Here is a 118,289-nt window from a genome sequence, read left to right on the forward strand (position 1 = left end):
AGTCCCTTCCATGTCTGATGAGTAGTCTTCGGGAATAGTTCCTGTCCTGGGCCAACACAAGATTTGGGGACCATGACCACCAGGATTCTTCTAGTCTCAGTCAGACCACTAAGTCTGGTCTTTTTATGAGAATTTGGCGTCTGCATCCCACTGTTCTCCTGCTCCCTCAGGGGTTCTCTGTTGTGCTCCCTGTCAGGGCAGTCATGGGTTGTGGCCGGGCACCATCTAGTTCTTCTGGTCTCAGGATGATGTAAGTCTCTGGTTCACGTGGCCCTTTCTGTCTCTTGGGCTCATAGTTATCGTGTGACCTTGGTGTTCTTCATTCTCCTTTGATCCAGGTGGGTTGAGACCAATTGATGCATCTTAGATGGCCGCTTGTTAGCATTTAAGACCCCAGATGCCACACTTCAAGTTCCATCTTCTTTTGATGCTTCCTGCATCGTTTAATATTTTCCCCCATAGAATCCTTCACTGTTGCAACTCGAGGCTTGAATTTTTTCTTCAGTTCTTTCAGCTTGAGAAACGCCAAGCATGTTCTTCCCTTTTGGTTTTCCATCTCCAGCTCTTTGCACATGTCCTTATAATACTTTACTTTGTCTTCTTGAGCTGCCCTTTGAAATCTTCTGTTCAGTTCTTTTACTTCATCAGTTCTTCCTTTTGCTTTAGCTGCTCGATGCTCAAGAGCAAGTTTCAGAGTCTCCTCTAACATCCATCTTGGTCTTTTCTTTCTTTCTTGTGTTTTCAATGACCTCTTGCCTTCTTCATGGATGATGTCCTTGATGTCATTCCGCAACTTATCTGGTTTTCAGTCACTAGTGTTCAATGCATCAAATCTATTCTTCAGATGGTCTCTAAATTCAGGTGGGATATATTCAAGGTCATATTTTGGCTCTCGTGGACTTGCTCTGATTTTCTTCAGTTTCAGCTTGAACTCGCTGAAGTGAGCAATTGATGGTCTGTTCCACAGTCGGCCCCTGGCCTTGTTCTGATGATATTGAGCTTTTACATCGTCTCTTTCCACAGATGTGGTCAATTTGATTTCTGTGTGTTTCATCTGGCGAGGTCCATGTGTATAGTCGCTGTTTATGTTGGTGAAAGAAGGTATTTGCAATGAAGAAGTCGTTGGTCTTGCAAAATTCTATCATTCGATCTCCGGCATTGTTTCTATCACCAAGGCCATATTTTCCAACTACTGATCCTTCTTTGTTTCCAACTTTTGCATTCCAGTTCTTTCCTTAAGAGCCTCATAAAATTGATTGAGTCCTTTTTCCTCAAGATCTTCCTTTAGGCAATCCAGATTTTCTTCAGGCAAAACAGCTCCAGCTCCTTGAAACCATCATCACATGACATGACTTCATATTCAGTGTGTTTCAACAAACATTTATTGAATACATCCAAAAAAAAGAAAAAAAAAAATCCAAACCCATTGCCGTCAAGTCAATTCTGACTCATAGTGACTCTGTAGGGTTTCCAAGGAGTGCCTGGTGGATTTGAACTGTCAACCTCTCTGGTTAACAGTCATAGCTCTTAACCACTATACCACCAGTGTTTCCATTGAATATAGGCTTGGTAACAATTACCTTGCCTGGCAGTTTCCCTGTTACATTATTCATTAGGCTACCTTTGCCCTCCCTTGAAAAGACTCTAGTTTGCCGAAATTCCACTTAATATCTACAGTAAAACCTGCAAAAACAGGAACCTGTCAGACAAGAAAAACCTGAAATATTTTCCACTAGGGGGCAACAGAAAAGTGGTAAGACTGCACCCTGTCAAAGTCAGAAAACTTGCGAGACCCAGAAAAACAAGACAGTCCCCGGGAGTTCTGGCTCTCATAGGTTTCACTGTAGTATTTATTGAACACTTACCCTACACCAGGAACCCTGGTGGTGTACTGGTTAAGAGCTATGGCTGCAAACCAAAAGGTTGGCAGTTTGAACCTACCAGGTGCTCCCTGGAAACCTTATGGGGCAGTTCTACTCTGTCCCATAGGGTCACTCTGAGTTGGAATCAACTCGATGGCAACAGGTTTGGATTTTTTTTTTTTTTTACCCCTACACCAGACATTGTTTGAATCAGTTTACATAAATTATCTCATTGAAAACTTTCGGCAACCCTGTCATTTCATTCATGAGGAAACTTAGGCACAGAGAAGTAAATCTGCCAAGGTCACACAGCCTGTGGGTGGGGAGACAGGGTTTTAACCCAGACAAATTTGAGACAGGATTCGAACCCAGATAAGACTCCGGAGTCTATGCAGTTAGCCCCTGTGCATTGTGCCTTCCCAAAGCATTGTTCCTTCCCCCTCTACCCCAGAAGTGGCCGCCCTAGGCCAGCAGACATTCTACTTTTAGCTCTTTGTACTGCATTCATATTTTTGTTTTTTCTAATTAAAGCATCCTCATTCCTGTTTGTTTTTTAGTAGGTGTGTCATTTTGTTGTCTTAAGTTGAACTCAATTTTAAAAAATCTTTGTCTTTGCCACATGCGCTGCTTATAAACAAGGTTTCCCCCATCCTCATTAAGGTAAACATAACATTTTGCTAAATTTCATTGTGTTTGCTTTTGGCCATCATTACAATCAGAGGTCCTTCTCAGCTTTTTGTTTGCTGCTGATATGAATTGCAGGTTTCATGTAGAGCCATGTCACATTTATGGAGCACCTACTGTATACATAGTGCCATACCCTGTACTCCAAGGACAGAAAAGGGCCTTCGAATCCTAATGAATGGAGATACAGTTTCCTGAAACAAGAAAACAAATATGTATTTAAATGTCTTAACTAGCCTAGAGAATACTGTTTTTACTAGTGCCTTTAACTACTTCCTAACATATTCTGATACATCTCAATGTGGACTTGAGCAACACACACAGATCTTCCTCAGCCTCAGTATCCCCAACTGTGAAATTGGAAAATGAACCCACAACTCGTTTTCTGTAACTTTGAAATCCATAAAACTCTGAAAACCATTAGCTTTTTCCCCATCAGTTTGGCAGAAACTAATTGTGCAGCCAAGCCTGAGTTGAACTGCCATGAGGTTCATTTACGGTCTTTATTTAGCACTTGTAGTGTGACTACTCACACTTTTGCTGAGAAATATTATTAAGTTTGATAACAGGGTGCTTTCCCCACTCGCCCTGGAGTTGTTACCTAATATGCAGTATGTGAACTGTACTAGTATTTGAAAACACCAAATTTCTCATTTCAAACCACTGGCCCCAGTGGTTTTGGATAAGGGGCGGTGGGTCTGTAACACTCAAGGGTGGCTTTGGGAATTAAATGCAAATTTCTAGAAATCTCCCAAAGGACATTCCAGACAGACCCTCAGTGACCTAAGTTCCATCACCTCTGCACTCCTTGCATTGGACAGCGGTTTAGGTCTAGTTTCTGTTCAGACAGGGTCCCTGGGGTGTGCAAACAGTGTGCTCTCAACTATTAACCTAAAGGTTGGCAGTTCAAACCCACCTAGCAGTGCCGTGAAAGAAAGGCCTGGTGATCTGCTTGCATAAAAGATTACAGCCAAGAAAATCCTACAGAGCTCAGTTCTACTCTGTAACACATAACGTTACCATGAGTTGGAATAGACTTGAAGGCAACAGGTTTGGTTTGGATTTTTCTGTTTATATGGACAACCTGGGATTGCATATTTCAGTGGCAGGAAGGGGAAAAAACTCCTCATTTCTCTAAACCCATGATTCTGTTTTCACCTGTCAAGACCAGGGTAGCTTTAATGTTGACACTAATGGAGCACTTCAAACCTTGACCCCTGGTTTGCCTCCCAAGCTAACCCGTTACCATCAAGACTTTGGCAACCAGAGACAGCTCCTTAACTCTGGCCAAGTATTGCTGTATCACAATGCAAGCTGAAGGATTCAAAATCTTCCCTTTGTTCTCAAGAGAAGCCACAAATCTGGACGTCTATGTGATTGCCAATGACTACCATCTTAAAAAGTAAACATGTTTAAATACAGTGCTGGCCATTCAAGCATGTCTGCAGGCCACATGGCAGAGTCGGGGCATTTGCCCACACCCCTGAGAATGAGGCTGCCCTACACTTTGCATCCTGTGTTACCAGGAAATCTGGGTTCTCCTCTGCACGCCTCCATCCAGACCAAAATGACAGAGACCAAGTTGGGGAGAGCGAAAGGCAACTTTTTTGGTTGGCCAAGTAAGGAGACACCCAGGAATGCGTGCCATCCAAGACTGCCTCGCAGGCAGCTTGTTGAGGCTGGTATATATAGGCAGGATCAGTTTCAAAATACAAGATGGCACTCGTGCAGGCGCAGAGCGTTTTAGAATGAGTTAACGATTTCTAAGGCCTGGGTTTGATACCCTGCCCAGCAGGAAGTTAGCCAGTTTTGTTCATTAGCATGTCAGATCTCCACCTAGAGGCGGAGAATTTACCATACACAAGGCAGTTAAGATAATCTGGAGTACCGAGATGGGGGGGGGGGGGGGCAGGACCGGTTTTAGTTGGTTTTGGCCAGCCCGTGGCTATTTAGCTTCAAGGAGGTTCTGAGGAGGGAAAGAAAGAACTTTAGGAAATGGGCTGGGTGAAGGGCTGTCTTGAAGCTAAGAAAAAATGGCTCTATGGCTCTAGCTCTGTCTTGGCTTTCCTCACCCTAATCTCAGCCCTGCTACGTGGGGTTCTTATTTGTGACTTTGTGTACAAACAGAAAAGCATGGAAAGACCAATTGGCAAGGTACAGCGAGGGATGTGGTCTTTGAACTTCATTTGGTGGGCACTGGGGAGCCATTGAAGAATTGTGAGCAAGGGAAGATGACTTAGAGAAGGCAGTGAAAAGGGTAAATGGACTTAGGGTCAAGGCAGCACAGGGCTTTCCCAAAAGACCAGGCTTGAACTAGGGAAGTGTGGAGAGAAATCAGGAAGGTTATCCTGTAGGAGACAGTCCTGTGCGTGTAGCAGAGAAGAATCTGGATTCGGAATCAGATTATTAGACTTCAAATCCTGCCTCGCCTCTTCCATTTACAATTATTAAGACTGGGAACAGAGGGCCCCTCCAAATCTGCAAACAAATTACAGGGAATGCCCCAGGGCACAGAAGCAAAGCCAGTCCCCAGAACAGTGGGGCAGGGTATCAGGAAATAGCCCGCAAACTTCTTTAAAGTTGTGTTTTAGAAGCAGCTGGAGAAAACCAGCCCCAGGGACTGCACAGAACATCCATCTGTGACCGCTGTGTGACCTTCTACCAGGGGCAGTGAGGGGCTGCAGCAGCAGCCAGGAGACCGCACAGGTGTGACGCCCCATAATAAGTCCTGCTACGAATCCCAGAGGCCTCTGGGACAGGAGCCATCTTGGAAAGCTGCTGCCTGCGGACTGTAGTTAACACATCCCCGCCTATGTCCGTGAATAAACATGAATCTTTTCCCGCCCAAGAACTTTTAAAAACCCAGGCCCGTCTTTTGTTCTGTGAGACAGGGCTAAGCGTTACTCTAGGCCCCCCTCGTCTCCGCTTGCAAGCCTCTTCCATAAAGCTTTGCTCCTGTAGAAAATTCTGCATGCCTTACCTGTTCGTTCTTGACCAGTGAGCGACAAGACCCTTATTCTGGTAACATTATGATCCCCACTATGATTGTTGTTAGGTGCTCTCGAGTCGGTTCTGACTCATAGCGACCCTATGCACAACAGAACGAAACACTGCCCAGTCCTGTGGTATCCTCACAGTCTTTTGAGCCCATTGTTACAGCCACTGTGAGACAAGCAGTCTGCCCACCATCTTGAATAGGCAAAGAGCTGTGCCTGCTATCTTCTGTGATATAGGAAATAACTCCCTATCTTTAAGCTATCTCTTTATTTAGGTATGCTTGTTTCTGGCCAGGTTGAGGAAAAAAAGAGACTGGGGTCACAGGACCAACTGAAACTGGCAAGAACTAGAGCTGGCCTGCCTGACATGTGCAGAACCATCAACCCAGTCCTCTGGGTGACCCCAGAACTCTTCTCCCACTGGACGGAACCAAGCTTTAGTGGCCCAAGATTGAGGGAAGTCTTTCAAAAGTGAGGGGTCCAAGCCTAAGCCCAGGTTTGAGAGACCCTCCCCCCTTTTTAGGCTGAGCAAATGCAGAGAGGCTGGACTGCAGTAAGAACGCCTCTTCAGGCCAGACTGATCAGCAAGCTGGCCCCACCTCAAGGCGTTGCTGAAGACCCCAGACCTGTATAAACCTCCTTGGGCTATTGTTCTGGGAGCCATCTTGGTGACACAAGTCCCTGTGTTCTCCTTTGCTTGGCCAACGAAAAAGCTCTTTTGCTTTCACTTGTTTCCTGTCTCTATGGCCATGCTGAGCGGACCTGGAACAGTCCGGTTACAACTGTGTCAGTCCATCTCTTTGAGGGTCTTCCTCTTTCGCTGACCCTCTCTACTTTACCAAGCATGGTTATGACATGATTTTCTCTTATTTTTATACTTTATTTTATATTTGTTGCTGTTGAGAATATACACAGCAGAACATACACCAATTCAAATTTCCACTTGCACAATTCAGTGACATTAGTAACATTCTTCGAGTTGTGCAACCATTCTTACCCTCCTTTTCCAAATTATTCCTTTCCATTAACTCACTGCCTCCTAAGGTTCCTATCTAATCTTTGGAGTTGCAGTTGTCAATTTGATCCCATATAGATAATTCTTAAAAGAGCACCACGCGCAAGGCACACATTCTTTACCATTTAAGCTGAATAATTGTTTTGTTTTAAGAAGACTTACAAGGGATATTTTTGGTTTAAGGTTGAAAGATTATCTCAGGGCAATAGTTTCAGAGGTTCATCCAGCCTCCACGGCCCCAGAAAGCATGACATGATTTTGATTACAGCTGACTCTCATTATTCGATTCAGTTAAGTTCTACGAAATCTCCAGGAACACTAAGTAGTGAGTACTGAACCAGCCACTCAACTATGCATGTTGGGCGACTTGAGTTTTTCACCGCTCTGCACATGTGCCTGTGCACGCATGACCAACCCCGAAAGCACTGCAAGTGTTGATTTTGCGGTTATAAATAAATTTAAGCTGGAAGGCAAATTCGCATGTATGGAATCTGTGAATAATAAAGATGGACTGTATTATGATTCCCATTATGGTCCTGGGGGAGTGGCTTAGCCTCTCTGTGCCTCAGTTTCCTCATTTGTATGATGGGGGTCATAGCAGGGTCTACCTCACAGGAGGTGGTGGAGATGGAGGAGGTCACCTGTGTGAGGGGCTTAGAACAATGTCTGGTACATAGCAGGTACCCAGGAGCTGTTTGCAGTGTACAGTATAGCACCACAGAGACCACGTAGGGTTCCAAGCCCAGAGTCAGTTAAGCACTGGGTTGGCAAAGATCAGAATCACATGAAACCAGTATCCCAGTTGCTGTGTTCTTGATTCTGACTCGTGGCTACCCCATGTGTGCCAGAGTAGAACTGCGCTCCATAGGGTTTTCAGTGGCTGGTATTTTTGAAATAGATCACTAGGCCTTTCTTCTGAGGCACCTCTAGGTCCTCCAACCTTTTGGTTAGCAGCTGAACAGGTTAACTGAGCCTCCCAGAGACTTCTTAGAATCACCTGAGAATCTTTTAAAACTCCCAAAGCCCAGGTCGCACTCCAGACCAATTAAATCACAATCTCTGGAGTGCACCCCACTCATGAGTATTTTTTGGAAGGTCTCCACAACAGCCACGTTTGGGAACCATCGTCTAGAACCTTGCTGATGAGCTGGGAAACGACCTTGAAAAGATAGAGGCAACCATTTTGTAATCAGAGATGAGGCAGGATGGGGTCGGGGTGGAAGGGTCTGGGACCTTGGGACCCAAGTCGGGGCTCTGGCTCCTGCGGGCCTCGAGGGCCTGGCGGCCACCGTCTCTTCCACTCCATCTCCACCCCCACTCCCACTCCAGGCTGGCCTGGAGCCCGCTGCCTGCACCCTCCGAGCCTGCGAGCTGCAGGCGGGAGCAGCAGCTCTGAGCCCGCTTGGGCGCCAGAGGGCGCTGCTGGGGACGCGCCACGACTCCCTCCTCGCCGCTGGTTCAAACTGGTTCGGGCAGGGTGCGGCCTAGGCGGGCTGCATTCCAGGCCTCAGGCTTGCCTCCTGTCCCAGGGGCTCCCCAAGGGCCGGGGTGGCCCAGGGCAGGGACCACCGAGGACGAGACCCTTGGGCTTGAGCCAAGCGCTGTCGAGAGGCTGGGGAGATGTCTAAAAATTCAAGCCTCTTTGTTTAAGATGATGTGGCTTTCCCAATGCCAGCAGTAGGGTGGGGCCCGTAGATCAGAGTTGGTCCCAGACTTTGGTGTGCATCAGAATCAACTTCCATGCTTGTTAAAATGCAGATGCCCAAGAGGCCCCCCTCCCCAAAAGGTTCTGACTCAGAAAATCTGGAGGGGGGTGCTCCAGATATGTGTATTTTCAGCAAAACGCTGATAAGGCATAACCACACATTTAGAAAAAAATTGACAAACAAAATGGCCATTGGCTAGTCAACCTTGGCCCAGGGTATGAATTCCTGGCACGCTCATGAAAAAACACAGACCCCCAGACCACCCTTTGGCCCCACCAAAATTCTTATCATTGCCACGTGTAAAACACATTGATCCTGTCCTATCATCCCAAAATCTCATCTACTCAATTATCTAAATCAAAGGTGTGCAAGATTTCAGATGTATTCTATCCTGGGGCAAAATTTCTCTTCACCTGTGAAATGTAGAGTACAAGTGATCTGCTTCCCAAGTAAAACGGTGGAACAGACCACCCCCACCTAGGATCTCCTGGGTAAGGGGCCTGGCAATCAGCACTTTTAGCCACTCTTCCAGACTTTTTTAAAAATTAGTCATTCCCAGCCTTCGAAAAGTTTAAATATCATAACAAAACGTCACCTAAGAAATAAATAAAACATACAAATATAATTGAAACCTATCTTGTCGTTGTGGGTCGAAGGGTCGATTCTGGTTCACAGTGACCTAATGGGGCAAAGTAGACCTCCCCCATGGGGTTTCCTAGGCTGTAACTTTTAGGGGAGCAGATCACCAGGTCGTTTCTTCCATGGAGCTGCTGCTGGGTGTGAACCACCAACGTCCTGGTTAGCAGCCAAGCACGTAACCATTGCCCCACCAGGGTTTCTTACCAGACTTGTACCTCTCCCCTGCCCTGAGATAACCCCTTTCCAGAATGCGGTGTGCACTATTCTTGTGATTAGCTTTACACTTTAACTCCATGTGACTATTCCCATAAACGGTCTATAGCGTTGTTTTGGATGTTTGTAAGATTTAAAGGTAGCGTGCCCTGCGGAGCCTTCTGCAACTTGTTTTTTTTCTCTTAGCATTATGTTTTTTGAAATTTACCCATCAGGGAGGTTTGTGTGCTCAGGCCCATTTGACCCTCCTGAGGCCTGATGGGGGCTTTCCTGGGGGAGGTCCCTGGCAGGCGGGCCGAATAATTGGGTGTCAGGAACATCAGGACAATGATGGACATGTGCAGGTTCAGTGACTTTCCATCAAACCCCCTCTTCCTAAGCACCTACGTCTTATGTCTTTGCCAAGAATCTTCCAGAAAATGACTCTGGCCTGAGGGCCTGAGTGTGTGGGAGGGAGATGCCGGGAAGTTAGCAGTGGGGTGGGCAGACGTGGAAGTGGGTATTGCACAGTGATGGGTTACCTAAAAGGCAGATGGCACAACCCCCTACCTGAGGCTGCCAAAGAAAATATAGCCATCCTGTTAAATGTGGATTTCAGATAAAAAAAATTCCAATTTAATGGGGAGCAGGATGTAGGGCGTCCTTTATTTTTATTTGCTAAAGCTGGCAACCCTACCCCCACCTCATTAAAAAACGAACAAATAAACTTAACACTTGAAAAATCAGAACTCTAGGTTTCTCTATATCGACTTACCTTTTTTTTTTTTTTTTTTTGTACTTTTTCATTAGCACTGATTTTGGAGTCGCGTCCCGCTCTGTAAGGAGCCCTCGTGGAGCAATGGTTAAAGCGCTAGGCTGCTAACCGGGAGGTTCAAACCCACCCGCCTGCTCCTCAGGAGACAGATGTGGCCGTCTACTTCCCTAAAGCTTTACAGCCTTGGAAACCCTATGGGGGCAGTTCTACTCTGTCCTATAGGGTCGATGTGTGTCGGAATCGACTCGTCGACAATGGATTTTGGGTTTTAACTCACTCTCTTCAGCCTTGGGGCCTCTAAAGGGTCTAAGTAAGCCTCCTAGGGCCTGGGGGTCAAACTTAGGGCTCTAAAGACAGGCTGCTACGAGTGGAACCCACGCGGTAGAAGCTGCGGCTGGGAGGAAGAGAACCTCCACACGTGGTTTTCCTAATTTCCCAGGCTCTCGCCTGGCACAAACTAGATGCTTTAGTAGGATGTGCCTTGGGCGTGGAGTTTTTTGGGCTTAAAAAAAAAAAGACCCTTTAGAAGAGAGGTTCTCTAGCTTCGAGAATTAGAATCACCCCTGGAGCTTTAAAAGACACTTTTGTCCAAGCTCCACCCCAGGGATTCTGATTTAATCGGTCTAGGGTGTGGCCTGGCTTCTGGGCCTTTAAAAAGCTCCCCAGGGGCTTCTTTTGTGCCGCGCGGGTTAGAAACCGCTGCACGGCTGGGGTTCTTGGAAGGGTGGCCTGCACCGCTGGTTCTCAAACTTTCCTGTGTGTTGGAATCACCTGGGGAATTTCAAAAATTATTGATGCCCAGGCCCCAGCCCCACGGATTGTGAGTGGTCTGCGCTTTGGAATTTTTAAAAGAAACCCATGTGGTTCTAATTGGCCAGCGAGTTTGCGAATTACTCGGTTTACTGGGTAGTGCGGGCCGGGCGTAGTGCGCGCCGCGCGCCACTAGGGGGAGCTGTTCGCGCGGTCAGGCGCTCGGGGCGCCGCAGCGGCTGGTGCGCACCTGCCCCGCCTCCGCCAGGCGGGCCGGGGGCATGCAGCAGGCCGGGGGCGGGGCTCCGAGGCCCGGCAGCTGCGACCCGCTCCCGGGCAGCCTCCGCCGGCCGGACCCCGGCGCCCTCCTGATGCTGCTCTTGGACGCCGACCGGCCGGAGCCGGTGCGCAGCGGGGTGCGCGAGCTCGCGCTCTTCCTGACGCCCGAGCCGGGGGCCGAGGTAGGGACCGGACAGGAGGTGGAGGACCGGGAGTTTCGAGGCTGGGGGTCCCCAGGAAGCCGTGGATGGTGCGGCCCCCGGCGCTCCTGAACTTGGCCATGTCCGCTCTGGACATGGGCGTCCTCGGCTTCTCAGCAGCAAGCATTCTCTGCGCCGGCGCTGGGGCTCCGGGCCCGGAGCGGGGGGACCAGGGTACCCTCTTTTCCCAAGCGGTGGCTGCCTGGCGCCACCCAGAGATGCGTGGCAGCTCGCGCCTGCCCCCTCCTCCAGCCGAGAGCGGCCCCAGGGCCCAGACCCGAGTCCCATCCCCACCCCGGGGCCCCCCAGCTTCCGCCGGGCCCCCGCAGCGCCGGGCAGGGCGCGCTCGGAGCTGCTGCCCTGTGCTGGCCAGGCCCTGTGGGGAGGTCGAGCCCTGGTCTTGCCCCTGCCCTCTGAGCTGTGTGCACGGTGCCGGGAGGAGCGGGCAGGCTCCGTCTTCGGAAGGCAGCCCGAGGCCTCGGTCCGTGCACTGTTGCTAGGAGAGGGAATAGCTTGTCTGTGCTTGCTATTTTAAAGGCATCATGTTAAAGAGGATCTAAAACTAGACTGTCTTTATCTGAAACCAGTCCGTCACCAGTGCGGTAAACAAGTTACTCATTTACCCAAGTTCACCGGGAGTTATTTAGGACCAGAAGTTCAATGCATGCCATTTTTAAATTGCAAAAGCACTGAATGCTCTCTAAGGCTTTCCCCAGACGGTAGGGAAGTGTTTAAAATAAAAGGTGAACACCCTCTCCCTTTTCACCCCCACTCAGTGCTTGTTCTCAGAGATAACCATCAGTGAAAGTTTGGTGTACATCATTCCAGACGTGTAGAAAATGCGTTTACAGACGTAGGTATGCATATTCACATATTTTTGTTTTGTTTTTTACAAAACTCCACTTGATACTGTAATACTGTTCAGGAACTTGCTTTTCTTTACTCGAAATAGCATGGGCAAATGGGAAGTGACTGCTCATGGGTACCAGGCTTCTTTTGGGGGGGGGGCATAAAACGTTCTGGCATTAGCTCAGGGTGATGTTTGCACAACGTTGTGGATATACTAAAAACCAGTGAACGGAACGTGTTAAGAGGGTGAGTTTTATGGTATGTGAATTATATCTCAGTTTTTAAAAGATAGCGTGGACGTTTCCATGCTGGAATGTAGCTGTGAGCACTGACCAATAGAAAAGAATTCAAGCCACAAAAGTGAGCCACCTATGTGATTTTAAGTGTTCTGGGAGCCATATAAGATAAATTGGTGAAATTAATTTTAATATTGTTAAAATAACATAAAAAAAATAACATAGGGCATCCAAAATGTTGTCCTTTCAACATCTGATCAAGATAAAAAAAAAAGTTAAGATTTTCCATTTTTTGTACTAAATTTTCAAAATTGGGCCTGTGACATTAAACTTACAGCACGTCTCAATTTGAGTGAGTCGCATTTTCAGTACTTAGTAATGGCGTGTAATAAGTAGTCAGGAAATCTAACGATACATTGCCCAGGGCAGATCTGCTGCAAAAGACCTCTTTATAGTTTTTGAAGGTGCCCCAGACCCAAGCCATGGTGTTTTCAATCGCCTCGTATGCATGTGAAAGCTGGACAGTGGATAAGGAAAACGGGAAAAGAATTGCTGCCTTTGAATTATGGTGACTGGGGAGAATATTGAATATACTGTGGAGTGCCAGAAGAACGAACAAGTCTGTTTTGGAAGAAGTACAACCAGCATGCTCTTTAGAAGTGACGATGGCAAGACTTCGTCTCACATACTTTGGACATGTTATCAGGAGGGACCAGTTCCTGGAGAGGGACATCATGGTTGGTAAAGTAGAGGGTCAGCAAAAAAGAGGACAACCCTCAATGAAAGGGGTTGACACAGTGGCTGCAACAGTGGGCTCAAATACAGCAACAGTTGGGAGGCTGGCTAGGACCAGGCAGTGTTTCGTTGTGTTACGCATAAGGTCGTTATGAGTCAGAACCTGCTCTATGGCACCTAAGAGCCATAACAGCAGTCACTTGTGGCTTCCGTATGGGGTAGTGAAGCTCTAAGTCGTCCTCTGGCTTCTTAGTATTCCACAAAGAAATAATTAGTACTGTTTCCTCAGCACATTCTGTGCACCCACAGTGTGCGGAGCTATTTGTGGATGATGTCATTGCATCCTGGCACTGACCCAGTAACTTGGTGTTGTGCCCATTTTGTAGCTGAGGAAACCGAATCTCCAACAGGATAAGTGACATAACCAAACCAATCAACCAGGAACTGTCCAGTCGATTTCAACCAATGGCGACCCATGTGTGTCAGGAGAATGTGCTCCATAGGGTTTTCAGTGGCAGATTTTTTGGAACTAGATCAACAGGCCAGTCTGCCGAGGTGCCTCTAGGTGTAATCGAACCTCCAGCCTTTGTTAGCAGCCGAGCACGTTAACCGTTTGTACTAAACCAAGGACTCCAAGTGAAGATCTGTAGATGTACTATATAGTTCAGGGAAGCTCTGGTGACATAGTGATTAAGAACTTAGATTGCTAACCAAAGGGTCAGCCGTTGGAATCCACCAGCTGCTCCTTGGAAACCCTATGGGGCAGTTCTACTCCATCCTATAGGGTCGTTATGAGTCGGAATGAACTCGACAGCAGGGATGGGGATTTAGGTGGTTTTCATATTTTCACTGGCTTAAGCCTCCTGGGTATTTTTCTACCTCCTTTCCATTGCTGTCAGCCCTGAGATGTCATTGTGCCCAGCAGCCAAACCCCAGCTCCATTTTGTCTCTATTAGGGACAGCCTTCCAGAGAAACTGCATGTATTAACTTCATTTCCTCACTCAGGGCTCTCTAACTCAGACATGTGTTGGCTCGCGCTCATTTGTAAGGGTCGTAATGAAGAGTCTCAACTCCCTGTAGCTCCATGTAGCAATAAACCCACTTATAGCCCTTGCTGAAGTTTGTTTACCAAAAGAAACGGAAACGGCTCCAGAGCAGAGTCACGAGCAGCCGCCCCTTAAAGCTTCATTCCTTGGCAGACTGCAGGGCCCGATGCTGTTTCCAGGTGGGCACATGAGCTGGGGAGAGGGAAGTCTGGTTTGGGAACAGGCTGGGGAACAGACTCTATCGGCCCTTCTCCCAGGGTCACTGGGGGCTTTTATTGGATGGGGCAGTAGGTGTCTCAGTCTAGGGAGCCCAGCCCTTGGAGCGTCCTGGAATTCCTAGGCAAGTGGGGCCTGCTGTGTTCAACACACCCAGCCATTACTATGTGTCAGGTCCTGCCTGGAGCTGGGGACACCAAGTCAGTGAGACACACAAGGTCTCGCTGTCACAGCGCCGACAGACAATAAATACATAAGCACATAAAACTTCAAAAGTGTGATGAATGCCACGGAGAACGCAACACAGGGTTTGAGTATTGTGTGTGTTTGGGAGGCAGGGAGTGCGGAAGGCATCTCAGAGAAAGCTGAGGCTGAGTGTTCACCACCCAGGAGTGTGCAGAGACCCAGGAGGGTGAATAAGAGAGGGACCCCTGCCTTGTCTTGGTGTGGTCAGGGAGGGCATCCCGGTGGTAGCAGCATTTTAGGCTGAGCCCTACAGCATGAGTAGGAGTTGGCCAGGGCCAGTGGAAGGAGAAAGCTGTACCAGGCATAGAGTGCTTGCAAGAATGCTTGCAAAGGCCCTGGGGTGGGGTGAAGCAGAGTGTTCCCTGGGATACAGAGAAGAGCAGCAGGCTGAAAGGGAGGGGTGGGAGACATAGCTAGGGAGAAGGCAGAGCTGCCCCGGGACTTTGCACGTGCATCCCAGAGGACCAGGGAGCTGTTGGACGGGGCAGAACGTTGAGATCTGTTGGCAGGTGAGCATTTTACTTTTTCCAGTGCCTTTGTGGTTTTCTGTTCAATTAGTTTCTTTTTTCTCTTTTACTTCTTCTTTTGTGGCAGTTTCAGAGGAGGTCTCCGGAAGCTGCTTCAAGATGGCAGGGAGCGAGATGTGTGCCTCCGGGTGTGATTTATGAGGGTGTGAGCTCAGGGGCTTACCCAATGCCTGGGTACCGGTGTCCACCCAGCTGGGAATTCCTGGCCAAATTCCACTTGGTTCATGAACTGGGATACAGAACAGGTTTGGCCCATAGACTAGGGGTCAGTGACCTAGGTGGAGGGGAGGGAAGGAAGCCAGCACTTTCCGACGCCCAGAGTGGAAGGCAGGGGCCTTTACCCGAGTGAGCGGAGGGTGGTGGCTGAGAAAGCATCTGGTACTTTTAACCACAGATGGGCTAGGTCAGAGGTTGCAAACGGGCAGCCAGAAGCCAGATCCAGCATTCAGAGCTGATTGGTTCCATCCATGGAGTGTTTTTAAAATGGAGAATTTTCACTGAAAGATCTGAGTTTCTGGCTTCTTTTTACAAGTGGGCAGTCTGGTACCGCTAGGTCCGTCTTTCCTGGTTGTGGCCCCCTGATTTGCCATAGTCCTCACTCTTCTCTGTTGCCACCCCCACACTGGGGCTGCTGTCAGTTAACATTTACCGTTGTTTTAAACTTTGATTTCTTCCTGTAACCATCATAAGGGAAATATTTCTTTAAATCATGTGTCTTCACAAAAGTAGGAAAACAGAAATTATCCAAACGTGGCCCTTAATTTTTGAGAAAAATGAGGTGGTTTCTTTGTGGAAGCAAAGAATATTCTGTTGTATCCGATCTGCAGACACTGGTCTGTGGGAAGCCCCCAGCGTGCGTCCCACCATTGTTGCCTGCTGGGCCCCTGTTGGTATTGGAGTTTTTGACCTTTGGAGTAGAAGTCTGTGGGTGGAGGCCCCAGGGCATAGTCTGCTCTGTCTCAAAGATGTAGCTCTGTATTAATTTATTCCTCAAATCATTATAGCAAACCTGCTGCATGCCTAGCCCTGAGCATGCAGTGAGGCAAGTGCTCATCCTTGGGAGCTGGTGTTGCAGCCGGGGAGATGAACCAACTAGTCATGGTCAAACAGATAAGAGTAACAGAATGGTGGTAGATGCTGTGAAGTCGCCACCTAAGGGGCTGTGAGAGAGACTGAGGAGACCTAGACACTACAAGGTCCATGTTCCCTAGGTTGTGGACCCAGTTTGCCACAGTCCCCACTCCTCCTCTTGTATCCCACATACTGAGACTGGTATCAATTAACATTTACCCTTGTGCCTGAAGGACTCTTCAAGGAGAATAGGAAGGAACCAGCCGGGCAAAGGCCTAGCAGCATGGGGACAGCCCACAGGGTAAGTCGAAGTGGATGTGCCTGAGGGGTGGACCTTGATGAGCAAGGGGGATAGGGACAGGACTGGGCACCATGAGGAGGAGTCTCCATTTTATTCTAAGGGCCATGGGTGGAAGCTGGGAGCAGGGCTGAGCCTGATGTGACCCAATCTGTGGATTAGAGACCCCCAATGGCTGCAGTGTGGGAATGAATTGGAAAGGCCCTCATGGTAGCAGGGAGACCTGAGAGTGACTGCTGTGGCCGTTCAAGTGGATGAGGCCTGTGCTGGCTGGGCTCCCTGAACGAGAACCTTTAGAATTGTGAGGAGCCAGGGTCAAGATGGCTTCCTGGAGAGGGGCAGCTTCCTCAGAAGGAAGTTCTAACCTTCTAACCGCAGAACTGCCCAGGAGTAGACATGCCATCCTCGGGGGTTTGGACAGCCTCTTACCACAGGCCGTCGTGCTTTGGGTAAGGGTCAGCCTGGAACTGAGGGTTTCCAGTGTGGCTAACCCTCAGCAGCATCGACCGAGAGGCTTTAAAACAGGTTTCCAAAGATCGGAGACAACCTCAGTGCCCATCAGCTCGGCTGGTAACAAACGGATGCCCTGAGCAGAGGACAGTTCTCAGCTGCATCGTGAGTCAGCTCCAAACGTGCTGATTTGCTGCAGTCTCCAACATACAACGCTAAGTGAAAACAGCAAGATGCATATCGCCGTGTACCACATGCTACTATTTTCCATAAGCAAATTTAAAATGGCAAAAAAAAGAAAAAAACATATTTTCATGTATGCGTAAAAAAACCCAATTGCCCTCGAGTTGATTACAACTTATGGTGACCCCATATGTGTCACAGTGGAACTGTGTTCCATAGTTTTTTTTTTTTTGCTTTAACAAAGAGAAATTTACTTTTTCACAGTCTAGTAGGTTACGAGTCCAAACTCAGGGCGTCAGCTCCAGGGGAAGGCTTTCTCTCTTCTGTCAACTCTGGAGGAAGGCCCTTGTCCTCAGTCTTCCCCTGGTCAAGGAGCTTCTCAGGTGCAGGGACCCTGTGTCCAAAGGACGCGCTCTGCTCCTGGTGCTGCTTTCTTGGTGGTGTAAGGTCCCCCTCCATAGAGTTTTTAATCTAGTTTTTGGAAGTAGATTGCCAGGCATTTTTTCCAAGGTGCCTCTGGGTAGGCTCTAACCTCCAACCTTTCAGTTACCAGCCAAGCTTGTTAACTGTTTGCACCACCTAGGAGCTCCTGTCTATATAAACAAGGCATTACATTAAATTGATCTCAGGGTGGGGGTGAGGTTAAGAACCTCTGATATAGGGCATGGTTCCTAAACCTTGTCAAACGTCGGAGTCAACTAGGGATCTTTGAAAAAAAATAAACATCCTGGCTCCCACCCCTGGACATTTTGATGTAATTGGTGTGGAGCATCTGGGCTTCACACTTTAAAGAGCTCTGTTGGGGGAGTTTTAAGCCTGGAGGTGACCGGGTTTGATTGTTGGGAGAGCTGATCACAGTGGGACCGTGAAGGAAGGCCCGCCTTGGAGAGCTAGACTTTTCAGCATTCCTCAGGTGATTCCCACAGCTGGCCTGGACCTGGTCAACGTGGCCCAGCCTGTCTGTGCACAAAAGGGACCTTCCCCAGGCTCTGCAGGGCCTTGCTTCCAAGCAGCAGGAGGGACCTCTTCTGTCCACAGCTCCTGGTACTAAGTAACACAGTATTAGTGGGAACAACATCCTTTGCAGACATTTGGGCCCCCAGCCTCCCTGCCCCTGGGCAGGCTGGGTGGTGGGAGGACGTGGGTTCAAGTCTTGGCTCTGAGCTCACGTTCCTACTCAGTGCCTCATCTCATGGTGCTTGTGGGGTCGACGAGGTGATTCCCAGGAAGTACTTAGTGCAGCGTTTGGCCCATTGCAAGTGGTTGGGAACCATTAGCTATCAATTCTTCATTCATTCTATCGATGTTAACTGAGCAGGTTCTAGATGTAGACCCCAGGCCAGGCGCTGGGGAAGTGAGCAAGAGGGAAGGCGGGTGAGCGGCAGACACGCAGAGCGGTGATATGCAGTATTTGGAAGTGGGCAACGTCAGCCCTTCATTGGTGGTGAATGAAGATCCCAAATTTTACTTTCTGCATCTGTGGGCATCAGACTAGCCATGGATTCCAACTTTGGGTTTGCAAAACACACAGTTGTTGAACACTCGCTCCAAATGAGTCACCAGCTCTCTTTAGCTGTCTTGGGATCTGAAATTATTCCTTTTGTGCAGCCGTGAGGGCAATTTGGCCTATGGTTCTTTTAAAGTAAATGAGCTGGTTTTATTTTTAAAAAATAAGTTTAGTTTTAAAAATACATCATATATACACAAGGGGGGTTGATGCACCTCATGTGTAGCCACCACCCATCTGTCAGTAGAGGCTCTTGTGTTGCTGTGATGCTGGCATGGATTGAATTGTGTCCCCCAAAAATGTGTGTCAACTCGGCCAGTCCATGGTTCCCAGTGTTGTGTGATTGTCCACCATTTTGTGACCTGATGTGATTTTCCTGTGTGTTACAAGTTCTGTCTCTATGATGTTAATGATATGGGATTAGGGGCAGTTACGTTAATGAGGCAAGACTCAGTCTACAAGATTAGATTAAGCCAATCTCTTTTTTTTTATTAACTTTTATTGAGCTTCAAGCGAACGTTTACAAATCAAGTCAGACTGTCACATATAAGTTTATATACATCTTACTCCGTTCTCCCACTTGCTCTCCCCCTAGTGAGTCAGCCCTTCCAGTCTCTTCTTTCGTGACAATTTTGCCAGCTTCCAACTCTCTATCCTCCCATCCCCCCTCCAGACAGGAGATGCCAACACAGTCTCAAGTGTCCACCTGATCAGCATCTCTCTCCTACCCACTGTCCAGTCCCTTTCATGTCTGATGAGTTGTCTTCGGGAATGATTCCTCTAGTCTCAGTCAGACCATTAAGTATGGTCTTTTTATGAGAATTTGGGGTCTGCATCCCACTTATCTCCTGCTCCCTCAGGGGTTCTCTGTTGTGCTCCCTGTCAGGGCAGTCATCGATTGTGGCCGGGCACCAACTAGTTCTTCTGGTCTCAGGATGATGTAGGTCTCTGGTTCATGTGGCCCTTTCTGTCTCTTGGGCTCTTAGTTATCGTGTGACCTTGGTGTTCTTCATTCTCCTTTGCTCCAGGTGGGTTGAGACCAATTGATGCATCTTAGATGGCCGCTTGTTAGCATTTAAGACCCCAGACGCCACATTTCAAAGTGGGATGCAGAATGTTTTCATAATAGAATTATTTTGCCAATTGACTTAGAAGTCCCCTTAAACCATGGTCCCCAAACCCCCACCATTGCTCTGCTGACCTTTGAAGCATTCATTTTATCCTGGAAACTTCTTTGCTCTTGGTCCGGTCCAGTTGAGCTGACCTTCCATGTATTGAGTATTGAAACCAATCTCTTTTGAGATACTAAAGAGAGCAGTGAGCAGAGAGACTTCAGACCACCAAGAAACAAGAGCCAGGAGAATAGCATACCCTTTGGACCTGGAGTCCCTGCGTGGAGAAGTTCCTAGACCAGGAGAAGATTGATGACAAGGACCTTTCTCCCAGAGCCGACAGAGAGAGAAAGGCTTCAGCTGGAGCTGACGCCCTGATTTGGGCTTCTGGCTTACTAGACTGTGAGAGAATACATTTCTCTTTGTTGAAGCCTTCCATTTGTGGTATTTCTGTTATAGTAGAACTAGATAACTAAGACTGATGCTAAACAGGTTTCAGTGGAGCTTCCAGCTAAGATGGACTAGGAAGAAAGTCTTGGCAATCTACTTCTGAAAATCAGCCAGTGAAAACCCTATGCATCATGACAGTTCAATCCACGACTGATCATGGGGATGGTGCAGGATCAGGCAGCATCTGGTTCTGTTGTGCAAGGGAGTCACCATGAGCCAGCGGCCACTCAGCAGCAGCTAACATCAACAGCAGTATATGCACGTATTACAAAATTCAGAAGGCCCCAGCGTCCAGAGAGTGATGAGTGAGCTTCCTCCTACCCCGGTTCCTCAGCCCCTGGGTCCCTCCACCAAGGCTACCTGGGTTTCTTTTGTCTCCTTCCAGATAGGTATGGCAGGTATATATCCTCACATGCCATCCATTGCCTCCCCATGCTTTTTTCACTTGCTGTATATTGGAAGGAGCCCTGGTGGCTCAGTGGTTAAGAGCATGGCTGCTAACCGGAAGGTCGGCAGTTGGAATCCACCAGCCACTCCTTGGAAACCCTATGGAGCAGTTCTCCCCCATCCTGTAGGGTCACTGTGAGTTGGAATTGACTTGACGGCAACGGGTATATATTGGAGATCGTTCCATACGCCTGTGTGTAGAGCTACCCAGTTATTTTTAGCGGCTAAACAGAATTTCTTTGCCTGAATTAAATTCTTGTAGCCATTCCCCTAGTGATGGACACTTAGGTTACGTGGAACTGTTTACTGTCACAAAGTACACTGTGATGTGTATCTCTACGTGCTTCATTTTGCAGTTGTACAATGTGTCTGTAGGATAAATACCTAAGAGGGGAATTACTGGGTCCAAGGGTAGGTGCACTAGAAAAGTAATTTATTTGTTGAAAATACACACAGCAGAACACACACCAACTCAACAATTTCTACATGTACGATTCGGTGACGTGGATTACATTCTGCAGGTTATATGCATTTTACATTTTGGTTGCTGATGCCAAATTGGCCTTCTTGGAAGTCAGGGTTAGAGTGAGTTAGAGTGGAGTGGTCAGCCCTTTCTGGACATTTGAGTCTCAAGGTCAATGGTTTGTCTCGGGAGGAGGATGGGAGCTCTGTTGGTCCAGCTTCTGGGACCTGGGAGGAAGGAGGTCCTGTGCCCCCTGCTTGGGAAGCGGGTTATCCTGTAAGCTGCGAGGCCCTTCCTGGTTTCCATCTCAAACCTGGGGCTATTCAGAGAGTCCCTTAATTTACTCATCACGGCCCTTCGTTGGTGGCTTGGCCCAGCGCAGGGTCTTCCTGTCTTCCTTTCCTCCCCTTCATCCACCCCACAGAGTTGAGGCTGCTTCTTCTGCCTCCTGGTTAAGCTGGTGGGAGGGTCAGCACAGACGTGGAAAGAGCTTTATTTTGGCTGTCATCTGAAGGAGCCACCATGGACTCTTTCAGAGAAGTGGCGACATTCCTGATGGCATGCCCTGGGTACAGGGAGGTCCCAGGCCTGTTTTCATTTCGCTCCCATCATGTACTCACTGACCCTGGCCCTGCCTGACTGGAGGAAGCTGGCTGTAGGGCCGAGAAACTGGCCCTGGGCTCCATGTGGCTGCAAGTGAGTGTCCGCCTGCTGGCACGGAGATTTGATTAAAAAAAAAAAAAAAAATGCTACAGAGTTGACAACTTTTAAAAAGTAGGAGCTTTCACATAAAAGTCCAAATATCTGGCTTCTCTTCAAAAATGTTGTAACAAAAGGTACAAGTTTTAAGGGGCCCCAGTTCCTGGGCTGGACTGAATGGGTCTTGTGGATTCTAGAAGGATTCCCGAGTGTTTTTGTTCGTGTGTGTGTATAATGTGTGTGTTTTAACAGTTTTATTGAGCTATAATTCATGTATGATATAATTTACCCGTTTAAAGTGTACAATTCAATAGCGTGTAGTATATTCATGGAGTTGTGCACCTATCACCACAATCAATGTTAGAACATTTTCTTCGCCCTGAAAAGAAGCCCACACCCCATAGCCGTCACCCCTGAAGCCCCCCGCCCCCCAGCCCTAGGCAACCACTAATCTGCTGTCCATCTCTATAGATTTGCCTGTCGTGAACAGTGCATGTTTGTGTTTTAAAGACCCTGGTAGACTAGCAGTCTACTGGCCACTTTCAGCTGGCAGTCATGTTTTGTTTGGTCCTCATGTTGTTGTCAGATGCCATTGAGCAGATTCCGACTCATAGTGACCACATATGACAGTGCAGGACTGCTCCATAGGGCTTTCTAGGCTGTAATCTTTCCGGGAGCAGATTGCCAGGTCTTTCTCCCTCAGAGCTGCTGGGTGAGTTTGAACTGCCAACCTTTCAGTTAGGAGTGGCGCTCTTAACCATCGTACCGCCAGGGCTCCTTTTGGCCCTCATAGTGTTCTAAGAAGTTTTAGATTAGTTTTGAACATTTTGGAATTGGGAGGATTTACATAAATATCTGTGTTACTGTTTGTCTTGAACAAAGCAGGTTTAGTACAGTCTCACCTGGCACAACCAGCTGGAGCTGAGGTGGCTGCTGTACTAGTCCCAGCGAGAGATGACAACACCTTGAACCAGGGTGGTGGTGACAGAGACGGAGAAGAGTGGTTGGATCAGAGAGACGTTTTAAAGATGGAACCGAGAGGGTTTGCTGGCAGATTGGATTGGGGGAAGGGGTGCTGAGAAAGGGAGGCGTCCAGATGCTCCATGGTGTGCGGCCTGAGCAGCTGGACCGTGGTGTTTACGCTTGTTAGGTTGGAGGAAACCATGCGATGGAGGATCTTTCTGTGTTGTTTTGTGCCCTTGTCAGCTTTTTGGTATGCCCAGTTGGGAAGCTTGGAGCAGCACTTAGGGAGAAGAGGGAATGTGGAAGGAGAGAGCGGCGCCGTGATTTACATGTTAAAAAATGTCCACTCGCCATCTTGGCCGGTCGTTCCCTGAATGTCACTTAAAGTGAGCCGTTTGCCTCCTTCCCCTTGGGATTGGAATAATTTATGCCAGAGAGTTGCAAAGAACCAAGAGGCTTTCATGTTGCTTATGGGCTGGTTTAAAAGGCATGTGGGCTGCAGCCTGTAGGACTCTCCTCTCTGAGGCCACTTAGGGGATTAGCTCGAGAGAAAATTGTCCTGTGAGTGATTTGTGGGCATGGCGGGGTGGCTAATCTGAGCTCTTTCCTGTTGTTAGAAACGTGCTGGACTTGTTCCTCCTGTAGCTGACCAGTTAGCAGATGCGTTCTTCACAGCCTCCAGCTCTTGGGCACTGCCCTAGGTACCTGGGGAGGGGGTGGGAAGAGCGACCACAGCTGACAGGCAGCAATAAAGGGGGCACATTTTTCCCCAAAGAGTGTCTCAGAGGTTATGAATTTGGCTCTAAAATCAGATTGTTCAGGGTCAAATTCTGACTTTGTTATTTATTAGCTGTGTGGCCTTGAGCAAGTGACTTAACCTCTCTGATTCTCCTGTTTAGTAATACATAAACAAAGGGGAGAGATTATAGCACCTACCTGTATAGGGTTCTTGTAAGAATCAAGTGAGATAATCCACGTTGTTGTTACTAGTTACCGCTGAGTCAGCTCTGACCGGATGGGGATTTACATAAATATCGGTGTTACTGTTTGTCTTGAACAAAGCAGGTTTGGTACATTCTCACCTGGTACAACCAGCTGGAGCTGAGGTGGCTACCACACTAGGTGACTTTATAGGTAACAGAATGATACATTGCCCAGTCCTGCACCATCTTCCTGATCGTTCATATGTTTGAGTCCATTGTTGCAGATGTTGTGAAATACCTTCCTACCTGGAGCGCTCATCTTCCAGCACTGTATCAGACAATATTCTGTTGTGACCCATAGGGTGTTTATTGGTTAATTTTTTTGGAATTAGATTGCCAGGCCTTTTTTCCTAGCCTGTCTTAGTCTGGAAGCTCCACTGAAATCTGTCCTCCATGGATGGCCCTGCTGGTATTTGAAATACCAGTAGCGTAGCTTTCAGCATCATAGCAACACAGAAGCTGCCCCAGTACAACAAACCGTCAGACGGTGGTGGAGTCCATATATAATGTTTACCCACTGTTTGTGTTATTATCTCCTGAGAGAGGTACATAAAGCAACCACTTACTACGCACCTACTGTGTGTCAGCACTCTGCTGAGTGACTTAGCTGCATTTATTTCCTTGGTTTAACTTCATAGCACCCTGCCACATGGGTGTGGTGGTTCCCGTCACGGGCGAGCCAGAAGTACAGAAGTTAAACCACTGGATTCAAAGTCAGATGGCTAGTAAAAGGGAAGATGGGATTTGAACCCAGAACAGATGGACTTCCTTTCTGAACATACCCACGACTCAGTAGAGGTTGAGATGCATTTCCTACAAGCAAAGAGCGTTATAAATGTCTTGGGAAGGAGACTTCCCATCCGGCAGGATTGTGGAATTTTGTCTCCCCTGAAGGCTTGGCCTCCCTAAGCGAGCCTTCGACACCTGTTTTCCTAGGAGGCCTCCATTACCTTTCCTCTCTCTTTTGCTTTCCTTGGGATCAGAAGGAGCGACCAGCCTTCCTTCCCCTTCCCCCGCTCTCCTTTTCTCTTAGTGCAGTAATCACATTTTGTACCACCATTTTACTTTTGGGGTGGGGGGGACTTCCTGTGTGTTCCCCAGTCCTCCCTCCACCAGGGCCCTCGTCTCCATCAAGTCTCCACAGAAATAGGTGCAGAAATAGCTCCAGCTGTGAGGTGCAGGTTCCAGAGTTTAAAATTGCCCTCAGTACTATTTATACTCCAGCCAGCAAGATGTCTTTTGCGCAGTCGTTTATTCTGTTGTGGTAGTGACGGCTCGAGCTGGAGGCAGCAGGTACGGGGTCTGTGTAAACATTTCTCCTGGGACGAGTGGGCGGTGAGGGGAGCCTTCAGGTGCAGGGGGAAGGCACAAGGCTTGCCCAGAAATGTCTGGGAACGCCTCCCTGGAGCGGAATGATTTGGCCTGGGAACACTAGAGAAAGTGGTTCAGATTGTACGTGGTGCCCTGGTAATTAAAAAAAAAAAAAAGACTGGTGTTTTATAAATCAAGAAAGTAGCACATACTTGAGGGGATAAAAATTCAAGCTAATTTTCACACATGTGTAAGCAGGGGCTGTGAACTGGCAGATCCTTTCACTCACGTTTTCTTTGGCCCATGGAGTGCTAACATTTTTTTTTTTTTAATTTGTGCCAATATTTAAAAATTGGGACTTTTCCGTAAAATTAGAATTTCTGGCTTCTCTTGAAAGATGGAAAGATCTGGCAACCCTGGGCCTATATTTCCTGATGGCTGGTGGTGGCTGGCCACTCTAGAACCTCAGGGTCTTTCCAGATCACCACAAGCCCCACTGGCCCGTGCCACTCATTTTATGTGACTGCCTGGTTGTGATAGCTTTTGAGTGTACAAAAGTCTACAATATGTGACTGCCTGGTTCTGGTAGCTTTTGAGTGTTACTTGAGTCTACAAGTAACACACAACATTCACATCTCCCTTGTCAGACCCCACTCCCCAGTTCCTACCCCTCTGGGCTTAGTTATTGATGCTGTTTGTACCGTCAAGTTGATTCTGACCCAAAGCAACCCCATGAGACAGAGTAGAACTGCTCCTTAGGGTTTCCTAGGATGTAATCTTTACAGGAGCAGATTGCCAGATCTTTCTCCTGCAGAGCTGCTGGGTGGGTTTGAACCGCCAACCTTCGAGTTAACAGCCTAGCACCACCAGGGCTCCCTGAGCTTAGTGAGCACCATTACCAGGGTTGTTGCGTAAACTACAAGATGGCCATTTAAATCTGAATTTCAAGATAAACAACAATGTTGATAGTTGCTGTCGAGTTGACTCCGACTCACGGCAACCTTACGTATAACAGAATGAAACGTTGCTTGGTTCTGCGCCATCTTTATGATCCTTGGTATGTTTGAGTTCATTGTTGTGGCTACTGTGTAGTTAGTGCCTTCCAATCTAGGGGGCTCATCTTCCAGCACTATATTGGACAACATTCTGTTGTGATTCACAGGGTTTGCATTGGCTAATTTTTGGAAGTAGATCACAAGACCTTTATTCTTAGTTTGTCATAGCCTGGAAGCTCTGCTGAAAGCTGTCCACCATGAGCAACCTAGCTAGTATTCGAAATACCAGTGGCATAGTTTCCAGCATCATAGCAACAAGCAAGCCACCTCAGTACAACAAAGTGACAGATGTTGGAGTTATGTCTCCTAGCTATTAACAGTTTGGTACATATTAGTCCAGGCCTTTGTCTGTTGATCTACATACATTTTTGTTGTTGTTATAAAGATAGGTTTATAGTCTACATATTCTGTAGCTTGCTTTTTCTCTGTGGTTTTTCAGGGGGCATTTCACAGTGTTTATTAGAGCAGGCCTTGAGGCTGTGGACTCAAGACCTACGTTAGAATCCTGGTTCTACCACTGGTTAGCTGTGTGACCTTGAGCAACTTACCTCACCTCTCTGTCCTGTTTTCTCATCTGTAATGGGGACAGTAAGGGGTAGCTTTGTTATTTTCCATCAGTGCTTAAAAATTGATCCCATCTTTTTTGAAAGCTGTGTAGAGGGATGTTCCTCAGTGGCTTTACCCAGCCCTCTGTTGATGGGCATCAAGATTGTTGTCACTTTATTGCTATTTCAAGTGACACTGCAGAGCTTTTGAAAAGGGGAAGGAGGTCTAGAAGGAACTGGGCACATAATCCTAAGATTTTACACTTAAAAAAAAAAATGACGGGGCGTTTGTCTCCCTGGAAACCACTTGCTAATCTCCAGGATATTGTCTCTTTTCAGGCGAAGGTGGTGGAGGAGGCTATCGAAGGGATGCTCCTCAGGCTGGAAGAGTTTTGCAGCCTGACTGACATGGTGAGTGTCTGCTGTGAGGTGTGGATTAGGCCCAGCCCAGACTTCAGGCCCTTCCCCTAGTTTTCTGGGGAAGCCATTTTGGTAGTGACTTAGCAACCAGAAGGAGTGGGGCAGCAGGAAAAACCATGTACACACACCCTCTCTCTCTCTCTCTCACACACACACACACACACTCTCTCTCTCTCAACCCCAAGTGTTTCCTGAGGCGGCCATCTTGATAACGTCCTTCCCTCAAGATGGTTTTTATTCCACAGAGGAGCCAGGAGTGAGCCACAAGGTGGCACTCTCGGGCACCAATGCAGGGAGCCCTTCAGCGGGGATGCTAAGACTATATTTAACTTTCCTCTGGCTCTGCGCAGTTCGCAGTGCAAACATGGAGACAGCCAGGAAATGGCTTCAGGCCTGTGAGGCCTAGGAGGAGCCTCTTGCCGGACTGTAGCCTGTGGTGGGGTTGGGCATCCAGTTCCTTCCTGAATCCTGTTGCTCTCTCAGCTTTTGCCTCCTACCCTGCTTTGTTGGGTTAAATCTCCTTGGCTAGGTAGGGAAGAAGATGAAAGACAATGCCTTAGGCCTAGAAGACATGGTTTCCACCCCAGATTCTCTAGAAGTCTCGTCTAGAGTCTTACTTTTTCAGGATTATTGCTAGTTGGATATAGGTTCCCTAGGGGCAGAAATGGAATTTTATGGACGTTTCCAAGCTTATTAAAGCAAACCAACAATTTGGTTTGGGCCTCCTTCTGCCTGGATGCCCAAGGGGTAGAGCTCCATATTGTGACCAGGTTCTGCCTTTCCCTGGAGGGCAGAAACTTACCCAGTTGGATACAGTAGTTCAGTTTCTGCATTTGTGAAGCCGAGGATCTGGTACCTGAGAGGCATTTGTGAGAGTCCAAGGGAGCAAAAATAACAGCCCCAGACATTTGTTGAACACCTGCTTTGGTACAAAGTATGCTCATTCCTCATCTCTTTTTCCCTAGAAGCAACCCATCATGGTGGCCACCATGTTATCCCCATTTATTCATTAGACATGTAAGTGCCTGCCCTGTGCCAGTCCATGTGTCAGCCTCTGGGGACAGAAGTAAACAACCTAGAACTGTTCCCAAGAGAACCTATGTGGTTTTTCACTCTTGAGAGCCAAGTTTTGAGTTCAGATGTAGGTCCAGGTGGGAGCTGAGTAACAAAATAGGCTTTTAATGAGCTGGCTAGTCTTTTCTTCATCACCAAACTTTGGGCCTGTTTCCATGACTAGGTGAACTTGAGGGTGTAGAGGGTCAGATCCATCTCTGTCCTCACTGGACCCCCAGTCTACTGGGGGAGACAAGCAGTTGTCACCCAGTGCAGTCATGAGGGCGTACTCAAGCGCAAAGCAATTCCTGAGCAGAGGTGTTAAATTCTGCCTGGGAAATTGGGAAGGCTTCTGTCTTAGTCATCTAGTGCTGCCGTAACAGAAATACCACACCTGGATTGCTTTAACAAAGAGAAATTTATTTTCTCACAGTCTGGTAGGTTACAAGTCCAAATTCAGGGCATCAGGTCCAGGGGAAGGCTTTCTCTGTTGGCTCTGGAGGAAGGTCCAGGTCATTAGTCTTGGTCTAGGAGCTCCTCTGCACAGGAACCCCAGGTCCAAAGGACACAGTCTGCTCCCCTTACTGATTTCTTGGTGGTATGACATTCTCCTCCTCCCCGCCCCCCCCCACCCCCCGCTTTCCTTTTTATCTCTTGAGAGATAAAAGGTAGTGCAGGCCACACCCCAGGGAAATTCCCTTTACATTGGATGAGGGATGTGATGTGGGTACGGGTGTTACAGTTCCACCCTAGTCCTCTTTAACATAAAATTACAATCACAAAATGGAGGACAACCACACAATACTGGCCATCATGACCCAGCCAAGTTGATACATGGATTTTATGGGGGCACATAATTCAATCCATGACAGTTTCTAAGAGCGGGGGTAAGGAATTTGGGGCTTGAAGGAGGGACAGAAAGAGTTCAACAGATGGGGAGGGAGGGCATCCAGGCAGAGGGACTGGCCTGTGCAAAGACGAGGAGAACTGAGGGTGTGGTGTTCCTGGGCTCCACGTGGAGAACGATGGAGCACAAGGCAAGGAAAGGAGGTTTGGAAGATTGCATGGGCTAGTGACCCCAGGAACATCTTGGTTCTCAAGTCCCAGTCACATCACCCAGGTGGACGTTCTGTGAAGCAGACCCACCATCCAGCTGAGAGGAGAACTAGAAGTAGGAATCAGCTTGGATAGGCTGGAGACAGGCCCATGCTGTCCCTCCCTTGAAAACTTCAAAGCTTCCCATGGCAAGAGGCCTGTGCTTGTGTCACAGGCAGTATTAGGACAGTTCTCCCAATTTAAAGCCTGGAGATGCATTATGTAAAGAATAATGCTTAGGTCACACACAGGTGACCCAAGGGCCCAACCCTGCCTTGCAGATATGCTGGACGTTTCTGGAAAAATACCTGGCAAGCATCAGCTAGACCTACCTAGTAGCCACCCCTTGTGGACAGGTGTGTGTCTCTCCAGATTGTCACCATCCCTGCTTACGGGAGAATCTATTTCACTTTACTTGTGGCCCTGCTGAGAGTGGGAAAATAAAGCCAGACCAAGAGGGCCCCGCCTTTCAAGAAATGGAAGAGAACATGCTTCCTTGTGGAAGTGAAGACATTTTCAGTGTGTTTACTGTACAAATGAAGTGTGTCTACGTTGCTAAGATGTACCCAGTCTGCTCTGCTCATGTCTGGTGCTCTGTGGCCCCCACTGGCGTCTTGAGTTTTGCAGTCCCTGCAACGATGCTGTCTTGGTTATCCAGTGCTGCGATAATAGAAATACCACAAGTAGGTGGCTTTAATGAACAGAAATTAATTTTGTCACAGTTTAGGAGGCTGGAAGTCCGAGTTCAAGGTGCCAGCTCTAGGGGAAGGCTTTCTCTCTCTGTTGGCTCGGGGGGAAGGTCCTTGACTCTTTTCAGCTTCTGTCCCTTTGTTTCTTGAAGATCTCATGTGATGTGGCATCTGTCTTCCCTCATCAGTGCTTGCTTCCTTCATTGCTTGCTCAGTCTGTTCTTCTTATATCTCAGAAAAAAAAAAAATTGATTTAAGACACACCCTGCACTAATACTGCCCCATTAACATGAAGAAAACCATTCTCAAATGGGATTATAACCACAGGTAAAGGGGTTATGATTTACAACACGTATTTTGGAGGGCATAGTTCAGTCCCTAACAGATGCTAGGTACAGATGCCATCTATGCTCTGGGACCTCCCTCTGACCCAACAGTTGATGCTTGTCTTACCTGGTATGTCTTGTGTCATGGGCTCCGTAACTCAGAGAGGGACATCCAGTTATCCAGGGAACCAAGAAAAGGCGTGGGGGCGTCTTTTCTCTTTCTAGCTGTTTTCAAACTCGAGCTAGGGATGCGTGGAGGCCTCCAGGGTAATGTCACATCATGGACCACTGTCTGCAGGGTCACTGCCTCAGCCTTCGGAAGCGCTGCTTGATCACGTTAGAGGCCTGAGAGAAGCCAGGCTCTGTGCCGTGTAGTTCAGAAAGAAGCTGCTTCGTTTCTGATAAAATCCAGTTATTAGACATGAAGTCCAGCTTCCTGTCCGGTGCATTAATTCCTCCATCAGCTGGCCCTTGGTCACTGTCTGACTGAAATTCATTCACTACCCTGGGCCTGGGACCTTTTGACCTCGTTGTTATTGGTTGCTGTTGAATCATTTCCAACTCACGGTGACCCCCTGTGTGCAGAGTAGAACCGCTCCATAGGGTTTTCAGGACCGTGATCTTTGGGAAGCAGATCTCCAGGGCTTTCTTCAGAGGTGCCTCCAGGTGGGTTCGAACCACCACCCTTTTGGCTGGTAGTCAAACACTTAACCATTTGGCCACCCAGGGAACTTAGACAATGCTAATTGTTGATAGTTCAAGCTCTGATCTTCCCACTGTGGGACCTTGGGCACATCGTGTTACGTCTTTAAATCTTTATTTTCTCCTCTGTGAAATGGAGATAATGGTTCTGATTATCTATTGCTACGTCAAACCGCTTAAAAATTTAGTGGTCTAAACCAGCAGCCAATTTATTATGTGAATCAAGGGCGAGGGCACAGAGAGAACAGCTTTTCTCTGCTCTCCATTATCTGGGGTCTCTTCTGGGATGACTTGATTGCTGGAGGTGACTGGGACTGCTCATCTGAGGCCATGTGTCTGAGCCACGTGGCCCCCACTGGTGCAGAAATGCTTTCCTTGGCTCCTTCCCTCACTTGCCTAGTGCCTGGACTAGGGTAGCTGCTCTAGGTGGGGACTGGTTGGCATAAGTCTCTTTCCATGCAGCCTCTTCACCTATCTAGCCTGGGCTTCCTCATGGCATGGCAGTCACCTCCCCTAGTGCAAACAGTCTGAAATACATGAAGTAGAAGCTGCCAAGTATCTTGAGGCCTGGATGTGGAAATTGACAGTGTGTCCCTTCTGTTATATTTTATTGGTCAAGTCAAGTCACATAGGACTCCCAGATTTAAGGGGAGAGAATATAGACCCCACTTCTTCATGGGGGAAATTTAAAGCATTTGTGCCCATCTTTCATCCACTGCAGCTGGTGTCCACCTCCAAAGAGTTACTGTGAGGAATAGATGAGGCAGGAATGTGAACTTTACGTCCGCTGGAATGGCTAAATGAAAAAGACTGACGATACCAAGTGTTGGCAAGGATGTGGAGCAGCTGAAACTCTTGTCCATTGCTGATGGAAATGCGAAAAAGTACAGCCACTTTGGAAGATAGTTGGGCAGTTTCTAAAGTTGAACATACATTTACCTTGTATCCCAGCAATTCTAATCCTAGGTAATTACCCAAGAGAAAGGAAAACATGTCCACATAAAGACTTGAACACAAATGTTTACAGCAACTTTGTATATAATACTGCAAACTGGAAACAACCCAGAGTCCATCAGCAGTAAATTGTTGTTTATTCGTGCGTTGGTATACTTCACCGCACTGAAAAAGAATGACCTGCTATTCATAGCAGCATGGATGAATCGCAGAAACATGATGTTGTGTGAAAGAGGCTGACACAAGAATATATTCTGGTCGATTCCATTTATATGAAGTTCAAAAATAGGCAAAACTAATCCATGGTAAGAGAAGTCAGAATAATGGTTAGCTCTTGAGAAGATGGCCAGGGCTGGGAAGAGGCCTGAGGGAGCCTTTGGGGTGATGGAATGTTCTACGGCTTGATCTGGGTGGCAGTTACACAGATGTAAAGACATGAATAAATTCATCGAGTTCTTCACGTAAGGCCTGGGCACTTTATTGTGTGTCATTTACACGAATTAAGACTACAGGTGGTCTCCAACTCATGACAGGGTTCCGTTCCAATGATTCCATTGTAAGTTGGTTCTGATGTAAGTCGAGTATTTCTTTTTTTGCTTTTCATTTCAAAACAGCAGCATTTTGAGCAGTAAATCATAAATTTGAACATCTGTGATTAAACATCTGAAAATGATAACATCAGCAAATGACGCGCTACAACGTTGTATGTAGTGTGTATTACTGAGGATGTTGTTGTTGTTAGGTGCCGTCGAGTTGGTTCCGACTCATAGCAACCCTATGTACAATAGAACGAAACACTGCCTGATCCTGCGCCATCCTCACAATTATTGCTTTGTTTGAGCCCATTGCTGCAGCCACTGTGTCAGTCTGTCTTGTTGAGGGTCTTCCCATTTTTCGCTGACCCTCTGCTTTACCAAGCATGATATCCTTCTCCAGGGACTGGTCCCTCTTGATTCCCAATGACGTACAAAAAAGAAAAAGGACAATTTTAAGTGCAATGCATCGTAACTCAAGTACATCGTAGGCCAGGGACTACCTGCAATTACTTAGCACAGTGCCTGCCACATATGAAGTGACCAATGCACGGTACCTACTGATGTTACTGTCGTCATTATCAGAGCACTAGAGAGCTACAGCTGATGATGATGTCCACAAGTAACTGCATTTCTAAGGCCTTCTAGCTTGGTGACCTCCGGGGCTCGGGGCAGCTCAACTGGTCCCTCTGAGACTCCAGTGGCCTTGGGCCCACCTCTGGCAGGGAGCAGACTCCTACTTCGCTCATAGAAATGGAGAGAATTTCCAGCTGGCCTGAGCCCAGCAGTTGCATTTGGCATTGGTGTGTGTTCTTGGGTCAAGTGCATTTGGCATTCCTTCCCTGAGGACCTTGAATCAGCCTGGACAGCCATCTTTGCTCTGTGATGACCTCAGCACCCACTGTCCAGACTTCTGGGCTCCGGAGACTAGTCCTGGGGAGGTGGGAGAATGGACGAGGGAAGGGTTTACCCTGGGATGGTGAACCTGCTTGGGGATTTGTCCTGGCAGAGGCTCACAAAGTGACGATTCTCCATTGACAGCTTTGCTTCTCTTGTGAGGCCTGTGAACTCAGATCCTCCCAGGGACCAAATGGGTGACATGGTGGTGTGAAGTGGGTTAGGTGTGAGACAAGAAACGTGTCACTTTCCTTTTGACCTCCTTATAAGAAGAACAGTGCACAGAGTGGCCATGGGCTCCGTGTTGGGAAGACTCTAGGGAGTAGTGGGGACTGTGGTTAACCAAAGGGGCAGCTATCACCCAGTTCCAGCCAATTGTTGCCACGTGAACATGGGTTCAGTGCGGCCAGGTCTTCTGACTTTCCATAAGAAGCTGGAAATTTGAGTTTTTAAGGAAAATATCCTGAATTTTAGATCTTGGCATCTAATTTGGTTGTGCTTTTTTTTTTTTTGATGAGTTTTAGACACAACGCAGGCTTTTTTTGATGCGTTTTAGACACGACGCAGGCTGATGTTGCATAGACGCAACTGAACGTGTCTGCAGAGCTCTGGCTCTCAGACCAATCTGGAGTCCTCGGCATCCCACTTTCTTGCTTTGTGGTGGTGGGCCGGCTGTCAGACCAACCTGGAGTCCTCGGCATCCCACTTTCTTGCTTTGTGGTGGTGGGCCGGCTGTCAGACCAACCTGGAGTCCTCGGCATCCCACTTTCTTGCTTTGTGGTGGTGGGCCGGCTGTCAGACCAACCTGGAGTCCTCGGCATCCCACTTTCTTGCTTTGTGGTGGTGGGCCGGCTGTCAGACCAACCTGGAGTCCTCGGCATCCCACTTTCTTGCTTTGTGGTGGTGGGCCGGCTGTCAGACCAACCTGGAGTCCTCGGCATCCCACTTTCTTGCTTTGTGGTGGTGGGCCGGCTGTCAGACCAACCTGGAGTCCTCGGCATCCCACTTTCTTGCTTTGTGGTGGTGGGCCGGCTGTCAGACCAACCTGGAGTCCTCGGCATCCCACTTTCTTGCTTTGTGGTGGTGGGCCGGCTGTCAGACCAACCTGGAGTCCTCGGCATCCCACTTTCTTGCTTTGTGGTGGTGGGCCGGCTGTCAGACCAACCTGGAGTCCTCGGCATCCCACTTTCTTGCTTTGTGGTGGTGGGCCGGCTGTCAGACCAACCTGGAGTCCTCGGCATCCCACTTTCTTGCTTTGTGGTGGTGGGCCGGCTGTCAGACCAACCTGGAGTCCTCGGCATCCCACTTTCTTGCTTTGGGGTGGTGGGCCGGCTCTCAGACCAACCTGGAGTCCTCGGTATCCCACTTTCTTGCTTTGTGGTGGTGGGCCGGCTGTCAGACCAACCTGGAGTCCTCCACCTTCTTGCTTTGTGGTGGTGGGCCGGCTGTCAGACCAACCTGGAGTCCTCGGTATCCCACTTTCTTGCTTTGTGGTGGTGGGCCGGCTGTCAGACCAACCTGGAGTCCTCGGTATCCCACTTTCTTGCTTTGTGGTGGTGGGCCAGCTGTCAGACCAACCTGGAGTCCTCCACCTTCTTGCTTTGTGGTGGTGGGCCGGCTGTCAGACCAACCTGGAGTCCTCGGTATCCCACTTTCTTGCTTTGTGGTGGTGGGCCGGCTGTCAGACCAACCTGGAGTCCTCGGCATCCCACTTTCTTGCTTTGTGGTGGTGGGCCGGCTGGTTTAGCCTCTCTGAGCTTTAGTTTCGTCACCTATAAAGTAAGGCTGAAGATAAAGTAGCTCCTGCATCATGGGATCCATTCCCAGCGTGTGGCAAGATGTCCTCCTTGATGGGGCCTTTGATAAGCAGCCTGAAGCTTCCCTTCATGGTTCCCGGCCCCAAGTGGTGCAACCAAGGGAAGCCTTTGGGAGGTATTTCAGCCCCCCAAGGCTTACCTCCATTCCCTACCTGCCCTCTAAATAACTGAAGTGTACCTTCTGGGCAGCTGTAGACAGCACCCCTAAAAAAAAACCAGTTGTCCTTGAGTCAGTTCCTACTCATGGAAACCCCAAGTGTGTCAGAGTAGAACTGTGCTCCCTGGGGTTTTTAATGGCTGATTTTTTTGAAACAGATTGCCAGGTCTTTCTTCTGAGGTACCTCTGGGTGGACTTGAACCTCCAACCTTTCGGTTAGCAGCCGAGTGCAGTAACCGCTTACTCTACCCTGAGACTCCAGACATGCGCTAATGTGCACAGTGTTAGCTGGTGGAGAAGTGTCTTCAGAGAGGGGCCCTCTTGTTGTGCCCACAGGCCCTCTCTATTCCTCCTTTCCTTTGGATCTGGAGGAAGACAGGGAGTGTTCCCTGAATCTCCTCTCTGCTGTGTTCTCTTTACTCCTGTAGGCTGCTAGGAAGACCAGTCCCTATTGAGCCTCACTTTTCCCCCCTATTTGTTTCTTTGAGTTTAACAAAAAGAACAGATTTGCATTTGGTCCATTGTGCTCTGACCTTGCCACGGAATTAATAATCTGTTGTATGGCGGGATTTTTCTCCTGTATTTAGCTTTGCGAGTGATGGATTCTCTAGAAATTTGGCCTTGGGGAAGAGAGGAGGGATATTGAGGACTTTTCCCTGCCACAGGGTAATAAGTGTAGGGGACTGCAGGGGCCAGGCAGGACCTGGAGACCAGCAAAGGCAGCGGTGTGAGACAGTAGGGAGGGGCGGGGACTGTGGACACTGGTGAGCTCAGGTCCCATCTGGAGGGGACAGTGGCTGCTCAGCCCCAGCCTTTGGTGCCTGGTACACAGGCCCAGTGTTGCCAAAGCTGCTGACTTTTCAAGAGAAGTTATAAATACAGACTTAATCACTTGGGAAAAAAATTTTTTTAAACCATATTTGTGTATTTTATTTTGCAATAGTTTTAGATTTACAGAATAGCTGCAAAGATAGTCCAGAGACTCTGTATATGCCTCACCCAGCTTCCCGCATTGTTATCATCTGACGTCACCACGCACATTCGTCACAACCTAGACACCAACAATGTCCATTTCTAGGAGCTAAGCTCCAGACTGGGCTTGTATTTCACCAGTTTTTCTCTTAGTGTCCCCTTTCTGTTCCACGACTTGATCCAGGCTGCCACATTTGCCTTTAGTTGTCACATCCCCCAGCTTTCCTCTGGTCGGCGACACTTTCAGTCTTTCCTTGTTTTTGTGACTTTGACAGTTTTGAGGAGTACTAGTCAGGTGTTTTGTAGAGGGTCTCTTTATGTGGGTGTGTCTGATGCTTTTCTTACGGCTAGACAGACCTGGCAATCTGCTCCCGTGAAGATGGCAGCTGGGAAACCCTGTGGGGCAGCTCTGCACTGTCACGTAGGGTCACTCGCTGTGAGTCAGAATTAACTGGACGGCACACAACAGACTGGGATTATGGGCTTTTGGAAAGAATACCACGGGGCGGGGGTTGCCATTCTCATCAAGTCATGTCAAGGGGGGCTTGACGTCCCTCTGACGCCGCTGAGATGTGAACCTGGATTGCTGGTTGAGGTGGTGTTTACAGGTTTCTCCACTGTAATGTTGCTGGTTTCCCCTCGCCACACTCCGTTCAATCCTTTGTTTGTATCGCTATGGACTCGTGCATATTTATTTCCTACTTGGGGCCCTACCCCAACACTGTGATTTTGTGGCTTCTGTTGTTCCAGCCTTGGCACTGGGAGCTCATCTAGGTTGGCTCCTGTGTCCCTTTGTTGTGCCCTCTTTTTGTTTTTTGAACACTTCCTTCCTTTCTGGTCCTCCAAGATGCCTCTGGATCATCTTATATTTTCCTTACTCCAGCCTAAGCCATTTTTTCTTAGGAGCCCCACTTGAATTTTAAAGTTGGAAATTAAATCAAAATAAAAAACCAAAACCCTTTTGGGGCTTAAAGAGGCACATCTGTCGGCCACACTCGGCCATAGAGGCTCTTGTTTAATCCTCACTGTAGTCTTGTGAAGGAGCACTGGTGGCACAGTGGTTAAATGCTCGCTGCTGGCCAAAAGGTCAAGGGTTCAAATCCACTAGCTGCTCCACAGGAGGAAGATGTGGCAGTCTGCTTCCATAAAGATTTATAGCCTTGGAAACCCTATGGGGCAGTTCTGCTCTGTCCTATAGGGTCGCTGTGAGTCGGAATCGACTTGACGGCACTAGGTTTGGTTTTGGGTGTAGTCTTGTGAGAGAGGCACTAGTATGATCCCCATTTTATAGATGAGGAAACTGAGGCACAGGGAGGCTAAGGGACATACCTGGGGTCACTGGGAAGAAGAGTGGGAGAGGGTAGCCTGATGCCAGGTCCCACCCCCTCAGGGCTGACACTTGACCTGTGGCATCAGGGCAAGAAAGCAGCAGTGCCCCAGGGGCACTGGGCTTGGAGCCGGGTACCCAAGGAGATAGTAGGGCAATGCTGTGAACAGAGGGGAGAGTCAGACATGGAGGGTGGTGGGCTGAGGGCCTCAGATGGCAGGACTCCTGAGAAATCTAGGACAAGCAGGGAGAGTGTCATTCTGAATGGCAGTGAGAGTAGAATTCCGTGGGAACCACAGAGAAATCTCATCTACTTCAGCAGAAAGAGGAGAAAAAACAGGTACAGGTACAGTTTTCAAAAATATTTTTAAAGTTAAAATCTTGTACTGAGTTGTCCCCCCTGTGATAGTTGTCCATTGCTGCGGGACAAATTATCCCAAAACTTAGTGGCTTAGTGATATTTATCATCTGACAGTTGCTGCAGGTCAGGAATCCAAGTGCAGCCTGGCCATGTCCTTTGCTCAGGGCCCCTCACAGGCTGCAGTCGAGGTGTTGGCCAGGGTTGTGGTCATCTCCAGGCTCAGCTAGGGCGGGATCCATTTCCAAGCTCACCATGTGGCTATTGGCAGGATTCAGTTTCTCAGGGGCTGTCAGACTGCGGGCCTCAGTGCTGTTGGTTGGAGGCCACCCGCAGTTCCTTGCCACATGGGCCTCTCCAGTGTGGAAACTTGCTTTTATCAGGGCAAGCAATGAGAGGGCAAGGGAGAGAGAGAGGCCGGAGTGGGAGGGAGAGCTAGCAGGACAAAAGCGACGGTCTTTTCTAATCTAGTCTTAGAAGTGACCTTTCACTACTTGCTGAATGGTCTTCATTAGATGTGAGTTGGAATTGACTCAGTGACACCAGGCTTTTTTAGAACCAAGTCACTGGATCCAGCCCACCATCTAGGCGAGGGGCTTACACAAGGGCATGACTGCCAGCAGGAGGGGCTCATTGGGGACAGAAGCTGCCTCCCACACACCCCATGCCAGAATCTGCTCTACACATGTTATCTTCACAGCAGTCCAAGGAAGCGAGGACTTTCATAACTGCATCACTGTCTAGATAGCAAAGGAGGGCCCAGAGAGGTGCAGTGACTTGCCCAAGGTCACACAGCTCATGGTGGGTAGAGCTAAATTCAAACTCCAGAGCCCTAGCTCTCAGTGTACCTGCTGGTGTTTCTCTTGCTGTGGTTCCCAGACCCCCCACTCCAGCAATGCCTTGGAGTCAAGGCTAAAAACACAGATTCCCAGGCAACCCCAGACAAACTGGACCAGACTTGGAGAGGCCTGAGAATCAGCATTTGACAGGCGTCTCCCAGGGGGATTCAGGGACGCGCCTCAGAATTTGAGAACATTCTGTATACAGCCTCTCTGCACATAGTAGTGTGAGCATGAAAATGGACATGCCATGTGTACACACACACACACACACACACACACACACACGTCTGCATGCGTGCGTTCACTGAAGAGTTAGGCTGGTCCTTAAGGGAAAACAGAGGTTTACTTTGGTGCTGAAGGGAATGACATGGTTTTGTAAAATTCTCTGTTAGCTTTGGGGTCTTTCCAAACAGAAGTTGAAAATTAGATGAAGCATGGAAAAGATTTAGCAAGTGCCTGCATGTAGGAAGCGCCTGAATACATGGGAGTAGTGGTTCGTTACCGTTATTGATGAATATTATCAACCCATTAACATCACTAATTGCAGTGCAGAGAAGACTCGGCTTAGCTCGACTGCTTTAGAGAAGAGATTTTGATTCTTTCCATTTGCTCCAGCTTGGTGGTTTAGAGCTGGGGTCATTTAGGCCTGGGGTTGCTGGGTTTTTGGGGGGAAACAGTTAATCTGCAGTCGATAAGTTGTATGTGGGTTGGCCTGGGTCCCAAGAGGCAATGTAGTTGGTCCCCATCTAGGCCCCTGGGTTTTTCCTGGGCCAGTCCTTGGCCATCGGCAGGTCTGCAGAGACTCCGACAGACCCCAGAAGCAGGCGAGCGGTGCTATGATGGGCCGAGGGCCTGATGAGCTGTTTCTTCCTTGCAGATCAGAAGCGACACTTCACAGATCTTGGAGGAAAACATCCCACTTCTAAAGGCCAAAGTGACGGAGATGAGCAGCATTTATGCCAAAGTGGACCGGCTAGAGGTGCGTCAGGATAATGAATGTTCTTTGAGAGACCCAAGGACTCGTTCTGGCTCCTTTACCCTCTCTTCCAAGATGCTGAAGCTGGCCTTGAGCGTGTTAGGTGTTAGACCCCACAGAGGGGATTGATGGTGAAAGGAAGTCTAGACTCTCATGGTACTTTAAAAAGTACGAATTTGTTTCTGTCATTGAAAAGTTGGGAGACTTTATATAAAAACCCAAATTTTAAGTTTCTTTTGAAAACTCAGAAGATCTGATAACCCAGGGCACCCGTTTCTTTAAATACTTTAATCTGTTTATTTTGAAGGTATAAATACATAAAGGGCACACATCGTAAGTGTATATAGTTCAATGGATTTTTACATATAAAAATACGCAGTTTGAATCCACCAGTGGCTCTATGGGAAAAAAGACCTGGTGATCTGCTCCTGTAAAGACAGCCTAGAAAGCCCTATGGGGCAGTTTTACTCCATCATACGGGGTCGCTGTGAGTCAGAATCAACTAAATGGCACACAATAACACAACATGCGGAAAAGACCCAGATCAGGAAACAGGACGTTTTCAGCCCCTGGGCCATGTTCTTGCAGAATTCTTGAAAGAGTGCATAGAGCTGAGTGGCAGCTGCCTTGAGTGGGGCATGTACTCCCCAGCTCACCCCAGTCCCCACCCTGCCGTATTGCCTCACTGCTGACTTGTCTCACCCATGTCTTCACCTGCCTGGGCACTGGGCCGAGATGTAGGATATCTCATTTCCTCCTCGTCACACTGCAAAGGTGGTATCCTCATGTCTCCACCTTCCAGAGAAGCAGAAACTCTGAAGCTGAGCCACTTTCCCAGATCACAGAGCTGATTATATGAAGCCAGGACTCAAACTCACATTGACCAAAGCCCACGCGCTCATTCAACGTGGTCCCTCGCCTTGGCATCCTGGCTCCTTCTGCAAGGAAGGGCGGGGAGACTGGGAGGAGCTTGTGGTTTAATGGCAGTCATCTAGGCAAAGGAGATGTGGGGGAGGGGGTGCCCTCTGAGCTGCAGAAGGATGGGGGGACGTGGCACTTGGCTTCGGAGTTAGCAGAGAGTTAGCTTTCCTGTCAGCAGAGAATGAGGCCGGAATATAATTAAAACCTTGCCCTTGGAATAGGTGGTTCATTTGAATTTTATTCCACACCTTGGAAGAAGGAACAAAAATGTAAAGATTTGTGGCTGTGGTTCCTGTCTCGCTGGGTTGGGCTAGCTCTCAAAACCGGTTCTTCTCTGAGCAATCAGTACGCTAACTTTTACTGAGGGCCTACTGTGTGCCACTGTGAGCACCAGCATGAGAAAGACAGTTCCATGACCAGAAACAGCCAGGAGAGACACTCAGCCGATCATTAACATATGAGTTTCTTACAATTGCTGTAATGAATCAACACACATTTATTACCTTACAGTTCTGGAGGGCAGAAGTCCAAAATGGGACTCATGGGGTTAGAATCAAAGTGTTGTCAGCATGGGTGGCTCCTTCTGGAATCTCTAGGGGAGAATCCACTTCTTTGCTTTTTCCAGCTTCTAGAGGCCTCCTGAGGACATTAGCGGGTCAGTGGTAGAATTCTTGCCTCCCATGCAGGAGACTAAGGTTCAATTCCTGGCCAATGCACGTCACGCACAGCCGCCACCCATCTGTCAGGGGAGGCTTGCGTGCTGCTATGATGCTGGTCTTAGTAACTGAGTGCTGCTGTAACAGAAACACTGCAAGTGGATGGCTTTAACAAAGAGAAATTTATTTCTTCACAGCAAAGTAGGCTAAAAGTCCAAATTCAGGGCGTCTGCTCCAGGCCAAGGGTTTCTCTCTGTTAGCCTTTTCATCAGTCTTCCCCTGGTCGAGGAGCTTTTCAGGCACGGGGACCCCAGGTCCAAAGGACGTGCTCTGCTACTGGTGCTGCATTCTTGGTGGTATGAGGCCCCCCGTCTCTCTGCTTGCTTCTTTGTTTTATATCTCAAGAGATCGCCTCAAGACACAATCCGTTCTCATAGATTGGGTTCTGCCTCACTAACACAACTGCCACCCATCCTCCATTATTAACATCATAGAGGCAGGATTTACAACATATAGGAAAATCACACAATACTGGGAACCATGGCCCAGCCCAATTGATAAACACATGTTTTGGAGAATATAATTCAGTCCATGGCAGTTTCAGAGGAGCTTCCAGCTAAGACAGCCTAGGAAGAAAGGCCTGGCAATCTGCTTCCAAAAATCAACTAATGAAAACCCCACGGATCACAATGGTCTGATCTGCAACTGAGCAAGGAGATGGCGCAGGCCAGGGCAGCATTTTGTTCTGTTTTGCATGGGGTTGATATGAGTTGGGGCTGACTTGATGACAGCTAACAGTAACAATAGACGCCTCCTGTGTTCCTTGGCTTGTGGCCCCTTCCTCCCCCTTCAAAGCCAACAACAAAACATGTTCTCTCTGCTTCTGTCTTTACATCTCCTCTTTCTAACCCTGACCATCCTGTCTCTCTCTTATTAGTGCCTTTGTGATGACATTGGGCCCACCTGCGTAATACAGTATCATCTCCCATCTCAAGGTTGTTGACCTTAATCACAGCTGCAAAGTCCCTTTTACTGTGTAAGGTGACATATTCACAAGTTCCAGGAATTAGGATGTGGACATCTTTGGGGGGCCATCTTTGGGGAGCCATTATTCTACTTGCCATGACTGCCAGGACTGAGTTGGAGGTAGGCGAGTGCTGTAAGAGCAGCTAGGAAGGATCCTGGCTCTGGGGATGGAAGGAGATTGGGACCCTGGAGGAACCCTGTGGTGGCCAGATAATGAGGGCATGGGGACAGACCCAAGATAGGGCTAGAGAAATTGGGCAACCAGAGTCAGGTTGTTCAGGTCTTGCTGTCCAGGTGAGGATTTTGGCCTTCGTCCTGAGAGGAAGGAGGCCATTGAGGAGACAGTATGCCTAGTGGTTAGAGTGTGGCCTTGGCACTAGTGACATTTTGGCGGGGGTTGTCCTGTGCATTGTAGGAATGATTGTTGTCCACAAGGCTGAGGGAGGCTGAATCTGCCCAGCTGGCAGGGGAGGGGGACAGGGATGAACAAAGTGTCAGTCTTCCACAGAGCCTGAGACCACCCCACTCTCTGATCAGTGCACCCCACTGGGCGGGGGCATGGAAACCACAGGGTGCCCTCTTAGGCCAGACTTGGCCCATTATCAGTGTTAATAATAACAACTAGCATTTAGTGAGTCCTCCTAAGTGCCAGGGACTCCGAGTGCTTTACCTATGAGGACTCACATCACCTTCACAGCAACCCCAGGAAGGAAGTCCTGGGGCTATTAGTTCCATTCTACAGAAAAAGCAACTGAGGCACAGGGAGGGGCAGTAATTTGCCCAAGGTCATACAGGTAGGAAGTGGTGGAGCTGGGGTGGCCAGGGCAGTGCCCTTGACCACTCCTTCATGCTGAGGCTGGCACCTCTGGACGGGCCCTGCTCCCACCCTGGGCCTTTGGCAGTAGGTACTCACAGACCTTAGCACTTAGAGATAGATTTACAAACCGTGGGGCTTTCTTTTCTCTCGCCTCTTCCTTCCTTCCTTCCTTCCCTTACTCTCTCCCTCCCTATTTCCCCCCTTTTTCTCCCCTCCTTCCTTCCTCTTCCCTTTCTCCCTCCCTCTTTTCCCTCGTTCTTTCCCTCTTGTTCCCTCCTTCCCTTCCTCCTTTCTTCCTTCCAACTGATTATAAAAGTAGTACATTTTCATTGAAGAGAAAAAAATACACAAATCACCCATAATCCCATCTTCTAGCCCCAGGGGGGTTAAGCTCTGCTGTCGTCCCTCCCCCTGTTCCCTGCCCCTATCCTGCCACCCCAGCCCCTGTATGGGAAGGGGGGGCGCATGTCCCGGCCTCTCCCTGGCTGCGGCTTGGCCAGGCCACCCTTGCTGGCATTCTGGGGGCCTTTCAGACCTTGCACGGTGCACATTCCTCCGTGTTGCCTCACACTCCCCACCAGATTGGCCTCAATGCAGGAGCATAAAATTGGAATCGGCTGGAGGAAGGGAGGACAGGACTCCTTTCCTCTGTGTTTTACGACCAGATGTGCCGGCCTAGCCGGCCTCCGAGCCCTTGTGGGAAAGCTTCCCGCTATGGCCTGGGGTGCCCCCTCCCCCATCGTGCTGTAGTCGTCTTTCAGCTCTGCTGTTGCAGAACCCAGGGCGGCGGCGGCAGCAGCAGCAGCAGCAGCAGCGTAACAGATGCTGCCATCTTGGATTTGTCCAATGTCTTTGCTAAGGATGTATGCTTACTTTCATTCACTCTTTCAAACGTTCATTTGTTCACACATCCACCATCCGGCTGAGCCCCTACTAGCACACCAGGCTCTGGTCTCGGCCTTGGGAATGCAGCAGCGAACCATGCTGACTCAGCATCCATTCTCTCAGCGCTTACTCTCTAGTGGGAGGTGCCTGGGAATAGTGGACAAGTAAGAAATTCCGTACGACGATGAGGGCTATGTAGACGAGGAAACTGAGGAGTTGACAGTGATTTGGGGCTTCATCTGCTCAAGTGGTCAGGTGAGGCCTCTCTGAGGAGGAGCCCAAGAGACAAGCAGGGCCCACCTGAGAAGAGCAGAGAGAGGGCACTGCAGGTGTGGAAAGCTGGTGCAAAGGCCGTGTGGCGAGCACAACCTGGCGTTTGGAAGAAACCAGAGGGAGGCTGGGGTGCAGGACTAAGAGGCAAGAGGGTGGGGCTGGATGGAAGGAGGCCTTGCAGGCCATGGGAGGACCATGAGTTTTTTTCTCAGTGAAGAGGGGGCTCCCTTGGTAGCGCCTAGCACTTAGACATCCTTCTTCTTGTCCCAACACAAGAAAACTTCTTCCATTTTACTTAGAACAGAGGAGGCCCATGGAGGTGGTGGTTTGTCCAAGGTGGCACCAGAGTCGCGTTTTGGTGGCCTTGTCCGTGTACACACACATACACACTTGCAGAGCAGAGGAAGGCGTGAACAGACACACACCGGAGGTCGCAAATGGGTGGACTGAAACCACAGCCTGTGGCTGAATTTCCCTGGACCTGCATAGCAATTTTTAAAAATGTGGATTTATTGCTAACATTGACCAAAAAAAAAAAATTAGAAGATTTTTACATAAAATCTGAATATCATTTTTTTCTTTAAAAAAATATTAGCTAGCATCTATTGAGTTTTTAATATGTGCTAAGCACTTAAAATTTTTTTAAGCACTTAGTTTGTTTAGCAGAGTTGGTATTGTTACTATCCCCATTTCACAGATAAGAAAACTAAGGCTAGTAGAAATTAAGTAACTTTTTGAAAGGCGCACAGGTACTAAGTGGTAGAACCTGGATTCTAATCCAGAGTCTGATGCCAGAGTTGTCTGTTTTTTAATTGGAAGTTCTGCACTAGAGGTCTAGTGGCCCCCTGTGGGCCTGGAGCAAGCTCCCCATTCACCCAAGTCCCTGCTCGGCTTTCTTCCCTTGCGTGTTATCTGCCTGGCCCCTGGCAGCTTTTAAGTTTCAGACCCCCTGATATACATCAAGAAGAAGCCCTGGTGGTGCAGTGGTTAAGTGCTCGGCTGCTGACTGAAAGGTTTGCAGTTCGAACCTACCAGCTGCTCTGTGGAAAAAAGATGTGACAGTCTGCGTCTGTAAAGATTACAGCCTTGGAAACCCTAGGGGGAAATTCTGCTCTGTCCTATAAGTCTGAATTGACAGCAGCAGGCCTCGTTTTTGTTTTAATATACATCAACTAATAAAATGAGCATTTTCACAAGTTCTCTGAAAAATCCCTTTTCCATAAGGAAGGCTTTGAAATCTAACAGGTGTACACCTCAGTCCCCTCTGTGCCACCTACTGGCTGTGTGACTTTGGGCAGGTTACCCAACCTCTCTGAGCCTCAGTTTTCCTCCTCTGTAAAATGGAAGCTAGCCATAGGGTCACCATGGGGAGAAGGAGGGAGGACACAAGAGTGGCTTGGCTGGCCCCCCACTGGGAGCTGCTCCTGCACTGCCAGGGTCTCTGAAGGGGCCCCTCCAGCTAGGCAGAGCCCTGGGTCCACTGGAAGGAAGTGAGTAGTAGTGATTAAGGGCCTGGTATCTCTGCCTGCCAGCGCCAGCCAGGGAGCACAGCCAGGAATGCACTCCAGTCTGAGGCAGATGTGGCATCACGCTCTCCTTTGTCCCCCATGTCAGGCCTTTGTCAAGATGGTTGGGCACCATGTCTCCTTCCTGGAAGCCCATGTGCTTCAGGCTGAGCGGGACCACGGGAGCTTCCCACAGGTGCTGCAGCGGTGGCTGGTCTCTGCAGGGCTGTCCTCTTTCAGGAATGTGAGTATCCAGCGCAGAAGTTCGGGGCGGGCCCTTCCCCACCTCCTACCCCCTCTCCAGGCCCCATATAGCAGGGAGAGGGGCTCCAGAAGCAGAGTTCAAAGGGCACATTTCATTTATGCGGACAGGAAGTTGTGTCTGCTCACCCCGCCTGACTGGCCAGCACATGGGGGCTGGGGAGGGGGCTGGAACATCCCTGCCGTCCCCACCTCCTGTGTCCCTTCTTGTCCTAAACTTCCATGCTGTGCCTGTTCATGTTCTCATTCAACATTCATTGAGCACCTGCTCCCTGCAGAGCTCTGTAGTTATCACAGTGAGCAGGGCAGGCCCAGCCCCTGCCCCTCATCCCGTTTTGTGTCCCTAAAGATAATCCTGGGGCCACGACCAGAATTCTGGCCGACCCCTCCTTCTTGAGGCCTTCGTCAGCCTCAAGCAGACCAGAGGGGGCGGGGAAGCTGGACCATGTCCAACCTGCCTGTGGCCCTTAGCAGCTTACAAAGGCCCTTCCCTCCCCGTGCTTCCTCTGCTTTCTTGGGGTCCTCCTCACCACCCCATAAGGACGGAGTGATCGCTGCGTCCTATACTGATGAAAAAAACTGAGGCCAAACCGCAATTGAGACCTCAGATGTTTAAGCCACAGTCTGTGTGCTCTTTCTGTCTTCTGTTGGTCTCCTGGTCCAGAGGCTCTCCCCTGAGGGCAATTTTGTCCCCCAGGGACCTTTGATGATGTCTAGAGACATTTTTGGTTGTCACAACTGGAGGTGAGGGGAGCTACTGGTATCTGGTGGTGTGTGTATGGCGGGGGTGGTAGACAGGCATGCCATCTAGCACTCTGCAATGCACAGAACAGCCCCACCGTAGACAGTTACATGGCCCCAGGTGTCAGGAGTGCTGTATTTCAGAAGCTCTGCCCCAAGCTGTATTTGACGATTATGGTGATAATAATGGAAACCCTGGTGGCGTAGTGGTTAAGTGCTACAGTTGCTAACCAAAAGGTTGGCCGTTCAAATCCACCAGGCTCCCCTTGGAAACTATGGGGCAGTTCTGCTCTGTCCTGTAGGGTTGCTATGAGTCAGAATCAACTCAGTGGCAATGGGTTTGGTTTTTGGTGGCATCTCCTTCTCCCAGCAGTCTTCTTTTTTTTTTTTTTATTGTGCTTTAAGTGAAAGTTTACAAATCAAGTCAGTCTCTCATACAAAAATTTATATACACCTTGCTATATACTCCTAGTTGCTCACCCTCTAATGAGACAGCACACTCCTTTCCACTCTCTATTTTTGTGTCCACTGGGCCAGCCTTTGACCCCCTCTGCCTTCTCCTCTCCTCTCCAGATAGGAGCTGCCCACATAGTCTCATGTGTCTACTTGATGCAAGAAGCTCATTGCTCACCAGTATCTTTTTCTACCCCATAGTCCAGTCCAATCCCTGTCTGAAGAGTTGGCTTTGGAAATGTTTCCTGTCTTGGGCTAACAGAAGGTCTAGGGACCATGCCTTCTAGTCTCAGGCGGACCATTAATTCTGTTTTTTTTATGAGAATTTGAGGTCTGCATCCCACTGTGCTTCTGCTCCATCAGGGGTTCTCTGTTGTGTTCTCTGTCAGGGCAGTCATCAGTTGTAGCTGGGCACCATCTAGTTTTTCTGGTCTCAGGCTAATGTAGCCTCTGGCTTATATGGCCCTTTCTGTCTCCTGGGCTCTTAATTACCTTGTATCTTTGGTGTTCTTCATTCTCCTTTACTCCTAATGTGTTGAGACCAATTAATGCATTTTACATGGCCGCTTGCTAGTGTTTAAGACCCCAGATGCCGCTCTCCAAAGTGGGATGCAGAGGGTTTTCTAAATAGATTTTATTATGCCGATTGACCTAGACGTCCTCCGAAACTATGGTCCCCAAGCCCCGCCCCCTGCTCCCCACTGGCCTTCAAAGCATTCAGTTTGTTCAGGAAACTCCTTTGCTTTTGGTTTAGTCCAGTTGTGCTGACCTCCCCTATGTTGTGTTTTCTTTCCCTTCACCTAAAATAGTTCTTGTCAACTCTCTAATTAGTGAATACCCCTCTCCCTCCCTCCCTCCCCACTTTCGTAACCATCAAACAATATTTTCTTCTCTGTTTAAACTATTTCTTGAGTTCTTACAATAGTGGTCTCATACAGTTTTTGTCCTTTTGCAACTAATTTCACTCATCATAATGCCTTCCAGATTCCTCCATGTTATGAAATGTTTCACGGATTCATCATTGTTCTTTATCGATGGATAGTATTCCATTGTGTGAATATACCATAATTTATTTATCCATTCATTCATTGGTGGGCACCTTGGTTGCTTCCATCTTTTTGCTGTGTAAACAGTTCCCAGCAGTCTTTTGAGGAAGATACTTTTATCATCACCCCCATTTTACAGATGAGGAGACTGAGGCTCAAGGACTTGAAGGGACTTGCCCAAAGGGTAACAAGGCTGGGTTGGGGCCCTGGTTGGCCTGTTTCCGCGACCTTGCCCTTAACTGGAAAGGTGTCTGCCCAGCTGGCTACCCTGTCCTGCCCCCCAGTGGGGTCTCTCGCCATTCCTGGGACTCTGTCTCATGTCACCCTCTGCTCCTCTGTTCCCCCTGCCTGGGTGCCCACATCTCCACTTTATGTTACCACAGCGGCTCATTTACCGAGTGTTTATAATGCCCAGGTACCGTATTAGGCATTTTCTGTGCATTGACTCATTTTCCTTCCCCCAATCCTATGCCCTGGGTATTAAAATTACCTCCATTTTACAGATGAGAACAAGAGTTTGGGAAGTTTCTGGTATCACAGTGTTGAAGCCCATGGGCAGTTAGGCCCATGTAAACCCTTTCTGTTTGGCCAGGCCATGTGATTTCACAATGTGACTGGGAATGTCTCCCTGAGTACCCACTCTCAGGTCCTTGCCACAGCTCTGTGGCTCCGCCTGGCCTTACACCTACCTGCCCCCAGATGTGTGACTTGCCAAAGACTAGTAAGAGCTGGGCAGTAGCCACATAGATCTCACAGTGTGGGAACTCCTGTTGATCCTTCAGAGCCCATGTTAATGCCGCCTCCTGCAAGAAGCCTTCTGGAATTGCCTCCTTCCCAGACGAACGTGATCTGTCTGTCTTCCAGCAACAGTGAAGCTATGTCATGAGCTGCTTCCTTTGTCCCCCTCTTTCTCAGATTCTGTTGACCTTCCCTGGGTGACCAGGTGATCCCCAGTCACGCAGTGCTTTCCCTATTATTGGGTTTAGGAGCATATCACGGGAGTAAGGACAGAGGACCTGGCTGCGCATGGCGTGTAGCTAGTGTGCTAAGACTAGGCCCTTGCATGCTTGCTTCATAATCTACACAGTTGTGCCCATGAGCTTGGCACCATGTCCCCACTTACAGAGGCAAGGGTTGAGGCTTGGAGAGTCACGGATCTGAATTCAGAGCTGGATTTGGAACCCAGGCCACCCGCCCCTGCTTCTGCCACAGGACCCCCTGGGTGTGGCTAGGCATGCCAGGACCTGCACCCTCTTGTCTCTGCCAGACTCTGGGCCAAGCTGGGCCTTGGAGAGGCCCCCTAAGACCTACCTGCCATGACTTGTTCCAGGAAATGGTCCTGGCCAGGGGTGGTGAGTCATTCGGTGTTGATCTTGGCCCCCAAGAGGGCTTTGTCTGCGGAAGGCAGTGCCAGGGAGCGTGCGCAAGGCGTGGAGGCCGGGGCGTGAGGGCCCCAGGCCCCAGGATGTGAGCGGTGGGTTCCCCTGGAATAACCGTTTAGGCTCACATTGGAGCCTGGCTCTGCAGGTGCCCCCAACATGGAGCCTCGTCCCCTCACACCCCTCCCTGTGCAGGAGATTTGGTCCTGGCCTCTATTTTACAGTGAGGAAACAGGCATCGAGAGGTTGAGTCGCTGGCCCGAGGCCCGCCTGTGAGTGGTAGAACTGGGACTTGAACTTGTGACACCCGAGCTTGGAGACAGCACTTGTCCCAGTCTGTCCCTTCTGGGTGTCTGTGTTGTTTCTGACCACCGGGACTACTGTGTGGGGAGGTGGGGTGCTCAGGGAGCATGGTGGTTCTCAGGTTCTTCCCTTTGGATTCACCCCAAGCTGGGACTTTGTGCTATCTCAGGTTCCCTCAGTGCTACCCGGGGTGGACGCTTCCTTTCAGTGGCCGCTGCTGTCACGCTGGAGTTGTGAGGCTTTTAAGGCAGAATCTACAGCAGGCCCTCCTCCTGCGGCCTGGCCCGGCTCTACCCAGGCCTGAGGGCCCCAGGCAGCCAGGGTTCGGAGCTTTGGTTTCTCTTCTCTTCCCCCCTCCCCGTGGACCCCGCCTTTTGTCAGAGGGATGTTCAAAGTGTCCCCTGACCCAGGGTGGTCTGAGGCCACGAGAACCCAGGCCTGAGCTGCAAGCAGGCAGATCTGGTCACGTGGTGCCCCAGCTGCCTGCCCTCACAACCCAGTTCCACCTTCCTGCCCCCACTGCCTCCCCTCCTTTCCTTCCAGTGTCCCTTGGAGTAGAAAGGGCTGGGGTGGGGGCAGGGGACTTGGGGGCCCCACCTGGCTGACCCTGTGGGAATGCTACGTGAAGTCCAGCCCTGTGGGCTGAGCCACAGCACTGCCTGGAAGCCCATCACCTGAAAGCAGTAGGCTGTCCACCTTTGCCCCCCAGTCTGCCCAGGCCCTCTGCCCAGAGCCAGGGGAGGGTGGGGTCTAGGAGGGAGAGGCTTCAGCCTTCACCCCTGGAGCTGTGGAGGGGCATCTTGGGGTACATTTTGTCTGGCTGTTCCTTCACCTGGGACAAAAGTTCCCTGGGGGAGAAAGTTGGTCTTTATTTTTCTAACTGCCGCCAGCCCTACCTTCCCCATCTCACCTGCTCTTCCTCACTTTGCAAACTTGGTGGGGAGGCTGGGGAGAGTGGAGCTGGGAAGGAGTCCTACTCTCTTTCTCCCCCAGCACCAGCCACCAGCCTGTCCCTGCCTTCTGCTGCCCAGGTGACCAGGTCCTGTGTGGGGAGTGTGGCCCTGGCCTGAGGTGCTATGAGGCTGGCTGGTTGGAGGAGGAGGTCTGGGGACATTGGTAAACCATCTTATAATGAGATTCCTCCTCCGAAGCCCAGGCCTTTTACTTCTGACGTTGAGCTACCCGGGAAGCACGCAGTGGGGCCCTCAGCCTGGCGCCCTGGGGTCTTGCTTGGCAGTGAGCCGTTCCATGGCGATGGCCAACGTAGACAGCCCCGCTGTGTGAGAGGCACTGCCCTCAGCTCATCAGTCCTCACAGCCCCCTATGAGGGAGGAGCTACTTTTATCCCCATTTTACAGATAAGGAAACTGAGGCACAGAGAGCTTAAGTGACTTCCGAAGCTCACACAGCTGGGCCTCAGGATATGGAGGTACACTCTAAACTCAATCCCATATGGCCTTGGGAGAGATCTATGATTTCTCCCTCATGGAGCTTGCGTCTGGTGGAAGACTACGGTGAACAAATAAGAGAGTGAAGTAGACAGTCACTTATAAAGGGGCCATGTAAGCTGGACCCGAATGATGAGGGAGAGTCGGTCTGGAGTCAGGGGAAAAGAGGATTCCCTCTCAGCAGAGGAAACCACAGGTGCAAAGGCTCTGAGCTGGGACTGAGCTTGGCACTTGAGGGATGGCATTAGGTCCAGAGTGGTTTGACTGAGTTAGCAAGGGGAGAGTGGGGGGAGTCAGGTCAGAGGGGTGGCGGGGGCCAGGCCGTGCAGGACCTCGAGGCACCTGGAGGAGCTTGGACTCTAAGGGCCATGGAAGGCTTTATAGCAGGGGGGTGATCCAGTCAAATTGGCTTCCCTTGGAGAGTTGCCAGTGCTCATTCTCCACTCTGAGCCAAGGCTGGCGGTCCGGGTCTGGGGTGTCTTGTTGAGACTTGAACACGAGAGCTAAGCAGGGCATGTGGGTGCCCTCCAAGTTGCAGGATTCCGTTGTCAGGACTGCATTCCCTGAGGCCCCTGGAAACCATCGCCTCGCTGGGTCTTGGGACCCTGGTCCCACCAGAGGAGAGAAAAGAGGCCCCAGGTTGAGGGCTCAGGTCTCTGTACAAGGGCCCAGGGTCCCAGAGACCCTGCTGAGGAGGAGGAGGGGTCTCTCCTCACATCTGGAAGCCATCTCAGGCCTTGCGTGGAAGCGAAAGTATGATTTGGAGCTGGACACTTGGGCAGTGCAGTGTGGACCACGCCTGGCCACAGCCTGGGGGCTGCCAAGGGCGTTCCTGCCTAACATGCCAGGCCCTCCTCGTGGCACATGTGTGCCCAGAGGCATGGAGCAGAACATGATAATTTGTTGTAAACCACTGTTTGTTTTCTGCTGAGCCAAAACATCTTGTTCACGAGGTGTCATTTTGATTCATTTTTCCGACGGAGAAGAGTGTGGTGGTTTCCAAGGAAAGCTCTTTGGCCAAGAGCAAAACCAATGGGGCCAAGTCCTAACACCCATTCTGAGCGAGGCAGCTGGGTGGACTGCGCCTGGCCTGGATGTGGGTTTCCCCAGCGCACCTGTTCACCTCACCGTGGTCAGCAGGATGAGGCCATGGTCATCAGACCTGCTGGGGAGGAAGGATGGCCAGAGGAGCTGAAAGAGGTGAGAGGGTGGCTTTAGGGAAAGTCAGAGCAGGGGCAAATGGTGTGAGCTCTCACACCCACAAATGCCACTGGGGGCAGCCCGCTGACATAAATGAGGCTGCTGGGTGTGAGACAGTAGAGACTGGCAGGGACTGTGGCAAATTGCAAATCTCATGCCTCATCTAAAGGGGTAGAGATTGCCTGGCGCCAACCTTATAGAAATGGGGACCCAGTGTGGGCAGATTTTCTTATTTTGGGTGAAAGCTGGACATCTGGATTTTTATATAAACCTTCTGTTGTCTAAAAGCCAAGAACTAATTTTTTTAAAATGTTAAACATTGTAGGAGAAATCTGTTGCACCTGTGGGTCATACCCAGCCCACTCCCTGGCTCTGGATTTCAGACCAGATGGGCTAAACCTCACAGGCCCTCTCCCCTCAGAGGCATTGGGACCAGAGAGGTGGAGGGCACCTTCTCCACTTCTTTGTACCAATCCCTGTGGGAGGCCTTCTGCACTTAGGAGCACCATGACTGATTGTCAGCAGTTGAGTTGAGCACCAGTGGTGGTTCAGTGGTAAAATTCTTACCTTCCATGCAGGAGACCTGGGTTCAATTCCTGGCTAGTATACTTCATACACAGCCACCACTGGTCTGTCAGTGGAGGCTTGCGTGTTGCTATGATGCTGAACAGTCTTCAGCAGAGCTCCCAGACCAAGATGGACTAGGAAGAAAGGCCTAGCGATCTCCTTCTAAAAATCAGCCAGTGAAAACCTTATGGATCACAATGGTCCTATCGGCAACTGATCACAGGGATGGTGGAGGACTGGCAGCGTTTTGTTTCCTTTTGCAAGGGGTCACCTTGAGTTGGGGGCCCACGTGATGGCAGCTAGCACCAACGACTGTACACAAAGAGCTTTCTGTGCCTTATCTCAGCTTCCCACAACTACTCCGGAGGTGGTGTCATTCATTATTCCAGCTTGTGAGGCTCTGAGAGGGCTGTTCACTTGCCCAGGATCACACAGCAAAAGCCACAGAGCTGAAATTTGAACCCAGCTTTGTTCACTGTGGAAACCCTAGTGGTGTAGTGGTTAAGAGCTACGGCTGCTAACCAAAAAGTCAGCAGTTTGAATTCACCAGGCCCTCCTTAGAAACTGTATGGGGCAGTTCTACTCTGTCCTATAGGGTCGCTATGAGTCAGAATTGACTCAGCGGCAATGGGTTTGTTGTTTTTTTGGTTTGTTCACTGGGTCTCTCCCTACCTCAGTGCTCTCCCTGAGGACAACCACAGCTTCTATGGCCGAGGCTGCAAACTGGAGATCTTCACCCCAAGTCTGCCCCACCGACCAGAGTTCTTTGGCCAGCTTGGTATACATATATATTTAATTTGAATTCAGTGCCAGCATTTAAAAAATTAAATGTCACGTAAGGATCTTTACTTGAAGAACGCAAGGGTCTGCGTCCTTAGCCACCACCTGGCCACATCACTGTTCTCAGGACCTGCCCGTGGGCATTTGCGTTTCCTACCCCAGCTGAGCACATAGTAGGTTTTCAATAAATACCAATTTTTTTTTTTTTAGTGCGTGGTCCTAAGGCTGCTGCCGCCCTTCATGGTCTCCCAGGGAGTGGGTGTCCCCGCCTGCCTCCCTCTCTCAGGAGCTTTAATGGAGGCAGTGGGAGGAGCTGCCCTGCCCGGCCCGGCCTGCAGGAGTCGTTGGTGCCAGGCTGGGCGGCTCCTCCCCTCCCCCTCGCCGCCCCCCAGCCTCCCTCCCCACCCGCCTGCCTGAGGAGGGAGGCCCTGCCTCTGGCGCCTCCACTCTCCCCCTGCAGAGTCCCCCTGGAGTGCTGGTCCCGGGAGGAGACACTGCTGGGCTCTGGTGGAGGCGAGCAAGACGCCAACACAAAGAAGGCAGAGGAGATTCCTCAGCGCCTTCTCCCGGCCCTGAACCAGCCTTTCCTTCTCCCTCTGCCCCCATCAGCCCTTGCGGTAAAAATGCAACCTGAGCAGATGGCAAACGTTAACGCAACAATGGAGGCCCAGTGGCAAGTGTAAGTGTCCCTGGTCCCCCACCTCGTCCTCCACCCCCCGGTGAGCGACAGCACTTACACATTAAAGAATTTGTTTCACGCCAGATATTTCGGGGCCTGTGAGGCTGGGGAGGGTCGGAGGGCTCCTGGCTGGCTGGTTTTGGGAATATTAAATATTGTATTCTTGCTCAGATGTTGGAGGTGAGTGGGGAGGAAGTGCCTTCAGACTGGGAAGGGTTTTTATTTTGAGGGAGGAGGAGTGTTGGTTGAGACCTACGTGAGATGCTTTGGTCTGGGAGCACCCCAGCCTCCCCCGGATTGGTGGGGCACACCCAAGTATGCCCTTCTCCCCTTGTGACAACAGTGTCCTCAGGCTCAGCTATGTCATGGGGTGGGGGTGGAGTGGACGTTGTTTGCCTCCAGGCCTTTGCACACTTTGGTCCCCCTGCCTGGAATGCCCTTTCTGGTCTCTGCCTGGCAATGCTTCCCTGTTGTTCAAGGCCCAGGTCAAATGGTACCACCTCTGGGAAGCCACCTGGATTCCCCCAGACTTTGCAGTCCCTGTTTCATTCCCTGTTATTATGTTGTCTTGGGAAGGTGTCTGTTCTCATCTCTTGTCTCTCTGGTTTCTCAGGGGTAGGGACTGCATCTCCTCTTTGATTTGGTATCGGTAGTTAGCGCTGTATCTATGGATGCTGGCTGGCTCCAGTCCTGGCTGTGGTGCCTTTGCGTTCAGCCCCTAGCTCTTGGCAGCTGCTCTGTGCCCATGAAGGTGTTTGGGAAGTGGGACATGTGTAGCTGGGCTGCTCAGGCCACTTGCTTAGGCCAGTGGGCCCCTGATCCACAGTACCAGTGTGCTGGTGACAGAGCCGCCTCCCGTAGGGCCCAGAGCATGAGCCCCACGGTGACATACCCACTTGCCCTGCCCAGCCTGGCCATTTGCATCTCTTGGGTGGGGGATATCAGCTAAGTTGTACAGGGGCCCAGGACTAGCCATTGGTTTGCTCCTCAAAAGAGTTCTCCCTGGGTGTAGTCCCAAGGGAGACAGTAGTTGGGGGCCGTCTGTTAGTCGTTGAATTGGCCCCAACTCATGGTGATCCCAAGCACAGGGGAACAAAGTGCTGCCTGCTCCCGCACTATTCCTGTGATTGGTTGTGGATCATTGTGATCCATAGGGGTCTCATTGACTGATTTTTTGGAGGTAGCTCACCAGGCCTTTGTTCCTCATCTGCCTTAGTCTGGAAGCTCTGCAGAAAGCTGTTTGGCGTCATAGCAGCATCAGTGTCTGTCCAGTGATGGATACGTGGTGGCTGTGCATGAGGACTACAGGCCAGGGATCAGACCTGGGTCTCCCATATAGAAGGTGGCCCTGTATGCGGACCAGGTTTGGCGTAAGCAGGCCACAGCCCACAGACAGTCTGCTGGGCTGCACGTCATTGGTAAGTGAGGTGTGGCTGGCCATGGATGGGCAGGCACCATCAGGTATTGCCATTCTATAGTGGAGGTGAGTCCTCCCATAGCTCATATACCTGTGTGATACGTGCAGCCGTGGTTGGAGTGTCTGATGCCCACGGAGCCTGGGAGGCCTTTGAACTTGGCACCACTCGTGGCTAGCTTTCCGCTGGGAAAATAAACCACGTCTCATTAAGCAGTAAATTTGTCCAGGTGCCTGTTTCGGCTGATACCATCATACCTTGTCACATTGCCAGGCCTAAAGTCAAGGCCAAAGTTTCCGTTACTTGGGGAGTCCTAGTAATTAACCTCGGTCAGGAGATGGGGAGATGCTGGTTATGAAGTGGGACAAGAAGCCGGGGCAAGCAAGACATCGCTGAGTACCCGTTGCAAAATGCCTGGCGAGACCTGGATTGGGGATCCCAGCGTCGCAGCTCTGGTGCCAGGATCTCGTCTTCCCCTCTCGCCTCCCGTGTCTGGCAGCTCTTTGCTGGCATGACCTGCCCTGAGAGGCCAGTGCCCAGCGGAGTGTGTGTGTATGTCTGTGCATTTGTGTGAGCGCGTGCTGGGTGGGGTAGCCAGGAGGAACTCAGATGGCAGCGGCCCTGCTTTGAGAGAAATGGGAGACCTGCTTTGAGAGAAATGGGAGACCACAGGCCAGGGAGTTGCTCGTGGGACAGTTGCCAGCATATTTGTGCCACCTGTGGCCACTGTAACCTATTGCTGTCTGGCCAGAAGGCATTTACTAAGCACCTACTGCATGCCAGGCCTCTGACTGATAGATGGCCCACCCCTCTTAGCAGCTGAGAGATGTCCTTTAGCAGCTGAGAGATGTCCTGGCACTCACAACTTTTGAGACGCCTCGTAAATTAAAAGTCGAAGCAGTCCCAGCCCTGGCTCCAGCAATTAAGATTTAATTTAAATGTTCATGTTTTAAAACCGAATGCATTTAATACTGAAAATGCAATGTTATAAGATTGTGCACTTGTGCCGTTTGCAAGCTAATGACTGACTCTAAAAGGAATATGAACTCAGGGGGCCGTAATCATAATGAAATTGGCCAACATTCATTGAGCATTTTCTGTGTTCTAAGCACTTTGTGGTTATAAAATCACTTTGCCGGCGTAACACCCTGTGAGGTCGGAACTGTGATTAGCCCTGGTTTCCAGATGAGCACATTGAGGCACAGAGAGATAAGTAACATGGCCAAGGTCACACGGCTAGAAAGGCAGACCACGGCCATCTGAGGGGTTTGGAAACAGGACACAGCTACAGCGGCCTGGTCACAGGATAGCTTTCAGTGCCACGTGCTTGTGTGGGGCTGCGCAGTGATGTCTGTGACCCGTCCCCAGCCCCACCCTCACCCCCATAAGCAGCCAGAGCTTATGAAGGAATGTGCAGATGGTGGGTCACCCCTAAGGCTTGATCCCCAGGCTCTGGGGGAGGCCCCCAGGTCTGAGCTAAGCCTCCACCCAACCCCTCTTTCTTGTTCTATATGAGCATGTGTGTGGTGGGGGTGTGGGCAGAGTGGCCAGGCCTTTGGGACTTTGTCCACCCCCCACCACCAGTATGCCTGTTAGCTCCGCCCATCCCACCAGGGGCTCCCCAGCAGATGCCCTTTCCCTCTCCCCTCCACAGGCTCATTTCTTTCCTCCTGGCCTGCTCCAGGAGCTGCCACTTGTGTGACCCCAGCCCTTACCCCATCCTCCCCCACCCCACTGGGTTGGGCTTAATTCCTTCATTGCCAAGCCTCTTCCCACCACCCTCTTTTCTTTTTTCCTTCCTTCCTTCCATTCATTCATTCATTCATCAAATACTTATTAAACTATTGTATGAGTGAGGCACTGTTATGAGTGAGGCACTGTTTCAGACCCTTGGAAATGCGAGTAGAGGGCAGTCTAGTGTGATGGTCTAGTGGTGAAGAGTTCACGGAGGTAAGACACCCCATGTGCTGGGGGTGGTCAGGGCACGCGTCAGCGAGCAGGTGACATTGGAGGGGACAGGGGTTGGCGCCCTGGACCAGGTGAGGACAGGAGTGTGAAGACGTCTGGGGAGGAGGAGGAGCATGAGGCTTCAGGTTGGAGGTACCGCTGGGGGAGCGAGTGGGGAGCCAGGGCCTGAGGGCTTGTAGCCCGAGGGAGATAGAGAGAGATGCTGGAGGGTTGAGACTGGATCTGCTCCATGCTCACCAAGAGTGCCTAGCTGCCTGAGGAGGAGAGACCCTGGTGCTAGGCAAAGATTAGGGGGTTGGAGCAGCTACTATGATCCAGGTGGAGGTGTCAGTAGCCTGGAGGTGGGGGCAGGAAGTAGATGTGGGAGATGTGGCCAATTCTAGACGTGTGCGTGTGTTTTGGTATTGAAAAAAAAATTTTTTTTTTTTACTGTGCTTTTTTAGATGAAGGTTTACAGAGCAAATTAGTTTCTCATTAAATAATACATGTATTGTTTTGTGACATTAGTTGCCAATCCCGAGTTGTGTCAACACACTCTCCCCTTCTCTACCCTGGTTTCCCCATTACCAGCTTTCCTGTCCCCTCCTGCCTTCTCTTCCTTGCCCCTGGGTTGGTGTGCCCATTTAGTCTCATTTTGCTTCATTGGCTTGTCTAATCTTTGGCTGAAGGGTGAACCTCGGGAATGACTTCAATACTGAGTTAAAAGCATGTCTGGGGGCCATACTCTTGGGGTTTCTCCAGTCTCTGTCAGACTAGTAAGTCTTTTTCTTCAGTTCTGTCCCTGTTATAGCAGTTGGTGATGGTAGCCAGGTACCATCTGGTTGTGCTGGACTCATTCTGGCAGGAGCTGTGGTAGTTGTGGTCCACTAGTCCTTTAGACTAATCTTTCCCTTGTGTCTTTGGTTTTCTTCATTCTCCCTTGCTCCAGACGGGATGGGACCAGTAGAGTATCTCAGATGGCCACTCACAAGCTTTTAAGACCCTAGACACTGCTCCCCAAAGTAGGATGTAGAACATTTTCTTTATAAACTATGTTACGCCATTTGAGCTAGATATCCCCCAAGTTGGTATTGAAATTTTGATTGTGATAATTGTAGACTCACATGCAGTTTTGAGAAATGATACAGAGAGAACCCTGGACACTTTGCCCAGTTTCCTCCATGGTAACATTTTGCAAAACGAATACCATATCAGGAGTCCCTGGGTGGTGCAAATGGCTAAGCACTAACTGAAAGGTTGGTGGTTTGAATCCACCAACCATGAGGCACCTCAGAAGAGAGGCCTGGCAATCTACTTCTGAAAGATCACAGCCTTTGAAAACCCTGTGGAGCACAGTTGCACTCTGACACACGTGGGGTTGCCATGAATTGGAATTGACTTGATGACAACTGGTTTAGTGAAATATCACAACTGGGACATCGACATTGACACACTGCGCAGATCTTATTCAGATGTTCCACCCTTACTTGTACTCCTTTATGTGTGTATTTTAAGTTCTGTGCAATTGAACTTAGAGTTTTGGGTCTCTACAGTTTTATTTTAAGTTTGTGTAGCCACAGCCACAGTTGAGATACTGAACAGTCCCAACGCCACCAGGATTCCTTGTGTTGCCCTGTTACAACCACACCCACCTTCTCCTCCCTCCCCCGACCCTTGGCAAACACTAATCTGCCCTCCATCTTGAAGATTTTGCCATTTCAGAAATGTTCTAAAAATGGAATCATATAGCATGTAACCTTTTGGGATTAGCTTTTTCACTCAGCCCAATTGCCTGGGGATTCATCCAAGCTGTTGTGAGGCTCTGTAGTCTTTCTGGATGTATTTTGCAGGTGGAGCTGACATGAAAAATGTGACTGTGGAATTCAGGGCTGGAGGCATCCAGCATAGTAGGGGCTTTAGCCCTGAGGCTGAATGAGATGGCCCAGGAAGGGGGAGGAGATGGAGGTCGGAGGACTGGGCATGCATTAATTAAGCATCTACTATGGGCCAGGCACTGTTCTGGTCATGGGGACAAGAGACAGGCGTGTGGGGCTGACTCAAGGCTGAGGAGGCCTGTGTGGACCTGGAACACAGTTAGCGCTCAGGATTAGTTCCTCATCTTGTTTGTCTTTGCAGCCATAGAGGGCAGGGAACATGCTGAGGCCAAGAGCTTAGTCCTGGGCTGGGAGTTTAGACCAGAAATTTCCAGGAGCCCTGACTAAAATGATAGAAGAGTGAAGTGTTGCCTCTAAGGAAAACTCAAGTCCATTCAGCAAAAGACTGTCCTGTTTTCCGAGACGTCCCTCCTACTTGTAAAATATGATTTCTTTGACTAAGGGACGCTGTTGGCAAGGAACAGAGAGGGAGGTGCGGCTGTTTTCGTGTCCTTGCCGGCATGGTGCCTTGGCCTCCCCTGGCTCCGGAAGTGGAGAGGCAGAATCCAGGGAATGACCTCCAAGCCCCCATCAGTCTCCCACAGTCTCCTCACCTCCTGTCTCCCTTCCTGACTCCTCAGACTCCCCGTCCCTCTCCTTTTCCTCCTTTTTGCCTCATGTTTCCCCTCTTCATCCCTCCATTTCCATTTTCCCTTTTCTCTCACTTTTCCCCTATTTTCTCTCCCATCTCCTGCTTTCCTCATACTTTCTTCCGCTCTATCCCCCATTGTCTTGTTTCTACATTTTCTCTTTTTTGTTTTTGGTGCTTTTGCCTTTTTTTTTCAATTTAACTTTGTCCTTTTTTTTCTCCATTTTGTCTCTGCCTCCCTTTTCCTGTCTCTAATTTTCTTCATCTCTGTTCTCTCTCTCTGTCCCCATCTCTCCTCTTCCTTTCTCTCACTCTCAAATGTTATTTCCCAGACCTTGAAAACCATACCTTTTCACTCTCAAGAGGTCCACCTGGATAAAATGTCTTCATCCGACAAAGAAAGCACATTAGCTAGCTGGCGTTCTTGTAAAAGGGCCCTGTGAGGCGAGTGGCTGGAGCCTCTGGTGGGGCTGTGGAGATGGTATCCATTAATGTGGTGACTGGCTCTAGGTAACTGTGGAGGCCACATGGAGGCCGCTTGGGGGAGAAGGAGGTTTGTGGGCACAGACCAGAGTGCTGAAGTGCCGTTCTGTATCTGAGGGAAGGGTTAGATGGAGGAGAGGCTCCCAAGGCTGCCTGGAGGCCTGGAGTGGTGGGGACAGGGTACTGGTGACAGGCTGGCCTTGCCTTTAATACAGGGATCCTTCAGCCTGGGTATGTTTCTTTCTGTGAGTAGAAGGTAGCTGCTCAGTGCTGAGGAAAGCCTCTCTCTCTCACTGAGAGGGGAAGGGAATGGGGGATGGGATAAGTAAGGCCTGGGGGCGGGCATGGGGTGGGGCCTGGTTAGCACCTGCTGATTTGGGTGATGTCTCTATTTTTGCTCTCACGGCTCCTTGATTTAATGAACAGCAGCTGTCCACTTTAGGGACTCCTGGCTCCTCAAAGTGGCCTTTGTGGAACTTCACAAAATGGTAGACTTTTGCTTCCCAGAGTTAATTGGGGCTATTTTCTTCACTCTTGTGAAGCCAACCCACCTTCGAGGCCAGCCAACAAAACCTCCAAGGCATTCTTTTGGTAATTTGGCATCAAAGTGGACATGGTAAAACTCTGATTGTGACAGTGGCCAGCTGCTGGACCTCAGCCAGCAGTGGACAGGCTCAGTGGACACTAACCCAGAGGCTGCATGGTGACACAGCAGCATATCTGGGAATAACTCCTGGGGAGGTGGAGAGTCTTGGTTAACAAGGAGGCTGAGTTGGGCCAGGCCACTGGGCCTGGCTAGTTGGTTTGTTGCCCTGGGCCAGGAGTACATCTTCCTTTCTGTGCCTGGAATAGGTCGTCCCGGCTTCAGCCAAATCCACCTGCTGATGTCCCCCCAGATCCCACCACTGTTCCTGCCTCTGCCCTGTGTCTCATGGTGTTTTCTCAGTACAGAATGCTGGCCCCACGGCCACCCTTGTTCCGTGCCCAGGTCTCGTCCATGGAACCTTCTATGCATGGCCTTTCTGAGTCATAACGCAGGGTGGAGAACACCATCCTGGGAGGACATGGGGCACAGCTTGAAATCCAGGACTGGCTACAGAATTTGTGGGGCCCAGTGCAAAATGAAAATGCGGGGTCCCTTGTTATAAAACTTATTAAGAATTTCAAGACAGCAAGAGCAGATCATTAAACCAAGTGCAGGGCCTGTGCCCAGATCACAGCCCATCAAGCTGGCCCTGTCTGTCACTTACAAGAGTCATACTTGAGAGAGTTCCTAAGCCTCACTGAGTCTTAGCGTCCACGTCTGTAAAATGGGATTAACGCTAGCATCCACCGCCTAGGAGTGTTACGAGCAGTAATTGAGATAATGTAAAGTTTAGCTGCTGTAGTTATTGATGATGATATTGATAGCATTATTATTACTTAATAATATGCCACTACACCATCAGGGCTCCTGTTACTTAATAGCACTTGTTATCTGTGTTGCCAAGAGCCTTGGTGGTGCAGTGGTTAAACGATCAGCTGCTAACTGAAAGGTTAGCGGTATGAACTTATCCAGCAGCTCCGTGGGAGAACGACCTGGCAACCTGTGCCATAAAGATTACAACCTTGAAAACCCTATGGAGCAGTTCTACTCTGTCACATGGGGTTGCTATGAGTCAAAATTTACTTGACGACACCAAACAACCTCTGTGTTGTTCCCTTGGCACTTTGTATGTGCTGCCTTGTGTGTGCTTTATTTATTTTAAAATGACCTTTTTACTTTGGACAATTTTAGATTTGCAGAAAACGTGCAAAGATAGCACAGAGAGGTCCTGTATGCCCTCCCCTAGCTCTGCTTTGCCCTACTGGTATCATGTCATGTCACCATGGCACAGTCCTCAAACCTAAGGAACCAAAGTGTTTGGTGCAGTATATATTAAAATATATACATATGTATTTTTATTTTATTTTATTTCATTAATTTTATTGTTGCTGTTGTTGCTGAGAATATATGCAGCAAAACGTATACCAATTCAGTTGTTTCTGCATACACAAGTCAGTATATTGATTACATTCTCAGAGTTGTGCAACCATTCTTACCCTCTTTCTCCGAGTTTTTCCTCATTAACATAAACTCACTGCCCCCCAAGGTTCCTGTCTAACCTTTCGAGTTGCTGTTGTCAATTTGATCTCATATAGATCTTAAAAAAGCATAATGCTCAAGGCAGACATTTTTTACTGCTTAAGCTAACCTATTGTTTGGTATATATATATATATTTTTTTTTTTTTAATAATTTTTATTGTGCTTTAAGTGAAAGTTTACAAATCAAGTCTGTCTCTCACACAAAAACCCATATACACCTTGCTACACACTCCCAATTACTCTCTCCCTCCACTCTCTCTTTTCGTGTCCATTTCACCAGCTTCTAACCCCCTCCACCCTCTCATCTCCCTCCAGGCAGGAGATGTCAACATAGTCTCAAGTGTCCACCTGATCCGAGAAGCTCACTCCTCACCAACATCCTTCTCCAGCCCATTGTCCAGTCCAATACATGTCTGAAGAATTGGCTTCGGGCATGGTTCCTGTCCTGGGGCAACAGAAGGTCTGGGGGCCGTGACCACCGGGGTCCTTCTAGCCTCAGTCAGACCATTAAGTCTGGTCTTATGAGAGCTTGGGGTCTGCATCCCACTGTTCTCTTGCTCCCTCAGGGGTTCTCTGTTGCGTTCCCTGTCAGGGCAGTCATCGGTTGTAGCCGGGCACCACCTAGTTCTTCTGGTCTCAGGATGATGTAGTCTCTGGTTCATGTGGCCCTTTCTGTCTCTTGGGCTCATAATTACCTTGTGTTCTTGGTGTTCTTCATTCTCCTTTGATCCAGGTGGGTTGAGACCAATTGATGCATCTTAGATGGCTGCTTGCTAGCGTTTAAGACCGCAGACGCCACTCTTCAAACTGGGATGCAGAATGTTTTCTTAATAGATTTTATTATGCCAATTGACTTAGATGTCTTCAGGGGATATTTTTGGTTTAAGGTTTAAAGATTATCTCAGGGCAGTAGTTCTGGGGGTTCATCCAGCCTCCATGACTCCAGAAAGTCTGGAGTCCGTGAGAATTTGAAATTCTGTTCTGCATTTCCCCCCTTTTGATCAGGATTCTTCTATAGAATCTTTGATCAAAATATACATGTATTTTAATCAGACAGTTACAATGAGTGGACATGTGATGTGATGGAAAGCCCAGGCACCTAACCAGCTGGGAGAGTCCGGGGCTTCCTGGAGGAGGTGATGCCCAAGTAGGATGACCCCAGCATGAGCCATCAATCCAGGAGGGGAGGCAGGACCCCAGGAGGTGGGCCGGGGCAGGAGGGAGGAGGACCCAGCACACGGGAACAGGTCTGTCACCAAGGTTGGTGGAGAGATCAGCCCCTGGGTCTGGAGCAGGAGCCTGGAGAGGAGTGAGGGTGCCGTGACACTGACTCACCCACCTGGCCACCCCTACCTCTTCTCCCTGACTGTGTGGTTTGGATTTAGTATCTTCTTTCTCTGCGGAATTTCTGGGGGCCCCTCCTCTGCTGGTTTCCATGTTAATGCCTTTCCTCCAGCTAAAAGCAGAATCCATAGTGATCTAGGAACTTTCCAGAGCTGCTGCCTAGGGTCAGCATCAGCTCTAAGCAAGAGTGCACCAGCTTGCCTCCACTGCTGGGGTCATTCCATGCAGTGGTTCCCCACTCCAGGAGCTCCCATCTTGGCTCCTCTGTCCCCAGGGCATCCATGGTCTTCTGCTTCCATCAGCTGCTGTGGGCCCTGGGCTGCCAGAGGCGGGTGCTGGGCTGGGCTAGGCAGGAGGATTCTAGTGGGACAGGGCGGTGCTCTCGTGTGGGCTGTGCTAGGCTGGCCAGCCCAACCCTGCGGCAGGATTGGACACGCAGGGGCTGCTTACAGAGAAGTGGGAGGGGCTCAACTCACAGCTGTCAGAGCTTTCTGGAAGACTCTGGGGCCCTTTGATCAGACACAGACGTTGCAGGCAAGACAGCCAGGCATGGCCTGAGGTGCAGAAAACCTTGAGCCGGGACAGAGAAGGGAGCCAGGACCCAGGGGGTAGGTCCTGTGGGCTGGCCATTGCAGGGGTCAGTGCCCAGAGCTCAGGCGAGCCCAGCTTGAATCCTAGCTCAGCCTTTTACCAGCTGCAGGACTCTGGGCACGTGACCTGTCCCCATCCTGCCTGAGCCTGCTTTCTCCTGTGTAAAACAGGCATTGTGACAAGTGCCTGCCTGGCAGACTGCTGTGAGCATTGGAGGAGACTGAGTCAAAGGCAGCAGCCACTGGCCTTGACCCTGGGCAGTAGCTCCCACACCCAAGGGGCCTAGGGGATGGGACGGAAGCAGAAGGCCTTCCGTACCCAGCATCTTCGACAGCAGGTAGGAGGCTTGTCTGAGCCACATGGGTCTGGAGTGGCTGCCAACTCAGATGCCCACAGGACTGGGCAGGTCCTGCACAGTCCCGTCCAGAGGGCAGTGTCCTGTCACCCTGCAGGAGTGTGGCCAGAGAGCTCAGTCTCTCAAGACAAATAGGAATTTAGATACTTGTTTGAAACCTCCTAATTCTTAAATGTTGGCAACAAATTTGTTTTTAAATTTGCATGAGCCAGACACACTGGGTCTGCAGGCCAGAGGCCAGCCAAAGGTTGCCATCTCTGAGTGGGCTGGAACTCTTCAGTCCTGAGGTTGGAAAGCAGAGGGCCAAGGCACATTTAGCTCAGCTCGGGGGTACCTGTGCCTGGCTCTGTACTGAGGCTTCTCAGATCCTGGAGCAAAGCAGGCCTGGGTTCAAATCCCATTTCTGCCATTCTCTCACTGGGTGGTCGTTCTTGAGCCTCATTTTCCTCCCCTCTCCGGCTGTGAGCATAAAGGTTCTGTGAACCTGCAGGGCTGTGTGGGCTAAGTGCACAGTGCTCCACACACCATCACTGTCGTTGAAGTAGTCCCTGTTGTTATCAGGTGCTGTCAAGTCGGTTCTGACTCACAGCAACTCTACGTACAACAGAACAAAACACTGCCTGGTCCTGTGACATCCTCAATATTGTTGTTACTCTTGAGCCCACTGTTGCAGCCACTGTGTCAGTCCATCTCGTTGAGGGCCTTCCTCTTTTTCCCTGACCCTCTACTTTACCAAGCTTGATGTCATTTTTAGGGACTGGTCCTTCCTGATAACCTGTCCAAAGTATATGAGATGAAGTCTTGCTATTCTCACTTCTAATGCGCATTCTGGCAGCACTTCTTCCAAGGCAGATTTCTTTGCTCTTTGGTAGTCCATGGTATATCCGGTATTGTTTGCCAGCACCATAATTCAAAGCATCAGTTCTTCTCTGGTCTTTCTTGTTAATTGTCCTGCTTTCACATGCATATGAAGTGAGTCAGGAGCACCTTAGTCCTTAAAGTGACATCCTTGCTTTTTAACACTTTAGAGAGATCTTTTGCAGCAGATTTGCCCAACACAGTCCATCCTTTGAATTAGTCCCTGGGTGATGCAAACACTCACTGCTTAGTGAAAGGTTGGAAGTTCAAGTTCACCCAGGGGCACCTTGGAAGAAAGCCATGGCGATCTACTTCCAAAAAACCAGCCACTGAAAACCCTATGGAGCACAGGTCTCCTCTGACACACATCAGGTTGCCATGAGTTGGAATTGACCCCAAAGCTAAACCTTTTGCCATCAAGTTGATTCCGACTCTTAGCGACCCTATAGGACAGAGTAGAACTGCCCCATAGTTTCCAAGGAGCAGCTGGTGGATTCAAACTGCTGACCTTTTGGTTAGCAGCAGTAGCTCTTAACCACTGGGCCGCCAGGGCTCCGGTGGACTTGATGGTAACTGGTAAATGGCTGCTTCTGTCCTCCAAGGGCGGAGTTGAGGAGATTCCATAGAGACCACGTGGCCTGCAGATTCTGGAATATTTACTGTCTAGCCCCTTACAGAAAAAGTTTGCTGACCCTGGCCTGAACAGAAAGCCATCGGGGATTGCGGATGTGCAGCGAAGGCCTCCCCAGAGGGAGATACAGGGATGGGTGGGGCTTATGTGGGGTTTTGAAGGATTTCTGGAAGCAGGAGTGATGGGGGGAGCCGGGGGTGGGGGTGGCACAGCACAAACAAAGGCCCTGAGGTAGGCAGGTTGGGCTAAGCAGATAGTGGTCTGATGGTTGGGGGCGGGGCTTCAGAAGAGGTTCTTTCTCTAGGCTGGGGCTGAGGCTACCTCTTCTCACGAGCTGTGACAGGTGTTGGGGATCTTTGTCAGAAGAGGAGCAGCGTGGTGCTGTGGATTGCAAGGAGCGGGGACCACTCTAAGGCATCTGCTGGGAGCAGGTTTCAGAAATGTGAAGTGGCCAGGTGGGTCTGGGGCAAACAGGAGAGTGCCCAGCCCCTACCTTCTAAGGGACAGCTGCTTCTCAGCTCGACCCTCTGGGGCCACATGGGTCTGTAGGCCCAGAGCTGTTGGAGCATGTGATATACCAAGAGAAGCTGGAAGCCTGGTTTTCTTATGGAATCTCTTGATTTTTAGATGCTTGCAATTAACTCCATTTTAAAAAAACCATGAAGTAGGCCAGGCACACACGTGTCTTATCTCCTGGCTTAGGAACTGGAATGTCCTGGGTGGAAATGAGATGATGTGAGAGTTTGGGTAGACCTGGGAGAGTATGCCAGGCGCAGATGCCCCAGGAGGCCCTTTTTCCAGAAGAGGGCCAGGCAGGCTGGGGGCGGGAACACGGGGTGTGCTTGCACACTTGTGTGCACGTGTATGTGTTTGTGTGCACGCATGTGACTGTGTGCACATGTGTGTCTGTGAGAGAGAGTGGGACCACGTGGGCTGAGCTGAGCCCTGGACCACGGTGTCAGGCTTCTGGTGCCTAGCCTGCCCTCTCCTGTGGTCGGTAGACCCCTGCAGGCTGGGAAGGGGGGCTCCTTGCTGCGGGGCTACCTTTCACCTCTAGGAATCTCAGGCTGCTGTCAGCTCAGAGTCAGGTACTCCTTGTTTACCTCTCTGACCCCCCCGAGGGGTCTCAGATGTGTGAGGGGGTCTTTTTATTACCACCTGTGGAATGGGGGTGGGAGGTGCCCACTTCTGAAGTCCCTCTAGATTCCCAAGGGTGAAGACTGCAGGTGAGCCCGGGCTCCTTCCTAGGAGGGTTTGGCTTTGCTGTTCTGTCCCCAAGGACTTGGCTCGGGCTCATGGCAGGAGCCCTGTGGGGTGATGGGCAGGGGCTGGGCTTTGAGCCAGATGGGTTTGAGTAGAACCAGCTCTACAGTTCCCTGGCTTTTGCCATCTCTTACACAGGACAACAACTTGCCTTGTAGGCTGGCATAAGAATCGAAAAGAAAACGGTTGTAGAAGGGCTGGGTCTCTGTGGCATCGTGGCGAGCTGGGATGTGACCTGGCCTCCCGGGTGATACCATCTGCCCCCCATAGCATGTGGCGTGGCTAGCTATTTTCAACCATGTGCCCAGCCCACCCCCGCTGATTCAAGTACCCACTGGCCTTTCTTCCTAGTCTATCTTTGTCAGCTCCACTGAGACCTGTCCACCATGGGTGACCCTGCTGGAATTTGGCATTGCTTCCAGCATCACAGCAATATACAAGCCACCACAGTTTGAAAAACTGACAGTGATGACTAAAGCTGCTAGGGGTCTCTTATTACTACTTCTCCTTGGTTTCTTCGTAATTATATTTGTCCTTTTTTGGAAGTCTGTATCCTTGAGGCAGGAGGCAGAAGCCCTGTACCGTCGGTAGAACCATTTAAAGAAAGAACATGGGTTGGGATGAGGCACAGCAGAACCAGGAGAGGCTGCCCCAGCTGGGCAGGGACGTCGTTCTGGCCACTGGCCCTTGCTCCCCCCCCCGCCCCCGCCATGCCTGGGTCTAATAGTCGGGAGAAAAAGGGACATATCTTTTCAGGGTCACAAAATGCTCTTTGGCACCAATGTCACCTGTCAGAGTGAGAGGACTGCCTTTGAACCAACGTTGTTACCACTGGAATTTTAAATTTTCTAGATACCACTACGATGGCCAGTTCTTAGGAAAAACAGTGAAGATATTCTAAAGCTGTGGATTATTCCACAAATCACATCTGTCTGGCTATGAGGTATATCTTGTGACTTTTTAAAAATAGCTTCTTCATTTCCCAGCTGTATTCTGATTGTGGGACGACCAGAGTGAGTTGTGTCCCCCAATCCTCAGGACCAGGAGGCAGCCCAGGAAGGTGATGGGAGAAGAGGAAGCAGGTGGGGATCAGACACTGTCCCTCAAGGGAGATGAACCAAAGGTGGCTGACTGAGGGTTGACTGGATGGAATGTTCCATTTGCCCTTTTGTGAGACTGACTCTTGGCCACAGCGAATCATCCATCCTGGTTTTCCAGGTACGGAGGTCGTGGCATAGGGGATGTGAGATCCCTAGACATCTGAGCACGTTCTGCCTGTTTAAAATCCTCCGTGGCTCCCCTCTGCAACAAAAGACGGCTCAGTGTGCTAGAAAGTTCCAGGGCTTTGGAGCTTATGTGTTAGAATCCATCCACTCATCCCTGCTGCCTCTACCACCCTAAAGCCAGCCACTCTCATCATACCTGGCCACCTGCAACAGCCTCCTCGCTGGCTCCCCTCTCTCCCCTACAGTCTGTTCTCTCCTTTGCTATTTCTAAAACATACATCTGATCACACACACACACACACACACACACCCTCCTGCTTGATGGCATCAAAAGGTCCTTGAACCTCTGAGGAGTAGCATGGCCTCTAAAAGCTTTGTCATCTGGCCCTGGTTTACACTCTAACCTGACCCAACTCTAGACTGACTTCCTCCAGTTCCCCAAGCCCACCACATAGCACTGTGCATATGCTGTTCCCTCATCATGGAACCCCCTGACCTCCCGCCGCCCCGGTAGCCCTCTACCTCTTTCCCCTGGCTAATGCCTGTGGGGGTGATTGAGGTCCTGGATGGCTGTGCCTCCGGGAAGCCTCCCTGACTCCTCCAGGATAGCCAGGTGCCTCTTCTGGTACCCCACCTCTGTGTCTCCGTGCCACTAGCCTGTGTCACATGGTGGTACCATATGGGGTGTCGTCTGTTCCTTCCATTGGTTCATTTGTCTCCCTCATTCAAGGGCAAGCCGTATGATAGCTGGGACTGGTGTCCTGCTCACAGCTATGTCCTTGGTGTGTGGAGTGGGGCCCAGCACAGCCTGGACCTCAATGCAGTAGTGGTTGAGTGGACGGAGCCTTAGTTTCCCCACCTCACAGTGGGGATGAAGGCCATGGTGTCACTGGGGAATAGGTGTGGTGAGGGGAGTGAGTGACATGTACTGCGGTGTGGGGCAGGCAATAGGTGCTGGGGGACCTGTTACCAGCTGCAGGCTGGAGCCCTATGCTTGCCCCAGCACCTAGGGCTGCAGCCAGCAGGGAAGGTTTCAGGGGAGGTCTGACTGCCACTGAAGATGGGGCCAGAACTGGGCCATCACTTGAGCTGGGCCATGCTGCTGGGGTGGGCAGAGGTGGCTGGGAAATGTAGCAGTCCCGGGAGATGCGGGGGAGGGGAGGCAAGAGAGAGGAGGCACGTGGGAGCCAAGTCAGGGGACATGCAGAAGGGACTCCTCCATCTGTACCCCTTAAGCCCCACATACCCAACCATCACCTGGCTGGGTACCCCGGAGCAACAGCCTCGCAGACCCCTCCTTCCTCCAGAACAGAACAGTCACTGGGGTCAGTGGGCATCAACCGTGGTTTTACATGGGAATCTCCTGGGGGCTTTGAAATACCCGGATATCCAGGACACAGCCCAGACCAGTTACCTCAGTCTCTCGGGTGGGCCCAGGTGGCAGTGGGGCTAAAACAGAAATGCTGTTTTGCTGTTTTCAGTGGTCCTCGGTAATGCTGGGCTTTCCTGGAGCTGTGTGTGTAACCCATGCAGCTTCACAAACCAGAGCTCAGGGATGGTTGCCTAGTGGAAAAGCTTCCCATCTTGGACCCCTCAACAAAAATCCAAACCAGAAACAAGCACATCATGAAATGCTTTCCTGAAAAAGTAGCACATACGGATGGCAACAACTTGAGGCAGCCCAGATGGATGGATGCCCATGGAGAGAGAGACCAGGTCTTTCGCGGCCACTGTGTGGGCCCTGCCCTCTGGGAGATCTGTGGCATGTGTGGATGGAGGTGTGAGCCCCCATCTCCACACACGGGGTGCGGCAGCTGCACGCCCCAGCCTGGCCTCCTCCATGTACTTCCTCCTGAAGCTCCTTCTGGGTCAGCACACCCAGCTCTGCCTTCTTGCCTGCAGGACGCCCCCTGTGGAGATGGGCTCACACGACCCTTAGTCTCCTTCAGGGGGGCTGGCTTGGGCCACGACAAGCTCCGCTGGCACGCGCACGGGGAAGCCTTCGTTCACCCACAGTGTGACTCTCTCACAGTGAATTCCTAGAACAAGAACTGTTGGGTCAGAGAATACGGGGGTTCAAATCGCTGATCAAACTAGTTGTCATCCAGTTGGTTCCGACGCATGGTGACACCATGTGTGTGAGAATAGAACTGCGCTCTATACGGTTTTCAAGGCTGTGACCTTTGGGTGTAGATGGTGAGGCCTTTCTTCTGAGGTGCTTCTCAGTGCTTAACCACTTGCGTCACCCATGGACTCCAAATCGCTGATAGAGCCCCTCACTTTTTGTCATTTCAGAAACTGTCCACGCCGGCGCCCCCTCCGTATGAGCTGCCCACGCTGTACAGGACGGAGGACTATTTTCCTGTGGACGACCGGGAGGTGAAGCGTCATGCCCCTTAGTGGCCCCTGGCGTCTGTGAGCCGTGTGCTTCTCCCACCAGGGACGTCGGGGGGAAATTGTGTATATGGAGCAGCTTGGGGTTTTCTTTTTTTATCGTTGCTGATTCGTTTTTTAAATTTCCTCCCTTGCTTCACTTGAGACCACAGGGTTTGGAGAAGCAGTTGGTACCCATGTGTGGTGAGGCCTAGGAGATGAGCTGGGAAGGCATTTTGCACCAGCATTTGGCTCGTGTCTGCCTGGTGTTTAAAATGGGAGGAGACCATCAGGTCTGACCGCTGTGGCTGACGGACAGGGGACCCGGTTTCCCTTGGTCTCTGAGGGCCTCCCAGTCCATCAGTGCTGGGTCAATTGCCTGCAGACCCCAGTGCCCACTGGTCCTGCAAATCATCTCAATAAAGGTGTCAACACATCACATGTGGTCTGGGTGTCGGAACAAGGGGGGACAGCTGTCTCCTTTTGACTCTGTGTGAATGTTTTCTGGGAGGACCCTCTCCCGATCCTATGAATCTGCTTCCTGTAAGGCCCCTGGCCTGAAGGGAGGGAGCAGCTGTGGACTTTTTACTCCCAGCAAGAATGCGGAGGTCATTAGGATTCTCCAGGGTGTTCAAAGGTAGGTTTACCTTCATTTCTTCTCATGCAAAGATGACACTCTAGATTCCTTAGACCTGTGATGGCTATTTCTGGTTTTTCTGGACTTCCTTTCAGAGCCAAGAAACACACACACACGACTGATCTGCAGAACTACACTAGAATTTCAGGGAAATCTAAAATAATGAATCAGGAAAGATGGCAGTAGAAAAGCAAGGGAAAAGTTGAAGCCTGCCAGTCTTAGGGCAATTTTTGGGATTGAAAGATGTACCATTTTATAAAGAACGTTTTTCTGTTGAAATTATTTTTGTAAAATTTTATGGAAGTATCATTTACATAAAGATGCACCTAAGTGTGTGGCTTACAGAATCTTCACAAACGGAACACATCAGTTTAACCCTCACCCAGATCAAGGGACAAGCAGACAAATGTCAGCACCCACAACCCCTCCTCAGGTTCCCTTCCAGTCACTATTCTCACTAAGCCCCATCCAGGCTAACACCATCCTGCCATCAGATGGTGTAGACTGGTGCTGCCGATTTCTGTACTTTGTATGAGTGGAGTATGAATTGGGAATGGGGGGTGGAGTATGGGTGGTAGTACGGGTGGAATGTGGATGGTAGTGTGGATGAGTATGGATGCAGTATAGGTGGAGCATGGATGGAGTATGGGTACAGTATAGGTGGAGCATGGATGGAAGTATGGGTGGAGCATGGATGGAAGTATGGATGGAGCATGGATGGAAGTATGGGTGGAGCATGGATGGAAGTATGGATGGAGCATGGATGAAAGTATGGGTGGAGCATGGATGGAAGTATGGGTGGAGCATGGATGGAAGTATGGGTGGAGTATGGATGGAGCATGGATGGAAGTATGGGTGGAGCATGGATGGAAGTATGGGTAGAGCATGGATGGAAGTATGGATGGAAGTATGGATGGAGCATGGATGGAAGTATGGGTGGAGCATGGATGGAAGTATGGGTGGAGCATGGATGGAAGTATGGGTGGAGTATGGATGGAAGTATGGGTGGAGCATGGGTACAGTATGGATGGAGTATGCAGGTACAGTATGCCATCGTTTTGTGTCTGAGTTCACTGCCTTGACCCATGGCCGTGGGACACATCCCTGTTTCTGTGCGTAGCTGTAGCTCATTAATCCTCATGGCTGTGTTGTATTGATCGAGACAATCTAATGAGGGAAGCTTAGATGCTTACTATGCCCTGATTTGCTGAAGGAGAGCCTAGATTTAGTGGAAAATTAGTTTTTCAGACAGATGGTTGAGGTCCCTCATTTTCTGGAGACAAAGAGATGTTGATAGCTGGAGACCCGCAGGCTTCTTTCTTTTCCAGGTCCTGAACCAGGGGCAGGGAGAGGAAGAGGGGAATGTTAGGTGATCAAGGCTTAGCAATTTAAGTTTCCTGAAGTAGAGACCTGCAGGACTGTGGCTGGTAGCTTACAGGCTCTGAGGTCAGCCTGCCTGGGTGGCAATGTCATTTCTTGTACATCTTGGCTGTGTGACCCTGGGCTATTTGCTTAAACTCTCTGAGCCCAGCCACCTCCTCGGTAGGATGGAGATGATAATGGCACCTTCATGTTGGGTTTTGGCGAGGATTGCATGAGATGATCCATGTGAATGCTTGGCTCAGGGCCTCACAATGGGAACTTGGTAATGGGTAGCTGTTGTTGCGGTGACTGAGCTTGATTGGAAGGTCTGACTACCTACTGCGTTTCTCAGTTGACTAGTGGCACCCAAGAGTCTCAACAGCGAGTGACTTAGGGGATTCCCTAAAATTTCAGAGTAAGACCCAAGCACAGAAGGGTGAGAGCTGTTACAAGTCCAGCTAGCTACCTGCATTTAGCTGTCCTTAGATTCTTTTAGGAACTTTCTCCCTTGAGTGAGTAAGGAGGGGACACGTTGCATGAAAACTTCTATGGGGATAAGGTGACAAATGACCTGGAATTGGCCATTGCAAATTTCCCGGGAGTTGCAATGCCAAACAGTTGGCTCTTAGGGACACTTGGAGACAGCAGAGGAGAGGGAAGGCCAGGACACTGAAGCCCACCAAGAGTCCCCAGCCTCAGTCCTTTGAGCTGCATGTATTCTGGAGGTGCTGCCTTTGGCAAGTGACTTGACACGTTTCCACTTTAAAGCAAGTGTTGGACTTGACCATCAATAAATGAAGTCCTTGACCAATGACCTCAGCAGGCCCCAAAGCCTGTTGCCAGGGTAACTTCTCAGCCTGGGATAGGGCAGTCTTTCATTCCTTTTTTTTTCTTTTGTAGCTCCTGTTGGGCATAGACATCAGTAGTATGGTCATTGAAAATCGTAATTAGAAGAAGGCTCTTTGGTCAACCACCTCTTCTCCCAATGGATGTTAGCTTTGTTGTCAAAGCAGGAGGTTTCAGAATGGTGGTTCACAAGCTATATTTGGTTGACAGAAATGTTTGGTTTGGCCTGAACTATGTTTTCATGTTGAGAAAACTAGGTAACCAGGGAAAATAAAGTGAGATCCATATGTCACATTGTATGCCTGGATCAGTGAATACTGAAATTACTCTGAGATTCATCACCAGACTAGCAAAAATTAAAGACTGATAACAGTGTTGATGAAATTTTGAAGACACAGGAACTCTTTTTTTTTCCTTTTTTTTAAAGTGTACTTTAGATGAAGGTTTACAGAACAAACTAGTTTCTCATCAAACAGTACACACATTGTTGTATGACATTAACAATCCCACGACATGTCAACACTCTCCCTTCTCAACCCTGGGTTCCCTATTACCAGCTTTCCCGTTCCCTCCTGCCTTCCAGTCCCTGCCCCAGGGCTGGTGTGCCCCTTTAGTCTTGTTTTGCTCCTTGGGCCTGTTCAATCTTTGGCTGAAGGGTGAACCTCAAGAGTGACTGCATTACTGAGCTGAAAGGGTGTCTGGAGGCTGCAGTCTCAGGGCTTCTCCATTCTCTGTCAGGCCAGCAAGTGTGGTCTTTCTTTTTGAGTTAGAATTTTGTTCTACATTTTTCTCCAGCTCTGTCCGGGACCCTCTATTGTGATCCCTGTCAGAGCAGTCAGTGGTGGTATCCGGCCGCCTCTAGTTGGACTGGACCCAGTCTGGTGGAGGCCATGGTAGATGTGGTCCATTAGTCCTGTGGACTAATCTTTCCCTGTGTCTTTTGTTTTCTTCATTTTCCCTTGCTCCTGAAGGGGTGAGACCAGCAGAATATCCTAGATGGCCGCTCACAGCCTTTTAAGACCCCAGAGGTTACTCACCAAAGTAGAATGTAGAACATCTGCTTTATAAGCTATGTTATGCCAGTTGAGCTAGATATTCCCCAAGACCGTAGTCCCCACAGCCCTCAGCCCAGCAGTGCAGTCCCTCAGGGAGTTTGGATGTTTCTATGGAGCCACCATGACCTTGACTTGGACAGGGTATGCTGGCTTCCCCAGTAAGACACAGGAACTCATATACATTGATGGTGGGAGTTAAAATAGGAACATTCCTTATGAAGGTCAATTTGGCAGTACCTGTCAAAATTGGAAATGTATGTGTCCTTGGATCCAGTAATCCCACCTCTAGGAATCTAGCCTCCCGATACACACACATACAAGAAAAAAGTACACAAGATTATTCACTGTGCACTGAAATAGCAAAAGATAGAGAAGAACCCAAGTGTTCATCGTTATGGGGTTGGTTCAGTTAAAGTATGTCCATACCTTGGGTTATCATGAATTACAAAAATGTACTGGGAGTTCTTTATGAATTGGTATGGAAATACCCCCAAGATATGAAAGCCAAACTGCAGAAAAATGTACCTGGTATGCTAATATTTGTTGCAAAAAAGAGAGGGATGAGAATTCTCTGCAAGTATAAATAAGAACTTGGGAACTGTGGATATCTGTTTTGGTGGAAAGTAGACTTTTCACTGTTTACCTTTTTATACTCTTTGATATTTTGGGTTTTTTTTTATTAACTTTTATTAAGCTTCAAGTGAACGTTCACAAATCCAATCAGTCCGTCACATATAAGTTCACATACATCTCACTCCCCACTCCCACCTGCTCTCCCCCTTGAGTCAGCCCCTTCAGTCTCTCCTTTCCTGACAACCCTGCCCGCTTCCCTCTCTCTCTATCCTCCCATCCCCCCTCCAGACAAGAGTCGCCAACACAATCTCAAGTGTCCACCTGATACAACCAGCTCACTCTTCATCAGCATCTCTCTCCCACCCGCTGACCAGTCCCTTTCATGTCTGATGAGTTGTCTTTGGGGATGGTTCCTGTCCTGTGCCAACAGAAGGTCTGGGGACCATGGCCGCCGGGATTCCTCTAGTCTCAGTCAGACCATTAAGTTTGGTCTTTTTATGAGAATTTGGGGTCTGCATCCCACTGATCTCCTGCTCCCTCAGGGGTCCTCTGCTGTGCTCCCTGTCAGGGCAGTCATTGATTGTGGCCGGGCACCAACTAGTCCTTCTGGTCTCAGGATGATGTAGGTCTCTGGTTCATGTGGCCCTTTCTGTCTCTTGGGCTCTTAGTTGTCGTGTGGCCTTGGTGTTCTTCATTTTCCTTTGCTCCAGGTGGGTTGAGACCAATTGATGCATCTTAGATGGCTGCTTGCCAGCATTCAAGACCCCAGACGCCACATTCCAAAGTGGGATGCAGAATGACTCCATAATAGAACCACTTTGCCAACTGACCTAGAAGTCCCCACAAACCATGTTCCCCAGACCCCCGCGCTTGCTCCGCTGACCTTTGAAGCATTCATTTTATCCCGGAAACTTCTCTGCTTTTGGTCCAGTCCAATTGAGCTGACCTTCCATGTATTGAGTGTTGTCTTTCCCTTCACCTAAAGCAGTTCTTATCTACTGATTAATCAGTAAAAAACCCTCTCCCACCCTCCCTCCCTCCCCGCCTCGTAACCACAAAAGTATGTGTTCTTCTCAGGTTTACTATTTCTCAAGATCTCATAACAGTGGTCCTATACAATATCTGTCCCTCTGCCTCCGACTAATTTCACTCAGCACAATGCCCTCCAGGTTCCTCCATGCTATGAAATGCTCCAGAGATTCGTCACTGTTCTCCATCGATGCGTAGCACTCCACTGTGTGAATATACCACAATCTACCTACCCATCCATCCGTTGATGGACACCCTGGCCGCCCCCAACTCTCTGCTACTGCAAACAGAGCTGCAGCAAACATGGGCGTGCATACATCTGTTTGTGTGAAGGCTCTTGTATCTCTAGGGTATATTCCGAGGAGTGGGATTTCTGGGTTGTATGGTAGTTCTATTTCTAACTGTTTAAGATAACGCCAGATAGATTTCCAAAGTGGTTGTACCATTTTACATTCCCACCAGCAGTGTATGAGAGTTCCAGTCTCTCCCCAGCCTCTCCAACATTTATTATTTTGTGTTTTTTGGATTAAAGCCAGCCTTGCTGGTGTGAGATGGAATCTCATGGTAGTTTTAATTTGCATTTCTCTAATGGCTAATGATCGAGAGCGTTTTCTCATGTATCTGTTGGCTGCCTGAATATCTTCTTTAGTGAAGTGTGTGTTCATATCCTTTGCCCACTTCTTGATTGGGTTGTTTGTCTTTTTGTGGTTGAGTTTTGAACAGTTTTATCTGTTCAAAAAATCCAGTTAAAATCAGTTGCCAGGATTTAAAAATTAGGTTAGTCCACATAAAGAATTGGATTTCCAGTTTCTTTTGGAAAACTGGAATCTCTGGCAACTCTGGGCTCACGTTCTTGCCAGGCAACAATGAGTAAAGCTGAGTTGCTTTAGGAGGGCCTGTGCTCTCCGGCATACCTCTGGCTGGGTTCAAACCACCAGCCTTTCAGCTAGTAGTCAAGCACCCCAGAGGCTCCTTCGAAGACTGGCCCGGTGAGCTGTTTCTGAAAGGTCATAGCCTTGAAAACCCCATGGAGCAGTTCTACTCTGCACCATGAGTTGGAGTGGACTCTAAGCACCTAACAACAGTGCTGTCCACGTTTCTTTGGTGAAGTATTGAGGTCACTAAGGTCATCTGCCTGGCCCCTGTGGGTATTTGCATTTGACACCCTAAGGCCATGAGAATTTATTCCAAGGATATGAAGAGATGTATCTGAGCTTCCGCTTTTATCGGGGAGAAGCAGCTGCATGAGTTCACATCACTGCAGTTTAAGCAACTAGCAGTCTAGCTAGCTTCTCTGTCCCCCAAATCCAAAATCCCTGGAGTCAGGAAGTGGGGTTCTACTATATAAATGTACACTTTCCAAAGGTCTTCCTTCTGGGGGTGACTGATACCAAGCCAGACAAAGACATCACAAGAAGAAGCTACAGACCGATGTCCCGCATGAATGTAGATGCAAAAACCCTCAACAAAATATTAGCAAACTGAATTCAGCAACATCTGAAAAGGATTATATGCCATGACCATGTAGGATTTCTCTCAGGAATGCAAAGTTGGTTTAACATGAAAAGCAATTGATGGAATACCCCAAATTAATAGACTACAGGACAAAACCACATCACCATCTCAATAGATGCAGAAAAAGCATTTAACAAAATCCAGCAGTCACTCATGGGTAAAAACTCCTTTTTGGGGTGAAAAGGAGAGTTCTCAGGGTGTTAGAGACTAGGCAGACACCCCAAAAGGTACCTGCTTACAGGGATTACAAAAACGCTGGGGATGAGGTGTTGACCCAGGCAGCTGGAGGCATCAAGGAATTTTCCCTCCCTTCTGAAAGCACTTTTTCTGAAAGCAAGGAGGAGCCCTGGTAGTGCAGTGGTTAAGCACTCGGCTGCTAACAGAAAGGTCAGTAGTTTGAGCCCACCAGCTGCTCTGGAGGAGAAAGATGTCTGCTTCCATAAAGATTTCAGCCTTGGAAACCCTACGAGGCAGTTATACTCCGTCCTATAGAGTCACTTATGAGTTGGAATCGACTATGGCAATGGCTTTTCTGAAAGCAAATTCCAACTTTGTCCTATGGTCACGGGCACAACCGTCTTTGGCTTTGAAAGAGTTCAAAGCAATTTTGACTTCAGGCAGCTGTCTGGCAGGAGTTTGTTGAATGAGGAAAATAGAAAAGTGGTCTAACACAGGAAACCCCTGGTAGCAAATACACGTATCAGGAAGGCCCATGCGTGTTGTCCCGTGTTCACTCATGACTCTCTTTAGGACACTGGTTCTCAACCTTGGCTGCACCTTGGAATCACCTGGGCCACACCCCAGACCAATTACATCAGAATCTCTGGGGGAGGGGCCCCGACAGTTTTAGTTTTTAAAGCTCCCCAGGTGGTTTCGATGCACAGCTGGTGCTGGGAATCACTGCTTTCAAGACTACCAGCCAAGAGATTTTCAAAGAAGTGTTGGTTGTTCCCTTTTGGAGGGGAATTTCCCCCTTGAGTTTGTAGGTTGGCTGTGGACTCAAAAGCATCAAAATTCTTATCAGTGATCGTCAATTTGATGCAGTTCAGCCCTGCAGGCAAATGGAAAAGGGGTGGTGGGCTGGAGGCTTGCCTCTGCCTTTTAGCTGCAACTTCTGGCAGTGGGATGTGGTGACTACAGCTTGAGGAATGAGTTAAGGGGAGGACTACAGGGGACAATAACAATGCATTTGATCAGATTAAGCAACTTGAGTATACCTGTTCCCTGAAGAAGTAACCAGGCTTAGCCTGACTGCTGGAGGTCAGCTGCTTCCACCAGGAGGACTTCTTAATGGGATCTTCCAGGGAGGAGTACCCTTGTAAGTGCAACCTTCAAAGGCTTCGGCACTACGCTTCAGACTGAGCCAGGGCCAAGGCTCATGAGTGGCAAGGAGACGTGGAGGAATGGCCCCAAGAGCAAGGTTTGTTCTTGTCTTCTTTTGACCTCATCAAAAGCTGAGTGTTACTGCAGTGGTGGCTCCACGCGGGAGTAAGGGTTATGAGCTAAGGCCCACGGACTCCTTACTGCCCATGAACCAAGAAGACATGAAGGTATTTGCTTGTTGCTGTTGTTAGTGGTTGTTGAGTTGGCTCTGACTCAGTGTGACCTTATGTATAACGGAAATGTTGCCTGGTCCTGTGCCACCCGATGATCATTGCTACGTTTGAGCCCACTGTTGTGGCTATTGTGCCAACCCGTCTCACTGAGGGCTTCCCTAATTTTCGATGACCCTCTACTTTACCAAACATGATGTCCTTTTCTAGCAATTGGTTTTTTCTAAGTAAGCGAGCCAAAGTCTTACATCCTTGCTTCTAAGGACCATTCTGGTTGTATTTCTTCTGAGACTGATTTGTTTGGTCTTCTGGCAGTCCGTGGTATATTCAGTATCCTTTGTCAACACCACAATTCAAATGCCTCAATTCTTTTGTCTTCTTTTGTCCTTGTCCAGCTTTCTCATGCATACCAGGTGACTGAAAAGACCGGCTTCGCTTCGCTTCGGTCAGGCACACCTTAGTCATTGGTGACATCTTTGCTTTTTAGAACGTTGAAGAGGTCCTTTGCGGCAGATTTTCCCAGTGCAACATGCCATTTGATTTCTTGACTGCTGCTTCCATGGGCACAGCATTAGCTTACTTACATTAAATTGTTTTCTACACACAGGTTGCATTTGAGTGTAGAGATGGGCAGTTCCTAGGCTGGCTGGCAGGTGCTTGTAGAATGGGGGAAATAAATGGTCTTACACAGGAAACCCCTGTTAGAGCAAATGTACTAATTGGGGGAAGGCCCATGCTTTTTGCCACTTATTCACTTACTGGTCTCTTTGAAATCAGCGATTCTCAACCCTGTCTGCACATCAGTATCACCTGGGCCAATTACAGCAGACTCTGGGGGGAGGGACCTGACAACACTGGTTTTTAAAGCTCCCCAGGTGATTGGCTTTAAAAGACCACCAGGCAAGACATTTTTAAGGAGGCACTGCTACCTCTCCTGCACGGGAGCAGCCTCACTTGTAGCTGTTTCACGTACTCTCCATTTGAAGAGCGGAGCGTTCTCAGCGGCCAGTTCTGTGCCTCCCTGAGTGTAGGCAGCCCTTCTCTGGTTTGGGTTGGATTGATTCCACCCCACCTCCAGAGATGGGTCCTGACCTATGTCAGTCAGAGGAATCCTGACCTGCAATGCCTGACCCAGTGGCTCTGGTCTAAGCCTTTCAACCACAGGCAGTGGTTCATGAATGGCCTAGCTGGCTCAGAGCTCAGGTCTCTTGCTCGATAGAGAGGAAGAGAAGCTCTGAGTATGTGAACTGGAAGCACCCAACAAACACCAGGTGCCTGCCTCGGATGAAGGTGATCATGTGAGTGGCAGGCGGGGAGAGACAGAGAGGCCAAGCCCTTGTGATGTCGTGGAGCAGCCTGCCCTACTCAGGCACAGTTATCCTACACCCCCCCTTTACTGAGTCGTTTGGGTTGGGTTTGTTACTTGCAAGTGAGCGAGCCTAATTAAGATACATAGGCCTGATGCTTGGTAAAGAAAGCTAGCTGACAAGTGATAGGCAAAGGCTTCCTTGACAACCACTCTGAGCCAGAGCCCAAACTGGGGCTCGGGGCCCCGTCTCTGGACTCTCAGCCCAGGGCCACCAACATGCACTAATTAGGAGAGTCACACTGAAAGGAGGCTCATCCAGCTCTTTGAGTGTTGCTTGGGTTTAGGAAAAAGCCACACTTCGGTGTCAGTATGCCCTGGATGGAGCCCTGGTGGTGCAGTAGTTAAGTGCTCAGCTGCTGACTGAAAGGTTGGCGGTTCAAACCCACCTAGTGGCTCTGCGGGAGAAAAGACAGGACTATCTGCTCCTGTAAAGATTACAGCCTAGAAAACCCTATGGGACAGTTCTATCTCATGGGGCTGCTGAGTCGAAAATTGACTAATTCCTTTTGAACAAGCAGAGCAAGTGTCAGGCTGATACCCCTCAGCAAGCAGTAATAGGTAGCAAGAATCTAGTAATGTATTTTTGTATTTATGGTTACCTTCCATTAGTGGCAAATTATGCTGGTTTTCCTCTTTTTAGTGATATTAAAAGGGCAGTTGAAACATACTAAGTAATGCAGTTGTTAGACAGATGTGGCAGAAGATCATGAAGATGGCAGTGTGATCAAGTGTGTGCCAGTGAAAGTACAATGTGTTGGTTTACAGGTCTGGGCTCTTGGCATTCCCAGCAGGGGATGCCTTTCTTACGAGGTTAGTCTTTGGCCAAGATCAAGGCTGCATGGTATAGCTGGGAATACCAGTGGCTATGGAATCTGTTATCGTGGGTTCAAGTCAGCATCTTTCCTTTGCCTGCTGGGATCTTGGACAAGTTACTTAGCTTTTCTGAGCCTTCATGTCCACACCTGAAACTCGGAGCTAATATTGCCTTGCAGGAATTTTTTTCTTTTTTGGGTGGGGTGGGGCAGGACTGTTCCCTCATCTTGGAATTTAGTGTCCTACAATGAGTTCCAGAAGCTACATTTCAGTGATGTTCTGAAAATGCCTGTTAAGTAGCTATGTATTCATGATGTGCCTTGAGCTTTGGGAGTTTTGAGGGAAAATACAGCACTCATAAGAAAGGTGGTCAAGCCCCTTGCCTGGGAGACATCCCCTCTCGCCGTTCCTCTTCCCAGAGATGCTGGTACAGCTTGGCTGGCAGACTGAGAGGCAACATGCAAGTCATGTGGCCATCTCCCCCTTCTCTTCCTCAGCGCTCTCCAAGGCAGGGTTTTACTTTTAATTCCTAGACTCCCAGATGGCTGCTTCCCATACACAGCTGTCACATTCACTGCAGTCTAGATGGCAGCCAGTGCAATGCTTACAGCAAATACATTGGAAAAGCCTTTTTATTTCTAGCAGGAAGCTTGCTGCTTGCTTTGTCAGTTTTCAAAAGGTGTCCGGTTTGCTTATTAGGATATCCCATTTTGTGTCACTTTATGGTTAATAAAGGCCAGGGAGATTTTTAATGCAAGAACTATTAACGTTTAAATGGACTTACATCTAACAGGGCAGATGATGCACTGTGGTGGGGGAAGGGTTTGCATCACAGAGGCATGAACATTGTACTTGAAAAACATCACACACGTGACAAACTTGGTACAGTGCAGGAGACTCTGCTTTTTATTCCAGGTGTCGATCCTCGAGACGGCTATGGACCTTCTTTCCCATGGTTTTCTTAGTTGGAGCACTTTGAAATCATGAGTTACGGATTCTCTGGGAATAATTCTGACCATATGCAACCTTCATCTTACAAGCTGACTTTTGAACATAACCCTCATCTGAGTTGCAACTTCACTATATTCACATCATAGTAAATGTTCAAGTAGTAATTTCAAGTGTTGGGAAGTAGCAGGATGCAAAAGAGTTACCAAATGGTGACACTCTTTGGTTCAAGTTTGGATCCATTTTCGGCCCAAGGTACTATGAGTTGTTGGTAGGAATGCCTTGTTTTAAAACTTGACTCACTGTCAAGTTTGTCTGCTGTTACTTTTCAGAATAGGAGCAGCATCTTCATCTTATTTCCAATCTTCTGGAAGTTTATCAGTTGAGTCGTTCCTGCACAAAGGTGACACTGGTCAAACATGCCTGCAACTGGTACCAACCCAATGAGTAGGACGACAGGTATAAATAAGGGCCACAATGTGTAGAAAAAGCCACTGCTGGAGGGGCAGAAGGCTGGCCTGATACTTCATAAAATATATTCTACTTTTAAGTAAAGGAAATTTTCCAACACTCTAGCTAAGTGGTTCTCAAACTTCACTGGCCTAGAATCATCTAGAGATGATTTCTGGGTCCCATCACAAGTTCAACGCTGGTGGTTGAGGAGAACTACTACTCTGTACAGCAGTACTCACCTGACAAGCGGGCTTAACCCCTTCTACTGAAGTGTTTCATACAAGGCATTCCTCAACCTTCAGTAGATTCAAAGGAGCTTTCAAATCCAGCACCCATCACTAATTTCTGAAATGGTGCGCATCCTTCTAAATGGGCATCTGGACCAAACACACACACAACTATAGGACAACAAAAGGGGGCAGATCTTTCTGTGCTTCGATCTTAAGAGGGGATAAACAACTGTTTGAAAGAGAGACTTCTGCCTGTATGCCCAAATGACAAGAACCAAGGCTAGGGCACAAAAATGCTCCCATATACTGGAAATGGAGAAAAACCAACGTCCTAGCCAGTCTTACTCTGGAATTCATTGCCACAAGAAAACTGAAGGGCAGAAGACAAGTTCTCTAAAATAAGGACTTAGGGTTTGCCTTGTTAGAAGAGATCTACAGTACAACTGCTCAGCCTACAGTTACATTCTCTAATTAGATTACAATGTGGCAGACTGCCACAGCTTTTAAGTGATTTTCAGATTTTTCCAAAAGCAAACAGTAGCAACAACATTCTTTTAAAATGGCTTTTATTGAGACACTTTTAGGGCTTTCGCAACATTTCCAGTTGGGAATCTTTATTTCCAACTCTTAGGTGGTTAAACCCTTTTCTGAATGCCAAAAAGGCACACTCTCACCACTTAACAAGGTGGTGAGGAAGGATACTCATGTCTCTGCTCAGATGTTCGGACAGGAATGTGTTTCACCCCTGCTACTCTGCACACATCTCATTAGTCCTCCATGTAGGACTCATAAGCCCAGGAAAAGCTCTTCCCATCTGTTCATTAAAGGCAGAATAATTTCCAAACAAATGTGAGATGGTTTCAATTCGGCTGGTATTCCTATCCCAAAGAGAAAGAGACCTCTCAATGCCATAGTTTTTTTCCCCCTTATTTGGTAACCTGTAGCGTTTGGGAACATCCTGTCCCAAATATTCACTGGTCTCTATAGAATATATACTGTGTGACAGACAGCTCCCATGCCATCCCCAAATACTCTAAAGGTCTTCGTCTATTCTAGCATTTTCTCCTGTATTCTTTTTGAGAAGCATTAACAATATTTTAGGGAGAGGATGGTCAATTCTTTACTTTCAGGTAACAAAAGCATTTTAGGTTTTTGGGAAAGGGTCTTAGAAGTTATGGAAATCGATCAGAGCTTTTTAGGCCAACATTCCTGAGAGGTGACTCACTGACCAGGCTCTGCATGGGTTGAAGCATCCCAGCATGGTTGGAACTGTGGAAAATGCTGGCCTAACTCTGCCTCCTTGTAACTTTCTGCTCTTGAGTACAAGTCACTCATCGGAATCTATGCAGAATAAATACACTACCTCCTTCCATCTTGACAGCCCTCCAAACGTGTGATCTCCAAAGCCTATTTTTCTTAACAGCAAGTTGGTCAAGAGAGTTATAACAAAGGCAGAGTGTGGCTGCCTGTTTGGTACAATTGTTCCCATCGTAAGGTGAAAGCTAACATTTATTTCATTTAGAAGAAAGAACACCAGGGCATTAAGATTCTGCTTGCAAACCAACCCCAATTTATGTTTACATCCTTTTATGACATTTACATATATAAGCAGGCTCTTCTCTTTAACAAAAGTGGAACTGAAAAACTCAAGGATGTTTACTTTAGCAGTTAGAGAGGTGGAGGGGGGGAGGAGACCAAAAGAATTTCTAACAGGTGCCTTGAGAGAAAGTATTATTTCCGCAAATAGCAGATCTCGGTTTTCCACAAGTTTGCTTGGTGACTGTGGCTTCTATCTCTGATGAAAGAGGATATAAAATGGCACAAAATATAATGGACACAGGACTGTCATGTGTAATAAAGCAAATATTTACATTAAGCACAATACAGCAATTTATTTAGATGCTTAAAATGAATACAAAGGGAAATAAAGATCACAAAATTATACATACTACAACGGTGTGTCATATATTAGATGGTATAAATGAATACACCAAGGTGGTGTTTAACTAAAGATAAAACTAAATATCCAAAATGCAGCACTCATTGGTTTGCTGCTTTTAACACAACACACTTTTATACAGATCTAAAAGGTGTCAAAATTAGTAGCTGCAAAGTCAATTCTTGCATGTAATTTTAGCTTAAAAGATTTCAGAAAACAGATCTGAAATACCAGTTGTTTTTGTCAGCTGTAATGTCAAGGATATTCAGAACAAGAAAAATTCTATAATACAAGAGAGTCCAGATATATACTTTATGTGGCTGGCCTCTGTTGCAAGATTGTACAAGGTTATGTGCAAAAACTAAGTCTGTCCAAAAGTCCGTACTAGCGCAGTTTCAAGCTTCTGCTAGGGAAACTAGATATAGCGTTTATTACACAGCAAGGGCAACACTAAAAAAAGAAACAAGTCTATGATGAGTACACAATAACAATATCATAAGCATCACTTGAATAGGTCTAAAAGACTGTACAAATATACATTTCAACTATTCAGAATGAATACATGGAAAAAAAAAAAAAAACAAAAACCGATTTTTCCCAAAGTCTACTATACACATTGAACTGGCAGCTTGTATGTTATTGGCCCTACACTACCATGTGAACCAGGGGCTTCTCAAAGACATCCAACCAACCATTTACAGAGGGAAAGAAATGTTGAAAAGGCAGATAAAAGAAACCTCTGCTTTTCCTCATGTGCGTTCGTGAGCCACCAGCTTGTTGGTTTTTCACATTTAGTCACTGTGTGTGTCACAGCAGATTCTGAAGCAAGATCAGCCAACAATGTGTCACGTACTCAGAAACCACTAAGATTGCAGCGGCCATATGTCCACGTAAGCCTCATGACCCAGCACTCAAAAGGCAGTACCAGTCAGAATATAGCTCTGCAGTCAGACGGGAAGACAGAGCCCCAGGTGGGAGCATGTCACCGATGCTGGGGCACTTGGCACCTAGGCCTGCTGGCTGCTCAGTTTAACTCCGGTTAAGCTGCCATGCATTGGCTCAGCTACCCCATCCGTCATGGTGTCAAACTGCTCCCCATCCTCGCTGTCAATTGTGCTATTCTGCCACTCAATCTGTGGGTTGGATAAGCGCTCATCATTTTCAGATGCATTTTTCCACTGTGACTGGTCCTTGGACCAAAACCCCTCAACTTTTCCATAGGAACTATTCTTCCATTTCAACTGCTCTCTGTCACCTTGCATGGTAGCCTTTTTTTGGGCAGCTGGCTTACTGCTCCTCGCATCTTCACTCTGGGAAGACTCATCGGACCAGGTGCCTGGTTTCATCTCGCATGTGTTGTCCTCAAAGTCTGACACTTGTTGGGAACCAGGCCCGCTCTCAGATGGAGAAGCTCCATCTTTCCACTCAACATCATCTTGATCAACCTCACTATCAGAAGCATCGTGCAGCAGTTTGGTTGGTTCCTCAGTCAAATGAATAGTCTCATATTTTGAACTATTCTCCTCTTTTTGGTCTAGCTTCTCCTCAGCTTCTAAGTCATCCTCGGGAATTACCTTCGGTATGTGTTCCTCTGGGTTATCAGTAGGGAGTTTAGGCTCAACTTCAAAAACGGGGTCAAAAGGGCTACCACTTCCATTGGATTCTTCTTCTAAATTTTCAAAACTGTCTGAAGAACTGTCATCTTCCTTTCCAAGGTTCAGCTTTTTGTCAGCAGTTTTACTAGCATTGACTCTGGAATCTTTCTCATCGTGATTTTCAAACAACCACTCGGCATCAAAATCCATCTCATGCTTGACTTTATTTAATTCTTTCATGTTAAAGCCCAGCAACACACCAGGCTTGTACTTTTCACAATCTCGGACACACTTCTTCCTTTTGTTGCTAAAATGGGACGCGATGTCACTCTTCCACAACCATAAACTGGCTGCCAGCTTCTCAATTTCTCTCCTGGTGGGATAGGGCTGTTTGTTGAAATACTTTGTTAGAAAGCTTTTCCTGGCTTCATAGGAATCATCTTCATGACCCTTTGGGTCTAAAGCTAAAACAACAGGCTCTTCAGGCTTCTCTTCAAAGGCAGGTGAGTCGACATCCTCATCTAGCTTTCGCTTTTTCAGCAGTGGAAACTCCATTTGCTCGTAAGTGCGCTTCACAGGTGCCAGGCCTGGAGACTGATTAAGCCGAGAGGGTGCATTGGTCTTATCCTGGCCATTTTGGGTCTTTCCAACCCCCCTGCAGTGAACTAGATGCAGCGTGATCGTTGAGGCGGTCATGTTGCTGGTGTACACACCCAGGCAGTGGATGCATTTGTAGGTGAGCTTTTTCTCAACGGGATGAACCGTCTGAATGACTTGGTGTCTCTCTCGTAAATGATGTGCAAGTGCGTCGGATATGGGTCCTTTCAGGATCGAAAAGCAAAGCGGGCAAAGGGTTTTCCCAACATCTTTTTTATAGGGCACTGCAGCTTGAGGTGAACTTTTGACAGGAACATCTGCCTTTTCCTGGACTTTTGGCTGTGGCTTTGGAGGGACTGGAGGAGTATTTTGGGCGTGGTAAGCAACAGACTCAGCTGGGGCATCTCTCAGGTTGTATGTAGTTACAAGGAGATGGATGTTAGTGTGACTACCCTGCTGCAACGTCAAATCGAAACTCAAAGTAGAATCCGTCTTCGGACCCATCTCTTCGTCGATGTGAACCATCCGCATGTGCGCCGCCATCTTCTCCACGTCGTTGAAGGTCGAGCGGCAGTAGGGACAGGACAGGCCGTGGATTAGCATGTGGTTGAGCAGGGTGTCCGTGGGCAGATAGCGGTTACAGTAGAGGCATTTGCTAGTGAAATTGTGTATTTTCATAATGTAGTTGGCGACTGCTGGGACCTTCTCAGCTTTATGTTCTTTTTCGAAGTGCACGCTGTAGACATTTTCGGGGAAAAGCTCATTGCAGATTGTACATATTTTCCACTTTTGGGTTGAGGAAGTATTGGCTGGAGGAGGGCCCGTGGCAGCTGCAGTGGGTTTGGAACTGGACTGACCTAACACTCTGGACGCCTGCGACTGGGAGAGGGAAGGAGACTTTAACTGGCCTGACGGGAGAGAAGAGGCATTAGCAGGCTGAAGGGAGTACCTCGCTGGTGCCTGGGACCTCTGCTCTGACCCAAGCCCATAGGATCTTCCATTTCCACTGGGAAGTAACTGCTTCACCGACTGGGACTGCTGAGGAATGGAGACTGGGGCATTGCCACCAAGACCCAGTCTCATTGACTGGCCAACGCCATAGCCCTGGCCTACAGACTTGACTCCATAGTTGTTCTGCTGTAAGTGAACATTGGACATCATGTTGACTCCTGTGGAATTTAAGTTAGGCTTTGGTATTGAGAGTCGATTCACCATCTGCTGCGATGGTAAGGACCGGACATTTCCAGAAGCAAGGGAACTAATTCTTGGTGGGAGTCCCATGCCCTTCTTCTCTTGAGGTTTGGGAGCAATTAGCATCAAGGGTTTGGATCGGGGAACCACCACATTCGTGTGCCCAATCATGGCAGTGACCTGATAACCTATGCGTTCATGGTCTTCAATGACATGTTGTACCAAGGCTTCATAGGACTTCGGCATGAAAAGGCATCGCTTGCAGTGTATACCGCACTCCTCCCGGGCATTTGAGCCTAAGGGGACTGCACCGTTGAGTGACTTTTCACCTGCCTTTGCTATGTAAGGTGCTGCCACATGTTGAAAATGTTCCCTGTAAATGTGCTTCCTCACTATTTCATAAAGAGGATCTCGGTAAGTGCACTTCTTACAGTAATAAACAGCTTGCTCTACACTATCAGCCTGCTTAGGTTTAAGGCCATCATTTTTGTTTTTATCTTTGAAAGTGCTGAGGCTGCTACTTGGTGCGCTGGCATTTGGAGCATGAAATATCTTAATGTGTGTTTCCAAAGTCTTTTTGTCTGCGTTGAAGGTACAGTATGGGCAATTAAGAAGAATCCTATTTTCAAAGTCTTCACTATGGACATTCCGGAAATGACTTTTGTAGGCAGAGAAGAATTTTGAGGAAAATGGACAAGCACTGCAGCAAAAAGGTTTTGTCCGATAGTCCTAAAGAAAACACAAAAACTGGAATCAGAATGCCACTTCAGACAGGCAATTACAGGTTCTAGATTTTTTTTTTCCCAGACATCCCCGGGGTGCTATTTTTAGAAGTGAACTCTCCAATGCACTGATTTCAGTATAACGTATTTCTCCGTTTGCAGTAGTATTAATTTATAAAATTGAAAAAGCTGTTTTATGTTTAGTACTTTTCATTTAGGTTCCACAGTGTATTCTGTATTCTCAATGTTTAAAAAACACCAGAGTCACATTTGATTGGTTTTAGACAAACCAAAGAAAAATGGCCTCAAGATAAACATTATTTACAGTTAGAAATGTTAAGAATAACGTATATGAAATCATTTTCACTCAGTGGACCAGGAAGCTGAGAAAGGGTTCAGATTTCCTACACAGAATTCAGTGCCTGGAGCGCTTTATTGCAATTAAGGTACACTTTTTATTCTTTCCACCATAAAAAAAAAAAAAAAAACCCACATCTTCAAAAATCTCACACTGTTTCTCTGAATGTAGTATCATTCAGATCTCACTGCTGATGAAAAAACTCACTGGCCTGAAAGTCAGCTTCCTTCTATAAGTCTTACTGTTCCTTCTCAAGCAGAGCAGCTTCAAAAGAACTAATCAAGTAACAGCTGCTTTGATTCAAATTAAGAAAAGTAAAACTCTCCTACAGACTGCAAAGGATTGCATGGTGTAAAAAGGCAATAATGCGTTACAGAATACACCGATCTCGAAGAGCAACTTTCAGAACTCTGGTCCTCTGACGAATACAAGTGAAACACACACCTGGAGCGAGGTCATCTTTCCCCCTAGAAAGCCACTTTGTTTCCAGATACTAGTTTGAACCAAAATGAAATACTCTGCTTTTCCTTAAAGCTTAATTATTTTTTCCTGTTCTGGGATTCTCAAAACTGAATCAACTGCAATGATGTGTCCCTGTCTCACCGGGAAGCTTTCACATCTGAAGACTGCTGGCTAATACCTTTTCCTTGGGTAGCAATAAAGAAGGACCCCGATAACTATACTATCAAAGTTCTGAGGCAGAGCTTAAAAGTACCAATTCTCTACCTAGTATGCTCCCACAGATGGAACAGATCAGTACCAAGACAATTACCATCACTACTGAAAAAGCTACACCTAAACTGACCACGACTTTTTCCAATGGAAAAGGAAACACCACCTATACATAACTCCCTGTATCTCTGTCACATCTTCATCTAGTGACACTTGTTGGCACCTCCAACTATTTAATATTGGTTTTAATGCCAATCTGTAAAAAGTTAAATGTCACCCCTCTCCGACACTGCCATCTACAGAGTCATTTACCCCTCCCTCCCAATATGCTGGCTCAGGCCCCTCATAGAGGAGTGCCATCAAAAGAGAAGAGTTTAAATGGAAGAGTTCAGCCCACCTCTCTTTAGAAAAAGCAAGACAGAATACAGAGAACAATTACAGAAACCCAGAAAAACAATGTTGGAAAGAAAATTTTGGAAATGGAAGTGCCAAAGTATTTGGGGAAGGAGATGCTAGCGTTTAACAGACTTCGGAACTTTTGAAGCAACAAAATTTCCTTTTATTCTTATGCTTGAAGTTTCAGTCCAATGACAGAAAGAATAAGTTCTTCCCAGTTTTCTCTACCACTTAGGAAAATATGTAATATGCAATTTTGACACTTCTCACTTTAATACTGCTGGCTACAAACGCTGCATCACTAAGAAAGGCCTAGAGCTGAAAACGGAGTATTCCCAAGAATGCTGCCATTGGGAAGTCTCCTGTACCACTTACCTGGTTTTTTGTAAGCGAAGGGTCCCACAGTCCTACATCCTCCCATGTAGTGTTTTTCAAATAAAAGTCATTAGGTTCAAACTGTTTAAAATCCTAGAAAACAGTAAAAGAAGTTTACAAGAACAAAGTGGAATCACTCTAGCCCAAGTTTACATATAAATCCTACCACTAAACGAGGGCTGGGGAGAGGCACAGGAAAACCAACCCTATCAAGAACTAAACTAGGAGTGATAAGGCTCTTAGGAAATACAAAAAGCCATACGAAATTGCATCAAATGTTTTATTTCAACCAGACATTCCCCTGATGATCAGCCAGGTTACCAAGGAAACCCCTGGGAGTTCTAAGTAAAAACCAGCCATGTATTAATACCAAAGCACTTTTCATTAGAATACCGTAACTCGACAGTTACAGTACTGAAATACAGTGTAAGATAACAATGTTCACTTACAGCACTGTGGACATGCTATTCTATAGTGGGGTGGGGACGGGAGACTGGATTGGTAACTAGGAAGAAAACTCAGGATTTCTGAACCCAAAAAGGAGGCAAAGGAATCCATTCAAAGAAAGTAAACAGTATGATGTTAAATTTGTATGCTCATGTAAAAATCTAATGGCCAGTTTCTCCAAAGAGAAGGAAGACAGAAAGTGTTGGGATAAAATTCCCCTTGCTCATAAAGGTTCATAGCTCAGTGTGGGAAAATCAAGTCCATGTAATTTCCAGAGACTGTAATGGGTGTAATAATATAAGAACAAATCAAATGCAGGATAGAAAAGGTCCCTCAACATTCCTGTGAAGACTACTCCACCGAGTGTGGCCTGAATGGAATGCTTCATCCGGGCAGACCTACCTGAAAGTGTAGGGTATGAGGGCTGCTTCTACACTGAGGACAACATAACCAGAGAGGCCCACTTTGGAGAAGCTGCAGTCTTCACGGTCTACCCCTGGAGTACATTAGTGGGACTCAGGGAAAGAAAAGGTATTGCACGAAGGAATTTTTTTTTTTTTTTTTTTACTTTTAAGTCTATCCACTGACTGAGCACCCGTTATGTGCTAAGCACCGTACTAGGTGCTAGGGGAATGAATACATGGATGAACAAGGCAGCTATGGTCCCTGGCCAGCTGGAACGTAGAGGCTAGTGGGCAAAAGCAGCTTTACAAATTTCTTTTCAATCCGAGGCTTTCTGTGACCACTTAACCGTTAGATCTGGAGCAATGAATGAGATCTGGAAAAGGAGGAAGCCATCGCACTGGCTATCCCACAGGGCTGTTATAAGGCTCAGAGAATAAAAAGGCTAGAAAAAACAGTCTGTAAGGTCTAAACTGTTATACAAGGGGAAGATAATAGTCTACAATGGGTTAAAAGGGCCAACAAATGCTGAATTCCCACAGAAAGAGACAATAAACACCCAAACCACCACGCATGCCTCAACATCAGATCACAGCACTCAGGCTCTGGAGCCTGCCAGACCTTGTCACTTCCATAGTTATGTGGGGCTGGACCTAGTTCTTCACCAATTTCTTCATTTGTAAATAAGAATTCCTACATCTCCTCACGGGCTGCTTTAAGGATTAAATTTCGAGACAATTTTAAAGCACCTAGTACAATGTATGACATACCTAAGTAACTCAATGGTAGCTGCCTTTGTCTCAGACTGCAAGATGAAAAATGTCCATTTTAGGGAGAAGGTTAACACGTTAGGTGTACTGAGAAAGTTCTGGTGAAGCTAATGCTGTGGTTAAAATTCAGAACCACATCTAAGAATTAACCATCCTGGCCACTGACACAAAGTAATGGATCAGAGGCTGAGTCAATTAAAATAAAAAAATGACATGCTACTTACTTCTATATGTTCTTTACAGTATTCCAACCCAATGTCACTAAGTATTTTTTTCACAGTTTTCCGGGCTTTTCTTAAACTGCCAAGATTGTTGACAGGAAGTTGGAACATAGTTTCTATTGGGAAAAAAAATTTAAGTCAAGTCAAAACATGTGCAACTTGTAATATTTACTAATTCCACTAATGGTAGTAGGATCAATCACAAACCCTCACCCAGTCCAACAAAAAAGGGCAGGTAGATAAGAATGTCTAAGTATGTGCTCTCTACTCTTTATTTTTACCAGGAAATTTTATGCTATAATTGATTGCGTCTAACTAACCTGGCACAGTTCCAATGGACTAAGCTTTTAAGAAATCAGAATTAGGGAAACAATACTGACCAATTATTTTTAAATCAAATGTGAGTGCTCTTCTCCTTGTGATGCTGAACTTCTGAAAATAGAAAAATGCCTGCCATATCGGTATCATTGCCACACAATTCTGGGTGCCAGGGTAAAGAAAGTTTCTTTATCTGGGAACTGTCTTGCATATTGCTATGGTGTTCTTAAATAAACATCCTCAAAGTCTCTGTATGCTCTCCAAACTAAAAACACTAATGGGTATGTAACGTACACCCTGAAGGCACCCCCCTGAACACAGGCACTCACGTCTGGTCATGGAATGAATGCCGAGTAGGAAAAACTGGGCAACTGGCATCAGAGCAAATGGTAACAACTGTTAGAGACTTCATTAAAACAAAGATAAGCAAGGAAGCCTTTTGAAAAACTGAAAAGCCTACATGTGTAAGGGAAGTGAAATTTAGATCCACTTTCCCAAGTTCTTTACAGATTAGAGCATGTGTTTAAATAAGACAATAAAATTAGTAAAAACTTGGGCAGCTGAAAATTTGTGCTGCCTTCAATATGACTGATCCAGAAATGCTTCCTTTAAAAATGTTAAATTACCATACAATTTTTAAATCTAAATTCAAAAAAAAAAAAATTGCAGGACATAAAGTAGTTCTAAAAACCAAAAACAAAGCACCAGGCATTAAAATTTAATGCGTGCAAACCTGGGTTTCTAAACAATAAAGGCTGTTCCTCTAATTCCACTACCATTTGTAAACCATGATCATAAGGTCAAGTTATCCAACTGATCAAACATAATAAAACCTCACGTCACCTCTTTGATTATTCCACAAAAAAAAACAAAAAAAAAACTCATTAACTATAGAAAATGGAAAAGTAGAGGGGGAAAAAAAGAGTGAACCCTACCAAACCAACAATACATCCTGGAAATTCTGAATCTGCATGTATTACTGGACTTTAGAAGTCTCAAGATATCCTATAAAATGTACCAAAGTTTAACTGGGACCAAAAGAGAAACATATTTCATTGAAATACAATTATCAGACTCAAGATGGAAATCCTATTAGCTGGGATCTTCTGCTCTCTCTGAAATGCTGATAATTTGCATACCGGTAGACTTAAAACTTGCTTCTGACATAATTAATGTGCACTCAAGGCCAAATCCATTATCCTTTGTGGAAATTTTATTCCCAAATTGTTTTAAAACATCTTTTTGATGGTTTTAAACCATAATTAAAAAAAAAAAAACAATTGTTTAATAAAACAGTTCCCACAAACCAGGTCTTTTAGAGAAATATCTGACAGAAAATGTTTCAGAAAAACAGAAATGTGTTACGGGGTAATTCTGAAGAGATCAGGCATCAAAATGGATACCCACACAGGCACCCAAATCTGCAAAGTGACATCTTGTTTCTCTACTAATTTCATAAACTCTCTGTGGGCCAGCCAAAATTCAGCAGCTCTTTTGGAACTTTCTAAGTTAATCCCACTTCACTTCAGAAGCAGAGATATGCCCAGAAAGCAGCCATTCTTGGTTTTCCCTGCCTCCTGGAATCCAACGTCTCAGCCAAAACAGACACAAAGATTTGGAAATGTAGTCACTACTGAGTCTACCTATCTATAGAAAATACTCATGGGAAGTCATAACTGAACTCAGGAGAAAGGAAAATACATTCTCCTATGGAAAACACCAGGAATTTTAAGTGCCTACCCACAGCTAACAAAGACATTTAAAGACCTCCCAATGAAACACCTCATTGCATGGCTGGAACCCAAATGATTCACAGCAGTTCTGAAAAAGTGAGTATGCTCCATAAGTGAGCTTAGCTGCAAGAAATTTAAGATTTGCAAAAACTGGTATTTCAGTTATAGAGTCAGTCTCTTGAGTTTACTTATGTAGGCTGAATTAAACAGACTTATAAATAAAACAGTGACACTACTTGCTGGAAAATGCTGCACAAAAAATTGTTCTTTGTTCTATGCTTAGCAGCTAGCAAGAGCCCATATTAAAGTTTACACTGAAAGAGCGTTCTGAGTTAAGATTATAATGATTTTGGGAATTCCATACTCTGACCCCTTTCCCACTGATGGAGGCCAGTTCCAAGATTTTGTCTGTCTGGAGCTAGAATAACACACATTCGTATCTGTTAACATCCTCAGGATTCTCACAAAGATTCTTCTTCTTTTTTTTTTTAATTAAAACACTTTTCTTAGGTAAAACAGGCATACAGTACAGGAAAGTAAAAAAGGCCCTCTCTTGCTCCTATCCTCTAGCGATGCAGCTCTTCTCTCCAGAGAGGCCACTGTTACCTATTTCTTGTGTATACTTCTTCAGCTTTTCTATGCCTGTGAGAATCCAAAGATTCCTTGAGACACAGTCTTGAGCAAACTTTATCAGTCATGTTAGAATTATTATGCTTGCTAAAAAAAAGAACTTATAAGGGCCCATGTTTTCTCAGCCTACTACTTGTCGTTAAGAAACCTAAGGTCAAGTGAACAGCTGACTCTAGGGTTCCTTAATGTTATTTAATTCTTGTTTAAAAACTTTTACAGGAATTACTTCTGGCCTCCTCCACTGAATTAGAAATCTGGAAAAGGGGCCCATGTAGAGGGATGGGCTTACTTTCTTCCCCATTTTGTCTCTCAATAGCTAATCCTTTCTCTTCATTCTCCTTGGCTATCAGGATGACCATTTCTACCAGGTCAGCATCATTATCTCAATACCAAGGAGAGCTCCCTTCAGCCATATTCTGAATCTTTCAAGCTCATAGTGTAAAAAAGACAAAATAACCAATTTAATGGAAATCAACTGTGCCACTGTTCATCTGTTCATCAGTCATTTTTGGGCACCTACACTTTGCCAGGAACAGAGAGCTGAATAAGACAAATTCTTCCCCTTCAATAATCCATCACTTCTAGAGGACAGGGCCTAGAGCACGGGACAGCCAAAGTCACTAGAATAAAGACACTTGTTCCTCTTGGAACTGCCCCTGCCACAACTGGTGTGCTGTCAATTACAGCAGAGTGTACATGACTTAGGTTGACCAATAAGAGTATCCTACCACATAACACTGTAATTAGTACAGAGTTGGACATGTGACCCAACTAGGGCTGACAGTGATATTGAAAGGGAGAGCTGGGAGCTGCAACCACAACGAGAAAAGCGGAGGGATGGAAAGACTCCTACTGATACCACTTAAGGTCCTCAATCCAGCTATGCCTGACAGACACCCCCCTAGACCTTTCAGACACGCAAGCAAACACAGTACCACTTTTGCTTAAGCCCTTTGGTTCATGTCATTTGCAAACAAGTATCTTGGTAGACCAACTGGGCATAGGGAACACAGAAGAACAATAGCTATAATTATACTTGTGAATTAGATCTAATACAAAGAATACTTTAACAAGATGATATAGTTATTCTTAAAGATGCTTCGGCCCGGGATTCATTAACAATGAAAAAAAAACAAACAAACCCCCAAACACAACACTGTATCAAAAAAGCCAAACACTTTCTAAATTTTAAAATATGGGCAAAGTTCAATGACCTACTCAGAATAGGGCTAACATTTCCAAGTTATTTTATCCGTAATTTAAGACAACTAGCTTTTTGGTAAGCATATGCCATCTGATGAACTAAAACCATCAATTTTTGAGAATGATCTAAATTTACTGTTAAATGATTTGACTACACTCCTTTCTATATCCATTTCTGCAAATTATAACCACACCTACTCATTAGGGCCTGAACATTAAAACAAAGTTTTGTTAATCTTGCCCAAACTCCTATTCATGTGCTTCTCAGAAAGTGTCAGGTGGTTGAAATGAAAATCTAACATCTGTAGCCCAAGACTACAAATGAATTAAAACCACATAAATAAAGATAAAAGATGGATGGAATACATGTCTTCTTGCTTCATCAAAAGCAAAATTATTCCTTTACTCCAAGTACCAGAGGGTAAGTACTGGCAGAGAAAACCTGGCTAATGAGGAAATAACCTATCTGCAGGCTGAATCTATATGGTGGGGGGGGGGGGGGGGCTGGCGGCAGGGCACATGATGATGCAACAAGCAATAATTGTGAACTTAAGCAAAGAGGTCATTAACTAAGAAATCTAATTATAATCATTTATGAAACAATGTTGTTGTCTGATGCCCTTGAGTTAGGTTCCAACAAAATGCTGCCTGGTCCTGCACCATCCTCATGATTGTTATGCTTGAGACCATTATTGCAACCACTGCGCTGATCCACATCATCGAGGTTCTTACTCTTTTTTGCTAACCCTCTACTTTACCAAGCATGATGTCCTTCTCCAGGGACTGGTTCCTCCTGAAAACATGTCCAAAGTCTTGCCACCCTCACTTCCAAGACAGGTTTGTTCATTCTTCTGGCAGTTGATGGTATGTTCGATATTTGCTAATACAACAGCTCTGCCCAAAGCCCTGGATCTAGTCAGAAGAGTGTTCTTGGCTCTTCTGGGAACTCCGGACACTTAGATGGCAGTGTTAAGTCAGCAGGCTCAGGGCAAGGCTTGCAGGACCCGACACACAGTTAATGTGGGGTGTCTATGGCAGTACTTCTGCAAAACTACCAGATCAAAGATGGTGGCATATAGTCTATAATGAGGGACCGAAGAGACAAACAGAAAACCATTTACTTAGGCAAGGGTCAAGAGACCTGTGCCACTGGAAAGTTAAAAAAAAAAAAAAATCTAATCTTAAGCATTTGACCAGGCACAGAGAATTAATCAAGCCAGGAGAAAAAGCATCCGAATCAAACTTGTCCAGATTACATTTTTAAGTTACTGCAAGTGTTAATCTAGCACGGCATTTTCCAATATACAGGTCTTCAGGTTTTTAAAAATATGCATTATTTAATGTTTTACAAACCCCTGATAACAGCATACAATCATTTCATAAATGATATATGGCACTAATTTAACATGCCATAAAATACAGCAATGAACATAGTAGTGTGTCCTAGTTTCCACTGACTGCAGGTGTAAGTGCTACTTTCTAATACTTTGGAACAAAAAGCTGTATCCAGAACAACTGCTAATGCATCAGTTGTACTAGTAAAGCAGATCTGTGTTTTTCATAATAAAAGCCTAATAAGAGCTAACCAAGCAAGGATGTCTACTACTTCCTTACTGTAGCACTTAAGCTGCTTAGTCTAAACCAGTGGTTTTCAAACCCTTAAAAAAAAGGGGGGAAGGCAGTGAAAACCCTTCCTTCCAAAGGAATCTTGGGTAAATTCAAAAACTAACAAAAAGATAAAAAAATAGAGGCGGTCAGGTTGAACAGAGGAAGCACCTTGCTTGAAGTGTCCCCTTGAAATAATCACTAGTCTAAACCAAACCCCAGATGCAAACTGACGCCAAAGTGGCAGACCGAAATGTAGACTCTGGGCCTAGTGGTCGTCACCCAAAGCATGACATTTGACATCTATGCTACAATTCCAATCAAGAGTTTACTGAAAATCTTCGCTAAATACATGTGGATCAGAATATAAATTTATAGGAAATTCACAGTAAGCCTAAAGGATCAGTATATGAAGTTTTTACTTCGATGTTGTCTTTTCAACATTCCTACATTCAGCTATAAATAATAACACAATCTCTCTGGGAATATCTTTTAGCTTGACAAGGGGGAAAAAAATCAAGAGCTGGAAATGATACCATTACTAGTGAATAAAAAATGGCAGCTGTTATCTTCTTTGGTAACATCATCAATGCAAATTAATATGTAAGAAATTCAGACACCGATTTTTAGCCCTGAATACTTAAAACTCAAAACCAAGCACTCCCATTAATGCTAATCCAAGTATTTATATAAAGATCTTATAACCCACACGGGCGTTAAAGTGTCAGATTTTTGAAGTTTTTTTTTTAAACCACTGATCTAACTCAAGAATGCTAAATTATGCTGGCAGTTTCCTAAGTGGGACAAGGCATTTTTAGGAGATCATCATGAACAAAGTCAAAGTGTCAAGTTACTTCACTATGACCAAAGTTTAAAAACAAAACACAGATCTTGTGATGTCTTTGTGGAAACAATTAGGATTCATTAAGATCAAAACTATTTAGAAAGAGATCGTTCCCATATTTATGTATTCTCTTTCCCTCCTACCTTCCCCTCAGTAATACAATATTCATCTACAACACTCATTGAGGAGCCCTGGTGGCACAGCAGTTAAGAGCTTGTCTGCTAACCAAAAGGCTGGCAGTTGGAATACACCAGCCACTCCTTGGAAACCCTATGGGGCAAGTTCCACTCTGTCCTACAGGGTCGCCTTGAGTCAGAATCAACTCAACTGCAACTAGTTTTGCTTGGTTTTTTATATCACCCACTGAGTAAAACATCGGTCATTATAAAACCCTTTCTTTTTATAACCAGTAAGCCCTTATCTTTGACCATTGAGGGATCTATATCCAAAGTGATGAACAAAGATATATTTGTTCTAAGGGTGTCTCTAAGTCCTACATTTAAGTTAAATCAGTTGTAAAAAAGATTTATATATCTGTATTTTTAAAAATGAACCTTGTAAAGCCTTGCAGAACAATGCTCTAAATTGAGTAAGTCTGTCAAGAGCCCATGTTCAGTCTGGAAGCAATCACGCCACTCAACCTTCTAAAACACAGCCCTGAAGAGAAGCTGCTTATCTTTCACTCTCCTGTAAGCTTGGGCAAAAGACCTTTCAGATGTCAGAGACTCTTCAGAAAAAAAAAAAGGGGGGGGGGAGTGGGGGGGGGAGGGGTAGCTCTATCGTCTCCCCGCTCCTCGCCTCCCAATCCAGTACCACCAAAGAACAAGCAATTCTCTGCTCTCCAAGGGCAGAACGCACCTCTGGGTTAGGAGATATCACTGTGCCACGTGATGGCGGGAAGAAAAGAAAGTTTCGTCTCATTGCTCCCTAATCTTACCGGAAAATGTACAACAGCAGTGTTGAGGTTAAAACAGGGGCCGTTTGGAAAGCCAAGAGGAATAGAAAGCAAAAACCATGTTGCAAACGATGGCATACTTGTACTAAAAGCTAAACTTGAATAATGAACATCAATTATAGTTTAGGATAATCATGTTAGAATACTGTTAATAAAGACAAAGCAGCAGGCAGGAAATGTACCCAACTTGTTTTCTTGCATATTTAACTACTGACTGCATTGGATTTTTACTACTCTCCCAGTTTGATAAAAAACAATTAATTTAAAAGTTTCAAATACAAAATTGCCTCCACTTGCGGTGGGGGGGGAGGACACTTTAACTTTCAACTTTTTAACCACATCAATTATAAAATTCCTTATAAAATTTTGCAACTCTTTTTTTTTTTATATAATACTTTTCGTAACTATTTCTCTAGTAGGCAGAATGAGTATATTTACCTAAACACAGCATCCTTTACAGGTATGTTTGGTGATAGGAACGTGCTTTGCTACTTTTCTATCAACAATGTATGAATTCCTTCTACAAATAACCCTGCTCTAGTGACAGGAGTGAAAAATCTCACCAGGCCACTGGTCCACAGTGGATGGCTCTATTCCCAGGTTTACTCTCTACAGTGTTCTGTAACCCACCCATACCTCCAGAAGTCTTAATTCCTTAGCCACATGACAGCCTTTCAAGTTCTTAAGACAGCCCGCCCCAAAGTCTTCCCCCATTCTCCAAGTCAATCATGCTCAGCTCACCATTCTTTCTGTCATCTCAAGGCTGTTCTATTGCTCCAGTTTGTCAATCTCTCCGGTGTCCTGAACGAACTGCTGTTCAGATGTGACATCATCAGGAGGTAAAAAGTGTGACAACGTCTGTAATTCTGGGCATTATTTTTAAATTAATGCTCTTGAAGTGCATTTGTGTTGGTGGCAGCCACTTCACATATGACTATCATCAACTACAATTTTTCTTTTTAAATATGTGCCGCCTTTTTCAGCATTAGCTGGTTCAGCTGGTGAGAAAAAAAGATGACTTTTATTGACTCCACATCTGATTAGAAATAACTACCACCAGGCTTTCCTTACCTTCTCAAACACAGGGGCACTAGCAGTCTGACTGCAAAATGAGAAAGAACAAGTGTCCCATACAGGGCTTGGGAGAGACGGGAGATTTGACATTCGTATTTTAAATCACTGTCTAAATGGAAATTTGTTATGAAAAAGCAGCAAGAATCACTGGAAGAATCTATGGGTTGCCTAATTAAACTTTCCTCATTTTACACATTAGCAACTAGCCTAAGGATGACCAGCTGGACAGTCGTGGAGCTGCGTCTCAGGCCACACCTCCAGATCTAGGATGCAGAGCTCCTCCCGTTACCCATGGAGATGAAGCTATTATCTTTAAACAGCAAAAAACCCTACCAAAAACCCCACCATATTATGCACATACATTTGAGACAAAAAGTCCCAGAACGTTAACACCTAAGGCTGAAATGACCTTGAAGTCCAGCCAAACTAGTTCAAGTAGTGATACAGAGATTAAGACTATGCACACATCTCAGGTCAGATGGTTCTGTCATCTCCGGACAAGAAGTGAATTAAGAACTCAGCTCTGAGAATATTTGCCCTAAAGCACTCTTACCATCACCAGGGATGTCAACAGTCACTAGTCACATCTGAAGGAATTCTTTCTACCCAAATCTTAATCGAAAACCACAACCCTGATATCTTTCAATAACACAATAACCAAGTAAATAATTAAAAAGCCAAACCAGTTGCCGCTACAGCTTTTCAAAAAAAAAAAAAAAACAGATGTATGCTATGTTTCTATCACCTTCCCACTGCCTGTAATTCTGCAAGAATATTCTGAAAATCACTTGGGAAAGTAAAGGCTTTGATGATTTTTCTTTTCTAGGGGGCAGTAGTAGGCAGAAGGCTAGTCAGCTCTCAGCTATCTCTTGGCTCTTTCCGCCAAATAACAGTCCTTTTGTTATTATAAAAGCTGCTAGGAAATAGAAACGTATATCCACAACAACCTTGTACGTGAACGTTTATGGCGGCATTGTGCATAACAGCCAAGCGAAAACAACCCAAATATCTGTCAAGTGATGAATGGATAAATAAAATGTGGTATATGTCCATATACAATGGAATATTATTCAGCCATAAAATGGAATGAAGTACAGCTACGCACTGCAACATGGATGGACCTTGAAAACATTATGCCAAGTGAAAGAAGCCAGTCACAAAAGGCCATCTATTTTACAATTCCATTTAGATGAAATGTCCAGAATAAGCAAATCTACAGAGACAGAAAGGAGATTTAGTGGTTGTCTAGGGTTTGGGAGGAAAGACGGAGAAAAAGGCGACTGCTAAGAGGTATGAGTTTCTTTTGGGGATGACTGAAAATGTTCTAAAATTGACTGTGGTGATGGCTGCACAACTCTGAATATACAAAAAGCCATGGAATTGTACACTTTAAATGGGTGAATTATATGCTATGTGAAAAAAGCTGTTACCAAAAAAGCTATTAGGCTCAGTATAAGGGGATACAAAGTATAGGTACAGCCCTGGTGGTGCAAACAGTTAAGTGGGTGGCTGCTAAGAGAAAGTTGGCAGTTCACACACACCCAGTGGCTACTGGGAGAAGGACCTGGTGATCTGCTTCCGTGAAGATTAAGCCAAGAGATCCCTATGGCGCAGTTCTACTCTGTAACATGGAGTTGCAATGAGTCAAAATCGAAGAACTTAAGTAACTTCCACAATTTTACCCAAAGACAACCACTGTTAATACTGGGGTGTATTTATCCTTCCAAATTTTCATGCACATACAGTGTTCTTCCTTTTTTAAAACAACTGGAACCATTCTATATATTTCAGTGTTTACTCTGGCAGCAATATAAGCAACTTAGCTCGAAAGTTTTATGAAGTCCACCTCTTTTAACAGAAATGGTGTTTCCCAAGGGGGCTGGGGAAGAAGTGAAGAAGGAAGAGACAGGGGAGAGTCCCACAGTTCAGGAAATTGATTTTTTAAAGAACTCTGTTTTCCATCCAATAAGATAAGATACTAGTCACAAATGGCTTCTGAGCACTTGAAATGTGGCTTAATCTGAACTGAGATACACATTAGTATAAAATATACTCTGGACTCCCAAGACTTTGTATGAAAAAAAGAATGTAAAGTATCTCGTAAGTACGTTTTTACAATGACAATACTTTGACTATACTGGGTTAAATGAAGTTACGTTATTAGAATTAATTCCACTTTTTAAAATACAGCTGCTGGAAAATTTAAGTCAACAGTAGTGAATACTGAACAAGATAAGGTTTGCTTAAATTTTATCAGCAGGGTGGTCCGGGTTCGAAATCAGATGCAATTATCATTGATGAATCTATTTAAAAAAAAATTATGAATATCAAGCATTTGTTAAGATTTTCTCAAACTGGACAGATCCTTTAGAGCAAGTCCTGGATGTAACTTAGGAACTCTGAAGGCCTTTGCACCATTCCAGACCATTCTGGACACTACTAAATGAGTAACTTTAGGCTAATATACTAATGAATCTGGGTAGCCCCGAAACTGTCAAGTATTAAAAAAAAAAACAAAACTCTCTACCCAGTTCACTTTCCTAGCAAACCTGCACCACTCCAAGAGGCTGAACAGTGCAATTTATCACTTCTATAGCAAGTCAAAGGTTCAAATTCATTTTGCCTTAACTAACAGAATTAATCTAGCTGGAGTTACTTCCATGAGAAGTTCAACTTTTTTTTTTAAGTTTTGCAATTAAAATGATTCTAGAGCATGTGGTAGTACAGAAAGGATTTCCATAGAATTCCCATGTGTTAAACTTCCAACCACCTTACTTTTTTTTTCAAAGTTACAAGGATAGAACTGCAAAAAGCGGAGATATCCGAAGAAAAATAAAACTAGGAGTCTTTTAAAAAGAAAATGAAGACAAATTTCATTTCAGCACTTTAACCAAGTTTTGTTTTCTTTCATGTTGGTGTGGCTCATTAACAACAGATGAACAATCTAGTGAAAAACAAAGAGACTAGCTCATCACATTATCAACCACCGCCAAAACTATTCATACTCTGACTTTAAAAAGTTTTAATTTACTTTAAATGCTCATCATAGATGATCTCAGAGGTTTAATAACATATTACCTGAAATTGTAATTGATAGATACAGCTAGTAAAAGAATATAAAAATTCCTACGCGGGGGGGAAATAAGGCATGCTTAGGGGACGCTGAACTTTTGTTAAGTGTGATGGAAAAACTGGGGAACACTTAATGGTGATGTGAACATGATGAACATAATTTAATGTTACTGAACTGTGTATGTGACGATTGTTGAAAGTGCAAAAAAATTTTTTTTTACTTATATATTTACCACAATTAAAAAAATGGATTAAAACCAAATCTCCAAAAACAAAAACGAAACACACTGCCATTTAGTCAATTCTGACTCATAGCGACCCTACAGGACAGAATACAACTGCCCCATAGAGTTTCCAAAGAACGCCTGGTGGATTCAAACTGCCAATCTTTTTGGTCAGCAACCATACCCCTTAACTATTATGCCACCAGGGTTTCCAAATCTCCATCTCTGGAAAAAAAAATCACTATGCATCATTTTCCAGCAAAGATTAATTTTTCCCGATTTCAACTACTGGACTAAACAGAATCCTTAAAATATGCAGGAGGACAGGGTGCCATCTCATTATTCAAGACAAAGAAGGTATTGTTGTGTGCTGTCAAGTCGATTCTGGCTCATAGCGACCCTACATGACAGAGGAGAACTGCCCCATAAGGCTTCCTAGGCTGTCATCTTTACAGGAGCAGATTGCCAGGTCTCCTCTACCATGGAGCAGCTGGTGGGTTTGAACTACCAATCTTTTGGTTAGCAGCTGAACATTTTAACCATTGCACCACCAGGGCCCCTTGACAAAGGTAGGCTCCATAAAAGGGCCTTGCCTGTCCTTTTCCCTGCTCTATCTCCAGCATTTAGATCAGTGCCTGGCACACATCCAGCACTTGATAAATGTAGACTGAATGAACAGTCCCGGCCTAGAAAGGGAAGACACCCACAAAGTGGCAAAGTTCATTCTCAGCAGGGGGGTGGGGGTCAGGGGAGTTTGAAGTAGCAGCTGAGCTGGGCCCACTAAGTTAGGTCAAGAATCTGCATCCACTGCAAAAAATTTGTGGGCACAGGACCAGAGACAGGAAAGCAAGGAGTTCTAGGAACTGCTGCACAGTCAGAATGCTGCTAAGGCAAGCTTCTGAGTAACACGAGTGACAAGGTTGGCAATGCAGGATGGGTATAGGATGGAGACCCTTCAGTGTGAAGCTAGAGCAGTGTGGCTGGTGGGCACTGGGGAGATGCTGCAGACACTGAAGAAGAGAGCTGCTACGATACTAGTGGCACTTTAACAGGAAAATTTGGTTGTGTTCTGTATGTCCCACAAGAAAGGCTGGAGGAAGGCAAACAGAAGACAGCACACCAGCCCTACCTGAAAGGTCTGTGAAACAACCAGACCCTTAGGTATGGGCTAGTAAGATAACGAAGTCATAGCAAACCGAAGGGGAAAACAAAGGTTCAAGGATGAAGTCTAAATCCAAATTTGTGTTTTTTAAGATGATATTTTCATGGACACATAATTACCTGACCTATCGCCCACAAGTAAAAAAAAAAAAAAAAAAAAAATTTTTTTTTTACTGTATCTCCAAACTTCTCTAATAAGAGGTAGAAAGAAAACGGTAGGATGTGGTGATTAAGAATACACCCCTAGAGCTGAACAGATCTGTGTGTAAATTCTGGCTCTGCCGTTTACTAGCTTTGTGACCCTGCAACTGTTGCTTAACCTTGTGAAGTCCTCCTTTTCCATATAGTATAACCAGGACACTATGGTATTGTTCAAACGTCAGGATTAAATGAGATGATCCAAGTTAATGCTTAAAGCAGTTATCATCATCACCACCTCACACCAGAACAGATACCTGACTAATCACTTTGAAAATTATGAGTCCATACCAAAGCATAAGCTTTTAAAAGGACTGTAGTGTCAATGTTCCTGAGAATCAGATCTGGTTGCCATGACAACATCTGTTCCTATACACATAACGTGCATTCATACTTACACATAAGACACACAGTAGTGCTTTTATATATAACACATACGTTTACGTGAGCCATTCAAGTGAGAGGTAGCACAGTCTTCGCTTTACAAGCTCAATGGGCATTTAAAATGCTTCCAATCGTGCAATACGTCTCCAACTACGCAAAATAAACCCAGGTGAAGATGTGATCTAGATTATGCATACACTTATTTAAACAAAAACAGTGGTTTACCTTCTTTTAAAGAGGACTTTCAGACTTAAACACTAGTGCCTACAACTGGAAACTGCTATTATACTGCTGCTTACCCTGTAACTTTCAGTACCTGGATTTCAGACAAGCACCCTAGCTGTGACCACCAGAATTTCTAGAACACCAATGGAACCACTGGTTTTCGGGTTGTGTTCCTCAAATCCCTTTAAGATTTGTATATAGGTGGAGGGAAAGATGATACCTGAGGAACAAAGTGAAAGCTGAGCAACGGGGGAGGTCTGACGCCCTATCCCTTTATCAATTTTATAGAATTCACATAACTTTTTTTTTTAAAAAATGGAATGATGTCTCGCTTCTTTAAAAATAAGAAAAAAATGTTGAGGACACTTAATCTAGATTTAGGGAGCGTGTGCAATGGAGAGCATTCATTTTAAGTAGGTACTAGAGCAAGACAGCAACACATCATGGGGAATGATTCCAGCCAGCACTTTGCTGCTTACTAAGAACTCCACGGGCTCAAAACTGCTAGCTGTCAACATACATGGATAACGTGGCTTAAGAGAAATAAGAAAACGGGAAAAGTATGGTTAAGTGAGGACATTCAGATATGTCTACTTAAAATCATTCCAGAAATACACCACCCATCTAAATGGCATGGGACAAAAGGTGGGTTATTTTCAACTCCTTAATGATAAATTTCTTTCACGTTCTATCGACACTACTCAGAAATAATTTTCCCAGAGTAGATGTAAAATGTGTTTTTTTCACCATTCTTAACAACAACAACAAAAAAAAACCCCGCTGCCATCGAGCCGCCGATTCCGACTCATAGCAACCCTATAGGGCAGAGTAGAACTGCCCCCACAGTGCTTCCAAGGAGCGCTTGGCAGATTCGAACTGCTTACCTTTTGGTTAGCAGCTGTAGCACTTAACCACTGCGCCACCAGGGATTCCTCTTAAATAACAGAATCACTGATTTAAACCATGTCTGCAAGTTTTCCTAAGACATCTCCTAGGATCAAGGCTGAACCAAAGGCAGTTTTAAAAAAACATTCTTATAGCAGGTTTTGCCACTTGATAATGGCTCAATTCTTATACTTCCACCAGAGAAGTTTTAATTATATTTTTCTTGTTGTTTTCAAGTATAAATGACCTTGAGCCAAGATGTCAAACAGTCCCTACGTTAGGACATTACTAGTCTCAGCTCACTTCTTTCAAAAAGGGAATGTGGTCAGCTTAAATTTACAATTCTAATGTAAAACTTTAATAAATTCCACCATATTTCCAGTGGACAGAAGTTTCCTCAGATGCACCAGGTTTCAAGAGAACACTCACACAGGTTCCCAACTGAGTAGCCAGCTCCCATCAGGCAAAGAGAACATTACAGACATTTAAGGGAAATGCAGGTCTCCACAAGCTCTTGAGTATAGAGGCTTCAGAAAAAGCCGGAGAAGGGTAAAAGGAAAGGGTAAAAGCTAGCAAGTATCTAAGTAAAAATAACTGCTCAGAAGAGAGGACAAGACCGCCTAAAGCTGCAACACTGGAAAAACAACGGGGGACATCATCTTTTTTGTTCCTTTATACAGGCAACTTTATGTCAGATACTACACCTCACCCTACTGCCACCAGCACAGCTTATACATGTACTCTCCTGTTGGAGGTATGGCCAACTTCTTTAACCATCGAGTCCATTAGGAATCCTTGAGTGTGAGCACAAAACATCAGTATGAAGCCACGAAGCATTCATTTGATCCCTCATTAGCCAAACAGCTCACAGGAGCAATATCAAGGCCTGTGTTCCAAGCACAGGGCTGGGAACCAGCCCAGACATAGCCTGTACTTCATTTCATCACTGCACATGGCGAGTGCCTTGATTTCCCTACTTGTGAAACAAGGACAGTTCTGAGAATTGAGAATGGTTTGTAAAGTGCTTGGAAAATGAAACAGGCAAGCCATCAATATTATTTCATAATACTATAAAGGCCAGCATGGGGGCCTTTACACTTGTCTTTATTAAATGCATCAACCAAGTCACCTAAGAAGTGACACATTAACAGTCCACAGCTGAGTGACTCAATTACAAATCTGTACCCTTACTGCAGAGGATATTAGGATATGTAGAGATTAACTTTTTAATTCCAAGGGCTGGTCAAACAATGCATGAGTCTCTTTTAGATTATGTGCACGCCTGTAAATCTTAAACTGAGGCGTATGTTCAGAGCAGTCTTCTCCTAGTAAACTGTATCCTAAGTCTTCTACACTCTACCCTCAGTTTCCAAACTTTTACTTCTGGAACACGGCTTACTTCTTGAAAGGTTCCAGGGTGGTTTCTCTAGCTGCTAACCAGGACTTAAACTAAAAAAAACCAAACCCGCTGCCATTGAGTCACTTCTAACTGATAGTGACTCTATAGAGAGAAGAACTGCGTTTCCAAGGAGCGGCTGGCTGGTGGATTCGAACTGCTGACCTTTTGGCTAGCAGCCAAATGCTTAAGGAACTAAGCTAGGGATCAATAACACCAAGGAAGCTTGTGAGTGCATCTCAAAGAACTTCTAAAAGCAGAGGACAGTGAACTCATACATGGAGTTATGAGGGAACCTGGAAATGAAACAGTGCAAGAAGTCTGTATTTTACGCTCTTTAGAGTAACAATGTACACCACCAGTCAAGATAGTCACTTTATAGAGCTGGAAACATTTTGTCTGTAATTCTCTATATGTATATATACACGCTCATATTCCCTACATGATCAAGTTGATAGTGCATAGATCCCATTTTCAAAGCACGGTAACATGTAAGAGGCTTCTCCTTCCAGTGAAGCAGAATATGGATTCTCACTTAAGCCACTCCTCAAACGGGCAGATATTAAAGCTAGGTCATGACATAAGTAAACCAAAAAGCAGGTACAAGGAGTACTAAGACACTGAGAGCCTGAAGGAGCACAGTCATCCTTTCCCTCACTTTCTAATTCACAAGATCTGGCAAAAAGGAAAACAAACCACGAAGTCACTCACACTGGGCAAAACGTGTACAGCTTACCTCACGGACTGTCTCAGTGATCACGGTGTAAAGTGCCAACATATACACAAAAAGCAGCTTCTTAAGCCAAATATCAATTCAGTTCATCAGCGTGGGCTCTGGTTCGTCAATTTTTAAAAGTCAGGTTTCCAAACAACATAAAAGCTACAAATGACAGCGATGCACATCATAAAATACGGGATTCGCTCCATACTCAAAACCACAAGCTCTTAAAAACCAAGGGAGTAAAACTTTAAGTTTATGCGGTGCTGGTAACACCCCAAGCTCTTCGTATCTAACTATAATGAAATTATTCACGTAGAGGAGCAAAGCTTCTATGAATGCATATAGCTCTGAGGTGAGCAAATGAAAGGTAAACTCTCACTGCCAAGTATTTTACCTTCTGGAAAAATGTAACGGACTTTATGACATCCTGTTACAGTGAAAGTTTGCTGGAAGTCCAGGTTAAACAAGTAGCTTATTGCACAACACTCTCACGGGCACCTTGGTGTAAACCACAAATTGGCCTCCAATTGTATAAAACAAAATTTCAAAATTTTTGCATTTTAATGTCATTTATTTTTAAGGCTATTTCACTGAGACTTAAGCAAGTTATTTAAATAGTGCTTAATTCTGATTTTTTCTTTCCTGAACTTAAATGTCTTGTCACCAAACTACATCTCTTATAGTTGGACTTTCTATTTGTATTTAGTAATACGAAGACAATTTCCAACTTTAGAAAACTCGACTATAATGGAATCAGTTTGTCAGTCTAAGTTGTGCAATTTTGTCACTTACATGATTCTCAAACGAAAACAATACACTTAAATTCTGAAGGGTTCATTTTATTTCTTCTCCACCGAAGTACTAATCCCTACTTTCTCCTTTATAACAAACGAAACAGCTGTTATCTTCCTTATTAACTGTGTTTTTCACAACTATGTGTAGTCAGCATGTGTACGTAATCTTAATTTATTGAACTACATATTGCTGAATATTTTCAAAATGCTAAAGAATTTTAAAAATATTTTCAAAAGAAGCTATATAGAAAGCAACAATTTAACAGTCTACCTTACCTACCTAAGCTTTCAGTAATCAAATATGAAAGAATGTGTATGTTACAGTGAAAATAAAAACCATATTTACTTGATAAAAGCCTACTGGTTGGGTATCTGCAGATGGTGCTAAAACTGCCCAACAAGTTGAAATTTTATTTTGAATATAAACAGTATCGGGATTTTTCCTACATTCTGACTTGAGGAGAAAAAAGGGTATTTAAGAAAAACAAACTCACAGTGGGTACGTTTAATACCAGTGACTTTGAGGATAGGCAGGGCCAGAGGTCTTAAGAGTCACAGCCCAATTTCCTGTATTTTCTACGGATTTCAGGGTACTATGAAATAACCCTACCCATGATTTCAGGGACTATAAAACCAAAAAAACAAAAAAAGAAAAAACTTAGTTCAATATATAACAGCCTCCATTAAGGTGGTCTTAGAAAAATTTTCAACGAGAGTCAAGATAAGAGAGTTTCTACTTAACGTGCAATTAAACAGAATACTCATTCGCCATAGCCTAATTCGCTGAGGCTTTTCACTGTACTTTAAATGAACCCTTAGTTTACCCACTGTAAAAATCCCAGCCTTCAAACCCAACTGTTTCACCTTCCCCTCTTCTCTTTTTTGAAGTGTCAAAAATCAGGAAACCTTTGAAACTGTAGAATACTTGCTTTCTAAGAGTTGACAATGCTCTCCTATGTCGGGGCGGGGGGGGGGAGGGAGATGGCTATTCCCACTAAGAACATCGGTTAATGTTGTATCTTATTTATAATTCATTAAATCAAACAAAGTACCTCTACAAACTTCAAACTTGAACATATCCTCAGGTACATTGTCTTCAAATTACTCATTTTTAAAACTTGTGTAACTGTATTATCAGAGACCAAATCAGGTCAGAATCAAATCTTTTTTAAAAATACTAAGCAGTATTTTAAAAATTACAAATAATACCATTTACATTAAATATGTGATTTTATGAAATACCCAAATCAGGCTACCTCTTTTTCACTCACTGTTACTTGGTAGCAAATGTCCTAAAAGAATTCTCTCTTAAGCACCAACCGGTTACCTATGTATCAAAGAGTAAATCCAATCCATTTTCCATAAATTTATTTCTGTGGATCTACGTTAGAGACATGTAACCAAGTCTTGAAAGTACTTCTTAGTATCAACAACCGTCAATCTTTGGTAGCCAAAACAAGTTCATGGAAAGGCCTGCTCTGGGCAGGGAAATCTTTGAAAGTTCTTTGAAGTCTACCAACGCTTGAGACTAGGCCATCAAATAACAGTGAGTACTTAACACACATATACACAAGAGTGCAGAATGTAATTAATTAAAATGTCAACTTAAAATGTTTCTCTTAAAAAAGCCGTAAGTCATTTCTCTATTCTATAAGCCCACTACTGCAACCACCCCTAACCAGGTTCCTTGAGTAATGTGGCTAGGCTGAAATCGAGAAAGCACTGGCTTTGGTGGTGACCAAGAAGGGAGAAGTCTCTAGCTTCCCTGTTGCTGCAGTTCCTTCCCACCCTCCAAAATGAGTATACCCACCGGTGTGAACTGACAATGTGGTCCAAAGAGCAAAGCAGGCAATGGAGTCCAGATCCTCAAAATGGTAGTACAGGGCATAACCACTAGGCCACGTATCAGTTCACTACAACAAATACAACCCTGTGTGCATCATGGTACAAAAGCTGGGGCCTAGGTTTTGCACTGTTCATCTCACACCTATGGAAATAACAACAGAAGTAAAATCTACAGAAATCAACACACCCCAAGAAGGTGGGTGCTCACAGAGAAGACTGGTGTCAATTCTTTTCCAACGGTGGTTGGCTACGGAGATAATGATGACAAAGAGTTCAAAGTTGGAAAGAACCGAAATTTTACACTCAACTCTGTTGAGTTTGACAATGAAGACCTCAACATGGGCTTTATGCTAACCAACAAGGCTTTGCAGATCATGACACCCATCATGAAAATCACTGCTCCACTGAAGTCTAACATCCCTCAAGAATGATTTTAACTCTCAAAGAGTTGGAAAGATTTGGACTAAGAAGAAGCAGGATAATTCACAATGCCACAAACTCCTTACTCTCAGGTTTTAAACCTTCTCCTTTTCTACATGACCTTGGAAAAGAAATGGTGACACATTCAAAGTTAAAGGTGGAAGAATTCCAGAGAAGGTGAAATCTGTATACCAAGGATGTGCCAAGGCGACTTGTCAAGAACAAACATGGACTGTCTGAGGGTCAACAGTTTTGAACAAATAAAATGAGAAAACTTCTAAAATGCAGGGTGGATTCTTTAAAAGAAATAAAATCACTGCTCTTGACTCACTCCTTCGCCATGTTGCTGTCAGCTCACCAACTAAGAGTGTGTGTGTGTGTCTTGCTGGGCCCATTTTCCCATGGTCTGTAGAAGGCGCTGTGAAGCACATCCTGTTCTAACTGTGGGGCCCTTCCCCCCTCTGCAGCCTTACCCAGTGCAGAGAATGCGCCCCCTACTGACTCCAACACTCATCGCCTTTAGCCGACTTGGCTGCGGTGCATTTTGGGTGGGGGCTGGTATTTTCTTCATGGCCATAAACCAGAAGCAACAATGCAGATTTATAAAGAAACTGTATCAAGCTACCCAAGAGATTTTTTTTTCTTCTCATCTTGAAGGTTCAAGACACAGGCTCGAGAAGCATCACAGATGGGGACTGGGTGTGTGGGGATGGACAGCATTAAAATGGCAAACACAGGAAGCAGTTTGGTTCTTTTTTCCCTCCTAAGCCTTTGTCTGAGAAATGGGGTTATGGGAAGAACTATCCAGAGGAATTGGTGAACGCAAGAACATCAAGAAAACTTAGTGTGGGTAGGTGTGTGGCCAAAAGGGATCTAAGACCTTAGAGCTTGGTCTTGGGCAGAAGAGGAAGAGGAGCAATCGCGCCTTTTCCAGCAGACAGACATCCAGGTTGAGGGGGAGGGGAAGGGAGGCAGACAGCCCAGAGGAGAGAAGAGGTGAAAAGAGTGCTCAAACAACTACTCCCCATTCATTGCATTATAAACATCTTTTCGCTGCTTTAGGGCATTCTATTTTTCATTAACTTATTTAAAGTTGGGGCTTAGCATGCTTGTAAGAGATCGTGGTGACCAGGCATCTGGAACTGGAAAAAGGGGGTGCTGGTGCACTCTGGTTAGGATAGGACGGGAGCTGGAATGGTGGGGACAGAGAATTGCACAGGATAGGCAAAGACTTTTTTACTCCGTGCCATGCATGCTACCCGCCCCCAACCCAATGCCCCCTCCCCCAGCTCAGGGTGGGCAGACCTGGCAGAAGGTTCGTTCCGGGCACTGGGGGTGTGCGTGGGGGGCTCGGTTGGTGAGGGAGGAATTAGTTCCAGAGATGGGAGAAGATCGCTTCTTGCTGGGGGCGGGGTGGACGAACACAGGATTAGCTGCAAAAGCTCGGGGGACCAGGCCGGCTGCTGGCCTCGGCGGGCTCACGGGGCGGAGAAGGGGGTCGGGCTGCAGGAGGAGGCGCCTGGACCCCGGAGCAGCGCCCGGATAGCGGTCGGCGCGGGCCGGGCGGGCCATCAGTCGGGGAGTATGCAAAGGAGCCCGTGTGTGGTTGGAGGGCTGGGGATCCAAACAATACTGCGCCCCGCGCCGCAGGGCCGCGCTCGGCGGGGCGGCCCGAGGGGCGACGGGCCGGGCCGGGCCGGGCCGGGCGCGCAAGGCCGCGCGGGGCTTACCTTGGCTCTGCCTCGAGGCGCGCGCGGGGCCGGCGTGCTCGGGGGCCGGACGGCGGCGGCGGGCGGATGGCGGCGGCACGGCTGTGGCGGCGGCGAGGGCGCGCCCAGGGCCTCGCTGCGCTCCGGCTCGGCGGGCTCCGGCTCGCGCCGCGGCCGCGGCTGCTGCCGGGGGGCGCGGTGGGCGCAGCAGAGCGGCGGGCGGCGGCGGCGGCGCGAGCGGCTCCCTCCAGTCCCCGCGCGGGCGGCGGCGGCAGCGTCGTCGAGCGGTGCAGACAAAGGAGGGGCGGAGGGAGGAGACGGAGGGTGTGGGGAGAGGCGGCTTCACCGGCGCGGGCAGGCTGGCGGCGGCCGCGCTCCTCTCGCTCCTCAGCAGTGGGGACCGAGAGAGGGAGCTGTGCCTGAGGAGACGCCAAAATCCCCCTTAGCGCTGCCTGCGGGAGGGGGAGGGGCACAAGATGGCGGCGACCGGGGGGTGGGAGTTCAGCTCATGGATCCCGGCGGGCGGCGGAGGGGAGACCGGGCCGGTGGAGGCGGCGGCGGCAACGGGCGGGGGAGGGGGCTGATCCCGCGTCTCCCCTCAGCAGACAATACAAGCGCCTCGGAGCGAGTCCCCGAACCTGCCCTAGCCAAAATGGCGGCCGAGAAAGAGCGGAAGTGACGTAAGTGCCTCATTAGAATAAGAGGACTCATTGTCCAGCCAAGTGGGGGGGGGCAGTGGGGAATAGTACCCTTTTACCCCGAAGCTCCGGGGATCGCTCCCTTACTCCCACCAATTCTTGCTCCTAACTTTTTCTGAGGGAGGGTGCCACTAGCACTCCCCCACCCTGCCTGAGGGGGATTATATAATCCCACTGAGAGGGAGCTATCGCGAGAACCAAGAGAATCTGCCATTGACCCACTAGGAGGCGCCGTGGATAATGGCCGCAGTGCGCTTCCAGGGCCCCTGTGCACGGCGGCCGCCTTCCTCTGGCCGCAGCCCCGGCGGCGGAGGCAGAAGCAGCGGGCCGCAGCACTCCCAGCACTCAGTCAGGTGGCCGTGTTGGGAATCCCTGCGCGGGCCCAGCAGAGCCTGGACTACATCTAGCGAGAGGGGGGTGTGCGGGGCAGCCCCGGGGCGGCTCCACGTGCTCGGAGGCCCCACGCCTACAGGACGGGCAGCGGCGGGAAGAAGCAGGGCACCTGGCTGGCGGTGCCTGACGCCTCCTGCCTTAAATGAGGTGTGAGGGCCTGTTGCACACGACTTGAGATGGACCACAACCCCATGGATGGCCCGACCCCTTCCTGCTGGGGTGGGGTTTTTCGTAGATGGGGGCTTATTTTTACAGAAGGTTGGCTGTTGTCCTGGGACTTGCCATTCTTTCCAAGTCACAGTGATGGTCTCTTTTTGGCCTGAAGAAAACAAATGGAATCTCCAGTGTCTGAGGCCGCTGGACTAGTGAAGCTGTTGGCATGGGCCTCCACAAGATCCTTGAAAACTACAGTTTGTGCTCCTGGGCACAATGACTTTGTGCTCTCCATCTGGATAGCATGATACCGCGCAGTTTTGCCTATGGAAATTTAGGCCAACCCCAACCAATACACTATCAACATTTTTGATGCCACCTTTTATAGTCGAGTACATCTGAGAGCGTATCTTTGGTTACGCATATTGAAAAGTAAATACCAACGGGGAAGGAATAACAGCTTCTTAATATGTGCTGTTACACTTGTCTTGCTATTTCTCAAACCATACTTAACATCTCAAAAGAATCTGAATTGATAATATCAAACTGTAGTTAGACCTTTGTCTAAGACTATGGTTAGCTAGTTTAACGAAGTCTTTTATTTACTACAGTATTCCATTAATTTCTGAAATTTTGATAAAACCTATCTATGCAAACCAAATAAGTACTTGAAAACAATGGCTGAAAAACATTAAGAAAAAGGGGGGGTGGTGGCAAAGCATTTCATTAAGAGGAACAAAGATGAAGAATGGATTACACATAGCAGAAGACAGGCAAAAGTTAATACAAATTTTATCTTTAGTTTTTCTTAGATATGCTTAGATTTCATACTGTGACCATACAAATAGAAAACATCAGGGTTTCATCCTTGACCTCATTTATAAAGCAAAAAGGGATGCTGGATTCAGATGTGTTTTAGACATTTTCCCAGTATGTAAGTCATCAGATTTACTACAAACTTGCATCTAAATAGTCCAGATTCTTTTCTAAATGACTGCTCAAAAACTTTCTTTACAATAAATCCCAATGGTGATGACACTGTAATAATTGTGGGAGTAAGAACTGAAAAGGTTAAAAAGACAAAAGTTACCTGCTCTAGTGAGGTATGAAAGGCAATACTATACTGTGGGTTTTCTGAGGTAGTTAACTTAATCTCTTCCACACACTGGATACTGAAAACTTAACTTTGCATTTAGGTTAGAAAGAATAGATTTGGAACAGAGTAACACTGAAAATCATTGAGAATATTTACATTTCTATTGTTAGCTTAAGACTAAAGAGTTTACATCAAACACTGATGAATTTCCTAGTGGACGGCACTGGGTTTTTGGTTTTTTAAGGAGATTCCCATGAGAGGAATCATTTCTGAAAGAAAGGTGGGTCCCCCAGTGGGTCAGCTGAATAGCTCTGGGCAAAAGGGAAATAGTGGCCCTTACTGGAATGTGTACTATGCAATCAACTATGGGGAGGGAGGGGATTTTAATGTTCAAAATGACACCAAAGAATTCATAGTCTGGCATTCATTTCTGGTAGGATCTGTTTTGAGAGAAATGCAAATGACAACTCAGACTTTTAAATTTCTTGGGCAGCCAAATTAAACCTGGAAAATGCAGTAATTAAGAATACTGTTCACTCGATAGGATTATTAGATAACTTAGAGACATCTCTTCCTTTTACTTGCAAAGTTGAATCAACCTGATCTTAACCTTATTTGCTCAAGGTGTGTCTTATCCATCCAAACTTTAAAACCTACAGCAGGTTCCAAAATCTGTGGTACCATTAGAAACTGACCTTTTTTGAAATACCTACCTTTAGAGAAGGTAAGTGAAGAGAACATGTGCACTGGGCTTTATTAAACAACCTGTGTTTTAACTGGCAGAACAACCTTCTGAATGGA

General features: G+C 47.2%; 2 protein-coding genes across 6 annotated transcripts; one reads left to right on the forward strand and one right to left on the reverse strand.

The window, feature by feature from the left end:
* Positions 1 to 10,900: 10,900 nt before the first annotated feature.
* Positions 10,901 to 72,545, forward strand: BCAS4 (breast carcinoma amplified sequence 4). Of its 2 annotated transcripts, XM_003419929.4 has the most exons (5): positions 10,901 to 11,080; positions 26,831 to 26,902; positions 39,511 to 39,612; positions 45,802 to 45,936; positions 71,607 to 72,540. In XM_003419929.4, the coding sequence occupies exons 1-5, from the start codon at positions 10,901 to 10,903 to the stop codon at positions 71,709 to 71,711; spliced, it is 594 nt and encodes a 197-aa protein (XP_003419977.1). In that variant the 3' UTR covers positions 71,712 to 72,540. The 2 variants fall into 2 exon arrangements, with proteins under 2 accessions (XP_003419977.1, XP_010597734.1); XM_010599432.3 differs by lacking the exon at positions 45,802 to 45,936 and having other exon boundaries at positions 71,607 to 72,545.
* A 5,730-nt stretch (positions 72,546 to 78,275) lies between these two features.
* ADNP (activity dependent neuroprotector homeobox) lies at positions 78,276 to 115,247 on the reverse strand. 4 transcript variants are annotated; one of them, XM_064276217.1, is made up of 5 exons: positions 101,782 to 106,713; positions 98,395 to 98,716; positions 93,756 to 93,868; positions 91,913 to 92,005; positions 78,276 to 90,118 (listed from the first exon to the last, which is right to left on the reverse strand). In XM_064276217.1, the coding sequence occupies exons 2-5, from the start codon at positions 98,399 to 98,401 to the stop codon at positions 87,014 to 87,016; spliced, it is 3,318 nt and encodes a 1,105-aa protein (XP_064132287.1). In that variant the 5' UTR covers positions 98,402 to 98,716; positions 101,782 to 106,713; the 3' UTR covers positions 78,276 to 87,013. The 4 variants fall into 4 exon arrangements, with proteins under 4 accessions (XP_064132287.1, XP_064132288.1, XP_010597735.1 ...); XM_064276218.1 differs by lacking the exons at positions 98,395 to 98,716; positions 101,782 to 106,713 and adding an exon at positions 115,170 to 115,247; XM_010599433.3 differs by lacking the exons at positions 98,395 to 98,716; positions 101,782 to 106,713 and adding an exon at positions 112,985 to 114,921.
* Positions 115,248 to 118,289: the final 3,042 nt, after the last annotated feature.

This window comes from Loxodonta africana, chromosome 24 (genome assembly GCF_030014295.1).
Source record: "Loxodonta africana isolate mLoxAfr1 chromosome 24, mLoxAfr1.hap2, whole genome shotgun sequence".
Lineage (NCBI taxonomy): Eukaryota > Metazoa > Chordata > Mammalia > Proboscidea > Elephantidae > Loxodonta > Loxodonta africana.

Bases quoted from the DNA above. Each gene is read 5' to 3' on its own strand.
- ADNP (XM_064276217.1), bottom strand. The intron at 92,006-93,755 runs GTAAGTAGCATG...ACTGTTTTCTAG, and splicing joins ACTGTAAAGAACATATAGAA to GATTTTAAACAGTTTGAACC. The intron at 90,119-91,912 runs GTAAGTGGTACA...TGTTTTCTTTAG, and splicing joins CTTCGCTTACAAAAAACCAG to GACTATCGGACAAAACCTTT.
- BCAS4 (XM_003419929.4), top strand. From the start codon at position 10,901: ATGCAGCAGGCCGGGGGCGGGGCTCCGAGGCCCGGCAGCTGCGACCCG. The intron at 11,081-26,830 runs GTAGGGACCGGA...GTCTCTTTTCAG, and splicing joins CGCCCGAGCCGGGGGCCGAG to GCGAAGGTGGTGGAGGAGGC. The intron at 39,613-45,801 runs GTGCGTCAGGAT...CCCCCATGTCAG, and splicing joins CCAAAGTGGACCGGCTAGAG to GCCTTTGTCAAGATGGTTGG.